The sequence below is a fragment of the Pempheris klunzingeri genome, chromosome 24 (assembly GCF_042242105.1).
Source record: "Pempheris klunzingeri isolate RE-2024b chromosome 24, fPemKlu1.hap1, whole genome shotgun sequence".
Taxonomy (NCBI): Eukaryota; Metazoa; Chordata; class Actinopteri; order Acropomatiformes; family Pempheridae; genus Pempheris; species Pempheris klunzingeri.
Genome location: NC_092035.1, coordinates 11,562,540 through 11,701,134, shown reverse-complemented (window position 1 = coordinate 11,701,134; position 138,595 = coordinate 11,562,540). Strand labels below are relative to the sequence as shown.

The 138,595-nt window shown below is 43.9% G+C and overlaps 8 protein-coding genes, 1 long non-coding RNA gene and 5 other non-coding genes across 19 annotated transcripts in view; 5 read left to right on the top strand and 9 right to left on the bottom strand.

The window, feature by feature from the left end:
- Nucleotides 1–18, bottom strand: part of trnag-gcc (transfer RNA glycine (anticodon GCC)) — a 71-nt gene extending 53 nt beyond the window's left edge. The window contains exon 1 of the tRNA in view: nt 1–18. This exon is cut by the window's left edge and continues 53 nt beyond it. This is a non-coding gene — a tRNA (tRNA-Gly).
- A 112-nt stretch (nt 19–130) lies between these two features.
- trnam-cau (transfer RNA methionine (anticodon CAU)) lies at nt 131–203 on the bottom strand. Its single transcript has one exon. It is a non-coding gene; the product is annotated as a tRNA-Met (tRNA).
- A 99-nt stretch (nt 204–302) lies between these two features.
- trnag-gcc (transfer RNA glycine (anticodon GCC)) lies at nt 303–373 on the bottom strand. The gene has a single exon. It is a non-coding gene; the product is annotated as a tRNA-Gly (tRNA).
- A 276-nt stretch (nt 374–649) lies between these two features.
- On the bottom strand, nt 650–720 carry trnag-gcc (transfer RNA glycine (anticodon GCC)). The gene has a single exon. It is a non-coding gene; the product is annotated as a tRNA-Gly (tRNA).
- A 3,828-nt stretch (nt 721–4,548) lies between these two features.
- Nucleotides 4,549–26,073, top strand: LOC139223564 (TSC22 domain family protein 1). 2 transcript variants are annotated; one of them, XM_070855505.1, is made up of 3 exons: nt 4,549–7,333; nt 23,016–23,067; nt 24,814–26,073. In XM_070855505.1, exons 1-3 carry the CDS (start codon nt 5,298–5,300, stop codon nt 25,060–25,062), a joined length of 2,337 nt encoding a protein of 778 aa, XP_070711606.1. In that variant the 5' UTR covers nt 4,549–5,297; the 3' UTR covers nt 25,063–26,073. The 2 variants fall into 2 exon arrangements, with proteins under 2 accessions (XP_070711606.1, XP_070711607.1); XM_070855506.1 differs by lacking the exon at nt 4,549–7,333 and adding an exon at nt 22,066–22,626.
- Nucleotides 26,074–44,063: 17,990 nt separating this feature from the next.
- LOC139223410 (coiled-coil domain-containing protein 122) lies at nt 44,064–46,293 on the bottom strand. The gene is made up of 6 exons (XM_070855325.1): nt 46,266–46,293; nt 45,768–45,883; nt 45,058–45,456; nt 44,858–44,974; nt 44,496–44,569; nt 44,064–44,130 (listed from the first exon to the last, which is right to left on the bottom strand). Exons 1-6 carry the CDS (start codon nt 46,291–46,293, stop codon nt 44,064–44,066), a joined length of 801 nt encoding a protein of 266 aa, XP_070711426.1.
- Nucleotides 46,294–46,526: 233 nt separating this feature from the next.
- On the top strand, nt 46,527–52,277 carry mtrf1 (mitochondrial translational release factor 1). The gene is made up of 9 exons (XM_070855614.1): nt 46,527–47,139; nt 47,302–47,399; nt 47,486–47,567; nt 47,677–47,784; nt 51,067–51,239; nt 51,351–51,468; nt 51,567–51,704; nt 51,789–51,886; nt 51,987–52,277. Exons 1-9 carry the CDS (start codon nt 46,740–46,742, stop codon nt 52,122–52,124), a joined length of 1,353 nt encoding a protein of 450 aa, XP_070711715.1. The 5' UTR covers nt 46,527–46,739; the 3' UTR covers nt 52,125–52,277.
- A 365-nt stretch (nt 52,278–52,642) lies between these two features.
- Nucleotides 52,643–56,014, bottom strand: wbp4 (WW domain binding protein 4). The gene is made up of 10 exons (XM_070855607.1): nt 55,940–56,014; nt 55,707–55,779; nt 55,548–55,610; nt 54,881–55,007; nt 54,596–54,787; nt 54,423–54,493; nt 54,232–54,307; nt 53,886–54,100; nt 53,539–53,792; nt 52,643–53,378 (listed from the first exon to the last, which is right to left on the bottom strand). Coding segments are annotated over exons 1-10 (1,275 nt in total). The 5' UTR covers nt 55,942–56,014; the 3' UTR covers nt 52,643–53,176.
- A 2,636-nt stretch (nt 56,015–58,650) lies between these two features.
- Nucleotides 58,651–58,722, top strand: trnae-uuc (transfer RNA glutamic acid (anticodon UUC)). Its single transcript has one exon. It is a non-coding gene; the product is annotated as a tRNA-Glu (tRNA).
- A 494-nt stretch (nt 58,723–59,216) lies between these two features.
- LOC139223731 (glycerol kinase) lies at nt 59,217–81,196 on the top strand. Of its 2 annotated transcripts, XM_070855716.1 has the most exons (21): nt 59,217–59,388; nt 69,358–69,431; nt 69,520–69,626; nt 69,745–69,822; nt 69,964–70,043; nt 70,342–70,479; nt 70,581–70,690; nt 70,929–70,995; nt 71,302–71,319; nt 72,798–72,833; nt 73,246–73,313; nt 73,413–73,455; nt 74,378–74,458; nt 74,591–74,669; nt 76,336–76,432; nt 76,528–76,612; nt 76,722–76,842; nt 79,096–79,239; nt 79,346–79,432; nt 79,622–79,708; nt 80,024–81,196. In XM_070855716.1, exons 1-21 carry the CDS (start codon nt 59,296–59,298, stop codon nt 80,032–80,034), a joined length of 1,704 nt encoding a protein of 567 aa, XP_070711817.1. In that variant the 5' UTR covers nt 59,217–59,295; the 3' UTR covers nt 80,035–81,196. The 2 variants fall into 2 exon arrangements, with proteins under 2 accessions (XP_070711817.1, XP_070711818.1); XM_070855717.1 differs by lacking the exon at nt 71,302–71,319 and having other exon boundaries at nt 80,024–81,195.
- A 1,719-nt stretch (nt 81,197–82,915) lies between these two features.
- On the top strand, nt 82,916–96,093 carry nfkbiz (nuclear factor of kappa light polypeptide gene enhancer in B-cells inhibitor, zeta). Of its 2 annotated transcripts, XM_070855782.1 has the most exons (10): nt 82,916–83,045; nt 84,139–84,230; nt 84,596–84,915; nt 85,074–85,179; nt 85,289–85,435; nt 94,691–94,748; nt 94,830–94,999; nt 95,090–95,200; nt 95,292–95,459; nt 95,545–96,093. In XM_070855782.1, exons 1-10 carry the CDS (start codon nt 82,973–82,975, stop codon nt 95,581–95,583), a joined length of 1,284 nt encoding a protein of 427 aa, XP_070711883.1. In that variant the 5' UTR covers nt 82,916–82,972; the 3' UTR covers nt 95,584–96,093. The 2 variants fall into 2 exon arrangements, with proteins under 2 accessions (XP_070711883.1, XP_070711882.1); XM_070855781.1 differs by having other exon boundaries at nt 95,090–95,459.
- LOC139223792 (uncharacterized) lies at nt 93,788–95,445 on the bottom strand. Its single transcript, XR_011586025.1, has 3 exons — nt 95,065–95,445; nt 94,098–94,164; nt 93,788–93,878 (listed from the first exon to the last, which is right to left on the bottom strand). It is a non-coding gene; the product is annotated as an uncharacterized lncRNA (long non-coding RNA).
- A 72-nt stretch (nt 96,094–96,165) lies between the features above and the next one.
- Nucleotides 96,166–101,992, bottom strand: LOC139223791 (protein jagunal homolog 1-B). Of its 3 annotated transcripts, none has more exons than XM_070855784.1 (4): nt 101,899–101,992; nt 97,167–97,264; nt 96,857–96,929; nt 96,166–96,773 (listed from the first exon to the last, which is right to left on the bottom strand). In XM_070855784.1, the coding sequence occupies exons 2-4, from the start codon at nt 97,253–97,255 to the stop codon at nt 96,384–96,386; spliced, it is 552 nt and encodes a 183-aa protein (XP_070711885.1). In that variant the 5' UTR covers nt 97,256–97,264; nt 101,899–101,992; the 3' UTR covers nt 96,166–96,383. The 3 variants fall into 3 exon arrangements, with proteins under 3 accessions (XP_070711885.1, XP_070711886.1, XP_070711884.1); XM_070855785.1 differs by lacking the exon at nt 101,899–101,992 and adding an exon at nt 101,452–101,505; XM_070855783.1 differs by lacking the exon at nt 101,899–101,992 and having other exon boundaries at nt 97,167–97,283.
- A 328-nt stretch (nt 101,993–102,320) lies between these two features.
- Nucleotides 102,321–108,398, bottom strand: LOC139223586 (collagen alpha-1(VIII) chain-like). The gene is made up of 3 exons (XM_070855552.1): nt 108,236–108,398; nt 105,740–106,028; nt 102,321–105,243 (listed from the first exon to the last, which is right to left on the bottom strand). The coding sequence occupies exons 2-3, from the start codon at nt 106,023–106,025 to the stop codon at nt 103,289–103,291; spliced, it is 2,241 nt and encodes a 746-aa protein (XP_070711653.1). The 5' UTR covers nt 106,026–106,028; nt 108,236–108,398; the 3' UTR covers nt 102,321–103,288.
- Nucleotides 108,399–138,595: the final 30,197 nt, after the last annotated feature.

Genomic DNA, 138,595 nt, shown 5'->3' with positions numbered 1-138,595 from the left:
CCACTGAACCACCAATGCTCACATGACTTTGGATTGTGACCTTATCGACCAATCGCTGCACCCATGACACGAACAAGCAAGAGACAAATTACCAATGTTACCAGGTGAACTTCCATAGTGACAAAACCTCTGCCCCGTGTGAGGCTCGAACTCACGACCTTCAGATTATGAGACTGACGCGCTGCCTACTGCGCCAACGAGGCCTGACAAGTGTGTAAAATAGGCCATTTTACGAACGCAAACAGAAGCATTCGAAAAATTACAGTATAAAACCTTGTCAGTACTACTCCAAAAGCAGAATTTGCATTGGCCGGGAATCGAACCCGGGCCTCCCGCGTGGCAGGCGAGAATTCTACCACTGAACCACCAATGCTCACATGACCTTGGTTTGTGACCTTATCGACCAATCGCTGCACCCATGACACGAACAAGCAAGAGACAAATTACCAATGTTACCAGGTGAACTTCCATAGTGACAAAACCTCTGCCCCGTGTGAGGCTCGAACTCACGAACTCACGACTGACGCGCTGCCTACTGCGCCAACGAGGCCTGAAAAGTGAGTAAAATCGACCATTTTACGAACGCAAACAGAAGCATTTGAAAAATTACAGTATAAAACCTTGACAGTACTACTCCAAAAGTAGAACTTGCATTGGCCGGGAATCGAACCCGGGCCTCCCGCGTGGCAGGCGAGAATTCTACCACTGAACCACCAATGCTCACATGACCTTGTCACATGACCTTGTCGGCCAGTGGCTGCACCCATGACATGCACAAACTTATGATAACAGAAGAGAAGAGATAAGTATATTACTACTATTGTCGCTCTGAAGCATTTCCTCGCCGAGAAGTGTTGTGTGGCTCAGAGCTGACAGCTGATCCCGACTGTAAACAATGGATCGGTGGTTGAATGTGTCTCTCCGGACTGTGAGAAAGCAGAAGCGGGGTAAGCGTGGAGGCATCAGGGCAAGGCTAGCAGCTAGCCTGCACAGACCTGCTATACCACCAGGAGGCCTCTCTCGCCTTGATGTTCCTGCGCTCCCTTCTCACCTGGTCACCTTTTAAGGAGAGGGGGATGGGGGGAGGAGTGGACTGGTGACAGTTCAGTGTGTAAGAGGAAGACGACAAGCTGGGGGGAAGGGTGGCTGGGCAGAATCGAACCTGTTGAAGGACAGGTTGGTTTGCCCAGTTTGCACAGAAGCTGTCCTTTCCCTACCTTATTTTTTTAACCAGGGGGGCTGTTGGGTAGATTCCGCTAAACCCAACTCAGACAACCAGACAGATGTATGGGACTACTCTGAAAGGCTCACAACCTTCAGATTATGAGACTGATGCGCTGCCTACTGCGCCAACGAGGCCTGAAACATGTCTAAAATAGGGAGTTCTTAACAGAAATATTTTTCAATAAAAATTATTTGAGTTGTCTTTCATTTGGAATATTTATGACCAATCAATTACATAATGTGGTAATACCATTAAGTTTGGATCATTTTCCTTGTTGACAGGAATCTGATGCTGAGGTTCATCCACTGCTGTGGTGTCTTAGACGCCCAGCAGAGGGCAGCAAGTGGCCTGCACAGGACTGTGCAGCACTGGCTGGATTTGTCCTGCTCCTCCTGAGTTGCTGCCACAGAAAGGTCAGAGTGAAACTGAGTCTCACTCCTGATGACGAAAGGGCTGTCACCACCATCCTGTGACGCAACACCCAGGACACACAGCTCAACCTCCAGGCGGGACTGTGTGGTGGAGAACTGCAGACTCCTTCAGATGGTCCTCCTCCAGCTGGTGTCCCTGGTTCCTGTGACAAGGGGGACACAGTGAGACAGGCAGAGTCCTTGTGTACAGACCTTGGTGGAAAGGTGACAGAGCTCAGACTGAAACAACCCAGTGTTGAAGTGTATGTGTCCGAAGAACCATCATTTGTAATTGTTATGGGCTTCGTTGGCACAGTTTCCTGCACGTCAGTCTCATAATCTGAGGGTTTTGAGTTTGTGCCTCACATGGGGCCACCATTATGGGTAGAGCCGGCTCTGGTGTCACCAAACCAGGTTTTCCTAAAGTCTACCCCTGTGGCCTGAAGACGTTGGGGGCTAGCAACACGGGAGGAGACACAATCGAAGCAAAGTTATGACTAAATCCTCCATAATAACCAGCTAACCAGCCAAGAAAGCGACGCAACTCCCATTTGGTGGTGGGAGCAGGGAACTCAGCAACAGCGGTTATTTTTGAATCTATTGGCCGCACTTGACCCTGACCAACCTTCTTGCTAGGTGATGGTGGCCATGGCAAACTTGCATTTGGCAAGATTTAAGGCGAGCGAAGCGTCTTGCAGGCACCGAAACACAGTGGTCAAGGTTTCCATATGCGAAGGCCAGTCAACAGAGTAGACAACCACATCATCGAGATATGCCTCAGTTTTCACACCAGACAACACCAGCAGCATAAGGCGTTGAATATTTTGAGTCTGCAAAGGTATGGCCTGTGTCCTGCCGGCAGACACCTTTACAGATTTAGTCAAATCTGAATCCTCAGTTTCACATGGAACAGTTTCACATGAGTGACAGGACACAGAAAGCTACAATGGACCAAAGAGGCTGTTTTTTTAAAATATCTGTTATCTTTTAGAATCTACAGAATATAGTTTTTGCATGTTTAACCTCTGAATCTGAATCAGGATTTGAAGAACATTTCCCTCCTTTGTTGCAAAATTGGTTATAAAAGTAAAGGTCACCACTGAGATCATAAAGAGCTCATTGTAGCTTGAGGTGTTCTTGTCTTCTTCTGTCGGCTCAGTGTCATATTCCTTTATGGACCTGCAGTGATTGCTGTCATTGTAAGGAGTTTTAAACAGTTAAAAGTGGTATTTTAGTTTGTGGACAAAATAACAGGAACACCTTGCCATATAATGTAATACAACCAACCCACTGACAACTTTCAACTCCTTTTTTCTTTATTCACATATAAAGAATCTTTAAAAATATACAATATATGATGTCTAAATGCATATGAAGGAGAATTGCCTAAAAACCCTCCCAAGGGCTTGAAAAGTGGCATTTACAGCAAAATAGAATATTCAATTTGAATGTATTTATAAGTGAATGTCGATGAAACACATAAAACATGGTACTTGCCAACAATGCACCATGCAATGCAACTTTGGCTTCACATATTATATTGAACTTGAACTGACACAAACTGGACAATTCTGCATAAAATCTACTTTAACAGATAGTTTGCTGCAGTAAATTGCACTATATTGTCAGGTGTTCTGGGTTTTTCCACTAGTTGTTTGTATGACATTTTCTCACAATAGACGCCTTTTGTCATTCGTGTAATATTTTTTCTGCATTGAGAATTAAATCACCATTAATCAAGAGCAAAATGCCCTGTGATTATGAGATTTTTATGTTTTTTTAATGTTATATGAAACTGAGGCTATCCAGGAACAGTCTTGATGCCCAGGTCTGTCGTTTACAGAAAGCATGGCTCACGTCTCTCTGTTTACTTTCTGCGGTTTCAACATTACGCAACCTTTGGATCAGACTTCAGAGTGGAACTTTCCCACAGCCCGCCCTCCCTTTCAGTTGCACGTGATGTGTTTATGAATAGCCGTGATGCTGACATGTTTGAAGTGCTCTGACAAACGTGTGCCAACTCTCTATACTCTGCTCGCACATCAGTCACACCCGCTGTTATATATTAATGTGAGAATCTGTCGGCAGAAGGCAGGCAGGCACAACACAAAGTCAGGTACATCCAAATGTGATTGATTGTGTAAGATCTTTGTATAGAGGCCCTAGTCTCTGGCTGAATTTTACCCAACAGTCAGAACAAGCTGGTCCTATATGAGGATATGGTTCAACTATATCTTTGTGTCATGACTTGTTTTGCATGAAACATTGTCACTAATGATACGCTAGTCATCCAGTCAGTCAAAAGGTTATTAGAGTACAGAAAAAAACTTTTCTAAAATGTAGTATACTGCACTGTGTAGTGTTTGGGGCAAACATTAATAATTGTACTTTAATTTTTATTTATTCTATTTGTAATAATCTCATTTGTTAAATATTAACTACATAATGGGCAAAAAGGAAAATACAAATGCTTTGAGCAGCTTCAAAGCCATTATTCATTGCTGTATCGTTCATTCAGCTTGCTTATAGTAGCACTTCCCTGACAGTGGGGTCCCAAGAAAATAAATAAACATAACCCATAGACCAATGCTGCCTTCACAGACTTACGAAATGTTGTAAATTGGACTTTAAGACCGTGGACCATGGGGTTAAAGTGTTTATAATAGTTAATAGTTTCTCAAATGTTAAATTTTCTCTCATTAGACTTGTCTAAATGTTTTGTTCAGCTGCGAAAACAATTAATGTCTGAATAAGTCGACCTTTAGAAGAAAAACCTCAAACTGATTAAGTTGAATATGTACATTCCGATTTTAGAGCTAAACCTGAACGTTACACCAGTGTGAAAAAAAAAAAAATCTAAAGAAATGCGCATGCGCAGTCGCAGTGTTTGCATTCCACCTACCTCGACTGAGACTGACAGCCCGTTAGCTGCTACTGCTGCTCACCGACAATGATACAGCAAACACGGACTCGGCTACTTACATCGAAATGGACTTAACGAACACTTTTAACACTACTAAGACGGATTTTATTTAGACACCGTTGTCTACAGACGGAGTTTATTCTTCGCCAGGCTCGTTTTCTGTTACAGGGAAGACGGAGAGTCGACGTCCGGGAGCGGAATGGATGCGACGACCGATTTCCTGCGACATACGCCGGCCAGCTAAGAGGCTTCCACACTTTGAAGAGCGCCTGAGTGCACTTTAACTATTCAGGACTAGACTTGCTTCTGCGTACTTAATTGTGACACTAATATCAGCAAAATAATCGTTATTAGTTGTGAAGATGTACAAGTTTTAAAAGCGTTGCTAATCGCTACTGGCGACCCAACACAGCTTTAAGCTAACGCACGGCTAACTGAATATTGCATTCTTTGTTTTTTGTATTTGCTAAATTGAATCAAGTGTTTTTATCCTTCTTGAGTTTGATTGATACTCGTATTAAGAAGAGGGACGCCGCTTGTAAGCCAGCGTTTCTGCCTCACTACAGCCTGGATCGTTGAACTTGGTTTTTAAAGGACATAAATCATCTGACTTCTCACTTATGGCTCGTTAGTATCGCGGTACTGCAGCTGACCCAGCTAGCTAGCATCTGTTAGCTAGTAGGTAGCGCAAACAGCCGTCAGCCACTTCTTGGCCTTTAGCAACTTCCTGACAGTAAAGATGCACCACCAGGACTTTTCTGGAGACCAGCCTGGGAGCGGGAGCAGGAAAACTGCTTACCACTACAGGAGGGGCAGCAGCGGTGCGTCCGCCTCCTCCGCAGCCGGTGGCGGTGGGGTCAACACGGCTGACGACAATCCAACCCAGGCTGGATCCTCCTCTCCCGGACTCCACCACCAGGCCCAGTCCCAAGCGGCTGGCGCTCAGGTGAAGAAGAAGAGTGGCTTCCAGATAACAAGTGTCACCTCAGCTCAGATCAATGTGAGCGGCAACAACAGTTTAGCAGATGACACAGAGAGCTATGATGATATGGATGAGTCACATACTGAAGATCTCTCCTCCTCTGAAATGCTGGATGTATCCGTATCAAGGGCCACGGATACAGGTGTGCCAGAGAGAAGCTCCTCTGATGAGACATTGAACAGTCTCCATGGAGTCGACACACCTGGACTTGTGTCACCCAATGAGCCTCTTCACCCTCATTCCATCCCTCAGGGGTCCCAGCAGCACACCTCTATGGTAAACGGGACCATCCATCATAATTATCCTCAGCAACACAGCCAACCCCACCATCATCACTCTGATAGCTTGGGAGGAGGTGAACCCTCATTGCCAGCTCTTCCCATTGCTCCCTTGGCTAGTTCCAGTCCAGCTATGAGTTCCAAAGGTGGGCCTAGCCAGTCTCAGAGGCCACCAGTGTTGGATAACACTAAACCTGCAGGTGGGACAACCCAACCATTAGCCCCTATTGTTGGTGGGACAGTCGCTGATCCTCATCTACAGGGCAGCGGAAACATTTCTAATGTTTCTGCTGCAGCTGTTCCTCCTTCTGGGCCTGCAGGATTTGACAACACTAGTGCAAGTGGACATGTAGCTTCTGTCGGAGGAGGACCAGGCCCATCTGCTGCTGCCCCCAACACTCAAACCCAGCACACCCAAACTGGCTCTCGTTTTAGGGTGGTCAAACTAGATACTAACTCTGAGCCATTCCGTAAAGGAAGATGGACGTGTACAGAGTATTATGAAAAGGAGATTCCTCAGCCAACTGCAGCTGAGGCACCAAAAGGTCCAGAGGTGGCCTCAGAGACTGAGGCAGGTAATGCTGGGATTAGTCAGGGCATGCCTGCTGTACAGCCACCTCACACGCTGCAGCCTTATCAGCAGCCGAGCCAGGACTTCACCAGTCCACAAGCCATGCAAAGCCCACCACAGGGACTGGCCCAAACCACTCCTCTGACCTATGTTTCACCCCAGGAGGTTGTTGGTGGGGTTCATATACAGAAACCCGTGGCTCCTCTCACTCTCCCCACAGTAACGCCACAGGCAGGTTTAAGTCAGCCTCCCCCTGTAATACCCCAGCAGTTACCCTATGCTGTGGATCCCCACCAGGCTCAGATCCAGGGAGGTTACGCGGCACCACAGCTCCAAGTAGGGGTCATGGCTCCGGGAGGTGTCCAGCAGCCAGACTTTATCCAGCCCACGGCTCCCTTCCAGACCCAGGTCCAGCCTCCGCTGCCGCATGTTACAACAGGAATCTCCTTAACACCAGGTCCAGGGGTCACGGCACAGCAGCAGGGCAGCATTACTCAGCCGCTGCCCCATCAAGGTCAGGTAGCTCCACCTGCCCAGGCAAATTTTGCAGGACAGACCCTCCTAGCTCAACCTCACATACAGCCACAAGGCCAGCCCCCCTCCACTGCCACAGTCCCAGAAGTGCACCATGGGACCCCCTACATGCCTCTGACTGCTGTTCTCCAGCCCCTCCTCACCCCGGGAGCGACCTTCGCCCCGGTCCTTGGAGGAGGGAGCTCCATAAAAGCCTCCCAGCTAGAGGACGCCCAGAAGCTTCTGCTCCAGCACCAAGGCCTGCTGGGTCTGCCCAGGCTTGGCATGGCAGCAGGTGGAGAGGGGGCTGCAGAGGTCGGCCGTGCTGCTGGAACACTGGCCCACATGGGGATGTCTGCTGAGGCCAGCGCCTTCATGGCTGCTGCTGCTGCAGGCCTCAGGACTCAGCATGCTGAGGGAGAGGAAGACAGGTGAGGATGGACTGCGTTGCTTGCTCTAATGTAAACTGTGTTTTGCAGATGATGTTTTTAAATAATCGAGAAGTGGAAGTTATCATTTTTGGTACATTGTAGTTCAGATTGCAGCACAGTTAATTTTTCTTTCTAACATTTCATCACTATAATACTTTCTTTTGCAATAATATTTCAACATGTTGACTCTAAAGTGAAAAAGTGCTGGGAAATATCTGTACCTCATCACATCGTTGAAACAGCCAGTCTAATTACGGTGTCTGGCTATAGATTTTTAAGTTTCACCACCACAACAGCATGCTGCAACTGGTTTCCTGTCTGGTTTTGCTGTAACTGCAGAGCAGAACTTTCATTCAGATCTAGACGCCCAGTGTCACATTTGCTCGATGCCCTGTTCCCTGAGGTCACTCAGCCAGCGTTCAGAAGGCAGTGGGTGAAAAACCACACACTGGACATTACTATTAAAGAAATATCAGTGGTTGGAATAGAGGCAGTGGAGCTGCTGAGTCACTGAGGGGGCTGATGACTCAGCAGACGCTCTGCCCTGGTCGACCCCCTACCATCACACATCTACTTCCATTAGCCCAGGACTCTATGTGTCAGTGAGGCTATGTTTTCACTCACACTGTCCTTCCTTTCACATTCAGTATTTGCGTCTCCCTACCCCCCATCTCCCCTGAGGTTTCGTCTCGTATTAGAGACTGGATCTGTTGATTTGTACCACCCCGGCTGAGCTGTGCTACGATTTATTTATGTGTTCTTACTCAATCCTATGCTTTTAGTTTTGCTGCTCAAATGTGGTCATTTCAGCTGCCGGTAGTTTTCTGGTCTAAATAGAGTAAATGCCCTGGAAAAAAACCACCCGTGCCCCATTTGAAGATGCAGTGTTAGTCTTTCAGAGTCTGTGCAGTAGAGTGCCTGATCTGGACTTGCGCTGCACAAATCTGATGAACTCTCGGTGCAGAGAAATGGAGCACTGTTGTGGCAGCAGTGTAGTGTTACCACTGTACTGTCCTGTTTCTGGTTTAGCAGGACATTCATGTTGTGAGTACAACAATAATGCCCGTGGGGCATGTAGGGACTTTGACGCAGCACTGCCAGCCTCACCCATGCACCCACAATTGAAATACAAAACTTCTTGAATATTGTGGTTTTTATTTGACTTCTGAGTAGTTCCTTGACTAAAATAGTCAGGTGAAGCAGCAAACATACTTCTAATTTAGGTATCAGCACTGAAACTGACCGTTAATGGATTTCAAACTGTTCAGATTGTGTCTCAAATGAAGGAAACAGAGCGATGGAGACCGCAATAACTGCTGGTTTACTGTTGATGTAGTCTTAGTCATATTCAGCTGTAAACAGAGCAGGACTGTTTACTATGTGGAGGCTTTTGTCAGCAATTTTTGGCATCCTGTCATAACAGTATGTGTGTGTGCACATGGTCTGCATGCTGTCTCTGTAAGCGTGTTTCCCTCTATCCGTCCATTTGTCAGCCCGTTTTCTCGTCATGAATCGGCCACTGTCCTGCAGAGAGTCTAAGTGTGCGTGCTTTGTTTATAGTCACGGTCATGTCATGCTGTGTCTATGTCCACTTTCTTGCTCTGTCTCCTTTCCTTTTGCAGTTCTCAGTGCATCGCGCCAGCTGTCCAAACTGTTCTCCTCTACCCTTCTCTTTTAGACACTAGGCTATTCTACATTTCCACTCTTAAAATATCCCTTTCACTGTGTACAAGCACTGTTTCCTCAAAGCTAAATGTACCCAGTCCTGTGCCAAGGTGAAGTCTACAGCTTTTTCCTCCAAACGTCAGACATTCGCACTCGTATTTACTACTGAGGGTGAGCAAGAGCAGAGTGAAATGAACACAGTGTGTTTTTAAAATGTGACCAGAGCCAGTACTCTTAGTTAAGATCTCCCATTGTCCAAGATCAACACCAATATTAGTGAACATGTAGATGTACTGACAGACTGAAGGAAAGTGCTTTGTTCACACTACTATGCTTTTGTTAGTGCTGCAACTAACAGTTCTTTCCATTATCAATTAATCTGACAAGTATTTATTTGATTAATCATTTTGCCTAAATAATGTGTGAGAGTGCATGTTTTGTTTATTTCAACAGTCCAAAACCCAAAGATATTTAGTTTACAATGATAAAAACAGAGAACAGCATAAAATTTGAGACACTAGAGAAACAGTGAAGAAGTTTAGTAATTGTTGCTTGAAGAATGACTTCATTGATGAGTTGATTATCAAAATAGCTGCTGATTCATTTTCTGGTCATCAATTAGTCAACTTATACTTGCAGCTCTAATTTAGGTGGACCTTAAACTCTGGTGGGAAAACGATGACTGGGCTCTAAATGTTGTGTCATATTGCTTTTTGTCCGTCCATAAGTTACCTTAAACAAAGGCAGCTAGCTGTCTGGAATGATCGTTGTACATGGAGCTTAGATCAGCTGTTTTCAGAGTCAAGTGTGGTTCTTTAAAAGCCGTAGCTGTCATTAGTGATCAAGCTCAGCGGTGTGAACGACTGCTGTCGTGTTGTTAAACAGGGATGTGAGAGGGTGTGTCTGTTTTGCAGGATTCTGCCTGTTTCTGTTCACCTGCTTGCTGTCTCTCTGTATATCTGTCAGTGAGCTGTATGTCAGGAAGAGCGCTGTTAAGACAGTGGTATTAATCAGGGCTTTCATCAGGACCTCGTGCCTCCTCGGGTGGAATTTCAGCTTGCGGGTCGGTGTTGGTATAATTTGACTGCTGGATAGCTGCCAGCACAAGGCAAACACACACACCTCCAGTATACTTTACACCTGTCAGCTGTGTCTTATCCACACACCTTTCTCTCTTTCCACCACCAATAACAACTTGCAGGGACATACGACTGATGCAGGTCACAGAGAATGAATACAGCATTACTTACCGCTAATAATATCACTGAACAACGTAGCTGAGACTGCACAGCCCAAGTGAGCACTGTCAGTGTCTCTTCTCCAGTGCAGCATGCTTTGGTAATGAGCCGAAACCAAAATTATACCTTATGAATACTTACTGTATGTGACATGATTTTGCAATAATTTGCCATGCCAAAACAATTGGCCCGTAGCTAAGTATCGACCCTCTTGGTTTGCACAGTCTGGTTAAAACAGAGCTAAAGTAAATGGTTAAAACAATATTCAGATAGAAAAGTAAGAAGTTGGACTTCACTTCAACGCCATTAAAATAATTGAAAACATTACACAACAATTTATTAAGGGACATTTTAATGGAATTTTAGCCCAAAAAGTGTCTCAGGAAACAGTAATGTAATGCTTCCTATGATTAACTTATGTGGAAAAGTGAAAAATATGACCCCAGAGGCCTTGTGTTGTGCTTAGTTACAGTTGCTAACTTAGGACACAGTGGCTGTTTTAGGGAGAGGCTGAGCGAAGGGTCAGTAATCTGTATATCAGTCAACACATTTTACCTCAAGAATCTAAATTATATGTCGTTTGGCCTGGTGTTGAGTGTGTAAATATGTGTGAGTCATGTGACCATACTGTAGAGTGTTACAATGCATTTCAGAGCCAACTAAATGTTGTGGGACCTTTAGAGCATTCTTACAGGGAAATGTATCTGTATGACCTCATCCTTTGGAGCCATAAAAGTTAGTGATGATTAACCCATAAAACTTGTACACGTCTTTTCTTCACAGTCTTGCAGTAGAAGCCGTCCTTTTACATTTCAAATCGGAGGGTTTTTTTCCGTGTTTTGCTGCCGTGTTAATGAAGTAAACGTGTGTGCAGCAGCAGTTGCTGTACAGTCGGTTCAAACATAACCACGCAGTCACGAGTTTATAGCTTGACAGCAAAGTGAAACAATGATCGCCAGTCAGACAAGATGGCGTCTGACAGTCAACAGGTTTGCGAAGGTAGATGTGAGAGTACAACATTGTTGTTCCTATGTTGATTTTACAAAAAAAGCTTTATTTGAATAGAGACTCACTCATTTTCTGATTGCAAGCTTGTCATGAATTTTAGCCATTACGTTTTTTTTGTTTTTATGAGGCATTTCAGTCCCTGTTGATCTTTTTATGTGTTTGAGGGATAATGTGCTGCCTGTCAAACACTGTAAATGTACTGGCTCGTGATTTATGTTTTGATAATATTGACACACCTGTTTTAAATTGGCAAGCCATCCAAAATGGAGCTTTTACCAGGCAGAGAGAGTCCTCGATGGCCAAATATGGACAAATGCTTTGAACTACTGTAAAAAAATAGTTTCTGTGCCAGAGCCTCAAAAAGGAGGAAGACGAGACACTATTCTGTTAATGGTTGAACTTTAAAAACAAAGTAGTGAGTAAATCCATTATAACTCCAACATATTAGTGAATCGCTGCATTGTGTAAATGTCCTTAAATGACTAAACATAACAAAGAAGAGAATAAACCACATTTGTAAGTTTATTTGAAGACCTTGTAATCAAGTTGTATAAAATGATTCATTTGGTGATATTTCCACAAGTTTCTTCTTCAGCAGCAGATTTGATGACCTACAAATCCAAAAGCCAACTTTAATGCCTTCTTCCATGCTGACTCTAATATACTCACCTGAATAAAACCCATATTTTCCCGAAAGGAAAATTCTTTCAGTAATCTTGACCTCTTAGTCTGTGTTGCACCCACCTTCTGCTTCAGTCTTTACTATATCAACTTTATGTTAAATTATATGGAAAAGTATACAAATTATATCTCCGGCTGCCTAAACCCATGTTCTTGAAATTAGTGTCCAATATTTTGTTGACGTTAAACTCTGATATCCCAGCCTCATCTGCTAATGTTTGTTTTTTTTGTTTTTTTTATCTAACAGCAGCATGATGGCCATCACTTTTGGTAGTTATCGTCGGCAAGAAATACATGTGCTTATGTGAACTCTAATGTGCTGTCTTTGAGTGCAGTCAGTGATAGTTTAGTTCCAAGGTTGTGTCATGTTGTTACTCCAGTTTGGTGGATCTTTAAATCATAGGTGGAGCGGCAGAGTTTGATGGTGCTTTCAGTTTCTTGGGCGCCATCTTCTGCATGTCAAGAATGATAAATCACACCTGAAGAATAACTCCAGTATTTACCTGGGGCCTACAGCCATTGTATCACGCTATACAAACCTGCCAAATTCCACTGACAAAAAAAGTGATTTTATCTCTCAACACGGCAGTGGCTAGTCTACTGCTGCCTTGATCGATTAGTTTGTTTGTGTAACTGTGTGCTAAGCAAATATTGTAGTGGATCTAACTACCAAAAAACAAAACTACCAAAATCTGCCAAAAGAATTGAGCCTAGGTTTAAAATACCTGAGTTATCCCTTAAGTCTGAATATGAGACATGATATAAAATCATGTGTGAGCAGAGAGATGAACACAGTCCTTCTCCTTTCTCACGTTGTTGTACCACTGTTACGTCACTAGGTGACAGTATTGCTTCACAAATCCTCACAGCCTCGCCAGCAGTTGTTTATATAACCTTACAGTGCTTTGAGAATCACTGACCTAAAATGTGCCTTGCAGCTTAGTGGAAATGTCCTTCCTGCACGCAATCTATGACTCACAAACAAATGAGCGATTTTTAGATCTCCTCTCTGTACGAACACTGACCCTCTGTTCTTACTCACAGAAGTGGGTGTGTAGCATCTAATGCTGGCTACAGAAGGTCCCAGCGGTACAGTTATTGATATAGTATATCCTTGTGCAGGGTTTTAATCACAAGTAGGTGTGCGTATTTTTAGGGATGGAATGACTCACTGGGTTAAGTTTATCATCCTGACTGACTGACTGACTGATAAATGAGTCAGACTATTAGGCAAAAGCTATTGTGGCGGCACTTTGTTTGTCCTTGTTTGTCTGTTTGTCCTGCAAAAGATTTTGTATGAGGTTGTTTCTAGGAAACTGTGACATTGCTTTATCAGACCATAGGGTGTTTTTAGTTTATTTATATTAGGGAGGTTAATGATTTCTTTGGATATACACAAAATGCCCAGCTCCTATGTGAATGCATTTGATGTTTGGCTTTCTAGTTCCCATTGAAGTTGAATGGTTTCATCACATCACACATATTCACATTTCTTTTTGTTTTCTTTTAGCAAAAATACCAGAAATTCCCTTGTTCCAGTTCCTCATTTGTGAGAATTTTCTGCTTTTCTTTATTACATGTGATAGTAAACTGAATATATTTGGTTTTGGACTCTTTAGACAAAAAAAAAAAAAGCTATTTGAAAATGTCATCTTGGACATCTTCATTCCCCATTTTTTTATTGTTTTGCTTTATGTAGAACAAATCTATTAACAGGAGAAAATGTTTAATGAATGGCAGCATGGAGGATTCTTATTATTATATCATTATATAATTATCTCATTATTTATATAAATGCATATTTTTGTTCAAACTCCATTGTGTTTGAGTTCTGGCAGAGATATCGCTAGAAGGGTTTTCAGGCTTTGCAGTGCATCGTAATGTGTGCGTGAAGATTTTGATGCAGCCAGATCACAACATCATCCGGCTTTGACAGATTCGGTTTGAGGCAGCAGGGGTGGGGGTTTGAGGGGCACAAAGCCGAGTACACAGGTGTCACGTTTGCTCGCCTTGTGCCTTCATGCGGGGCTGCACATTCTTGAAGAAAGTCACAGGCCAGAGAGGAGGTAATATGTGTCTATGCATGTTCCGTGCTCTTCTCAGCAACTGTTTATGAGCTCACCCGTCAGCATGATGATGTACATGTGTGTGAAATGGTAGGTGTTTACAGGAGAGATGTTTTATGGTGCAGAAGAAGCAGCTTTTTCCCCTTCAGGCTTTTACACTCGGGAAGAAATGTGCAAAGAGGAGGAGAGGCTACATTTCTGGTTTTAACTGGTTGTGCCACGATCACTCTTCTGACGCCTGTACTGTTATTTTCTTTCCCCCTGTCATTTCCCTCTCTATATAACTTTTCTCACAGAGGAAATGCCTCTACACCTAGCAGGAGACAAATGTGATATTTCAGATACTATAATTTCTAAAACACGTAAAAGTATCCAGCTGTGATCGCTGCAACAGGAGAAAGTACTCATGGAAGTGTAACCTGCCACTGAATACATTAAAGGAGACATATTCTGCTCTTTTTTAGGTTGCTGTTTTAGGTTGATGTTCAAAAACACATTATCTTTCCATTATCATACTGTGCAGACTGCAGAACTGCTCTTCTCAGCCTCTGAACACTCCGTTTGAGCTCCTGTCTTTTTAAGACCCCCTTCTGGAAAGACTAAGGCTTAAACAGAGCGTTTTTACACACATCTACTAAAAGGTGGTACAGGTGAAAAGAAGAGAGGATGGTCTTTTCTTATAGTTTGAGGGTCTCTAGACACACTGGGACACATTTTTATGTTGAAAAGACATTAAAAAGTGCATTTTGCATAATATGTCCCCTGAAAAGTTACGCTGACTGTAATTTCCAATGATTTAGTACAATGCTTGGCTAGAAAGCAGAAAGCTTATGTTTGCCAGTACATTTGTGCTTTAAATTGCAGAAATTGAAGTTTGTTGTTTTGATACTGAAATTTCTGCTTCTTTAATGTTTCTTATTAATGAAATGATTCAAGATCAGATGATTACACCTGCTGTCCAAAATATATATATCCATCCATCTCTATCCATCTATCTATCTATCTTAGTGTTTAGTCTTTTCCACTTCTTTTTCTCTGTTTTTGGATGACTTTTGAGGGAAACTTTGACACTCTTCCATAGTAACATGACCTCTCTACTACCCCTGGAAGTGACACTTCTCTGTAAAGAGAAATAATAATAATTCTGCGTAAAGCCAGTTGTGTTTGCTTTGTGTCAGAGCCCCGACCCTTCCTACTGTTAAAATACATTCACATCACCGCAGGAAGCGTGCTCGCTGCAGAGAACCTTGAGCAAAGATCCTCACTATTAAAGCACTGACGGGGAGCTTTCCTGCTCTGTTTACATCGACAGCGAGTCCTCGAACCCATCCATGTGACTCGGGGTCAGAAACACAACTTCCTGTGACGTTTGATATTTGTATATCACAGGTTGTGTAATATATGATTGTGTAATGTTTGTTTTAACACATGGATTACAGTTTGTGTAGGAGGCTAAGCCCAATTTTTGTGCGTGAAATTTGCCACACAGAGCCAGAAATAATTAAAACACGACATGTAGAGCCTTTTTGCCAGTTTGTGGGGTATCAAGACAGAAAATGAAACAGAAGGAGATGAGAGCTCTGTGTTGATTCTAGCCAGATTTTGTGTAATACTTTAATACTCTGGTATTTGTGCCAATTCAAAGCCCAAACAAACTTTGCTTCTCGATAACTTTTCTTTTTGGCCTCTGTTTTAATAACAGTCATTTTTCAAGTACATTCCCTAAATCAAGCAGCTAATTTCTAAGGATTTCCTGCTTTTCTTTGTTCTATGTGATAGTAAACAGTATATTTTTGGGTCTTGGACCGACAAAATGAGCAATTTGTTGGCTTCACCTTAGGCTGTAGGAAGTTGTCTATAGACCAAATAATAAATGATGAAACAATAATGAAGACCGTTACACATAGCAGCGTCTCCTCTTCACATCTTTTTTGACGCTTTTCTATTTCTTACATTCCTTGCTAAATGTAGACGGCAAGAGCTCCTTCTGTTATTTTTACTGCCGTTAAAAATGTGTCAAGCCGTCATAGTGGGCGAGGAATGTGTGGAGGTACTGAAAACCAATACCTCATCCATCAGAAGAACAAGGCACGTCAGCAGTGTCAGTACACTAGTAGAGCTGTGGGAGCTCAGCCTCCTTCCTTCCCTGTCTACTAACTTGTGTCACTTTGGTGGCCCATATGCCACAGTGGCTGGTTATGTAAGGCATTGCGTGCATTGCGGTGAACGATTCACTTGCGCTCCAAAGAGCCGCTGCCCTGAAGCTCTGTGACTCCCTGAGAGCTGAGTTTTGGGGCGTTCCTGCTGTTTTGTTTTGTCTGTGTTTGGGCAAAGATCAAGGGAGATCATGCCTTGTTTGCCAGCAAGTAGAAGGCTGTTTGATTGCTACCTTGGTACGCTTCGCTTACGCAGGAATTGGACCTTGAAAACATAAAACTAATTGCATGCTGCAGGTACAAATTTGATGTAATTTTTCCGTGTTTCTTTCCAAAATCCAAAATCTTGCTCATAAATTCTTTCCTTTCTCTTTCTAGTTTGATTTCTAAATTTGGATGATGAAAACACACTTCCTCTCTTTAGGTGAAGTGTGTTGTTTGTGCGTGAGCAGTGGGGTTGATCTTGCTGTCGGCCTTGGTTCTCCTCCGTGCAAATGCCAGCGTTCAGAAAGCCTCCGAAACCGGATTCCGCCAGTTTGCAAACATAGCCTCACACACACACACACACAAACCGGCTGATACAAGAACACACGCACACACGGGATGCATGGCCCTGCGCAGACACACGCAAGCGCATGTCTCCCAACTGCTTCAGGACAAGTGATGTGGAAGAAGGCGGGCGAATCACAGAGCAGCATATCGGATGAAAAAAGAGGGATGCAAGGAGAGAGATATAGAAAAAGGAAGAAGCAGGGAAACATAAGAGGAGGTGTATAAAAAGCGAACGCAACATTACAGTGTGTGACATTATCTGGTGTAGCTGATAGCTTCCAGCTGTGTTGTGGTTTTCGTGGAGGTTTTCTGTTGTGTTCCCAGTCACTTCCCCTAATTGCTTTGTGGCGTCCTCGGCTATCAAACCCAGTCATATTTTCATGTAACTTAACAGTTGTGGCAGAGCTGGACCCTTTTCAGGACCACACACTGCAGCCTGAGTGGTGGCCCCCACAATTGAGCCCAGCTCTGCTTTCACTCAGACCGCACAATAAAGTGAGGCGGAAGCGTTACTTACACTCAGCTGGGTGCTTTTGTGAGGGAGAACATGGATAAAAGGAGGGCCGTGGTAAAAGGGGAGATGCCTCTAGTGTATGTACAGCAAATACACAAGAAGGCGTTGGGCTTGCTGATGGCCCTACTGATTTTACACGTTTCTAGAACATCTCCCTAATGGTTGTTTGTTGAGTTAAAACGTTTCTATATCATGGAGCTATACTCTTACACACTTTCAAAATGATTGAATAGGGTTTTTTGCTTTAAGTCTTCTTAGTTTAGCTTCCCCAGTTTTGTTTTTATGGCTCCTATCTCAAACATTAAAAAATATTGGATGAGTTTTTGCTGTTTTTTTTTTCTGTAATATACAGAAATGTCCAAACAAGGCAGAATTGAGCATTTCTTTAACCCAGTTCTAAGAGACTAAAACATATCCAGATTTGAAGATAAGTGTCACTTTTCTCAAATATAATTTCTCTCCCTTGGTCTATATTTTTAACTATGTGGGCAATGCAAGCACCATCTGTTCTTTTTATTCCTCCATCATCTGCTGCCACTCAGTGGCTACACATCCGACCTTATGTAAGCTCCACAGGGTGTGGCGAAGATGTTCACCACCACCCTTTTTATTCTCCATTCAAATCTTGTAGCCACTCACCGTCTTTTAAAAAGATGGGAGGTGAAGTCATTGAAAGAGATAAACATGATATTGCTGTGGTTGTCGTGAGGAGAACACATGCTTTCTAGCATGTGGATCGGTGTTGTTGAGGCTTAAGAGAGAGTTCGAATGAGCTCTGCCTGTTAATTTTATCCAGAGTTTGGCATAGCCGAGGACTCATTACCTAACCGATAAAGTCTAATAGCTTGGTGGAACATCAACATGGCAGCCTGGCCAATAAGGACCTTTTTAATTTGGCATTAAAGTGACTCCAACTTTAGCTCTCTTGGAGTATTATTACATTATCGTACTTTTCAGTATGGCTCTTTCCCTATAGGATGAATGTACATTAAGCTTTAGCACAGTGGTTAGGTAATATATGGGTCAGCCCTTTCACATACACAAGCTTAGATGGTCGTACATAATGAATGAAAGCAGCCCATCTGTGATGTCATGACGTCAATGTCTCTCGCCATTGGCTGAGCTGGGTGTGTTGTGCCATCAGCAATTGGCTGAAAGTAAACTGTCTGCACATCAGTGAACGCTGCCCTCGGACGAGTTTCAAGTCTTTTGTTTCAGATGTGGGCATGCGCACACTGACCCCAGACCTGCAAGTACACAATGTACAGATACGTATTCAGTGAAGGGTTTTGTTTTCGAATGATGAATAAACTTTGGAAAAATAATAGTCGCTGAGTACCTCAAGTCACAAGTGGACAAAATAACATTTTCAGAGAGATTTTATTTGGTTTTCCATACTCGTATTTCTGGCCCTCCACTGTTTACCGGATTAGTGACACATACAGTAAAGGGAACAAAAGAAGACGTGACCTTCACCTAATGAGGTTAATAATTTCAGTCCGTGCACTGAGCTGAATCCCACCAGCAAACTCACTCTGAGCGACCCTCGCCGACATTTTGTGGTGCTCGCCATCCTTGACCAGGGTCGCCTCTTCCCTTTGTTCTCTACAGTTCTTCCACTTAACACTTGATGCTGTGTTGTTTTTTGTTCTTTGTCTTTTTTTACTGCTAAGCTATTGCGATGCTTTGAGCTTTCGGTGCTCTGCGTCAGCTCGATGCCCAATCGGCCATCCAGCTACAAGTCTTGTTTTGATCGTCTTTGTTCCAACTGTAATCTAAACTGTGTGCTCGTCTTCATGGATGTACACGTGAGCCGTGCTCCAGTGGAGACCCATACTGTGAGAGTGTGGGTGTCAAGTGTGCATCCACTGATCAGGAGTGACAAGTCGGCTAAAGGCAAGCCTGGTACAGCATACACATTTTCCTTGAGATACATGAAGGAGGGACACGGTGTTAGCAGTGTGAGGAAACGTGAGGAGATGTTTGTTATTATATCAAGGGAATTTAAGGGCAAATGCACACATTCTCCACTGGATACTGATGCGTGGAGGTTTAGAGTCGGGTACCGCTATTGTATCCATCACCAGCACAGAGAGGATGTAGCAGGAAACAAACAGGAAAGATGAGAGCGAGCGAGAGGTTGCAGACTGAAGGAGGGAGTGTGCTGACAGGGTGTGTGGTCAAAAGTAGCTCATCCTATTGGACGGATCTCCCTAATCTCTGCTGACAGTTTATATAACAACAGAAGGGGAGGTGACACGACTCCTTATGCAGTGACATCACAGCCCACCCTCCTATCTTCCCTCGGCGTGCACCCAATCGTCTGAGCGTCTATATGTGATTCAGGCTTAGCAAAGGGGCAATCAGGACTTAACACAGCAAGGCACGCTCCCGTTGTTCGCACACACACTCCCGCTACCATCCCCGTCCTGCACAGCTCCTGCCTGGTCTCTATTGTTGCTCAGGCTCCCCCATGTGAAGCTCCCACAGCTGAGGGGAGCTGGGGGTCGGGGGCCAAAGGGCTCAGGTCAGGAGGACGGAGGAGGTGCGGTGGTGGTGGTGGAGTTTGTTTTGGGGTGTTTTTGGTGGGGCGGATGTGGGGGGGGGGACTCTGCTCGGTCGGAGTGTGCGTTTTTAGCCCGGAAGCATCAATGAGAGAGAAGGGGCTGTCCGGGGCAGGAGGAGCACAGGGCAGGGACGGCATGGCTCTAAAGCTGCTCTTCTGGGAGCTGGAGAAGCATCTGAAGAGGTAACGATGGCTGTAGTGTTGTCACGTTGTCAGGGGGTCCGCAGCAGCAGCCCGGGGGTTAAACAAGGGCGTACGGCAGAGGGGCTTTGTGTTGATGTTTCTGTCTGACCATTGCTGTTGTGACGTCCAGTTGATTTAATGATGTGTGGAAAAATGAAAGCAGCGCCTGCAGTTATCCAAGCATTTCTCAAATCTAAACTTATCGTACATCACCTCGGCGCGTTCATACTCTCGCTCAGCCGCATTGAAGGACTGCTAATGTGTCCGAGGACACAGTGTTCTTGCTTCTGCACATGCATGCTGTTACGCCTGACTGTGTGTGAGTATGAACCCATGGTTGGTTGATGTTCAGTCACTGTAACGTGGTCCAGGACAGGAGTACTTGCATTAATCCTCGCCTGCTTCCAGTTGAATCTTTCCCTTCAGTCTAAACTGCCAAAGATAAGCATCATGTTCCAGTTCCTCAATTGATCCAGTTAGCCCATATTTGCTTCCCTTTGTTCAGTTATCAGGCCACGAATAGACTTCAGACTCCCAAACTCAATAAACCAATATGTACGCAGCCTGTCCAATGTGCAAAAACACATTTTTCCTCCAGTTAACCAACTATGCTTTTGTTTTACACCCAACATCCAACTTGTACCTCTTCTCCAGACTGTCTAATATTAGTAAAATGTTTTCCATGAGCATATACAGTATGAATAAGGTCTCTACAACATGACATGCATGTGAGGCTGCTCCTTTGGAAGAAACAAATAGAGAAGTCACTACAAGCGTTATTTTCCAGTTCTCTAAAATCACTCCGTCCCTTGACAGTACAGCCAAAGTCAGAGGAAGTAAAATACAGAGACACAAGCAGGTGGAGAGTTTTGTCTTCTGCTCAGAAAGCTTTCTGATCTCCAAACTCCCAGACCGACACACATGTTCCAGACAGAGACAGATCTGACAGCTAAGGTGCTTAAAGCAGCACAGGTGTCTGAAGGGAGCTTTGTTGTCTCTCAGTGACTATCTGGTCCAAGCAGCCGGCAGATTTTGATTTTATATATTATAATACTTCAGCCTTTAAACACTCTCAGGTTTCAGCCTCTCACCGTGAGCATCCACTGTTTTATATCATTATTAACTTGAAAATTATTGGGGTTTAGACTGTTGTTCTCATAAAGCAAACACTTATGATAAATACTTTTAATTACTGACATTTTATAGACTAAAACCTTAATTATAACAACAGCTTAATCATTAAGAAAAATAATGAAATAAATAGAATAGTTCCCTCCTCTCACATTTGTTGTTTTCCAACATGTATTTCATGTTTTATTACACTACAATGTAATGTACTTGCTCCGAGCAGAATCGGTTGCCACTTGTTTGACTTATTTAACTTCTTTTCATGATTGATTCATCTTAATGTTGTTTCTTGTGCATCTTTAAAGCTACAAACTGTCAGAAAATAGTGAAAAATGGCCTCAGGTGTCTTGTTTTGTCTGACCAAACACAGGCCACTCAGTTTACACTGATCCAAGGAGAGAAAAGCAGTGTATCCTCACATCAGAGTGGCTGCAACCTGCAAATGTTTGTTAAACGACTTGAACAAGGAATTGATAATCCACACTGAATCAGTGATGGAGCCCCGTCACTGATGAGGAGGGTGGTCCTGCCTCGCTGTACAGCACAGTGTGTTCCCTTTGCAGCCAGTCCGACCTAAAGAGGACAAAGGAGCTTAGGTGTTCCTGCCATCTGACCCTTTTCTTCTCCTCACACATGTAACCTTTCAGCCTTTTGCTTATTTACCTGAACAAGTGGCAGCCAGACAGTGCTGAGGCCAGCTTTTCATCGCAGGGTCGGCCTGTAGGCTATTTATTGTGTACTCAGACTTCATGAAGCCTGTATATGAGACTCGCCTTGGGGTGTGTGTGAGACCCTGTTTAATGTATTAGTTATAACCAATAGGTGGAGACATTGTTTTACAGAACAGCTCAAAGTTTTCCCATCACCTGCAGTCCACATTGGAGCATAAAATCCAACAAAACAACACATTCAATCGCATTTTGAGAGGAAAAAATCGGTAAAAAGTAAAGTATCCGCTGGTAAATCGCAGTCTTCCTGGTTTTAAAGTCCAGGCTCTCCGCTCTTTCGCTCCATGATGTGCAGTGTGTTTGCGGGCTTTTATAGAGGACGGTGGAGCAGGTACACAGATGTCTCATGAATTATTCCCATGAGCGGCCTCTCCTCCAATCCGGTACGCCGCAGCGCCGCTCCCTGCATGTATTATGCTAATGAGCTCAGCTCTGCGCCAATCACTTGGCCGCTGGCGCTGTTTTCCTGCATGCATAATGTAGAGAGGGAGCCGCGGTCTGCGGAGCTGCAGCCCGCCGCTTCAGTCTTTGTGTGCTCGATTCCGGCTGCGAGCGCTGCGGTCGCCCGGAGAGCAGACCCGCCGTCCTGCCCTCAATAATGCGCTATTTTTCTACTTTTTTACCGCTGGATTTCCAGTTTGTGCAGAAGAAGAATCGCCTTTGGAGGTTTTAATGGACGGGGTGGTATGAATTCCCAGTGTTACACAGTGGCGATGGATCTTGGCGTTTGTCAACTGAGGAATTTCTCGATATCGTTTCTGTCCTCTGTGCTGGGGAAGGAGAGCGCATCAGTCAGGGTTGACAATAGGTAATGTCAGCAGGCTTCCTGCGCACCATCACCCGCTGCTGCTTTGCGATGTGCGCCGGATTAAAACGAGGCAGCACTGCCCAAAATGTTGTCTCACTGATTCTCCGCCATCAAAGTCAAACCCTGTTATCTCGACCTCTATTTGATGCGATGCACACACTCTTTCTTGGTGGTTTCTAGCCTGTTATTTTGCTGCATGACAGATTCTTATTTTCATACCTAAGGTTTTCTTTATGTTTGGCTCCATAAAACCGCAAATGGCAGTCACGCAAAATACCCTCGATGCAGCCCCATTTTCCTCAAATACACCCTGCGGTATTCAGCTAATGTTGAAGCACCCAGGCTTTTATAATCAGCCTACAAATCCTGTTTTTCTGTCTGTCTTTCAGCTCCTCCGGTGCAAGTGTGGTGGCCATTGACAACAAGATTGAGCAAGCAATGGTAAGCGTCAGTTTTAATCACATTAAAGCGCTGTGTGTTTGTAAATAGGCCCGTCTCATGCTTCACATGTATGTGCAGCCTCCAGCGTTATGTAACCCACGCAGCGACGTGGACTCCTTTATCTTTACTGCCACCTCGGTGCTTTTATTTTGGCATGATTTAAAATTAGACGTGCGAGATAATGTTGTGTTTGTGTCGGGAGGGGGTCTCGGGTTAACGAGAGGAGGCACAAAGCTGCGATGGAGCAATGAATGAATGAATGAATGAAAAGCAGAATGGCGCTTTTCTGTCATCTGAAATGTTTTAGAAATGAAGCCGCATGTGCGTGGAAAACATAGTTTTCCGCATATTTTCACCTGCTGGTGTTTGAATTGGAGGCAACAGGAGTTTCCTGCTCTGTCACGATTTGGACAGATGACCTCCGGATTGTTGGCAACTTGATGTGGGCCAGGCTAAGGTTCACACGCTATCCCCCCTCCTCCCTCTCTCTCTCTCTCATGCATATACATAGTCCCTCACCCTCTCCCTCTCCCGTGTTGCTAGGCAAGCAGCAGCCTCCCTACAGCTCGGTATAAATAACTCGTCCGGTGATTGGCTCCTCCCACCCCGGTGCAGGAACATTTTGTTCCCTCTCTGCGTACAGGGGCAGGGAGGAGGAAGAGGAGGAGGAGGAGGAGGAAGAGGAGGAGGGATGGGTCCACAGAGGAGGGGATGCTCAGATTATTAAACTCAAATCCCCCTTCAGCAGGCTGGCACAGCACACTGCTCAGGCATCATCATGGGGATGCACTACAAAGCTGCTTCTCTTGATGATTTTTTTTTAATCCGCCCTTTTTCTGAGGAGTCCTGTTGTGTTTGCAGTGCTTGTTTCCATTTTTAAAACTGCCGTGTGCTGTGTAAGACTGTGAGGTCACTTATAATGCAAAATTAGCCTCCCCCCTCTGCTGTGTCACACGTTTCCCCGTGCTTTGTGTCGCTCACATGGGTCTGAGTCAAGTTTCTCCGGCAGTTAGGTCTATTTGAAGAGCAGTTTTTTAGCAGGAAGCCTCTATTTATAAAGAGAGTAAATAAAAACAGGCATGAACCAAAATACGTGTTATAAAAAGGGATCGTTTAGGAAGTCGTGGTAGTGTGAATTAAAAAGGATGTCGTGTTTTATTATGGAAATAGTGATTACTAATTGACGCTAATTTAGTCCCCAAAATGTCACACAAACAGTGAAAACTTTATTATTACAGTTCCTCAAAGACTAAAGGGACATTTTCAGAAGCACATTTGAGAAATTGGAATCACAAGTTTGGCTTTTCAGTTGCCATTAATTTTCTGTCGCTTGACATGTTGGTCGATTAAATGCAGCTCTTGATTAGTTGATAAGAATTAAATTAAAAATTGTCTTCAAAAGGTCAAGAAAACACCCATCAGTTACCTCAGAGCCAGAGGTGACAGCCTCGAATATCTTCTCTCATCTGACCCACAGTCCAAAAGCCAAAAATATTACATTTTCGAAGCAGATCAGATATCAAAACAGCTCACCTACTAATCACCTAATTAATGGCTGCATCAACTAATAGTTAACGTTCTGTTGTGATTCAACTGTAAAAGTATGAAGAAACGTGGAAGTAAAAGACGTCTTTGTATATTTTGTTGTGTAAGAAGGAGTTTGGTTCATGGTGTCGCAGTGGAAACATGGAGGAAGGAGTCTGAGGAGTGTACAGCTAACCATGTGTCTGTCTGCTCCGTCCTCAGGACCTGGTGAAGAGCCACCTGATGTACGCCGTGCGTGAGGAGGTGGAGGTGCTGAAGGAGCAGATCAAGGAGCTGATCGAGCGCAACACTCAGCTGGAGCAGGAGAACAACCTGCTGAAGAACCTGGCCAGCCCCGAACAGATGGCTCAGTTCCAGGCGCAGGTCCAGACCGGCGGCTCCCCGACCACGGACCCGGCCGGAACCACACAAGCCCTCCCCTCCACACAGAGCTCCGGCACGTCGGCGTAACGCAGAGGCGGCTCACTGGAGACCCCCCGAGGATGAGACATAGGGGGGATGGAAGGAAGAAGAAGAGGAGGAGGAGGAGGAGGAGGAAGGAGTCTTGCCATACTGTGAACTGACTCTAGCACCAAGACCGACTATGCCACCATCTGGAGGAGCGCACACGTCAACTCAACCGGAGACGAGAAACAACTTTCTTTTGTTGCACATTTTATTTAAGTGAAAGACTTTGGAGTCACACCAGTGTGTGTGTGTGTGAGTGTGTGTGTGTGTGTGTCCGCTTTGTCTCCAACCTTTATTACCTGCTTAAGACAATCGTCGTGGTGATGACGAGGGGAAGGTCTACCCTCTCATGGCCGCCGGCGCCGCCACCATTGTTCAGGGCCGCCAAGGAGGAGGTCCCGGCCAATCAGGGGCTGCACGCTCTTGTCAGCGCCGGCGAATCCTTCGCCGTGTGACCTGTGGAAAGTGTGCCATCGGCTCGCCCCGCCCCCACCTCAACCCAGCACTGTCCGTCTGCACACACTTTGCGTTTTTTACTCAGCATTGTTTCATGTTTAATTTCTTTTGGTGCTGCGGTCTGTGCACTTTTCTCCAGACGATTCTGACAATGGACGAACTCTAAAGATTTGTACGACCCATCTGGAATGGGAGGCAAACGGTCCAGCTCGCTTCTTTTTTCTTTTCTTTTTTTTCACTCTCTCTGTCCCCACAGCGTCTGAAGATGACGACAGTCTTCGCTTTCTGGGTTGAGAGGGGAGCGGGGGGGTTAGATTAAAAGAATTATGAAACGTATATTAGCTGCTCCTCATTGTTCACTTTGAGATTGAGATCCTTCTGAGGATCATGTCGCCGCCCCCCCACCCTGAACGCACTCTCCCCCTTCTTCGATGGAGCATTGAACATTTATGCAGGGATTTTTTTTCCTTAGGGAGGGCTGGGAAAGGTGTAGGATTTGTTTTTGTCTGTTGTTGATGTAAATTAATGTCCTAGTGATCTGTAAAATGATTAATGGAGAGGCAAATAAGTAGGACAAGACTGTTTCTAGGTAGTGAACTTTGTACAGATTAAAAGTTTCCAATTAAACTCTGCCAAGTGCCTGGTTTCTAACCATAGATACATATATACAAGCTTTTTTAGTTGTTTTATTCAGTATGTGTGTATACATATAGATACACACGTACACACATATATATATGATCTATGGTTTGCCAGGTTTTGAACTACCTGTGATGTCATTACTCAGGGTGGGAACAGAAGAGGATTATTTACCTCCACACTAAGATGCTGTCTCTCCTGCAGTGACACACGGCTTCGTACTGTACGTGAACTCTCCTCTGCCGTCGCTTAACTCACTCGCTCAAATGATCTGGACTGTTCTACCATGTGGGAACGTGTGTAGTCTTTTCTTTTCTTTTTTTTAATGAATGGCTGTCTTTTTTTTTCTTTTTCTTTTTCTCCTTTTGTCTTTACTTTGTTTTCTTGTCTTTTGTACAGCCAAGTGTTTGAGTTGCTCGTAGTGCAACTGGAGCGCCGAACACAATAAAAAGACACTTTGCGACTTTAAAAACGAAAAAAAGGAAAATGCCCAGCACAAGTATGTGGATGTTTTGTGCATGTTCCTCAGCCCATCACAAATGTGACGTTACAATTGCACTAGACAGTTGCACCTCAAATAAAAATGAAAACAAAAAAGCAAAAACTGGACTGCTCGGTTTTCTTTTTGACCATGTTTGATTAGATTTGAGTTATTTGATCCAGACGGGTTTCCAACAAGAGACAATGGGTGCAGTCTTAAGAATTAAGTTGGTAAAAATGAATTTTTAATCATAAACGTATACGTCTATCCCTCTAAAACTCTAGATTTAAGTCACCAATCATTGCTAAACCATAGCCTGACACCTTGGAAACCAACCAGCTCCACAATATAAACAGAAATACAGCTGCTTTTCTCACCACTTCACATTTTCTAGCTAATAAATAACCATCGCTGCCTCCCAGTTGACCCCCAGACGTCCCAGTCAAGGGATGCCTAACGAGCCCTCATTACGCATGCGCAGACGGGGCCCAGCATGGTAAACATCCACTCATATGTGGACGTCTCATTGGTTATATACGAGCGAGCCCCCCTTCCCCTTAAAGTCCACGTGACCGCCCACTCACGTGGCGCTGCACGCTGGCAGCGAGCATGCGCAGACGGGAGCGCGCAGAAATACGGAGTGACTGAAAAGATGCTGAAAACGAGCTGGACATGGAAATATGTGCATTAGTCTTTAAAACGCTTCAATTACGGCGTTTTTAATAGTAAATTAGCCTTTTACATCAGATGTAGGAGTCTGTCTCATTACAGTCATATAGTAGTAATAATAATAATAATAATAACATTTTAGATACAGGACTCACAACCATTATTTACAAAAGTGTTTTACGCGGATAAAATGCAGATGTAAATGAAGAAAATAACATTTTTTCTTTATAAACGCATGTTATTTATTATATTACATACACGTGTCTGCCTTTTAATCTTCTGTGGATTTCTGGTTCAGCTGTGATGTCTCGATCTGTATTAGAGTAAAATGTTTGATAAGATTACTGTAAATCGCTGCTATAATCTCCTCCCAACATGTGCGGATATATACTATGAATATTGTATGTTGTGTTCATGCAGAGCCGTAGATTTTTATTAATATGAGCGAAGCTAAAACGAGAGCTAAGTCTGACTGTGGAAACCACCTTTGGCTGCCTCACCATAATGTAATAATAATAATGTATAATAATATTATAGAAGATAATAACATAACATAGCCAGTTTAATCAGTAAATAAAACCAGTGTGTAATACAAAAGATATACAACTACATCAATGAGAGTAAACATAAGTCACCAATGAAATAAAAAAAGCAGGTTTTTATGACTGAGGTCTAAATAAGCATTTTATATACATTCAAAAAGATTAATTTTAACATGTGTATATTTCTAATCTGGAGTTTTAGTAATTTTCAAGTGTTTAAAGATAATCAACCAAACTGATTCAGTCAGCATTAATGAACCATGTGCAGTTTCACACCAACAAAGTGGTCCACTTTTATTTTCAAGGCCAAATTTTAACCTGGAGGTGCAGCAGCTCAGTGTGTCTGTAGGATATTTTTAGCATCTTTTTCTAGGCTGCAGAGCCGAGAGCTCAGTTTCCTCTTAGGCCAGGCAATCAGAACTAGGTCTTTTTAAAAGGTTCTCATCATTTAATCAGAATTTCATTTTTAAGCAAATGATCCTTCTCAAATTGATTCAACTTTATGTTTTTACACTCCTGCTATAATAAATATATACCTGAGAAGGATAAAGAGCTTCAGTTTAAGGCGTCCTGGGACAAAATCTAATTAATTGTTGTCTGTGATCTAATGTAGATCTATTTAGAGGTCCTGACCTGTCTTGGTCCGCCCCCCCCACCTCGCTCCTCAGGTCCAGTCTGATCCCAGATCCTGACCTTGCTGGATCAGACGGTGAGGAGACAGAGCTCCTGCTCCTCTGTCCAGATGGCACTTTCGCAAATCCCGTTCATTGACAAAAGGTGTTTTCTTCAAGCACGCCGCCGCGGGTACAGGATGTACTCTGAGGCTGAGGGATCACACGCGGATTAACCTTGTCTATTTGTGCCGCTGGTGATGTTTGGAAGCACAAATGTTGAGGGCAATTATTTACATTATGTGCTGCGATCCACGAGTAAACGTTAGTGCAACCAACAAATAGTAAAAACTTGAATTTGCTGTTTCTTTAGTTGAACATTTCTGGCCCACAAAACTGACCCCAAAAAAATCCTCTTTACACCCCCTGAACTGGACCTCCTGCTGTGCTGCTCCTTATTGCTGAGAAAGCAGGTGGCCTGCTGGTTTAACCCAGAGGGTCCAGACTGTCCTGTGCCAACCCCCACCCCCCCCACCCCCCTCCTGCGATGCAACATGAGGATTAGCCTTTCATGTGTCCAAGCATCAGAGATACACTTCATGTTTGTACACAGGAAGAAAACTCCAAATGCACCAAGGTGCAGAGGTGCAAAATCCAGCTTTGAAATGCGAACAGTCAGACACACACACTCAGAAATAAGCCAAGCTGCTTTAAGTTAGGCTTGCAGAGCCATGTCCTATTCTTCATGAATGTAGAGGGAGTATAACCTCATTCCTAATCCCAGAAAAATTGTTTAAAAAATGGGGGAAAATAGCAAAAATGCTTTTATTTTCTGTTTCAATTGTGTGAGACTCCAGTAAGAAGCGACAGCAGAGAGATTTCAGGATGATTCAGGGATTGTGGGATCAGATATGGAGACGGTGTTTTGTTTAAATTCTGCTCTGACATGTTAATCTGATGTTTTGTTGAAAGAACCCTGTGAGTCGGTTCAGCGGTCTGTGGTGCGTCCGAGTCTTCCACATAAATAGGTCGCCTGTGGAGTCTTATTTTCTGTCACATGTACGCAGTCACGTGCACTCAATCAGTGCCAACTTTCATCTCACGACATCTGAAATACAGACGAAGGGGGAGTCATTTAGTCAGCCATGTGATGCCAATAGGACGAGACCCTGGAAATGTGTGTGTGTGTGTGTGTGGACATTCCCACACACTCACCACTTCTGCTCTGCTGGCCTCAGTTAATTGAGCGAAGAGGGTGCACGTGGGTGATGTGTGAGCTCCCTCAGGTGCACACAGTTGTTCCTTTTCTCCTTTTCCTGCCACGACATCAAGACCACACATACTGGAATTTGTGCAACTTGCAAAAAACGCAACAATTCACAAAGATAAGAAATTCTACACAAAACTGGTGAAAAAAGAATTTTAACGTTGCTCTGTAAGTGTGCAGATGAGCTTTTAAAAACGGTCAGAGGAGAAGGCGAAGAGAAAAAGTGGAAATATGCACATCGGGCACATGATTTTTCAGTTAAAACAGCGGATGTAAAGCATTCTGGTCTATTGAGTCTGCCATTGCTGTATCTCCTCATCCTCCCTTTCTTCTGTCATCCTGTTATTGCAACAAATCGAGACCAGAAGGAGATTTTTACACAATTTTTTTCATTCACAAACCACAACATCTTTGCAATCAGTGACCCTGAAGCGTTAAAACACAGATTTGTTTCAGGTCAGACACATCAAATTATGATAAATTCAACGTAAACACACATTCAGCACTAAAAAACTCAGCTTCCATTCCATCCTCTGTGTCCATTTTTACTAAAATAAGGACATTGTGTTGATAATGTGGGGAAATATTTGGCTGACGTGAATTATTCATCTAATCAAAGGAGGAAAATGACCACAAAAGCTGATGTGTCACTGATGCAGCATGTAGTCTGTCAGTCCACTTTACCAAACACACACCGGGGGGCTTTTCATGGGGTTCAGTGTTTTGCTGGAAGCTTGGGGTCAGCGTGCGGCAGGCCTGTCCCCGTCCTCGTTTGTCCTCCGCGCAGAGTCACATTTCTCAGAGGCACGTGCCCCCCCCCGCCCGCCGAGCCAGAGCCCTTTGAAATTCCACAAGAAGCTCCAGAAGGAAGCAGCGAGAGAGAAGCACGTCGCTGGCGCCCCACCGGGGAGAGAAGGGGATTATGGGGGATTATTTGGGCCCTCTCTTATCCTCCACTTTTCCTCCCCTCAGCACCTTCTCTGGCTCCCTTTGACTTGTCAAAACAGGACAAGTTCTCATCCTCACACCTCTGTCTCCATCATGATGGTGCCATTTAACGACTTTGTTTCCTCTTTAAAAATGGGACTTTAGACACGTTACACATCATTTAACAGAAGCTTTTAGCTGAAGTCGACGCTCCTTAGGTAATGATTTTCGCTCAGCTGTCCGTCTGCAACGTTCTTTATCGTGAAAATCTGGTTTGACCGGTTTTATAAACGCCTGCAGTTGCATTCCCCATGTTTGGTATCTGCTTGGCTATTTGTAATGAGTACAAAACAATGAGCGCGCACAGGCAGATTATAACCTGTCAGAAGAGAGATGGAACGCTGAATTTACTACTCACTGCATCTTCTGGTTCGGGGGATCTGTATAAGCGTGGGAATGGTCCATTTTTAAGCAGTTTCACACAAGAAAAAGAAGAATATATCAAATGATTTACAGAATGATGAGGAGAAAGGCAAACTGGGCGGACAGCTGTGAAAGTGCAGTCACTATAAATGACTCTTGGGTTCTCCTAAAGAGCACTTCACTTTAATCCTTTGTTTGTTTTGGCTGACATACTGTGAATTTTTGTCTGTCTGTGTGTGTGTGTGTGTGTGTGTGTGCAGCCAGACAGTCATTACACCAGTGTTGAACTGCCGCAGCAGGAGAGACAACAACAGGCCCAACAAGAGCTTTCCTCTTAATCAGGTTGTTTATGGAGCAGACTGTTTCGCTTTATTCCACAGACGCTTCAAGGACTTTAAGTTTCTGAGCCGCACAGTGAAGAATTGTGAATAATGCGGTTATTTTGTCAAACTGAATCCACGGTTCAACAGGAGAGACAGAGATCTGATATCTACATTTAAAGTTAAAGTTAAAACAGGCTCCCGTAAAGACGGCCACAAAACCAAAGCCCTTGGTGCATCCATCATCCTCCATTTTTGGCACATTGATGGGGACATTTGATGACAGTTTCACTAATGCAGGTGTTCCCTTAACTGATCGTTTGGTTGATTCGTTGATGTCTTTATTCCCAACTGGTGAGGAAGCTTCAGCCTCAGTAGCAATCAAGTAGATATGAAACTGTTTTTACAAGATTCTCCTTTTAAAACATTCAGTGTTTTGAGTTAAACATCAGCGTATTTAGCTACAGCTGATAAAATCTGCTGCCACCAGCTAGAAACCAGAAGTCTGCTTTTGTCTACAACTGTCTGAAATCACTGACTAATTGTTTCATGGAGTTTTGATGGTAAATCTGCCCCCGTTATCATTTTAAACTGCATATGTGCTGAGCGGGAGCGTGAAGCTTTACAGCTGTGTGCACGGCTCAGCAAAGAGATAACCGCCTCACACTGTGGCATCAGTGGGAATTGATTTCCAGCCTTGTGCAGACCAACGCCGACTGTTTCATGAAGTAAAGTGGAGCCTGTTCTCTGCAGACAATGTGCTGATTGTCAAAAGGCCAGCGTGAGTGTCAAGTATGTCCTTCCTCGGCCTGCACACGGACACGTCCACTCAGCATTCAGAGCTCAGGCCGGAGGAAAGAGAAGTGCCGACCTTGCGGCGCAGTCCTGTGACCTAAAACCACAGCAACCTCCAAAATAGCCTGAGCGCTCAGCAGGCGGCTGCGATGCTTCTGGCGATCGATGCGAGCGTGACCTGATTGAGAAGGACCAATCCGGGCTTGTGTGTTTACAGTATTAATACTGCTTGAAATCCACAGTTTTTTTGGGGGCAGGTGTTCGCCAAATGGCCGACAAAAGCCTGAGGCCTCTCCACAAAGCGGCAGCACAGATCTGGTCAAATACACGCAAACCTGACCTGAGATCAGCCCAGATACTGGAAGCTTTGTGTAAATAAGCAGCCGAGGGCGTCATCTGGTTGACATCTGCCCGTCTGTACTGACACAACTGCAAGAACGTGCAAAGCCCCTCACAGAAACTCACAAATCCCACTTTTTGTTTGCAGGGATGAAAAGTGGGTGTGCTCCGTGTACACATAATTTGACACAGCAGAGTTAAACAAACCCGACTTTCCCCTCAAGCACATTTGCTCTGGGATCATCTTTCGTCCAGTTTCGCCAGTCTCTCAGACACAACAAAATTCCTTTGCTTGTTTTCTTGCAGCAAAACTACTTCGGGAGTCATTTTGCATTTTGCTCTCCTGCAGCTCAGCCATAAAAAGCAATTTAACAGAGACAGATGGAGCTGATCTGGGTCAGTCAGTCATGCAGGCACAGATATGTGAAGCTTGACACACACTCACTCTCTCTCTGATATAGTTTCGGTCATTTTCAGCACCTCTAAAAGTCTATTTAAGTGCATCCTGCATGTCCTCGAACCATAGTTCAGTCTGGTACATAGTGTTCAACCGCACACACACACACACACACGCTAACATAAACACACACAGTCTGAGGTCAGCTTCTATCTCTCCAGTGTTTCCTGTTTGCTTCCTATTTCGGAGACAGGAAGGGGAATCAGCTTCCCTTTCATCCTCGTGCCGTCCTTCACTTCTCACCTCACTCTCATTTCCACTTCCATTATCCTTTTTAAAAGGGCAGCGGGAACACATGCAGTTTCTTCTTTTTTGTGGGCAGTCAGCCCTCTCGTGCAGACAACAAAGTACTATCATAAAAGAAGTACGTCTGCCAACTGCCGTGACCCTGAGAATGACAACAACGTGGACATCAACATCACAGGATGAACCATTTGCTGCTGTACGCACAAGTCTGAGCTCTAACTTGACTGGTGAGATGAGGCGATCTTCATTTCATGTGCTCCTTTAAATGTTTCCCTCCTTGTGACTGTGGCTCTGCTGCACGTTTGCAGCCCGGCTCACAGCGACACGTGGAGCAACATCAGCAGGAACAAAATGCAGGCAGAGGCAAGAAAACCAGAGGAGCGCAAACACAGCGGAGCGAAGAGAGAAACACGGTGCCTGAGGAAGACTTTCAAAATGAATTATCGCTGTTGATACGCCGTGTCCACCTGCTGTGCCCATTCCACCGGGCTGGCATGTGACTTAGACACATTCATCATACATCAGTCCATAAAGAGACGTGGACAGCTGGATACAACCTCCACCAGATGATACTAACTTAGTGTCAGCAGCTGTGTGACACACAGAAATCAGAGTCATCAGACATTCTCAAGGTTTGCAGATTTACACACACTTTGTTTGTGAGCAAAGGGTGCTTCCTGTTCCGGCTGAATTGGTTTCCCCTTCGTCACTATGAGTTTGAGGAGATGCGAACACTGCAGTCGGCTCACAAATGAATTCTGGGGCGGTTTGTTTATGGTGGGAACATCATGCGACCTCGATCTGACCCAACTACAGAGCAAACTAAGCCAGCAAGGCCTTCTCTGCTGGCCTGAACTCAGAGTCACTGATTTACGTTTTAATATTTTCCCATTAATCTTTTTAGATTATTCCATCACAATGAAACTGTTGCTTTAACCAATCAGATTTCGAGTTGGTGACCTCAGGGCCTTCTAGCAGGCGTACGATGACGTTAGTATTTTCACGTCCTCTGATTGGCTGGTCAGAGAGCTTAGCCAAAGCTAGCGATTCTTACCTGTAGCGACCTGCACGAGCTAAAACTTTATCATAATCCTAAGTATTAATAGCAGTTTTTTTAACCCACAATGGCAAAATCCATTTTCAAGGCGGACTTTCCAAGAAAAGCTGGACATTTTGAGGAAATGCTGGCCCACCCCGAAGCTAGCGAGCCTGTCCCAGCCAGGAAAAGAGTTAGTCCGCCACTTTCAGGTCAGCAACTACGAGCGGTACCCTCGGCTTACAGGCTCAGAGGAGCAGAGTGTGTTGCTGAGAATGTCTGGTGTTGGCAACTGAACGACTCTGTGTTTGGAGCCGAGTCGGTGGTTAGAGTGTTTGGTGTCTATGGAGCAGGTGCAGCTGTGGCTGCAGTGAAAGGAGACTTGTTGAACTCTTTTAATTGGGTTTCTTGCTTTAGTGATGTCATTCATTCTCCAGCATGAGATACCTGTCTGCGATGCAGCGTCCTGTTATACTGCCTTTCTGTATAATGGTGATGGTTTCTATAGCCGTGACGTCATAATGATGGTATTAAGAGGTGGTTTGATTCAGGTAGGACGCCACTGAAGGCCCGGGTGTAAAATGAACGGCTTCTGTAACCAGGCGCTGGACTAAAGTCTGTGGTCCTTCATCAGGACCTCAGGGAGGAGGTCCTGATATAGTCCCTCATCTGGACCTCAGAGAGGAGGTCCTGATATAGTCCCCTGATATAGTCCTTCATCAGGACCTCAGAGAGAAGGTCCTGATATAGTCCCCTGATATAGTCCTTCATCTGGACCTCAGAGAGGAGGTCCTGATATAGTCCCCTGATATAGTCCTTCATCTGGACCTCAGAGAGGAGGTCCTGATATAGTCCCCTGATATAGTCCTTCATCAGGACCTCAGAGAGAAGGTCCTGATATAGTCCCCTGATATAGTCCTTCATCTGGACGTCAGAGAGGAGGTCCTGATATAGTCCTTCATCAGGACCTCCTCTCTGAGGTCCTGATATAGTCCTTCATCAGGACCTCCTCTCTGAGGTCCTGATATAGTCCTTCATCAGGACAGTCCTTCATCAGGACCTCAGGGAGGAGGTCCTGATATAGTCCTTCATCAGGACAGTCCTTCATCAGGACCTCCTCTCTGAGGACACATGCAGCCTGTGAGGTCATAGGTTAGAACACCACTTTAGCAGTCCTCTCTGCTGTGATAAAACGTCCACACCGTTCACCTTTCCTGCCCTGCTGGTATTACAGACATGTCTGAACTCGCCGTGGCCCCTCCACTCACTCACGGGCTTATGGGCTTATGGGAAATGGTGTTTGTTAAAAGCTGCTAAAAGCAGGAATATTGAGTAAACAAGACACGTGGAGTGGCAGCGTTGAGGTTATGTTTGTCTTTTTTTGAACAATTCTAAATGTCAGTGTGAGTTTTACTAGAATAAGACAGCCTGTACTTTAGATGGAATTATTTATTCATGGAGCCGCTGATGCTCTCCATCAAGAAAGAAGAAAACCAGGGCAAGACGAGTAAAATGGAGGGAGACATTGATCTGTTAAACAATCGCTCCTCCGAACAGAATGACAGCACATAGATACAAAGATCCAACAGATACAGACGTATGCTGAGATGATATTTAGGTCAAACCCCTCTGTGGGCAGCACAGTGTATTGCCCGCCCCCCTTTAGCTGAGGGGTTTTAGGCTTTGAGAAGTACAGTGTGTTCCAGCACAGTCTGTCCATACAGTTTTACAGCCGACTGACACGTACACACACATGCATGCATCAGAATGTGTCCGCCCAACACGAATGCACAGAGCGGGAGACATTCCCATTGTTTGCGTTGTTTTTAATATTTCCCTCAGGACGGTCCTCGCCAGTCCTCCTCTCACAGAACAGGTGCAGAGCTGCATTAAATATGAGCGCCAGGCGTGGGACACGTGAATAGTTATAGCAAGAATACAGTGTAATGTCTCTCACGTAGGAGAGTACAGAGGAATCTCTGATGTTCTCCAGGAGAACATTTCTGTCGCCTGTTTGGGACAATGTGATGTTTTGACCTGTGGGCGGACAGACGTCGTCCTTTTTTCAGCTTATGAGTGGTTTTCCTTTATTAAGCAGTGTTTAGATATTATAAGTGTTCAGATAAAGGGTGCAGTTATTGAAATTAAGTGTTAAATCACATAAAATTCCTTTTCTTCCTCGGCTATATGCGTAAAAAAGAAAGTGGTGATATTAGCTCCACTGTGTGCTCGATAAATGAGAATTCAGTTGCAATGATAGGAAACACTTTTGAGCTCCAGGGTTCAGTGTGAATATCACTTCATAATTAATAATAACAAAAGCTGTATGGTTTTATTTTACAAAAGCAAATAGAGCATTTAGATTTATCAGCAAATAATATCTGTCATCATCAACACGACTCTTTCACGCTGTCACCAGTGTACATTTGTCACCATTAATGCCCAAAAGAAAACACACTAGGAGCTTTAAAACACCCCGAGCTTCCAGACTAACTCATGTCTGATCTCGCCTCTTCAGAACTTTGTCCGACCAGATCTTATTTCTCTCCTTCATCCAGCACCGACACAAATGCTGTATTTGTAACTTAAGAAATGTGGGAATTGAGGCTTAGCACACCTCACACCGACTCAGACTGATAAATGTGCACAAAGAGACGCACGGCTCGAAGCTCTGAGAGACGGCAAACAAAAGCAGAGGAGGGGTCAGTGTTTGAGCTGCAGTCACGATACAGCCGAGCGTGGGCTCAGCGTGTGAAATACTGTCGGCCTCGAGTGCTTTTAACAAGAAAACCACGGCCTTTTCAGCGTTTACCTGCTCACTGTCAGGCTGCTTTGTAGCTGCATATCATTTATCATTTTTGCAATGCAAAGTGTTGAAGCTGACGTGACATTAGCTGCTGTCGCTGGTTACAAAGACGAGGAGACAGTGAGGCCTCTGCTGTGACGTGTTTTGAAGGATTATTTCCTGAGGGGGGTCTCTCTGTGGGCGCCAAGTGACTGACATGCTGATATGAAACACCTCAGCAATGTGAAATAATGACAAAACTGGGAGGCTGACGAAGCCAAAACGAGCTTTAATGTCTGCTGTAATGGATTTTCTATTATATATGTCGAGCTCCTTTCTGGGGCCTGCAGCCATTCACACCACTGATGCTCCCTTTGAAAAAACAACACCAGCAGGAAAAAGGCAAATATTGGTGTCTAAACACCCACACACACACGTGGTGAACAGCACTGAGTGGTAAACAAGCCTCCTCTCAACAAGCACGATGCATTGATCTCAGTCTGGAACCCTGTTTTAAAGAGTGTTGGCCATTATTTCCCTGGAGTTTGCTGTGAATGTCCCGTTTTTCCCATCCAGTGTTTCAGATGTTGCTTGCAGGTCACGTACAGATGATTTTAACATCTGAATACAGAAGGAGAACACGCAGGGCTCACGCAGCTTCGCTTCCTCTTTCGGCTGAGAAGTTAGAAAGCGTCTGCATGGAATGTGACACAAATGTATCAGCAGACAATATTCATCACATATAGTCAACGGCTTAGTCATGAAACTTTTTGGAAATCTCCCTTTTTGGCGCCTGAAAACCAAACATGGACTCCTCATGTCAACCTGAGTCAGTTAATCAGTGTAATTAAACTTAACTTAACCACAACCACCAGATGTAACCGTTCATTTAGGGCAGTTTTATAATGTCTGTCTGCATGTATGTGTGATGAACGAACGAACAATGAGGTCTAGAAGAAAAGACCGTTCCCCGTCGTTTTAGGAACAGAAGCGGGCCGGTAAAGGGGGAGGATGGAGTTCACGGTTTTCATTGGCGATGCTTAATGCCCTGTGAAAAAAGTCCCTGCAGAGTGCTAAAACTGCAGCTGTTGGTTGTGTGTGGCTGCATGCGGGGGAATAAACAGGGAACAGCATGTACAGGACGGTGCAGAGCTTCTCCATCTCTTCATGTGAGACAGACACAACTGGGGAGAGGAGATACTTCAGTTTGTCCTCCTTCCCACCACTGCTTCCCTCTCAGTTTCATTCATAATTTACCATTCTGTCTGCAATTAGGATACAGGGAGCAAACAAGCCGAGCAAGCCCCCCCCCTTCCTGCTAGCACGCACACTTGTTCTTATGATGTAATGGGTGACCCGGGACTCCCTGCTGCTCCCCCTAGCTGCCCTACTTTCTTGCTGCAGAAGCGCAAAATCAGCCTCTTCATCTCTTGTGCTGCGGTTGGGCATGTAAAGTATGGAGTGTCCTACATTGCACTGTTTATTTACCTCGCTGTTTGGAAGTAGTGTGCCAGAAGTGTGCTGCTTTGAAATGGGAAAGGTATGTGTGACTTTACAGCCGGGGATCAAAATACAGACACCGGGCTAATGCCAATTTGTGTTCCTAAATGTAGGACATGTGGGCTTTTTTAAAAAAAAAAAAAAAAAATCTGGATCAGATTACAAACAAGGAAGATTAGCAGCATAATGAAGCAGCTGTGCAGTATGTTGTTATATGAACAGTGTGAGTTTTGGCTTCACACTCATATCCAAACTTTAGCAGAGACTTTGCTGTTTGCTGTGTGTCGTACATATTTAATGCACACAGAGACTGTGACTTACACAGACATCACACCAAACGTGGTACAATGCTCACACTGCTGCAGTGTCCTGAACATGCACACGCCGACCAACAACCTCACCAGCAGAAATGATGCCAATCGTCTTCGTAATGTGTTCGTTAGCCCATCACACACACACACACACACATGCTGAATCACACAGTCTGGACCGAAGTGACGAGTGTCTCTGCATGATTTCAGGCTGATTCCTGTACTTCAGGGCAGCTCTGAGACACTTGTACTTTACTTGATTCATGCTAACTTTACTCTTCCTCCACTACATGCCAGGGAACTTTTACTACTGTAGTGCAGTATGAAGATAATGCTTCCATGTTTTTCTTAAGTCTTTTACTTGTAACAGAGAATTACTGCTTTTAGGGTGAGTAACACGTCTGAATACGTCTTCTATGATTCGTGTTGGAGGATTTAAGATGGCCAAATGCTGAGCAGCACTTACTAGATGACTCACTGCTGGGTGGGTGGGTGTCAGGCACTGACTCTGCACGCCTCCAGATGCACATTTGGCAGAGGGACCTGATCTATCCTATACAATAAACTGTATATCCATTGTTGTGTGTTGTTGCGTAAATCACTTTATGTCATAATTCCTGCCACTGCGTGGGGGCAAGTGGTCATGCCTCTATAAGCCAACAGCACATACATGCCGCCCACATGTATTATATGATGTATGCTGGGTTTAGAGTCACTGAATGAGTCTTAACACACATCATCTGCTATGGATATCAGGACATTGAAGTGTGTGTGTTTGTGTGTGTGTGTGTTTGCGTTGCCCAGGTGCATATCAGGGTGGGGCTCAGTTACGGGCATGTTTGCTGGTTAAAGGTTTCCTTTATTACATCTATTTGTGGCCGGGGCTATTTCCTGGAGTTAAGCGAGACTTTTCAGCCTCGTCATGTTCTCTCATCCCACATTCCTGAGGCAAAGTCACACTCAACCGTGGGCTGTTTCGTGCCTGTGCAAATCAAAACATTCCTCACACTAATGCCCAGCCACACCCCAAAATAGCACGAACACATTCACCTGGTTTCTGTCCACAGGCGATGCCAAGAGAAGGGCAAAGCTCTCAACCTGTGGAAACTAGCCTTCAGTGGTTACCCCGGTGACCCAGTGGGCTTGTTTTAAACGGAAGAAGGACTTAAGAGGATTTTAGTCATCAATGAATCACATGCCGACTTTTTTTATTGTGTATCTGAGCAGATTAAAGCAACATGAAAATAAAGGAGGATGTTTAAAGTTCGTTTCAAACTCAGCAGGATTTTCACGTGCTGTTTAGTCTAACAAGGACCGATGGGAGCAATTAGAGTCCAGCAGAGTCACAGTGGTTTCCCCTGTGTGTCCTCCCCTGCCTTCTGAGGGATGTCCTCCCCTCACCTCTCTTTAATTTGCTTACCCACACGAAAACAATGCTCTTATTTTCCCTGCTCAGACACAGACCAGACCAGGATCACTGCTTTGTGAGACTCTCTGAGTTGTCTGGAAAGCTTTACAGAGACAGTAATCAGTAGTACAAGCAAAGGGAGGTAAATTAACTCCCTTCCTTCTCACGAAGCTAAAGATAAAGCAAAACAATTACAGGTAGCAGTGAGATATACCGACACAGGATGTTTCTCTGGGCAACGACACTTTGTCAGATCAACAGCCAACAGAGAGGAAGGTCATGTAGGGCGTATTTGAAGTGTCTCTTGTTCTCTGAAAGCTCATCCCACCTTTTCTCAATCTGCTGACGTCACAGAGGAAAACTTTCCTCAGTGTGTTTACATACGCAAGGAGCTCAGCTGATTGTGTATACACACACACACACACACACACACACACACACACACACACACAATACCGGCTACGTCGAAGTGCCACCAACCACTCACCAGCTGCTGGGTGGGAGACGGTTGTTGATGATGGTAGGATCTCAGCAAGGGGCTGATAAGGACTGGAGGCAGAGCTGAAATGATTAGTCATTAAACAGAAAACAACTGTGTAATCATTTATGTTCACTTTCAAGCAAAATCATGTTGTGTGAAGATGTCTGGCTTTAGTTTGCTTTTTATAATAGCAAGCTGAAGGTGGAGCTGGGTCCAAACAATGAATCAGTTCTAAATAGGGTTTCATTTTCTGTCGACAGACTAATCAGCTAATTATTGGGATCGGCAGCTTAGAACAGGCGTCAAAAGGGCTGTAATGACTAAAAACTTGTTCTGCCACTGACAGGCTCAGACTGTTATTCTAAGTGTCTGGCAGCATTATGGAGAGGATCCCTGCAGCTTACTGAGTGAATGATTTCACTCAGTGAAACCTGGGAGCACCTCATATGTGAAACCTTGGCTCATGTAAAGGGACCTGTTTTTTCAGATCACTTAAATAACTTGCTTATTGGAAAAGTCCCCTGATGAACCGAATCTGACGCAGCCGCTCAGCTCCTCATTGGAAAGGTTAAATGACAGGCAGCGTAGCTGTAGTAGCAGGTGCACGTCTACAAAGAGCGTGACGGATACTTCAATGGATGTAATGTTAAGATAAGTGGAGGATTATCTTGTTTTCAAAATAGTTGTCACAGAAGTCGGAGATAGCTTCCCAGTATGCACCTGCACAAACACGCACATTAGGCAGGTGAGATAACATCCCAAAATTGGATTTCCCGATTGGAAATCGATGCCAATGCTAACAGATACAAGTGCATGCATGCATCATAGAGACCAAACAAGATTTCCGTGCAGTTTTGATGATTCACACACGCTCACAACCACAAAAATAAACACGGCCCCCCCGGTGCATCAGCAGAGTTGGCAGCTCTGCCAAACTCTGCAGTAAACACACCTCAGCCTACAGTAGTAAGTGTTCAGCAACTTATTACACACAACCCTCAACGCAACACCAAAGGCATGCACATAACGATTTCACATACAAGCCGGGTCAGCTGTCTCTGCCTCCTCGCAATATACATGGGCAGAGAGCCAGAGGAGGTGCAAACAGTCATAAAGGTGCCGCTCGGATACATTTAATCATGCACAACCTTAATGAGAGGCATGCAGAGCTGCGGATGTGTACACAAAAATGCAGCAGAGACTGGAAATTTTAAAGGTGAAGATTTCTAGCTCGACGTCGACAGTGCGTAGTTATTCTTCCCCCCACCTGCCACCATGTTCTCCGAAGAAGTTAATAAACAGGGCACTGCATCGACTCAAGATCATTCTGCAGAGAGCTCTGAGTCTATGTGGATCCTTGCCAGGCACGGCTTATTGGCTCATCAGAAGGCCGAGACAAAGTGAACACAAGGTGAAAGGGATGTTTCTCAGAGGGAGGAGAGCCAGTTTTAAATGAATAAACTACAATCCAGGGGACACACCAGAGTAATAGTAGTAGTTTATAGGAAAACACTCTCTAACTTGCCCTACAGTATGTTCATCAGTCTATTTTGTTTGTAAATCCCCTTCTTTGTTCTCTATTTCAGCAGCCAATTAGATTTCGAAGAGACTGTCGATGCCAAAGTGGAGTAGACAAATGTGTCGCAGCCAAATAAATAAAAACAGCATGTGGTAACGGGCTGGTGTTAAATTCATTCACTCATTAGCTCGGCTTAATTGGCACGGATTTATTTAGGAAGTTTCTTACAAAGGAAGTCACAGCGAGGAGGCACGGTAAATACACTATGCATGTGAACATGTTTGTATTTTTGTGTGACAAAAACGAACTGTGGAGGAGAAATGACCGCATCACGTGTATTTTAGAAGGTCACGCTGTCAGGAGTGGAACTGTGTGCACTCAACAACTCAACACTCTGCCAGTGACTTTACAGCACGTTTCTATATGTATATATATATATGTATATATATATATACTGAACTGTCCTTTCTAAGAGGACGTTTTAGGCAGCTCTCTTCACATTTACAGATGACTTCATGTCTGAAATTGTGTTTTGACACAGGAGGGGGCTGAGCAGCGTCCACAGGGCAGAGCAGAGGGCCGTTAGGCTGAGAACAACATGCTAATAAGGTCAGTCAGACAGAACAGTGCTGCAGTACAGCAGGCTGGACTGACTCCCCCAGTGCACCTTTAAGGAAATGGCCCACTAAACTACAATTTGTGGATGAGTGGGTAATGAAAACAGTCCCAGCTTTTGGGAAATTCATGACGTTGTCCTTTACTTTCCACACATTCAACCAGACTCCCTGACTGTTAAACTAAAGGCGTAGGCACTGAGGGTCACCACAGAGTTTATTACTTAGAACTTTTCCCACAAATGAACACAAATCTTTCAGCATGAGAGATAATCTGCACAAAAAGAGAAAAAAGTACCCACACATTGTTATCCTGTTCTTAAATTTACATTTCATTTTAACCACAAACACGTGCCGTGTGGTCTAAACATTTACAAGGTCATGTAGAATGACAGAAAGATTGTGAACAAGATACTAGTGTGAAAGAGACATACAGTCTAAACAGACACAATTCAGGTGTGAAGAAAATGTGGAAATTAGGGAAACACAGTTAATATCACAAGTTATAGTGTTTCTCAGCGGCTGGTGCAATACAAGACAATGTGGAGCAATTTTCTGACAAGGCGGTTTTATTGTTTAATTAGTTCTGAGCTGTGGCTGAAGTAGCACAGTTACGCCCTTGTTAGCCGGCAGTAGGACTGTCACCTCGAAGGCTGTCAAGCGACCCAGTGAAGCGGAAGCTGGAACAGCGTGTACCAAAACATCATCACATCGACAGTTAGAGCGGACACTTGGCTTTTGTCCTAGATGGGTCACTGCGGCGGACACTGACTGGACAAAGCGACCTAAAACCCCGTCACCCTGCTGATGCTGCCCCTGATTTAGTCTGAGAAGAGCCGCAGGAAAGCGAAACACTCCTGCATGCTGTCCTGTTAATAAACTAAATGGAATAATGCCAGAACAGATATATATTTTAATACTTTTACCGTTTCCTGTCTGACAAAACAATCAGCAGCACCATTATATTTCTACCTGCTGTAGAACAACTGAGTGAACATCTTGTGACAAAATGAAACTGATAGTCAGAAATGTGTTTGACACTGCTGCTCCCTGTTGGTCAATAATAGGAACAGCACCAATTCTTCCAGAAACAACCAGACCCACGCAGGTATCATAGACCATGTTTATCCACAGCCTGACACTAGAGTCTAATGCCCACTGACCGCTGAGTCCAGAGATCACTCCAGCTTCATCTTCAGCTCAGCCAGCTGTCTCTCCATTAGGTAGATATCTTTGGACATTTGCCTGAGAAAAGCAGACACAGTTAAGTCGTGCGTAGGATGTGGAACGTTATTGCACTGCAAGCAGTTTGCCTCCAAATAGCCTCCTGGGTGGTAAAGTAAATGATTATGTAGTCTCATAAATGACTATTCCCATTTTAAACGCATTAAAGCAGCAAAATTTGCTCCTCATTTTGTGGATTTTAGCAGGTTTTTGTCATGGAGAGCAACAGAAGTACAATTTGGCCAATTCTATTCTTTCCTTCTGGTTTTGTTTTCTATAAATTTAGAATGTAACAATTCCCATCTCTAAATAAGAGCACACAAGCACTTCCTTGTATAAATACAGACAGTTATGATCACTGCTGTTGCGTCTGCATTTCTTTCTACCTGTGGACAGCGTGAGTCCTGCTCAGCTGGCAGTGGAGGCGCTTGATGATGGCTTCATGTCGCCTGTTCTGGATCTGGAAACACACAAATAAAATAGAGTTTAGTGAGTTTTCATTAGGGATAAACAGAAACTCAAATTATGACCTTGGGTTTACATGTTTAATATCTTTATTCATGGTTTTATATTTCAAAATCAGATGTTTGTGTTCTATAAATAAGATACTTGTGGTGAGCCGTTTGTTCAGTTGTTTATTCTAGACAATACATGTGGTTGAGAAACTGAGGATAACAGTATGTAGATGAATCAATAGTTAGTTGCAGCTCTGGTATAAAAAGTTAAGTTCACAGTTTAATTTTAATACCTCTACGTCTTTCTTTAACTCTGTATGAGTCTCAAACTCTTTTTGCAGCTGCTCTCTCTTCGCAGCTGCAGTCTTCGTCATCACGGAGATCTCCCCCTTCAGAGCAGCAATCTCTCTCTGCAGAACATTCACCAAAAAACACACAGCATGATGTGTAAAGCTTAAAATTTCAATATGATCACCCAGTTTGTTTTCTCTACCTTTGCCATCTGCACTGCGTTTCCATTTGGATTCTCCAAATCTTCCTTCAGCTCCTCCTTCTTCAGTGTCAGCATCCTGACCAGCGTTCTCTTCTCCTCCACCTCTCTACGGGCCTCCGTCTGGCTCGCGGCATGCAAAGCAGCCGCTCTGTGACCTTCCATCTTTGTTCGGTAAGCGCTGAACCCTGCCAGTGCCACGCGAGCGTTCTCCTCCTCCTCACTTATACCAATCTGGAGTTCTGTGTTGTCCTTGCTGGTGGATGCACAGCGATCATGCAGGACTTTAATCTGCCACTCCAGGTGCTCCATCTCGCCCTCCAGCATTAGCAGTTCCCTGTCTTTAGATCTCAGCTCCTGCTGCGCTGCCTCACCCTTCCTCTCGACATCTGAGAGAGCTGCCTGGAAAAAGGCGACAACACAATCAAATCGATGTCTGCTCCCCCAAAAATACAAGTTCGATGTGTAAAGGCCTTTGATATAAGCAGGTAAATGGCACACTCCCACTGCTCTTTTAGAGAGCGGGACCTAATTTGTGTATTGGGTGGAAAAAACACTTCTATAACATGTTCCTATCAATTGTATTAACTTGCTTATCATGCATGCGTGATTCACACCCTAAAAATCACAAACTTTCTGTAACTACATTGCAAATATTAATGGCCACAGCTACCTATGTGTGCATGAGCTATGAGTTTGGGGTGAAGGTGAACCTGCAGGGAGCTGAGCGTCCTCTGTTTCTCCTTCAGGGCCTCAGCCTGGGCGAAGCCTTGTTCACTGACATCCTCCACTGCCTTGGTTAATGAAAAGCCAAGTTTATCCTGTGTGCCTGAGAGCCAGGCAATAAAAGTGCATTAAACTTTATGGTAAAACAGCTGACTGTCGATGTGGTTAGCTCAGTCATATTTCCATTTATGAAGCATAATTAGATGTATGACCCTGAAGATATGACAAGATGTTAAAGCTTTATAATCCTGTGTACCATATAGGTAATTGGGTTATATCTACTCATTAACTACCACAAAAAGATAATTGTGTGCCAGCTAAAGTTAAAGGCTTCAACAGATAATTGAGCTAAGATTAGCTAATAAAATGCTAATACATTTTTTTCAGTTATTGTTAAATCTCATTTCAAGGGGTCAGTAAACACTCAAACATAATTTCATTCATTTACATATATATTTAACTCGTTAATATCATCTTGACATTACCTTCTTCGTTGGCTCTTAAGTTTGACATTTTGTTAGCATCAGTTAGCTACGTTAGCTAACGTCAAACGTTGGTTAGCCTGATCTGTGGCCTACTGTTGCACATTTTAGGCAAACGTTTAATGCTAGCTAGCTAACATTGCTAACTGGTGTAAATGCCAGACCTTTATAGCCTATGAATATGATAAATGATATTAATAAGTTTAACATGCTTAGTGACAGAAAATAACACTAGTGTTTGACTGTTGACGCAACTGGGCCTGTGAGAGCAGATTTATTGAAACTAACTGCCGACACAATGAAACAACATTTCCCAGAGTTCACTTCTTCGGTCTCCTCGACCTCTCTCCTCAAACTACATCCGGGCTCCCTTGCTGCTCTCCACAGTAGCGCTGATCTTGAGCAGTTGTGGTGAACACTTGAACAACGTGTAGGAATATTAGTTTATTTTACTCATTGCTCTCTAAATGTAGTCAAATGCTCGTTACTCGTTCGGTTCGGCTGTGCTCTTTGTGTAGCCGTGTAGTTCACAGCAGCACAGGAAGAAGAAGAGGAGGGTGGAGGACGTTAACAGGACACAGCTGTCTGAAGCATGCTAACATCACAGAGGTGCAGCGCTGGGGCGCAGCAGCACCTAAACGCCTGTGTCACAGTGATTTGGGGGACTTGTACCAGAATGAATCGGTTAGGAGGTACCTTCAGGGGCTCGTGGAGGACTACAGAGACCTCAGTAAGAAGATGCAGCACGAACACCTCAGTGAGTCCGACAGAAAAGTGCTCCTAAAGAAACACTCACAGCTGCTGCCTGTGGCAAATGTGTTTGAGAGTGTTGAACAGGCCATGAAAGAGCTGGAGGAAGTCCTGTCATTTCTGCACAGTGAGTAATATTGTGGTCATCAAATAGGGTTATTTAACATGCATTTCCAGCTTTCAATTAGCTGATTTAGCTTTAATCTTGGTTTAACATCTCTTATGTTGCAGGCAGCATTGAAATATCTTAAAATGCAAATACCATATTGTGTCTCCCCCCTAAATTTAGGTTTAGTTGGTACCAAAGATGAAGATGAACAGCTGACCCAGCTTTTGAAAGAGGAGGAAGCACAAATCTCACACAGGATTTTGGCCTTAAGAAAAGATGTAAGAGCACAAATTCATTATTGGATGTGTGTATGAATATTTAATAGAAGATGCCACGTTAATGAGCGTATCTTCTTTCTCTCCAGTTGATCAGAGCTCTTGTGCCCGCTGACCCTCTTGAGTCCAGTAATGTTGTGCTGGAGGTCGTATCAGGACGAACGACCGGAGGTATGAAGTCTAAAAGTGGCTGCTGGTTATAATGATAACAATTCTTGGCACACGCCTGCGTCAACAACAACATGCAGGAAGTTATTGATATCTGTTTACGTGGTTTCAGGTGATATCTGTCAGCAGTTCACCAGAGAAATGTTTGACATGTACCAGGGTTTTGCCTCTTACAAGAACTGGGACTTTGAGGTTTTGAACTACACACCTGCTGAGTATGGTAAGTTATATTTTTGTGTTCTTTTCTGCATCATTCATTAGTTAATCAGAAACATCTTCCCAAAGTGGAAACTATTAGTGATGATAGATAGATAGATAGATAGATAGATAGATAGATAGATAGATAGATAGATAGATAGATAGAAATACTTTATTGATCCCTGAGGGGAAATTTTGGTGCTACAGCAGCAAAAGAGCAAAAGCGAGTAAAAGTGACCACCACCATCAATACAACAATAAATAAGCAGATAATAAATAAGCAGATAAATTGATAAAAAGATTAAAACCAAAGTGCGAGTTAAATAAAATAAAATAAAAACTATAGTGCACGTTAAAGAACAGAAATACATATTTGTTAAATAGCAGAGGGTGCTGAAAGCTCTCTGCCAGCCAGAGTTGACTTGTTAAAAAGTGGCAGAAAAGATTTTCTGTATCTGTCCTTGTGACAGCGGAGCTGAACCAGCCTGTTTGAGAAGCTGCTCTGCTGTCTGTCCACTAGTGGGTGAAGTGGGTGGTCAGGATTGTCCAGAATGGACAAAAGTTTGTTCATGGTCCTCCTTTCCACCACCACTTCAAAAGTGTCCGGTTTGCAGCCAATCACAGAGCCGGCCTTCTTAATCAGTTTGTTCAGTCTGTTGATGCTGCTCCCCCAACAGACCACTGCCCAGTACAGGGCGCTGGCTACAACAGACTGGTAGAATATCTCCAGCATCCTGCTGCACACGTTGAAGGATCTGAGCTTCCTCAGGAAGTAGAGGCGGCTCATCCCCTTCTTGTAAACGGCGTCAGTGTTGGACCTTCAGTTCAGTCCATTGTCAATGTGGACGCCCAGGTACTTGTACTCCTCCACCGTGGCAATGTCCTCTCCCAGGATATTCAGGGGCTGTGTAGCTGTCCTCTTCTTGCTGAAGTCAATCACCATCTCCCTGGTCTTGGCCACGTTGAGATGCAGGTGATTCCGACCAGACCACTCTACAAAATCACCCACCAGAGCCCTGTACTCCTCATCCCGTCCACCTCATCAGAAAATTTCTGTAAGTGACATCACTCGGAGTTGTATTTAAAATCTGAGGTGTACAAGGTGAACAGAACAGGAGACAGCACAGTTCCCCGTGGTCATCATGGGAAGTGAGGTTGAGGAGGAGGGGACAGCAGGAGACTGTGAACTAAACCTGTTGAAGTAACAGTTCAGCTCATTGGCTCTCTCCACGCTGCCAGCTGGTGATCTGTCCTTCACCTTGAAGCCGGTGATCTCCTTCATACCAGCCCACACCTCCTTGGAATTGTTCTGCCTCCAGCTTCCTCCTGTAGGAGTCCCTGCACTCCTTCAGCTTCACCTTCAGGTCACGCTGCACCCTCTTCAACTCGTCCCTGTCCCCAGCCCTAAAAGCCTTCTTCTCCTTGTTGAGAAGCTCCTTCAGATCGCTGGTGATCCAGGGCTTGTTGTTGGGGAAGCAACGTACAGTCCGGGCCGGTAGGGTGGTGTGTTCACAGAACTTGATGTAGTCTGTGATGCAGTCTGTCATGGTGTTGATGTCCTCCCCGTGCGGTTCGCAGAGCACGACCCAGTCCGTAGTCTCAAAGCAGTCCTGCAGCATGTCCTTCGCCTCCTGGGTCCACCTCCTCACAGTGAACACAGGCTGGTGTTGAACGAGGGGGACATACTTAGGTGACAACAACACCAGGTTGTGATCAGCTCTTCCAAGTTGGGAAGGGCAGTGATACTGTATGCATCCTTAGCATTTGCACACAGGAGGTCTAGTGTCTTATTGACTCTTGTGGGGCAGTCAACATACTGGTGAAAAGTTGGCAAAGTCTTCTCCAGTGTGACGTGATTAAAGTCCCCAGTTATGGTTGTAAGAACTCGCATTCTTTCATGGACAGCCCGAGATTATTCACATATCAGCCGGAGGGTTCAGTCGGGTCTCAGAAGGGCCTTTAATTCAGATTCACAGGTGGAATACAATGCAATCCAACGCTGGGGTTCAGGCAGTGCTGGGCTCATGACGGACCTTGGGGTGGGGTGCTTGTCAGAGGAGCCCTGAGCTGAGTTAGCCAACAGATTTTAAAGGGTCCTGAAAGAATATCACACGCAACCATGTTCGATTGGATGCTGAGGTCCGTGCGTCAGTCTCCATCAGCCGTCAGCGTTGTCTGTGTAGGCATGTATCTACATGTATCTAGTTTACAAAACAAGCACTTTTGGTTTCTCACAAGATATTACATCTTTATCTATCTGCTTCTCAATACAATAGAAGAGACACTAGTCTGTCAGGTCAGACTGACCTGTACATTTCCCATCTTCACCCTCACATAGCAGTTTCAATGTTTGAGAAACATATAAAACACTTCTAATTAACATGGAAAACATTTTGTTCTAATATTCAATTCTAATGTAACATGGTAATAAAGGCGTTTGGGTGCTGGTTCAGAAGTCTTGCCACAGTGGAGTGGATAGTGTCCATAGCAACCCCCGCGCCAGCTGACGGCGGAATGTACACAGCAACAATAATGGCGGAGGTGAACTCTCTAGGCAGGTAAAACGGGTGCATCCCCACAGGTAGCAGTTCAATGTCCGGATTACAGAGGCATTCCTTCACATGCACGTGCCCGGGATCGCACCACCTCTCATTCACCAATAGTGCAATCCCACCTCCCTTCTTCTTGCCGCTAATAGCAACGTCTCCGTCCGCCCAAACCGTCCTGAAGCCGGGTACGTTCACACTGTGGTCTGGGATGAGAGAGTGCAGCCATGTCTCCGTGAAACACATGACGCTGCACTTGCGGTATTCCCTCTGGGTCTTCACTAGCGTGCCGAGCTCGTCCATTTTATTCCCCAGAGACCTCACGTTCCCCATAAGCACCGCTGGCACAGAGGGCTTGTATTTCCCCTTCTTTGCCTTGAGCTTGGCTCCAGCCCTGCAGCCCTGGCATTTCCTTCGGAGCTCCTCGGGGACGTGCGGCCTCGCTCCAGTCAGCAGCATTGCTGGTTGCCATGACGCCAACAGCTGTTCACGAGTGTAAACAATGCAAAACTTGCAGAAAACTTCATGGTGTACATGGTGTATCCTGCTACAGTCATGGCTCTGTTGTTTTAAAGTTTGTCACAGAGTTCTGCTTTAATTAATCTCCATAGAGACACAGAGCTGTTGAGAACAAATGCTGGATCAACACATAACCTTTAGATAGAGCTTCATCATTTCACTTCATCCATCATTAATGTTATTAGTTCCACCTTCTTGCTGTGATAAGTGCAGCTACATTAACTGGCTCTGTCTCTCAGGTGGGTTGCACCATGCAGCAGTGAGAATAGATGGGGAGAATGTGTACAGACATCTGACGCATGAGGGAGGAACACACCGGGTGCAAAGGATCCCTGAGGTGGGCCTCTCCTCCAGGATGCAGCGTATCCACACAGGAACTATGACTGTCATCGTCCTGCCCCAGCCACTGGATGTACGCACCACTCGTCTCCTCTCTGCTCTCACCTTCTTTTTCATCTGTCGTGTGTGTTTATCAGCATGATTAAAACGTATCCCCATCTATTTTTGTGTTTCGTGTTCACAGTTCGACGTGCAGATTGATCCAAAGCATCTTCGCATCGACACATTCAGATCTGGCGGTGCTGGGGGCCAAAGTGTCAACACAACAGACAGCGCAGTGCGCATTGTTCACCTTCCCACCGGTAAAACATGCCAAAACAGTTCTCGAGCCATTCTTGACTAGAGACAGCTGTTTCCTTGAAATATATTCACCAGGGCTTGTCTCTTACCCTCCCAACAGGTTTAACAGCTGAGTGTCAGCAGACTCGTTCTCAGCTGAAAAACAGAGACACCGCCATGCGTGTGTTGAGGGCGCGACTCTACCAGAGCATGATGGGTAAAGAGACTGAGCAGAGGCATACATCACGGAAGCAGCAGGAAAGTGAAGGGAAAACGTAATGACACATTGTTTGCCAGGAAAGTGCATGTAATATTCACAGATCTTTGTCCCTTTTATGACAGGTGGGCACACGCTCTCAGTCAGAGAGGATTCGTACCTACAACTTCAGCCAAGATCGCGTCACAGACCACAGGACTGGATATGTTACCAGAGATATTAAGGTTAGATCAAAAGGGAGCGTCAGTGTCTCCAAATTCTGCAGAAATCATAAGAAGCTGTTAAACCTGTATGTTTAATGTTTATCTTTCTAATATTTTTCAGGAGTTCATGAGAGGAGGGGAGGCTCTCCATGATCTGATCTCATATCTACTTGTGCAAGCAGAAAGAAAGGCTGTTCTGGAGCTAGTGGAGAGCAGCAGCAGTCTGAAACGACCCTGGTGTGGACAATCTGCAGACTGACACCGACCACAGCTTAGTGAACTGAATGTACAGTATGTCATTTATTGGGTGCATATCCCCAACAGCTGAAATATAAATTATTTCATTAATAATATTGCAATTTATTTATTATTGGAAATCATGTAAGAGCAACTGCAGCTAATTCCAAATTAAGAGGTTTTTATTTTTGCAATAAAATATTAAATTGTTTTGTGTCATGGTAATTCCCTAAATGACTCTATAGCTTTTTATAAACTAGTTATATTTCCCTAAGTTATGATGAGTCAGTTCATTAGGATAAACTATGTGCATGTGCTTATCAGAGCTTTAACACTGAGCAATTACTAGCTATTAAGTACAGTGAATGTAAACACGTCCCCAGTGTTTATTGACGGTAGCTGTCCTTCATGGTCCTTTGCCAGTCGGGGTGTGGTGAAACCACCTATCAGCTTTATACACACACGCTCACCAACAGCACGTCACACCCTGTGTGTGTGTGTGTGCAAGCTGACCAACCTCCAGTATTTTTCTCCGTTGGGTCACATTTTCAAAAATATTTATTGATTTACAAATTTATTTGATGGGGACCACATTAAACATAAATCATTACTTGAAATCTGATGCATTTCACAGAGATGTAGCTACAAGACAATTTATATCCCCAGTCCCACTAACTTCACAGTTGTTTATGTACAGTTATGTTTTCAGTACCCAGACAGTCATAAAATAGACATATTTTCCCATTTTTAATCACTATTTGATTTATTAACTGACAAATATTGCAGTGTTTCCATAAGGATGCCTTACTGACAAGAGAAGACTATGAAAGTGTAGCACGCCTTTATTATAACAGATCTCAATACGAAGACAAGAGCATTGATTGTGTCCAGACGTAAACTACATTTTTTTAAAGAGATATTTCTTTGTTTTTTTACGAAACGGCATTAGTTTCTCTGGCCAATTTATGCAAAAAAAATGTTAATACCAAAAAAAAAACGCTTCACATATAAAAATGGTGCATCAAAATGGCAAAAGTTCCTAGAAAATGTTCTATGTGTAAAAAAAAGTCTGAATCAGTCGTCGTTGTCTCTCTGTCGGAGGCTCCTGGATTTGCCGTTCTGTGCCTTGTTTTTCCTGAATGACGCAGGCCCGCCTTCTTCTCCGAGGGAGGTTATGATGCGTTCCTTGAACTTCGGTTTTGGCTCCGGCGGAAGGTCGGCGGGAGCGCTGGCCGTGCTTCCCTCCACCTGGGGTAACTGCAAGTCCACGTTGGCACTGGAGTGGAAAGAACAGAAGGGGACATGATAAAAACAGTCTGAACCTTTTCTGTAGCTGCTCCTGACACACACGCAGTCTTATTAGAGTCAGTAGGCTGCATATTAATCAGTGGATCAGTCCTGGCAGTGTTCTAGTCAACCATTCAAACAGCACTTACTATGGATCCTCCTCTTGCTGGATCTGTTCCCACACTCCATATGGATTGGCAACTTTCTGCCTCTTGGCTTCCCTCTTCACTTGTGTCGGCGCTTCCTCTTTCTTCTCCTCAGGTTCAGCTGGAGTGCTTTGGACCTCTTCCTCTTTTTTAGTCTCTTCAGCATCCACTTTAGGAGAATCACCCTCTTTAGGAGCATCCTCACTTACTTGATCTTCTCCCTCCTTTTCTGAGGGCTCAGCTTCTGCTTTCCTTTTCTGAAAACACAAAAGGAAAACTGTGAGGTCTGGAAAAGTTTTTAAAGAATCTTGCAAGTTAAAATCACTCTTTTCTAACTCTAGTCTTCTCACCCTGAAGCTGATCTTTGGGACTTTGGACTGCTGGCTGTCCTGTTGAGGGACTTTGGCCTCCTGAGATGCCGGCGTCCCACTGGAGCTCTCCTCTCCTCCTGAGAGCGGCTCCACCTGAGGGGTTGAAGGCTCCTCCTGACTCCCTCCCTCTCGGTTGGACCCATATCCAGATGCCTCATTTGAAGGAAAGTCTGCTGGCTTCTCCCAACTGGACTCTGTGAGGTGTGGAAGAGAGAGCATGTGAGTATCAGACAGTATCTCCATAAAGACTAAAACATGGCGTCCAGGGAAAAACAAATTCACTGGTAATTAAAATGAATTTTTGACGCATAAACAGTTACACCACCTCCAGTCTCTGTGTTGTAGTAATATGTATAACCATCAGGACTAACAGCTTCCATCCAAGGACAGCCTGAAGAGCTCTAAAGAGAAACACAATATATAAACGCATGTTATCAGCAACCAACAGAGCATAAATCTAATTAAAAATTGATTTTAAACACTAAAAATACACAAAAACTAAAAAGAAATATTGACCTTAGTTTGTCCAGACTGTGCAGAGGCTGAACTTCCTCCCTGGAAACCTGGAGGTTTTTCCCATCGAGATTCTGTGGTTACAATACAAGACAGCTTAACACCACAACCACATTGGAGAATAAAAAACGACATATATTGTTGTGTCAGAGAGGATGTTTTCAGACTATCCGCACCTCCAGTTACTGTGTTGTAATAGTATGTGAGTCCATCGTCTGCTTGTCCTTCAACCCAAACCTGCGCTTCTGTTTGGTTTCTTGACTTCTTGCTTTTCTTCTCTTTCTTTTGCTGTTTTTTAGCCTGGGGTTTTGCTTGGGGTTTTGCCGGAGGTTGTGTCCATGTTGTTGCTTGGGGAGGTGAACTTGATCCTGACACAAAAACACATCATTTTAATGTTATAAAAGAGCAAAAGCTCCCCCTGAGTGGCCCAAATGTTACACATTATTTCAATAAAATCTTACCTGATGACTCCTTTTCCATCCGCTTCAGATCTTCCTGATAAGCCTTCAGTGCTGCCTCCTCCATTGCTGCAAACTCCTTGGACATACGCTCCTCCTGCTTCGCCTTGTCAATGCTCTTCTTTTTAATCTGCAGACAGAAAGATAGGATGAGATGAGTGGCAGCGGCTAGTAGCCAATAAGAAGAGAGCTTTAGAGTCAGGGTGTTGTGTGTGGACCTTATCTCTCCTGCCAGTCCTGAGAATGATGCCAAGACCAGCAAGTTTTTCTTGCCAGTTAGTGCTCACGCCTGTGTGTGTGTGTCTCACTGAGAGCCCTGTATAATCTGTATTTTGTAGCCAAGTAAGTCTATGTGCATCTGCAAATCGGCAGGTAGAGCGAGAATAACATTATCGTAGAGACAACTCACATGGCTGAATTTGACACAAATAGGGAATAAAATTTAACTTTAAATTAAATGTTAAGTTATTTTACAAGTACGGTTTGACAGGGGTAGAAGTGGAAAACTGTGGAGTGCAAATAATTGCCCCAGGATTACTAAAAATCCTGTTATACAACTAATCATTTCAATTTATGACTTTTTCTTTAGCCTCATTTATTTCTGTTAATTTTGTGGAGTTATAAGATCCTTACTTAAACACAAAGACAATAATATCTATATGTTTCATACCTCAGAGATTTTTGCAGCCACATTTTCCTTGTGGTTCTTCCCTCTTTCATGGAACTCAATGCTCTGCAGAGGAAAAACAGACATGTGGAGAAACATTAGCATGACATGTAATCAGATACTGTCTGCAGCAACATCAACAGTATCTTTTGACCTACTCACAGGCTTGTTGTCCGCAATCCAGCACTTGCAGTATTGGCAGAATTTCCTTGGCTGTGACTTCCAGTAGTCAGCCCTGAAAATGCACAAAACTATCATTAGCTAACAAAACATTAATGAATTAGCACGGACAGCTAACGCGGCTAACAGGCTGAATTCCTGCTCAGAGTTGATCATTTAACCTCAGATCGTTGCTTACACAACTGTCCGTGTGATGAGCGTATGTCATTACTTACATTTTTAGTCTTAAGTCGAAGAGTTTAAGACGAACAAAATGAAAAGATGACCTCTTTCCACATTTCACAGAGTGACAACACTGTCCATTGGAGATGACGTCATCGCTAGTTGCCGGGAGACGAGCCCCTAAACGGAAATTAGATGTAAAAAAAAAAGAAATAAACGTATAAAAATATATATATTATTATTAAAATGTTATACTCACCCTTCCTTCATCTGTCACAGTTGCGTTTTTGTGAATTTTTACAATTTGGTAAAAAAAATGTTTTAACAGTAATACGTTAGTAGAATGAGTATGAGGAACTTATATTGCATTTCGGACCCTTCTTAAGGGCCAGATTAATGAGCCCAGGTGCTAAATTGAGCTGTGGGACCCCGTTGATGCCCATGGTACCCCTACCCAGGATTAATATCCTGTCCTAGCTGTCATTTAGTGTGTTGTCATTTGACTTAACATAAATGTGCTCAGGGACATGCAACATATCAATCAATCAATCAATCAATCAATCTTTATTTATACAGCGCCAGTTCACAACAGCTCAAGACGCTTTACATAAAGAGCAGGTCTAGACCAAACTCTTTAATTAGAGAGAGACCCAACGATTCAGGAATTCAAAATTAAGGATTCAAGAATCCCCACATGAGCAGCATCAGATATTATATTGAGCAACAGTGGAGGAAGAACTCCCCTTTAACGGGAAGAAACCTCGAACAGACCCAGGCTCAATGTGGGCGGCTTCTGTAGGGGTCTGTATTGGGTGGAGGTTGGACAGAGAGGGAGAGAGAGAGAGAGAGAGAGAGAGAACGAGAGAGAGACAGAGAGGGAGAGAGAGACAACACAAACAGCAACCAACGTACTAACAGTGACTATAGCACTAACAATAGGAATGTGACTAAAAGATTAGCAGTATGATATTATTGAAAAACATGACGAGTGGCCGACGATCCGCAGCAGTGATTCATGAAGCAGAGAACCACATCAGCAGGACCAGGACCAGGATCCACTGGATCCACAGGAACCAGAGAGATGAGAAAGCACAGAAAGGCTCCGGGGAAGATAGCAAGTGAGTAGCAGACATTTGGCTGACATGAGACATAACGATGGAGAGGAAGAGGAGGATAGAGAATAGAGAGGAGCCCAGTGCATCATGGGAGTTCCCCGGCAGTCTAAGCCTATAGCAGCATAACTAGGGGCTGGTCTAAGGCCTGATCCAGCCCTAAACTATATGCCTTGTCAAAAAGGAAGGTTTTTAGTCTACTCTTAAATGTAGAGAGGGTGTCTGCCCCCCGAACCCAAACTGGAAGGAGGTTCCACAGGAGAGGAGTCTGATAGCTGAAGGCTCTGCCTCCTGAACTACTTTAGAGGACTTTAGGAACCACCAGTAGACCTGCAGTCTGGGAGCGCAGTGCTCCAGTGGGGTAGTACGGTACTATGAGCTCTTTAAGATATGATGGAGCCTGACCATTAAGAACCTTGTAGGTGAGGAGAAGGATTTTAAACTCTATTCTAGATTTTACTGGAAGCCAATGAAGAGAAGCCAGTACAGGAGAAATGTGGTCTCTTCTTTTAGTTCTCATCAGAACACGAGCAGCAGCGTTCTGGACCAGCTGGAGAATCTTTAACGACTTATTGGGGCAGCCTGATAATAATGAGTTACAATAGTCCAACCTAGAAGTGACAAATGCATGGACCAATTTTTCTGCACATATGGCCATAATAACAGCTGAAATCAGAATCAGAATCAGAATCAGAATCAGAATTCCTTTAATAATCCCCAGGGGGAAATTGCTTTTTGTTACACACAGCTCCAAAAAGAATAAGAAAACACTTCAATCTCAAAGTAAAAATATAAATATATAAAACACAGAGGTAAATTATTGCACCAGATGAGTCCAGAGTCTCATCATATATAAACAACATGTACACTCAGAGTGAGGAGTTGTATAGATTAATGGCCACATGCAGGAATGATTTTCTGTGGCGCTCTGTAGTGCATCGTGGTACAATCAGTCTGGTGCTGAAAGAACTCCTGTGTCTGACCAGCACTTCATGGAGTGGGTTGGACACATTGTCCAAGATGGCTCCCACTTTGTGAAGCATTCTCCTCTCTGACACCACCGTCAGAGGGTCCAGCTTCATTCCTACAACGTCAACGTCTGCGTATCAGTCTGTTCAGTCTGCTGACACCAGCACACCACAGCATAGAAGATAGCACTGGCTACCACAGACTCCTAGAACATCCTGAGCATAGTCCTGCAGATGTTGAAGGACCTCAACCGCCTCAGAAAATAGAGGCCACTCTTCCTGTAGAGGGCGTCAGTGTTCTTCGCCCAGTCCAGTTTCTTGTCAATGTGAACCTCCAAGTACTTATAATCCTCAACAATGTTAAATGTTACCAAATGTTAAAGGGATTCGGACTGAATTTTGACACAGGGATCCTCTACAAAAAAGGCAGTTAGACATGGAAAGTAGTGCTTAAGTGGTGTATATTCCCATAGTCATATTAATCAAATTATCACAAACAAAATGCCCAGTGAGCCTGAGGCCTCGGGGCATCCTCAGTGGAGGGGGGCCTCAGGGCAGCTGACAACCTAGATTAGCTGGTGTACTCCAGTTTTGCCTTTAAATGCCATTTAAATGATAATAAGGAAACAGACCATATGTACTTTTGTTATTAGATATTTTTAATTGAGTGAATGGCATGCATCTTCCCATATGGTCTAGCGGTTAGGATTCCTGGTTTTCACCCAGGCGGCCCGGGTTCGACTCCCGGTATGGGAACGAATTGTTTTTACCCCAAAAGCATGGGTGTGTTTTGAGTCTATGTTTTCATATTCTGTAATCATTCATTCATGATCGAGAGCCGTTCATCTTCCCCAAATTAAAAACGAGTCCCAATATCAAAGGCAACGTCCAGTTAAAAGCTCTTGTGTATTTGTGTGGGCATGTAAAATGTAAGTTAGGTTTGTATAAACTGACTATAATGTCAATTATGGCCCCAGACATTATTATTAATTTACAATACACACAATACGTTTATATTTCATCAAAACTCAAACACTGATCTAAATGTGAATTTGTGAGAAAATGATAATATAAAAATACCTCCTTGTTTGAATGTTGTTGTGTAGTATCTGATGGGTGCATCTAAGCAGTGTTATTTGTCACTGTGTCCATTTGGTGTTTGTGACCGTGCCTGTTGGTGTGTGGCGTCATCACTGCGGGTCAGGACGAACGTTACGTCTGAAAATGTGCGACTGACCCACCGCCCGTCTTTGGCTGAAGCTGAGCCGCTTTACAGCTGCTGGTAATCGGTTTCCTGTCCAGCCCGGTGCCAAAGCTCCGAGGCTGCCGATGAACGGCACCATGGCCGCGTCCTCACACCGGATAATGCTGGGGCCGCTGGTGGCTGCCATTGACCAGGGCACGAGCTCCACTCGGTTTTTGGTAAGACAAACCGGAGCGGTGTAAGCTAGCGTTAGCTGTGATAAAGTTAATGTCAGTCCCATAAATGTGTCACAACTGGCCGTGTCCTTGGCTGTATTCGCCGGCCTCTGTTCTTGTACTGCAGCGTGGCGTCTGACAACCACAGTGACAGTTTGTAACCAGCGTTTGGTGGCGTTTATTGTAATTTAATTAGCTGTGTTTTTGGTTAAAAGCCTGCTCATTGTGTTGCCCCTTAAGCGCTCACAAGAGGGGGGAAGGTGAGAGACTCCCCCTCTTGTTGTTGTAGCTTTCTGACTGAAGACACAACTAGTTAAATAGCCATTTAAAACTGCTGTAGAGTAATATTAAGGCATCAAAGGCGCTGTGATTTGTCTATACAGACCATCTCTATACAGGCGGCTGAAGGGATTTACTGTTAACTTCATGACAAACACAGCAATGTGCAAGAACATCATCTGTTTATCTTTTTGCTGCTAAATCATATAAAGGCACCTCATGTCTAGTCATATGTCCAGCAGCACCTGAACACAGGGGGACATGGTTTTTATTAAATGCTGCAGCTTGGTTGGAGAATTGGAGAGATGATGAAACAGTTATTTGATTTATAAAATACTGATTTTGATTTTGATAATTGAATAATGATTTCAAGGTCATTTATTTGTCATGTTGCAGCAGGGTTGCACAAAGAAATCAAAGCTGTAGTCCCTTCGTCCTACACACACAGAACATATGGACCGATAATTAAACTTAGAATAAATAAAATAAGATAAAATATACAATGAAACTATATATACAACATATTCAAGTCCTCTTGAAAATAAAAATGGAAAAGATTCAGTCGTATCTTAGTTGAAGCCTTAAAGAAAATGGAAGATAATGGATGGCACCATCATTTTGCTTTCACTCTCTGTCCTTTAGGTTTAAAGTTAAAATGGTTAGTCCAGGTTTTCATCCAATTTTTAAATTTCACTTCACGTAACAATTTTAGTAACATGCAGACGGCTCATTCAGTCTTCTTTTTTGTAACTCATGGAGGAGAGAGAGCAGATATTTTGATTTATATTCTTGGATCGGCCGATAGCTGAGAGCCAAGACTTTTATTAGCATGAGTCACCTCAAATTTTCAGAAGCCTTAAACAAGACACAGATGTCAGAAGGGAGTTTTTGCTTTATTGGCTTAAAACTTTAGCTGAAAATATGGGAGGAAACCTTATAGAAATGTAATGAATGAATTTTCTACTGCTAATGTTTTAGCACTGTGACTTCTCATTCAAGTTTGGTATATGCCATCTGACACGCACTGATGTATTTTTAGCTGTGATAATTGTACCATGAAAAGGTGATACAGTCTATGTGTGTGTAGTGTTACGTGCAGCAGTTTGCTGCTGGCTCTCTCTCGCTCTCTCTCCCTCCCTCTCTTTGTCAGCTCTGTCTCCCTCCTTCCTCTGCCTGCTGCGCACCTGAGGTAAATCATCACTCAGGTAGAGAGGAGGAGGGGATGAGAGGGAAGGAGAGGAGGAGGAGAGGGAGAATACATGGCACACGGCTGACGACACTTGGTGCAGGTAGAGAGGAGGGTTTTCCTTCCTCTGTTTTGTTTTTTTTCTTTCCCCCAAGCCCGTTCATTTCCATGCCCGTTTAGGGGCTGGGATTTTGTTATTTTAGTTTGTTTTGTTAGTTTGGGTTGGAGACCGCCGGTAGCTACGTTATCCGTCTTTTATTTATTCTAGTTTTTGTCTTTAATAGTTTAGGGGGAGACGTCAGGAGCGACGATCCGCTGTAGGGTTGCCCCGGCGTTTCCCTTCTTTTGTTTCTTTTGGCCGGGGTCTCCAGTCCCTTTTTGTTTCACTTTTGGTTTGTTTGGGATTTGTTCTAAAATAAAGCTTGTGGGTAAATAGACAACTACCTGTATTGGCGTCCTTTTTCTTATATGTTGCTGCCTCCTGCCCCTAGACAGCTTTGTTTGATTTGTTTGTGGGGAGGCCGTAACATATTTGGGGGCTCGTCCAATCGCGCTTCCTGCGCTGAATGTTTGTAGGTTTCCCTTAGGACCTTTTTGGATGCCAATTAAGTCGTGCGGCTGTCTGTGCCATTTTCTTTTGTGTGCTGTGCCAGATTGCGGGCAGTGATTTTGTGTCAGCCTGTCTTTTTTTTTCCCTTTAGACTCAGTGGTGGGTTTTTTTGTGATCGGTTTGTGCGTGCTGTGTTGGCTATGGAGTTTAATCTTGATGATTTTGTGGCAAATCCTAGCCTTGATAAGTTGCAGCCTTGCACTAAAGAGCAGTTAATTGTTATTGCAGATCATTTTGGTGTCACTGTGCCTAAACAGGCGAAAAAACAGGTGATTAAATCCGAGTTACTGACTGTTTTGTCTGACAAAGGGGTTTTGCCTTCCACCCCCAGTGTGTCGAAAATGAGCTCACCTGCCGGACAAGATCTGGGGGAGCAGCTCCGTCTTAAGGAGCTTGAGGTCCAAATGCGTCGTTTAGAGATAAAAGAATTGGAAATGTGTAGAATCGAGGTTGAAAGTCTACTTTGTTTAAAGGAGTTGGAGTTAAAGCATCCCTCCTTACCCAGTGTGTCTCAGTCTCAACCAGGTGACTTTGATATCAAGAAGTGCATTCGTTTGGTCCCTCCCTTTAGTGATAAGGATGTTGATAAGTTCTTTATTTTGTTTGAGCGTGTCGCAAACACTTTGAAGTGGCCTAAGAATATCTGGTCATTATTGTTGCAGTGTGTGTTTACTGGCAAGGCTCAAGAAGCTTATGCACCCTTGTCGCCTGATTTGAGTCTTGATTATGAGATGGTTAAAGCAGCTGTGCTGAGGGCGTACTAGTTAGTGCCCGAAGCATATCGCCAAAAGTTTCGACGGTTCAAAAAAACTGATAGTCAAACTTATGTAGAGTTTGGACGTGGGAAAGAAGCGCTGTTTGATCGTTGGTGTCAATCTAAAAATGTTGACAATGTGGCTGTGTGCAAAACTGCAGAGTGAAACCACTGCTGCACTGCAGGAGAAAATCCCACAGAGAATTCTCCAGTTGCATTTTTGTTAGTTTTCAGTGGTTATTTATCCCTTCAGTGCCTCTAGTTAGGGAAAGTGTGAAACAACAGATCAGGCAGCAGGTTTTCAACTTAAAAGATGCCAGTTTGGATCCTTTAACTTCTGGGAAAATGTTAATAACAAAGGGGAGTCAGAAACCCCCTTCAGCATTCCTGCAGATGTTGAAGGGCCTCAACCGCCTCAGAAAATAGAGGCAGCTCTGGCCCTTCCTGTAAAGAGCATCAGTGTTCTTCCCCCAATCCAGTTTGCTGTCAATGTGTACCCCCAAGTACTAATAATCCTCAACAACGTCCACCCTGACCCCCTGAATGAAAACAGGGATTACCGGCACCTTGGTCCTCCTCAGATCCACCACCAGTTCCTTTGTCTTTGTCACATTGAGCTGTAGATGGTTCTGCTCACACCATGTGACAAAGTTGTCCACAACAGCCCTGTACTCGACCTCATCACCCTTGCTGATACATCCAACCACTGCTGAGTCATCAGAAAACTTCTCTGTGCAGTAGTTGAAGTCCGTGGTGTAGAGGGAGAAGAGGAAAGGAGAGAGGACAGTCCCCTGCGGGACCCCAGTGTTGCTGACCACTCTGTCTGATACACAGCGTTTCAGGCGCACATACTGTGGTCTGCCAGTCTGATAGTCCACAACCCAGGACACAAGGGCGGGGTCCACCTGCATCGCTGTCATCTTCTCACCCAGTAGACCTGGGCTGATGGTGTTGAAAGCACTGGAGAAGTCAAAAAACATGACTCTCACAGTGACACGGTCAAGCAGGTAGATGATGGCATCCTCAACTCCAAGTTGGGGCTGGAAGATGAGAGGGGAGGATGAGGGGGAGCGAGTGGAGTAGGTGTTTTTGGGGGCAGAACAATCGAGGTGTTGATGGTGGTGTCTGTAGGGCAGTGGTCGGCAACTAGCGGCACGCGGATGTGTGCGTCTCAGGAGCGCCCCCCCGTCCGGCGCTCCTTAGGCGCACTTTATTAAATTACGTTGTTGTACAAGATAAAATAGTATAGATGAGAAAAAGAAGTTTTTTTAGTAGGAAAGTTGAACATGTCATTTTGGCCCGCCATTGCGTTGGTCAGAAAAAAATTGGCCCTAGGCCAAACTTAGTTGCCAACCCCTGCTGTAGGGGGTGCAGAGGCCTGGGTATCAAATCTATTAAAGAACAGATTGAGTTCGTTGGCCCATTCCACACTGCCTTCAACTCCACTGTTGCCAGCTGACTTAAAACCAGTGATTGTTCTCATCCCTCTCCAGATCTCTCTGTTGTTGTTTTGCTGGAGTTTCCGCTCCAGCTTCTTCCTGTATTCCTCCGTAGCTTCTCTGATCTCCTGCTTCAGGTGTCTCTGTGTGATTCTCATCTCTTCCTTGTTGCCAGCCCTGAAAGCCCTCTTCTTATCATTCAGGAGGGCCTTGATGTCCTTTGTTACCCACGGCTTGTTGTTTGGGTAGCAGTGAACAGTCTCTAATGGAACAATGGAGTCTACACAGAAGTTGATATAGTCCGCGATGCACTCTGTGAGTGCCTGCCAGTCTGTGACCTCAAAACATTCCTGCAGTTTCTCATACACCTCTTTCGACCATCTCCTCACTGTCCTTGTGGTCGCAGGCTGTCTCTATACCAGAGGCAAATAAGTGGGACTGAGGTGTATGAGATTGTGGTCAGACCTGCCCGGGGGGGGGGGGAGCTGTATGCATCCTTCACATTAGCATACATTAAGTCCAGGGTCCTCTCCTCTCTGGTGAAACAGTTCACGCACTGTGTGAAGTTGGGCAGTGCCTTTGCCATTGTGTCACCCGAGATAGCAATGAATGCACTCGGGTGTAGAGTCTGTAACCGGGCTATGGCAGAGTGGATGACGTCACACGCCGAAGTTGGGTTGGCAGAAGGAGGAATGTAAACAGTCACCATGACAACATGTGAAAACTCCCGTGGCAGATAACATGGACGAAGACCAACAGCAAACAGTTCAATGTCCGGGCTACAGATGCGCTCCTTGATAGTAATATGAGCAGGATTGCACCACCTGTTGTTCACTAGAACGGCAAGCCTTGTTGGGACATGGTGGCCATCCACCAGCCACCCAGAACTCCATCCATCTGGACCATCCAATGTAGCACGGCATTCATCAGTGAATAAAACTGTTTGAAAATTGGTCTTCATGTATTTCCGAGCCCATTGCAAACGTTTCTCCTCGTGAGCATTGGTTTGGGGTGGCCGAAATACAGCTTTATGCACAACTGCAAGCCTCTGAAGGATCCTGCATCGAGAGGTTCTTGGGACTCCAGAGGCACCAGCAGCTTCAAATACCTGTTTGCTGCTCAGCAGTGGCTTTTTAACAGCTGCTGTCTTAATACGATGTATTTGCTTGACAGAAATCTTCCTCAATGCACCTTTATCTGAACGAACCCGTCTGCGCTCTGAATCACGCACATATCTTCTCACAGTAAGTTTTTGTGAAAATTTCCAGTGTTGTCCTACCTTTTGCAAGGCATTGCAATATTTCACTCTTTTCATCTGCAGAAAGATCTTTCTTTCTCCCCATATTGCATGAAACCTGTGACTTGCGTAATAATGTGGAACAACCTCCTTAAGTAGTTTCCCTTTAATTAGCTCACCTGCCAAATAAATGATCAAACCTGTCTGAAATTGATGTCAGTGTTTTAGGAGAAACAACACAAGCAAAACGTTTCATTGAAAAACAATAAAACATAAGTTTATTTAACTGAAATCTTACTTGCATAATAATTTGTAACACAGTGTATTCCTAAGTGGGACGGACCGGTAAAATGATGGCATAATAACTTAAAAATAATGACAACTTCAGATTGTTTTCTTTGTTTTACTTTGGTAGTAGCGTACAAGCACATTCTGAAAATGTACACATCACAAATAAACCTCTTGACAAAACACTTCAAGTTAGTTGAAAATTCTGAGGAAAAAATTAGTGCAATTTCCAGAACAGAGACTTCAGTGTATCTACAAAGCCATTAAACTTTAAGTCACAGCCTATCTGGGATTGAAAATCCCAAATAAATAATAAATAAATAAAACAACTCTTCTAGGTATCAAATACCTCATTTGTCATTTCCACATATTAATCCTGTGCTAACTCAACAAAGCATACAAACTGAGGTAGAAACTATTCAAGAGGGTTGAGTTACTCCCTGCCTTGTAGGCTACACTATTGATAGAAAAATAAAAGCTGTGCAATGCATGAACCATTTCAACAAACCAAACTTATGAACTGAAGTGACTGACAGTATTACAGTAAATCACACACTGTTCACTTTCTTAAAATTTCCACAGAACTATATCAGGGTGCAGTGTCTCATGCAGCATTTTAAGTGGGGTTACCCATTGTTTATTTTACTCCTGAAACCTGGCATCTTTTAGCTTTCACAAGTGCATCAATATCAGGCGTCACATCCAGAGTGGCAGCCAATTTCAGGATGTTATTCAAGTGCTTGTGCGTTAGCCTGGAGCGCAGCTTTGTTTTATTGATGCTCATTACAGAGAAAACTTGCTCACAAAGATATGTGGTTCCAAACATGCACAACACTTTTGCAGGAAGGACTGTCAAGTTGGGGTAACCTGGCAAGAGATACTGATAAAATGTGTCCAAGCCAGCTGCGGCAAATTTGCCCTTCAAATCTGAGTCACACTGCAAGTCTATTATTTCAAGTTGGATGTTGACCGGCAGATCAGAGGCATTCACGGTGAATGGCGAGCAAAAAACATTGAAGTCTTTCTCCAGTTCACCAAAAATCTGAAAGCGTTGCTCAAACTCCCGCAATAGTCCCGTTATTTTTTCTTTGAACCGCTTCATGTCTGCGGCATGTTGAGGAAAGTGAGCTGCATCACCACCTGCGAGTTGCGCCTCCCAACCACTGCCCTACAGACACTACCATCAACACCTCGATTGTTCTGCCCCCAAAAACACCTACTCCACTTGCTCCCCCTCATCCTTGCAGCCTCTCATCTTCCAGGGAAGGCCATCCTTTGACCTCTACCCCCACACCCTCACCCCCTTCTTCCATGAACTGTTCAATTTCCTCTCGAAAATCAAAGAAACGCCTCAGCACAGCACCTCGGCTCAACCATCTTACCTCGGTGCGGTACGGCAGGCCATAGGTGTGATCTTTCTCTCTGAGAACGCTGTCAAACTGACGGCGATTCAGGCCTCTGGATCGGATGAAATTAACAGTTTGGACGACCACCTTCATGACGTTATCCATCTCTAATGACTTGCCTCCTGATGCAAAATACAGTGAAAAGTCCAAAAATCACGTCCTCCATTTGCAGTCTGCACTTTCTCTCTGAACTTTGTCACAACACCTGCTTTTTTCCCGATCATTGAGGGCGCACCATCTGTAGCCAGGCTGACAGCGTGGGACCAGTCCACTCCGACCCTGTCCAGCGCGCCGACAAGTGCGGAGAAAATATCAGCTGCTGTTGTGGTATCCATCATTGGTACCAACTCCACGAACTCCTCGGTGACGGTCAAAGTGTCATCAACTCCGCGGATGAATATGGCCAATTGCGCAACATCTGTAATGTTTGTGCTTTCATCAATTGCAACTGAAAACGCAATAAATGACGCTTCAGCTGGCTGTCCAAATCTGCCGAAAGATCATGTCAGGAAATTATTTCTATAAGACCAGAACTGTATTTTCGCTGTTAGTTCGTACCATTAATTTCCCAACACACAAGATAAACTCTCAGAGACAGAGATCTCAGTTCAAAGTTTTACTTGCAACAAGCAAGGAGTACAGGCAAAGATCTACATCTGCACTGAGCAGTCTCAGTGTCTTTCAAGCATATATAACATGTATAAGCAAAAGTTCCTCCTCTCAGCAGTCCTCCGCCGCACCCTGCTCCCTCTCCTCCTTGCAGGGGCGGTTGGTGGGAAACGCAGGTACGCTGACTTCTCTCCGTTCAAGGCCTTCTCGAACTCTTCTTTATCTCAAGAATGCAAGCACAGTCTGATACATCCTACGCCAACACACATCTCTTTGATCTGTGTAAAGGTCACAGCAACCATTACACAGTCCAGCATCAGGCTAAAACTTCATGATAATAAAGCATAAATGTACTAACATAAAAATGTATTAGCATAAGCGTGTCTGCACATTTTCTATTTCCTAACAGATCAGAAATCCTGTCTGCAACTGTGTTTCTTGTCAGGCTGATATTTGCAAAAGCCTGGCGCTTTTCAGGGCACACGATCTCCGCAGCCTTCAGCATGCACGTTTTCACAAATTCACCCTCACTAAATGGTTTTCAAGCCACTGCAATTTCATTAGCAATAAGGTAGCTAGCTTTCACTGCAGCGTCACTGATGTCTCGGCTATGAGTAAACACAGACTGCTATTTCTTCAGACCCGCCGACAATTCATTCACCTTCTCTGTTGTCCTTGAATGTTGTTGTATTTGTCGGCACGAAGAGTGTCATAGTGGCGACGAAGGTTATATTCTTTCAGCACTGAAACATGCTGTGAACACACCAAACACACAGCTTTCCCAGTCACTTCTGTGAATAAATAGGAGGATGACCATTTTTCTTGGAACACTGCACTCTGCGTCCACTTTTCTCTTTTTTGACAGAGACATTTTTGGGCAATGAGGGCTTATTGGGGCAGCCTGATAATATTTGCATAACAGTGTAAATTAATGGAGTGCTTCCTGATAATATTACCCAGAGGAAGCATATATATGATAAAAAAGAATCGGTCCAAGCACTGAACCCTGTGGAACTCCATGTCTAACCTTAGTGTGGACAGAAGACTCATTGTTAACATGGACTTAAACCAGCTTAATGCAGTTCCTTTTATGGCAATGAACTATTCCAGTCTCTGTAACAGGATGTAATGGTCAATGGTGTCAAACGCAGCACTCGGGTCTAACGACCAGTACAGAGAGAAGTCCTCTGTCTGATGCCACAAGGAGGTCGTTTGTAACCTTCACCAGTGCTGTCTCTGTGCTATGGTTCGCTCTAAAACCTGACTGAAAATCCTCAAATAGACGATTAGAATTTAGAAAATGACACAGCTGATTAGCTACAACTTTCTCCAGGATCTTGGAGAGAAAGGGAAGGTTGGATATAGGTCTATAGTTAGCTAACACACCTGAATCAAGAGTGGGCTTTTTCAGAAGAGGTTTAATTCCTGCTACTTTGAAGGACTGTGGTACGTAGCCTGTTAGTAAAGACTGATTTGTCATATCCAGTAAGGACGTGTCGATTAGGGGCAGGACCTCCTTAAGTAGTCCAGTAGGAACGGGGTCTAGGAGACATATTGACCGTCTGGATGAGGAGATTATTGAGACCAATTCAGAAAGATCAATTGGAGAAAAACAGTCCAAGTACACATCAGGTGTAACAACTGTTTCTATGGTTCCTAGGTTTGAAGTTGGATCAGACCCTGTTGAGGGCAGGAGGTGATGAATTTTGTCTCTAATAGTTAGAATTTTATCATTAAAGAAGCTCATGAAGTCGTTGCTGCTGAGCTCTAAGGGAACACAAGGATCAATAGAGTTCTGGCTCTTTGTCAGCCTAGCTATTGTGCTGAAAAGAAATCTAGGGTTGCTTTTATTTTCTTCTATTAATGAAGACTAGTAGGCGGCTCTGGCATTACAGTGGGCCTTTCTATAGGTTTTAAGACTATCTTGCCAGATTAAATGGGACTCCCCAATTTTGTTGCACGCCATATCCTTTCTAGTTTTTGTGAATGTTGCTTAAGCTCGTGTGTCTGGGAGTTATACCAGGGAGCTTATCTCTTCTTTAATTCTCTTCTTTGTTAGAGGGGCGATAGTGGCTCTTTCAGCTTTCTCTGGTTTCCCTGGATGACTTAAGAGTCAAGTGATGTGTAATCAGCTGTTCTCTTGTGCTATTTTCTCTCTTTTCAGGTGTTTAATTCAAAAACGGCCGAGCTCCTCAGCCATCATCAGGTGGAAATCAAGCAGAGCTTCCCCAAAGAAGGGTACGTGAAGCGATCCGATGCAACCCCTAAAGGATGCACACATGTTTTAGAAACGCAGAGACCTAATTTGTTGGGTCCTGATTTTCAGATGGGTGGAGGAGGACCCCAAAGAAATACTGCAGTCAGTGTACGAGTGCATGGAGCGGACGTGTGAAAAGCTCACCCAGCTCAACATCGACATCTCAAACATTAAAGGTATTCACACCTCAGGCTTGTGCTACCACCTGCTCCCTTGGAGCAGCGCTCAAACATAATTTGTGTTTATTTTCAAAGAGGCGTTTACGATCTAAAATGTTGTAAAATTATCGTCTAGCTATTGGAGTGACCAACCAGAGAGAGACCACGCTTGTTTGGGACAAAGAGACAGGCGAGCCCCTCTATAATGCCATCGGTAAAGTTTGGAATCTACAATGTTCCCTTCTTATTTCCATTTAACCTGGCACAGATCCGGCAGTAAAAAGTCACTCATTGACACAATCACACAGCAGACTGGGATGTTGGATTTAACAGATTGTTCATTTTTTTTGTTCAGTTTGGCTCGACCTGCGGACTCAGTCAACGGTTGAACGTTTGATTAACAAAACTCCAGGAAGGAATAAGAACCACTTGAAGGTGAGCTCCTGTCACTTCTCTAACTTTCCATCATCAGGCAGTGTCAGGTTTTTGTATGGTTTGACCTGCAAAAATGTTTTTTCTTCTTTCCGGTTGTGTTGTTAATGCTGTTATTGGCTGTTGAGGACCCATCATTTGCTGCGTTGCAGTTGCTTTTGTTATAAAATAAATGACTGTTCTCTAATCAGTGTTAATCTCAATATGGAACTTTTTATTCCTGCTCCCACCTTGCAATGTATAATCAAATGCAGACTTTTGATAACGAGTGGAGTTGTTTAACGCCACTGCCGTCCTGCAGCATAAAACGGGGCTCCCGATCAGCACCTACTTCAGCGCGGTGAAACTCCGCTGGCTGATGGACAACGTAGACGAGGTCCACGAAGCCGTCGTGTCTCACCGCGCCATGTTCGGCACCGTGGACTCGTGGCTCATCTGGGTAAGTAAAGCGCTTCCTGCCTTGACACTTTGCTGAAGTTTTCTTTGCAGCGTTGGTGAAAAACGGGCTGTTTGTGTGTCTTTCTGACGGCCATCCATCAGTGTTTGACAGGAGGCAAGTCAGGCGGAGTCCACTGCACAGACGTGACCAACGCCAGCAGGACCATGCTGTTTAACATTCACAATATGGACTGGGACCCAGAACTTTGCAAGTACGACAGCTGCCTTTAATGTTTAATTTCATCACGCTGCCTTTTATTTTGATGTAATTCACACACTCTAAGGTGGGAGAAAACAACACGATCCATCCATCGCTTTTAAATCACAACCATCCAAAACGGCTCTAAAATTGTGCTCTTTAGTTGAGTCTCAGAAAATCATTTTACTGACATTAATAATGTGGAGTTCAAAATAGGAAAGAAATCATACGGATCCTCTAATTCCCACCAGATATTTTGGTATTCCCATGGAGATCTTACCCAGAGTGAGGAGCTCCTCGGAGATATACGGCCTGATGGTAAGCGCACAGAAATCCATCAGTATCTTGTCCAGTCTAGCCTACTTTAAATTCGTCTGTCAGTGTGTAAATATAAACTTTTGATTTCCCTAATGATTTCATTGCTGTGTCTAGTCTGACTAGTGTTGTGTTCAAGGAGCGGAATGTGTCGTGCAAAACGCCACTAATAAGATAATAGAGGTTCGTTTTGTTTGTGTTTTTTCAGTTAGTGTGCTTTCAGACTGATCTATGTGCACGAAGGTTGACTGAGAAATTCTTTTAGGCATTTTCTTTTGTGTGCCATTGTCTCTCTTCTCTCACTGGTAGAAAATATGTTCTAGCCGGGTAAGTAATACTCGCCATCACTATTTTCCTCATCATGTAAAGTAACCTGTCCTGCTTCTCCGTGGCCCAAATGAATACATGCCATCAAAGTGCATTTCCAACATTCATACGATACATTTGTTATAGTATATGATTACCACTGACATAATAACAGCGGTTGGAAAGTTATTTGAGGTTTTCCTCTTTCTGCTTTCAGACAAATGCCAAACAAAAGAAAAAAATCAAATGAAAATGAAAAGTTTTGTCACAAATGACAAAGTGTCTAGAATTAGAGATGGTTAAACAATAGAATAATTATTACTTGGCAAGATAAATCTTTATTGAAAAATGTCACAGTCAATTATGCTAACTTTTTATTGTAGAATAAATACTGTGTATATATATATATCAAAGACCTTCAGAGTGGATCTTTCTGTTGTCTGTTATTGATTATTTCAGTTAACATCAGGCTATTTAAACCAGTTGCCGCTGGTACCAAAGAAACCCCAGTGAATTATCTGGACTCTATCGTTCCCCTCCACTCTCACCTCGGTCATAGCGTTGTCCCCAGATGCAGCAGGCAGGTATTTCAGGCAGCTCCAAAGACCAAATTTACACCAGCAGCTCAGTCCCAAACCAGCTGGTGAACATAGCGGAGCATTTAGCAGCTAAAGAGCCATATATCTCCCTCAGGATCTGTGGAGACCAAAAGTAATGTAATCTCTATTGGAAATGCACCGGATGGTCGGCGCCCCTCACTGCTTCTGTTGTGGCATGCTCCTCGGCCGGATGCCATTGACATCCACAGCTCTCCCGGCAGATCATCTTCCCGTCCCGCACCGTCCCATCTCGTCTCCTAAATCTCTTCACTCTTTGGCACAGTTTTATTTAACCTTCTTTGTCCTCTGTCTTTGAACAACTAACCAAAACGACAGCCTCGCACGTCGGAGTGAAGACATTTTGATTTGCACAGATTGACACCCGCCCTCGTTTCCCTCTCTGTTTCAGTAAATGCTTTATGTAAACATTTTGTGGTAGAATCAAATTCGGTATGTTATTTGGCTTCATGTAGTCAAATAATGAGTAATTCCCTTTTGTTTTCAGTGTCGTCGTCACGGAAACGTTGTCGCTCATAGTGACAATTTTTTTCCATTGATGACGGATTGTATTTACAATTTTAGATTTTGGCAACACATTTTTTCAAATATGTTTGTATGACGTCAGGTTTTACTCAGTCTTGAAAAACTTATTTCAGAAAAAGTTCAAAGACAATTTTATGCACGTTGTTTCTTCTGAACCGATAAATGGATCAGATATGTGAACAGTCCATCCTCTACAATGAATTTCCCTATTTGATATCCCATTGGTTTACTGGTGTCCAACACTGAGGTGTTTTAACAACCAAAATTACAACAAATTGCAAAAGAAACAAAAGACTCAAAACGGTCATTCAGATACAAAGTTTGCTTATTAAATAAAAAAATCTTTTCTTTTGGCAGAAATCTGGAGCCCTTTCAGGTATCCCCATTTCAGGGGTAAGTTTATCTTTATCTTACTTTTTACTCCATGTATTTGAAGGATAACTTTGCCACGGGCAGAGGCAATGTAGTAGACCAGTTCCAAAACGTTTTGTACTTACCAGTCTTTTCAAACCCTAAACATACAATTGCAAGAAAAAGTATGTGAACCCTTTGGGATGACTTGGATTTTTGCATAAATGGGTCATAAAATATGTTCTGATCTTCATCTAAGTCACATCACTAGACAAGCACAGTCTGCTTAAACATATTTTATGACCAATTTATGCAGAAATCCAAGTCATCCCAAAGGGTTCACATACTTTTTCTTGCAACTGTGTAGAAATAAGGCCCAGATTTATCCTACAATATTCTTTGTAGTTTTTTCAGTGACACCGTCTGATATATTTCTGGCGTTGTTTTAAAACAGTGTCTCGGGGATCAGTCAGCAGCACTTGTCGGGCAGATGTGTTTTCAGGACGGGCAAGCTAAGAACACGTAAGTGGCTTTGAGCGAACTGTAGCTTTTCTTAAGGACTTCTCTTTAAGTGTCTTTGCCAGAAACTCAAGTAAAAGTTTGATTTATTTTGTGCCTCAGGTACGGAACTGGCTGCTTTCTCTTGCGAAACACTGGAAATAAGGTACATTACTTCACATTGCAGTTTTAAACACGCATACAGTCGGGACAGTAAGTATTTGATACACTGCCGATCTTGCAAGTTTTCCCACTTACAAAGAATGGAGAGGTCTGTCATTTTTATCGTAGGTACGCTTCAACTGTGAGACACAGAATCTAAAAAAAAAAAATCCAGAAAAACACATTGTATGATTTTTAAATAATTAATTAGCATTTTATTGCATGAAATAAGTATTTGATACAATAGAAAAAGAGAACTTAATATTTGGTACAGAAACCTTTGTTTACAATTACAGAGGTCAGACGTTTCCTGTAGTTCTTGACCAGGTTTGCTCACACTGCAGCAGGGATTTTGGCCCACTCTTCCATACAGATCTTCTCCAGATCTTTCAGGTTTCGAGGCTGTCGCTGGGCAACACAGAGTTTCAGCTCCTGGAGACTGGCTAGGCCACTCCAGGACCTTGAAATGCTTCTTATGGAGCCACTCCTTTAGTTGCCCTGGCTGTGTGTTTTGGGTCATTGTCATGCTGGAAGACCCAGCCATGACCCATCTTCAATGCTCTTACTGAGGGAAGGAGGTTGTTGCCCAAAATCTAGCGATACGTGGCTCCATCCATCCTCCCCTCACAGGTCTGTGAGAGCCAGAATTCTTGCTGGTTGGTAGGTGATCAAATACTTATTTCATGCAATAAAATGCAAATTAATTATTTAAAAATCATACATATGCGTTTTTCTGGATTTTTTTTTTTTAGATTCTGTCTCTCACAGTTGAAGCGTACCCACGATAAAAATGACAGACCTCTCCATTCTTTGTAAGTGGGAAAACTTGCAAGATCGGCAGTGTATCAAATACTTATTTTCCCCACTGTATAAATGGCGACATCCCTGCACACACTGCATACACTCTCCTTGGGTCTGTTTTGCAGCCTGTAATGTCCGATCACGGTCTTCTGACCACTGTGGCGTACAAACTGGGACGGGACAAGCCTGCCTGTTACGCACTAGAGGTAAAATATTCTGGCATTTTGACACCAATATTGACTTTCTCCAAGCCACCCCACCTGTCCTCCTTTTCGTAACGTACTGCACAAGATGTTTCAGTTCACAGTCGATTCCTTTTTTTACGGTGCTTCTTTCAGGGCTCCGTGGCCATCGCGGGAGCTGTGGTTCGCTGGCTCCAGGACAATCTCGGCATCATCACGGCGTCAGAGGAGCTCGGTATGTGCCGCCGGTGTTAGAAGCCAAATAGAAAGTGATATTTGTCCTCGTCTACATTATCTGCAATGGGGTTTTTTTTTCTCATCAATCTACACACAATACCCCATAATGACAAAGTGAAAAAAGTTTTTTAGAAATTGTTGCAAATGTATTAAAAATAAAAAACTGAAATGCACATAAGTATTCACTCCCTTTGCTATGACACTCAAAACTGAGCTCAGGTGCATCCTGTTTCCACTGATGGTCCTTGAAATGTTTCTACAACTTGACTGGAGTCCACCTGTGGTAAATTCAATTGATTGGACTTGATTTGGAGAGGCACACACCTGTCCATATAAGGTCCCACAGCTGACAGTGCATGTCAGAGCAGAAACCAAGCCACGAAGTCAAAGGAACTGTCTGTAGACCTCCGAGACAGGAGTGTATCGAGGCACAGATCTGGGGAAGGGTACAGAAAAATTTCTGCAGCATTCATCATTTGTAAATGGAAGAAGTTCAGAACCACCAGGACTTTTCCTAGAGCTGGCCGCCCGTCCAAACTGAGCAATCGGGGGAGAAGGGCCTTGGTCAGGGAGGTGACCAAGAACCTGACGGTCACTCTGGCAGAGCTCCAGCGTTACTCTAAGGAAATGGGAGAACCTTCCAGAAGGACAACCATCTCTGCAGCACTCCACCAATCAGGCGTTTATGGTAGAGTGGCCAGACGGAAGCCTCTCCTCAGTAAAAGGCACATGACAGCCCGCTTGGAGTTTGCCAAAAGGCACCTAAACGACTCTCAGACCATGAGAAACAAGATTCTCTGGTCTGATGAAACCAAGATAGAACTATTTGGCCCGAATGTCAAGCGTCACATCTGGAGGAAACAAGGCACCGCTCATCACCTGGCAAATACCATCCCTACGGTGAAGCATGGTGGTGGCAGCATCATGCTGTGGGGATGTTTTTCAGCGGCAGGAACTGGGAGACTAGTCAGGATAGAGGGAAAGATGAATGCAGCAAAGTACAGAGACATCCTGGATGAAAACCTGTTCCAGAGCGCTCAGGATCTCAGACTGGGGCGACGGTTCACCTTCCAACAGGACAACGACCCGAAGCACACAGCCAAGATAACTAAGGAGTGGCTTTGGGACAAGTCTGTGAATGTCCTTGAGTGGCCCAGCCAGAGCCCAGACAACCCCATTGAACATCTCTGGAAAGACCTGAAAATAGCTGTGCAGCAACGCTCCCCATCTAACCTGACAGAGCTTGAGAGGATCTGCAGAGAAGAATGGAAAAAAAACCTCAAATGCAGGTGTGCCAAGCTTGTAGCATCATACCCAAGAAGACTTGAGGCTGTAATCGCTGCCAAAGGTGCCTCAACAAATTACTGAATAAAGGGTGTGAATACTTATGTACATGTGATATTTCAGTTATTTATTTTTAATACATTTGCAAAAATTTCTAAAAACCCTTTTTCACTTTATCATTATGGGGTATTGTGTGCAGATTGATGAGAAAAAAAATTCCATTTTGGAATAAAGCTGTAACATAACAAAATGTGGAAAAAGTGAAGGGATGTGAATACTTTCCTGATGCACTGCACATGAAGTGATTGATGTGATTATGATATGTGTAATGATTTGTAGTTTACTTACTTTGAACCTCTTCTCCTTCTCTCCCCGTGCAGAGAAGCTGGCCGCTTCAGTCGGCACATCCTACGGCTGCTATTTTGTTCCTGCATTTTCAGGTCTTTATGCGCCTTACTGGGAGCCCAGTGCAAGAGGGTGAGACCGAGAGCTGCTCTCTAGCGTAGGAAGCACATCTGAACTTATTCACGTAGTCTGCTGAAATAAGACGTCACTCTTTCTCTGCGTCACAGGATCATTTGTGGGTTAACTCAGTTTACGAATAAGAGGCACGTCGCATTTGCTGCACTGGAAGCCGTCTGCTTCCAGACACGAGAGGTAAGCGCTGCGTTTTTCTGATTGGCCATCACAGTGCAAATAAAACCCTGTTATTTCCTCTAATATTTGACGAGAAGAATTAGAATTTGAGTCATTTGTTCGGATGCAGATATTAGACGCCATGAATCGGGACAGCGGCATCCCGCTCACTCAGCTCCAGGTGGACGGAGGGATGACGTCCAACAGGTTGCTGATGCAGCTGCAGGCCGACATTCTGTGCATCCCCGTTGGTAAGATTTCTAGTACTGTTTTATATTTTTAGGTATTCAGTGATGTGTGACACTTGTGATGCTGCCCTGGAAGCAGTGCTGCACTCTGCTGGCAAAACACGTAAACAAGTTTCCTGAAACTGTAGTTCAGTTTGTCAGAAGTTTAAATACTAAGCTGTCACGACTTAACTACTTTGTCAAAACTCCGCAAATCTCCACTCACGGCTATCGTGAATATCTCTTACGGAGCATCAAGGCCACGGCAAAAGTATTTGCCCCCTTACAGATTTCTTCTGTGTTTGCTTTATTGTCACACTTACATGTTTCAGATCATCAAACCAATTTTAATATCAGACAAAGATAACCTGAGTAAACACAAAAAGCAGTTTTAAAATGATGATTTTATTTATTAAGGGACAAAAGCTATCCAAACCAACCTGGCCCTATGTGAAAAAGTCATTGCCCCCTAAACCTAATAAGTGGTTGTGCCACCCTTGGCGGCAACAACTGCAATCAAGCGTTTGCAATAACTGGCGGTGAGTCTTTCACATCACTGTGGGGGAATTTTGGTCCACTCTTCTTTGCAGAATTGTCTTAATTCAGCCACATTGGAGGGTTTTGGAGCATGAACGGCCTGTTTAAGGTCATCCCACAGCATCTCAATCGGATTTAAGTCTGGACTTTGACTAGGTCACTCCAAAACCTTCACTTTTCTTTATTTTGAGCTATTCCGAGGTGGACTTGCCGGTGTGCTTCGGATTGTTGTCCTGCTGCGTAACCCAAGTGCGCTTGAGCTTAAGGTCACGAACTGATGGCCGGACATTCTCCTTCAGGATTTTCTGTTAGAGAGCAGAATTCATGGTTCCATCAATTACGGCAAGTTGTCCACGTCCTGAAGCAGCAAAGCAGCCCCAGACCATCACACTACCACCATGTTTGACTGTCGGTATGATGTTCTTTCTCCCAAATGCTGTTAGTTTTACGCCAGATGTAACGGGACGCACACCTTCCAAAAAGTTCCACTTTTGTCTCGTCAGTCCACAGAATATTTTCCCCAAAGTGTGGGGGATCATCAAGATGTTTTTTGGCAAATGTGAGATGTGCCTTTGTGTTCTTTTTGGTCTTGGAACTCTCCCATGGAGGCCATTTTTGCCCAGTGTCTTTCTTATTGTTGAATCATGGACACTGACCTTAACTGAGGCAAGTGAGGCCTGCAGTGCTTTAGATGTTGTTCGGGGTTCTTTTGTGACCTCCTGGACGAGTCGTCGATGTGCTCTTGGAGTCATTTTGGTAGGCCGGTGGTCCTGGGAAGGTTCACCACTGCTCCATGTTTTCTCCATTCGGGGATAATGGCTCTCACTGTGGTTCACTGGAGTCCCGAAGCCTTAGAAATGGCTTTGTAACCCTTTCTAGACTGATAGATGTCTATGACTTTGTTTCTCGTCTGTTGTTGAATTGCTTTAGATCGGGGCATGATGTGTTGTGTTTTGAGATCTTTCAGCCTACTTCATGTTGTCTGTTTAATGATTTCTTGATCCTACAGCTCTGGCAGTAATCAGGCCTGGGTGTGGCTAGTGAAACTGAACTCAGTTTTCAAACATGTGGCTAATCACAGTTAATTCATGATTTAACAAGGGGGGGGGGCAATTACTTTTTCACATAGGGCCAGGTTGGTTTGGATAGCTTTTGCCCCTTCATAAATGAAATCATCATTTAAAAACTGCTTTTTGTATTTACTCAGGTTATCTTTGTCTGATATTAAAATTGGTTTGATCTGAAACATGTAAGTGTGACAATAAAGCAAACACAGAAGAAATCTGTAAGGGGGCAAATACTTTTTCACAGCACTGTAAATGCAAAACACCATCGCCAAATATGTTTCAGTTTTATGGTACCTACATATAAAGACTGTTGCAGTGCTGTGAATCTCTGATAATTACATTGACACAATCATTGTATCAGCAAAGGATACCATGCTCATCTGAGTATCCAATCAGGCTGATCTAACAGCCTCCCACTGTCAAACTCACAGAAAGGACAAGTAAAATGAGAAAGATTACAGTAAGAAAATGTTTAGACTGTCTGGAGAGGTAACGATGAAGTGGGATACAAAAGCGTAAGAAAGCAAATATTCATTTGCTCTAATAGCTGTAACACAGTAAAATGTTCAGCTGACTGAACTGACCTCCTCTACATCAGCTAGGATGTTCTCCATGCGGTGCCTCCCTTCACTGCTATTGTCGTAGTAAAGATGGTATTAATTGTCATCGTCAGTGAAGCCGTCCATGCCTGAGACCACAGCTCTGGGTGCGGCGATGGCGGCCGGAGCAGCAGAGGGGGTGAGCGTGTGGAGCCTGAGCCCAGAGGACCTCAGCGAAGTCACGTCTGAGAAGTTTGAGCCTCAGATCAACCCTGAAGGTACGGGGACACGATGAAAGGACGTCGTGGTGATGATGCTGATGATGTGTGTCGTCCGTACCTGCTGCTACAGAAGTAAAGAAGTTTGTGTGTACGTGTTTTGCAGAGAGTGAGTTTCGGTACGCTCGGTGGAAGAAGGCCGTGCAGAAATCCATGAACTGGGAGACAACGGAGCCCGTCGGTAACGGAAACGGTAGGCGTCTGATTTTACTGACACAAACACAACTCTCGTTCTGCCTCTCAAGAGAGAAGCATTAATGAAAAAGTTGGATGCTCACTGCTAATGTGAGTCAGAATATTAAAGGATAAGTTCACATATTTAGAAGCGTCGTCTGTCGAGGTTTAGTTCTGACTTGTGTCTTTTCTCTGTGTTGTCCAAAAGGTGAGCCCAGTATCTTCAGCAGTGCCCCTCTTGGGTTCTACATCATCGGTAGCATGCTGATGTTAATCGGTGCAAAATATCTCGCAGGTCAGTGTGTGTGTGTGTGTGTGTGCACTGAATGTCTGAAGTATAATATTAACACTGCTGCACTGGTTCTGTCTTTTGCGCACAAGGATTCAAGTATTTTCACTTTCAAGTGCGTGTGATTATTACGAATTCAGTGGGAAATAACAAAGTAATTACATTTAAGTAAAGTCTTATTAATTTGTGTGTTTTGTTTAGTTTCTATTTTATTTTATGGAAAAACTAAACAAACCCCCTTCATATAACTCAGCGAGTAGAACATAACGTCAGCCTTTCTCAATCCAAAGAAGTCTATCTTTATTTCTGTGTCCACACTAGGCCACCACTAGGCCGAGACTCCCGGAGGCATTAAAGCAAAGAGGAAAGTGGAAGTGAGCCCCCTCTGCGCTGGACCACCACCTGAACTCCCAGTTGCACTCTTTTCCAAAATGCATTCCAGGAGAAAGATGCTCCTGCTGAATGTGACTGGAAAACCAGGACAAGTGTGATGAAAGTTTTTCTTTATCATTTCCACGTTTTATTTTGTTTTAATTATTATTATTATTATATGATGTGAATGCAGTATTCTCTGCAGCAGACAAGAACACACTGGTACGTTAGACTTTTTATTTTAGCAGGAGTGCGCACTCAGTATTTGTTTTGTTACTGTATTGTTACGTTATGACCTTATTTATGTCCAAAGTCTGAGTCGCTGTAATCTTTCCACAGCTGTGACGTCGCGACGCCGCCTGAACTGCATTTCTTGTCGCTCTTGTCACCGTTACCCTTGAATTGTCGTCTAACAGCCACCTTGCGATGTGTAGTTGCTCCAGACCCTCTACTAAGACTCACAGAGGAACTTTTAGCGCACTTTATATTTTTGTTTTGTCCCGTGCAAGTCGTGTACTAACAGAGTCTAATATATATTTTTTCTAACAGTTGGGATTAAGACACTTGAAGCTCGAGTCAGTTTGTAGTGAAACGGAAGGAGGGATGGGGCTGGACGAACTGTCAAAGTCACGCTCTTATATAATTTATTTGTAAGCACTGAAAATATGTTTTGGGCAATGATGAACTGCCAGACAATTCTTTGATTTCTGTGATGACAGAGAATCTATGAAAACGTAGGAATAAACAGGAGCGTATATGTGTATATTTCTGTGAATGTGACTCAACATGAATCATTTTCCCAAAGCTGGAAACCAAGTAAAAAACATCATCAAGGGACAAAAAACCGAAGCAGCTGTTAATAAGTCATTTATTTTCTAGGCCAAAATGTTGGTCTAAGCTTGAACATGCATCAGCTTAAACATTCTTTGCCGTCTGATTTTAGGGGGTTTTGAAAACAACAGGGGAAACTTGACATTGCAACCTGCCAAGTTTCTCTCTTATCCACCTGAAATGCTTCAGAGACAAAAAGTAGAATTCACTTTAACAGCATGCAAAGCGTCTGTCAAATGATCCAAGTGCTCGTGCAGAATATTTAGAATGCATTTTGCATTTATAGTGCATCCATAAAGATATCGCACTAAAATGCCAGTGAGATGCTTTTTTTTTTCTGATGAAATTGTTTAAATTAAACTTGATTAAAAGGGAGCTTTTTTTCAAACCATAGAAAGAGGAGTTGTTAAACTAGTTCCCTTTGCTGTATGCAGGAGGTTTGAAGAGTTAACTTGAGGAAGTAGACACCTGTAAATGAAGTCAGTATTTATTATCTCGCCCAACATCATCGTTGTGTTCTGTGTAGAAACAGAAAGAAAGACACAAGGGTTTAGTGTTTGCTCTTTGTCCTCGGCCAGTCGTGTATTTACTGTGTTCAAAGGCCCAAAGTGCTCTTTTGGGATATAAACACTATTAACTGATGGGTATTTGTGAATGACCTGAATAGAAGGGAGAGGTCATTGCGAGTAGGGCGGCTTAAAGTGAAGCATTTCAACCTGAAACACGTCAAATCTAGAGAAACAGACTCAAGCATGAAAGCAAAATGCGTTATTGGTTCTCACGTAAGACCTCTAACTGTGAACTAGTTGATTTCATGTGAAACAATCTCTACTTTTTTCTACTCACTCTGCATGTTTTTCCCTTTGACCGATGGGAAGACTGAAGCACAGCAGGAACGGCTTCAGTTGGAAATCTAATGAATTTCAAATGAGTGCGCCCGTGCCATCGCCTCTCACCTATGGTGTTATGGGAGAACGAAAGCCATCCAAAATAAACTCATTTAGTGCTGAATGTTGTCGTGCTTTGGTTTCATTTGGTGCCTTTATCAGATCCTAATAAAGAGAGAAACATTTGCACCCATGTAATCACACAAGTGTGGCTGCTAGATGACTTATCACTTTAGCAAAGTCACCCTTTGAATCAACACTTCTGTTTTACAGTGTGAGGCCTCTAAAGTGACACGTTCAACCACAAAGTGTGTGACTTTTATTTTAAAAAGGGATTTGTTTCCTCCGGTATCAGATCCTGTCAAGCACACACTGTGTTTGGACCCAAGCCAACGACCTGTCCTCCTTCAGCGGGGAAATCCCAGCGTGCAGGATCTGTTAACCGAGGAGGAGTGTTTGCCAACAGCAAATACAAGTTATTCAAAACCTGCATGTCCATTTTAGTGTTTGCTGGGTCGTATCAAGTCTCTATGAAGTGTGTCAAAATGTAAAAATAGGAATTTTCACACCCTTCCAGTGCATCTTTGAACAGAATTTCACTCAGAAAAGTCCCAAAACCAACTGTTTTCCTTTGTATTTGCTACCAGAGAGTGTTGAATCCCATAAACCGTTGAGTATTCATATATCAAGTTTGCTCTTCAGTCGAGTTACTGATTCACTTACTGCAGAACACCTTTATTGTTCACTGGTTGTGCTGATTGAGCTGATTTGCATCAACTGACCCTCAGCAACTAGCTCTCTGTGGAAGGAGCGCACCGTTTCCCTGTAGAGAAGTCCTAGACCATTTATTATTCAGTCTTTAAATGAATTCAACTAAATTCAGATGAGTTCCCAGATTCACTTTCAGTTGCAAGAAAATCTGGAATGCCTTTATTCTGACGCAGCTGCAGCTCAGTAACCCGTCAACCAGGAAGTAGAGTCAGGGCTGGGACATTTTGTGTGGGCAGTTCCTCATTTCTGATCTTGCTGTGACAAGTAGAAAAAGGGGGCAGGTGAGCCAGTCGTGCACGTTTCATCACTCCACTTTATCACTCACGCTGTATTGACAGCAGCTTTGACATTCCAGGTGTGTTAGAGGAAGAAAAAGAAAACTTCACTTCAAGTGTCAGACTCCTGGAACATGTTGGATCCAAGGGGAGATGAAGCCAGAGGAGTCCAGTCACTGCAGACCGGCCGTAGCCAGAGTGAGAAAGGTCAGTTTTTGGAATGATATTGAGCTGTTTTGCACGTTTCAAAGTGTTAAACTAACCACACTCATATACTTTAATCTTCCTGAACGTTCCACTCCACTTGTATTATGTGAAGGAGCAGAGGAACGAGGAAATGTGCCTACTAACTTCCCTCTGTGCCTCTAAGTCCCACTATTGACAACACAGCTAAAGCATCCATGTGCTGTTTTAAAACCCAAGTCACCCCTCTCTTCTTCTTCTTCTTCTTCTTCTAAACATAATTAGACTCCATGTTATTAATCACATCTTTAACAGATGTTACTGTGAATTTACACCTGTTAATCCCCAAATGTCTTTGTCTTTGTGTGCAGACTTGTTCATTTATTTATTCTGGCTTGTATTTTCTTAATGAATGTGTGCTGCCGAGAGTCTCTTTCTTCTATGTATTGTCCTCTGTATGTGAGCATTACTGTGTGTTTAATGGTATGGTATGGACAAAGATGTTTTTGTAAGTGTAATTAGGGATTCTGTCTGTGGGATCATTGATCACACTGCAGCGATGCTTAAGTCCAGTTTTGATGTGCTGTGTTTCAGGGGAATATTGTGCCTGTTACTCCACTGCTTTTATCTGACAGGCGTAGTCACTGTTCTGATCAAGATTTTATATTCCAAACAACAACTATCCATAAATGATCCTATTTTTTGTTTACAAGAAAAATCAAGAGTGGAGGAAAGTGCAAACCAAAGAATGAAACAGGTCAGGCAGAATCCTGTTTTTTCTTCCTCTCCAAAAGCGATTTACACATTCATGTGTTTGTATCAACAATCTAATCGTGTCCATTGTGAATGAATTCACACTTTTAGATACTTGAAGTATATTTACCTGATAAAACGTCTCCACTTTTAAAGGAGTCTAGTTTTGACGTGCAGACGTTGACTTAAGAGGAGGGTCTGAGCACAGTTTGTTTGCCAAATACTTGACTAATTGACGTAGATGTTAACCAGACTGACGACAGCTTTCCCTCCTGCAGACTTTATGTCACGTCGCTTCCAGCTACGTGCTTTAAATGGGTCCAAAATGTATTTATGACTCTCTCTGCGCTTTTCTCTTTCCCAGGCTTTCTGATCAGTGATCCCAGGCCACCAGAATACACCCAAGCTGTGCACAAGAAGAACACGGTGAAAGAGCTGCTGCTGATGAAACGCCAGGTTAGTCGCACAGAGACCTCCGGAGGTATTTGTCCAAACACGCGAATGAGAAAAGGTTCTTATCTATCATTTATTGTAGGGTTTGGATTTCCAACTCCATTATGAGTGTTTTGTATGTTAAAAGATTAAAAAAGGATTAAAGCTCTACGTCTTCATACATTTGATCATCCATTTAGTTTTGTTTATGAGGGTGGACACACTTTGAGTTCTTTCACGATGAGGAAAAAGTTCAACCTCCGTCCACTGACAGCAAAGTAGAAGTTCTCAGTGTGCCAGTCATTAACAACATGAGTGTGCTTGTTCCAAATCCCCCAAGCTGTGCTCACATTAGTGAAAAAAATCACTGAATAACGACTCTCTTTTAGAAATGGGACTCCTCGCGGGACAACAACGACACGGCGCATCCATTTAAATTTGCAAAAATGTCTGCCAGTCATGCGAGTCCTTGTCTTCTGGCCCCTTTTGTGCCAGTCAACTCCAACACCGCAGATCTGCTCCCCCCCGCTTTTCCCGCTGATAGACCCATGACCACACAACACATGCAGCACCCAGCTCTGCGGGGTCAAGTGGCTCCGACCCCCGGGGTCAAAGTCACTCTGTTTCACTGGCAGATACAGCAAGAGGTGAAGAGACTCGGAGGAGTTTCCCCCGAGCTGCTGAGCGCGCAAGATGGAGACGGTGACACGTACGTATGAGTGAACAAAGTGGCCAATTTAAAGTAGTCATTCCAGGCAGCAAGCCAAGAGGGTGAAAACAGCTCAAAGTCATGGAGTCATGACTTCAGACTGTTTAAGTGTGCATGTGGATATCATGTGACTGTGTCATTTCTTTTCCAACTGCCAGATTTCTCCACATAGCCGTGGCTCAGGGCAGACGGGCTCTGGCCTATGTGCTTGCTGCAAAAATGGCCAGATGTGGCTCCCTGGACATCAAAGAGCACAACGGGCAGGTAGACACACTTGACATGATTGTTTTTATCCATCCCAAATGAACAGCGCTCACACACACACACACACACATCACCCAATGACTTGTGGCTTCTGCATTTGAACACCCAGACGGCTCTTCAGATCGCAGCTGCCACCAATCAGCACTTCATCGTCCACGACCTGCTGGCCCACGGAGCGCAAATCAACACTCGAGACCTGTGGGGCCGCTCTCCTTTGCAAGTGTGCGCCGAGAAAGGCCACTACCTCAGTCTGCAGGTGAGGGTCCACTGTGAGAGCTTCATCACAAGCCCAGAGGTAGTTTCAGCCCTAGAGGTTCGAGAAAAGGAGGGTCAGCGGTCACTCCCAGTGCTAGTTGCTCCTTACTTTCCCATCATAGACTTGGTCGATCCATAACAGTGAATGACAATAACCAATTTTAGTTATTATAATGTAAGAAAATGTAGTTTTTTCTTTAATAACAGCACCTGTGGCGAGCATAAATACAGACAGCACTGTGGCACAAGCAGCTCCGTTATACCTCATATAATAAATGTGTAGGTAATAAAATCCAGAGGGAAAAGTAAAGGTAGAATCTAAAGATCTAATAACTGAAAAGAAAAAACAGTGAAAAAGAGAAAATGAGCGGAGGAACAATGATAAATGTAACTGCTATTTGACAAATATGTATTTCAGTTGTTTAACGTGCACTATAGTTTGTATTCTATTTAATTTAATTTAACTGGCACTTTGGTTTTAATCTTTTTTTTATCAATTTATCTGCTTATATATCTTATCTGCGTGGTCACTTTTACTTGCTTTTGCGATTTAGCTGCTTTAGCACCAGAATTTCCCCTCTGGGATCAATAAAGTATTTCTATCTATCTATCTATCTATCTATCTATCTATCTATCTATCTATCTATCTATCTATCTATCTATCTATCTATCTAAATAGTTACTCCTACCGGACACAGGGGTGCGCTGTGCCCTCAAAAATGCCAAACATCTCAAGCCGAACTACTACCTGCACTGTGGAATGAACTCCCTGTAAATAATTGATTACATGTGTTTGTGAACGATGAACCCCCCCTAGTTACTAGATCAATAGAGTTATTGCTAAACTTTCCTGTGTGGTTGTGTCACTACGATGCGACGCGACGTTGCCCGGATCGAGGAAGTGACGTCAGGACACTTCCGCAGCAGCAGATTGCGTTTGAACTCGAGCCGATTGTTGGATCGTTTTTCTGCTTCTAAAAGTTGTTTGGAGGACCAGAGGAAAAGTGGAAAACGACCGGAGGAAAACACCACGAAGACGCGGAGTTGGCTTTGGTTCATGAGGTCAGTCTGAGGCCGAATGGCCACACAAACACCAACAAACAAATCCGTGGTCAGTAGCTAGCTAATTAGCTAACGCTAGCTAAGCATGCTAACGTGAACAGCTGATACATTGTAGCCTACTGGTTTTCCAGGCGGATAAAGAAATTAGCCAGCGGCCAAAATCACCAGAATGATGACTAAATGAAGTTTATTATGAGAAGCAACATGTTTTCTATTTCACACTGTTACTATGAGAGGAAATCAGCGCCAACTGTGGATTAGTTTCGCTCCAGTGACAAATAAACAAGACCAGGAAAGAAAAGGCCAGCAACAGACACGAAACACTGACGTCACTATTATTTAAAGTTTGTAACTCGGTGGAGGATGCTTCTAGAAATAACGAATCTGCTTCTAGTTAAATAGCAGCAGTGTTTGTAGTTTTGGTGCAGTGTTATTTACCCTCTTTGCGCATGTTGCATCTGTTTGTGTTGAATATCAATGTCCTGATTCACTATAGATAGATAGATAGATTCATTCCTTTATTGTCATTGTAAATAAATCCAACGAAATTTCAAGCACAAAAGTGAAACGGGACCCATGAATAAATGCTAAAGAATAAATGATATTCCATTCATACTCCACACCCACACTACATACACACACTACTCACCAAAGGTTAGGGATATTCGACTTTCAGGTGAAATCTATGGAAAATGTAAAAAGTGAATGCGACAGTGATATTATATCATGAAAGTAGGGTATTTAAGTATCAGCATGCAATGGTAGTTTCTTCATCTTAAACAATTTATTTGAAGAAAATCTACCAACAGTGGTAGGTATACCACAACAAAACATTTTCAGTGTCTCACTAAATTGGGACGTGGCCAAAGGACGTCCACTCCTCTCCTTTCTGTGACTCTTCCAGTCTCTGTATCACTGTTCCAACCTCCTGATGACACTCTGTGACCCTCTAAGCTCAGCGAACACCTCCGTCTGAGGACTTCCTGTTTGAAGCCTCCAGTGTCGAGGCGCTGCCGATCAACTGTTAGGTGTCGTCTCGGTCTCACGATGTCAGAATGCGAACAGCAGGATGAGGAGGACTGTTTAAATACCAATTGTAACTGAAGCAGGAAATGTATTGGTGGATTCATGGATCAAAGCTGTTGTGAATGTTGCTGTTAAGCTTCTTGTTAGAGAACAGCAAGTTGTGCAGAAAGTACTGAAACACTGAAGAGTTGGACATGTGCATTGAAAAGTTTAGAGAAGGTCCCATTAAGTTCACCTGGAAAGGTTAGAATGCATTTTAGGTTCATCCTGAAATTTCACCCGAAAGCCGAATCTCCCTAACTTTTTGTGAGTAGTGTACATACATACATACATACATGCAAACAAGTAGTGGCAGAAAATATGCAGTGATCCTAAAATAAGCCATTTGTACATCAAATAGTTCCAATTGATGGCACAGGCCTTGTGTTTTTAGAGCATTAGTTTGGTCATGGCTTGAGGATCAAAACTATGTAACAGTCTGGAGGTGCGTGTCCTAACTGTCTGGTAGCGTCTCCCTGAGGGGAGAAGGTCAAACAGGTGGCGAGCAGGGTGAGATGTGTCTTTCAGGATAGTGTCTGTTTTCTGGAGACAATGGGAGGTGAAAACGAATTCAAGGGTAGGTGGGTTTGCGTTAGTTATTTCTTCAGCAACTTTTATCACCCATTGTGTCTTTTTGTCTGCTCTCGAGCTGCTGCCATACCAAACCAGCATGTCGTAGGTCAGGACACTTGGGACAGAAGCTCGATAGGAGGACAGCAGCAGATGTTGTGACAGTCGCTGCTGTGCCTTCTTAACCAGGTAGTTTGTGTTTTTTCCCCAAGTCAGGTCCTCTGAAACGTGTGCGCCAAGAAACTTAAACGTCGGCACCTTCTCCACACTTTCCCCTCGGCGTCTCCCAGGTGGGACACGACTCTGCCGAGACCCCCGGCGTCGCCTTTCTCGTCTGTCGTCGAAGTAAAAAACACAGCCGCTTTGCACGGAACCTACGCCTATCAGTTTGTACCGGCTGTATCTGACGCTCATATAAGCATACGAGATCCACTCGATTGTTTGAATACTGTAACAGTTAATAACAGTTTGACTCCCGTTTGGTGTCAAAGCGATGTCACTATTTAGGCCATCTGCGTGTCTATTATACTACAGAGTTTATCCACATTCACTCCTCTCCAATAATCCCCTCTGCCACTCCTGGGACAACACGTTTAGTGACTGATTGATTGACTTATTCCCTCACTGTGTCAGGCAGCGTAGATGGAGAAATAGTTGTCTATTAGCGTTTATTCACGAGACATTTCACTGGCTACAGGTAGTGTCTGAGCGTCTCTTTCTGGAATTCTAGGTGGATTTGTGATGACGGTCACCTTTAGGAAGAGAAATAGATGATTCAATGTGTCCTTAAGCACACTTGCATTGAAATGTCAGTCATCACCATTAATGTCAAAATAGTGTCTTTGTTGTCCCAAATTGTGAGTGAAGTTTCCAAATGTATCTCAACAATGCGAAGGGAATGAAATGAGAGAAAAGTCATCAGTCCAAATCTCCACTTTTTTCTGTCCTACATGAAATGCGTCCAGCCTTGTTTAACACGAAGGTAATACAGCTTCAACTTGCGATCACTTGTCGATTGATTGTTGTTCCTTTCACGCTTCAGGGGGACCGGCGTTCACACGTATTCCGTCGCAGAGGAAGAGTCTTCAGGTGGGTCCAAATCCTCGTCACTTTTAATTCATCGGCATCCTGCAGTCGTCCACTTTCCAGCCTCGCCGCCGACTGTCAACCCAAGTTGTCTAAAATGTAAATGTCGTCTGATTTTCTCCCACGGGCAGATGCGGACAGAAGCGACGACGCGTTTGAAGAACGGGAGCGTTCTGCGGGCACCGAGGGAACACGCGCTCTGCGCTGAAGCTCTCAGGTAGATTTGTTGTCGGCGTCGGCAGCAGCTCTGTAAAATGCCGACGGGACATTGAAAACACGCAGGCTATTTTCAACGTCTAGATGTGTTGCTTAACCCTCACGCATTATTGTGGACATTTTTGTCCATTTGAGCAAATATTCCTTCTTTATAGGGCCATCATTTGGCTGCGTTTGTGCATATGGCTCAATTTTTTGCAAGAAAGTGTGTCTGTTGACCAAATTTGGAATTGAAATGTTAATTTTTCTAATAGGTGAATAGAACACTGAAAAAAATGTGCTACCCTCTTTAGTCATTCAGGACAAAAATGTCCACTTCCAAGAAATGGCTGTAAAAACTTTCCAGATGAATCTTTTTTCCGCATCCATCTCTTAACCCACTTCAGTCCTGCTCCAAACGAGCCAACATTGAATCATTGTCAGGATGTTCACCCTTTAAATGCCAGTTTGACGAATTCACGTTACTGTTGTTTTTCATGAAAAAAAAAGTTATTTTCCATATGATATATGTTTGGGAATGTGTTTTTTTCCAATCAGTCTGGGATATGTCAAAGAGGAGCTAAAATCGAGACTTTAATGCATTATTTGTTTTTGTCTAGCATCAGATGAAAAAATGACTGCCCTCTTAAATCATTGGAGGAGAAAAATGTCCCATTCAAACCACATTTGTTAAATGGCATAGAAATGACTAAATCTAATGACGCATTCTGTAATAGTAAGGTTTCATTTTTGAGAGTCAAATGTGTCCTTTTTGCTGTTCACCACTAAAATCAGCCATTTCCCCATTAGAGGCCTGTGCAGAAAATGCTTGTCATTTCAGTTGTTTGTGCGTTTGCGTTATTGAGCTTAGTACACTATTTTAAGAATGCGTGTGTGTGTTTGCGGTTTCATGTGTTTTTGAATTAGACAGGTTGACCTTATTGTTGAACTTGTACCGTCTGATAAAGTGACTGTCGTATACTGTCACGCGCAGCCATCTGTGCACTCTTTGAAGTCAATCAAAGCACGGGCCATTGTCTTAGTGCACTTGAATGAGGTCACTGTGGAGAAAGGGCCAAAAATGTAGTCATTTCTACTGGTCACCACTAAAATGAGCCATTTCCACACGACAGGCCTATGTCTACAATGCTTGTTGTTTCTTGGTGATAAAAGAGCTGTAAAATGAGTGCAGTAATCTTTTTTCAAATCAGCATCAGATGAACGAATACACATTCACGCTCGCACGTGCAGGTTCCACAGAGAAGCGCCTCTTCATCTGGCTCCTCGGTTGTCAATGAAATGACCAGACAGCCGAGCTGCAAACAGTTTGACTCTAACCAGGAGCACGAAGTCAGTCACTGTTGTTTTTGACCTCTTTGAAGTGCACTAAGACAAGGGCCCATGCTTTTATTGAGTTGAAAGAGCGCACATATGGCTGCGCGTGACAGTATATTACAGTCAGTTTATCAGACGGTCCAGGTTTGACAAAAAGGTCAACCTGTCGACTTGAAAGACACACGAAACAGCAAACATGCGTGTGCATTGTTGAAATAGCGTACTAAGCTCAATAACGCAAGCTGAAAAATGACAAGCATTTTCTGCACAGGCCTGTACCGGGGAAATGGCTGATTTTCGTCATGAATAGTAAAAAGGACACTGATTAGAAAAAAACCAAACTAAAAACCCAGCTCCCTAGCAATTAAAACAGTGGCATTTAAAGGGTTAAAATTGTGACAATAATTGAATGTTTGTTAGTTTTGAGCACAACTTAATGATTTAAGAGGGTTGTAAATTAAAGTCATGCCTGAGGGTTAACGGCTCAAATGCTCGTCTAGTTTATTTCCCCGAGTGTGGTAGAGATAGGTTCAGCGGCAGAGCTGTTACCGATGGTACGGTCGTTAAACGATCCTCTTTGGGTATCAGCCACACGAGCTGTTTATCTGGCTGGAGTTTGTAGTTGTTGTGAGAAAAAACGGTCAGGATTTAATGTCTTCAACTCAGACTTTTAGCCATCAGTCCATCTCTGTCCCAGCTTAGGTCCTTTACCGGCTTCTGTTCCGTCCTCTGGTTCTGTTACTTTTTAAAGATTGAAAAGCGGAGCTCTCGATCTGGTTGTGGGTTCAATATTTCACGTGTGGTGAATAGTTGAAAGCGGTCGCCTGTGGGATGGACGATCAGAGGCCCATTAGAACACGCACAGTCCAATACTTTGGTCTTTAACAATGCCTCTTATCATCCGCTACGAGAGAGAATCCATCCCACAAGCGCCAGCTTTCAACAATTCACCACAGATGAAATATTGAACCCACAACCAGATGAAGACCAGAGCAGGGGTCAAAAATGAAGCAGCCTTGTTAAAGCTGGGACAGAGATGTATTTGAGCGATAGGGAGTGATGGCTCAAAGTCTGAAGTGAAGAGATTCAATCTTGAAAGTGGTTTAAAAGAATGAAGAATAGCTCAGTGAGATCCAGTATGTGTTGAGAAAAGAAGCCCAATTGTGTGTGCCATATCTTGTGAATTATTTTTCGAACTAACTTGTGATTCCAACTGTATTTAAAACTGGCAATGGGTGCTGTTAAAGTGTATAGAGCTTGTGTGTTCTAATCTTGTTTCTCCCCAAATCAAGGCTGTTAAAGTGTGTGCAGGTTGTTTGGACTGTTAAAGTGTGTTCAGGTTGTGTGTTTGTTTTTTTTTCCTCTGTGTTTTTGTCCAAATGAAGATGTCAAACGCGCCCGGAGCTCTTCTCCAAGTGCGGAGGAGCTCGTGGCGGTTGGGGTTAAGTCGCAGCCATACAAGGCACCTGGAATCAGAGGTGCCAGGTTCGACTCCCGGTCGTGGCGGGTGGCCCGAGCATCGAAGAAGGCGGTCTGCGGGGGCAGGGTCGGGGGGGTTGTTGCCCCCGGCGTTTCGGGGAGGTGGAACTAAGGGGTTATACGACAAAGAGGGAAGAGCGCAAGGCGGTTTGCCAAAAAAAGACAAATATTTAGTCCACACTTATACTTTTTTTTATTTTCTTCTTTCTCTCACTACTCTAAATAACAATATACTATTTTAATCAACACACTTATTCTTACTTGGAGTAGTGAGAGAAAGGAGACAAGTGTAAGTGAACTCCACTCCACCGACATCCTTAATATAAATAACCTAAGTGTTGAACCTTAAAAAAACCCGCTTTCAGGCTCCCACCAGGAAAGAAGGTACTGTCAGAACCAAAGGACTTTGAAGTTTTTAAAAGTGAACATGTTGGGGAAACAAATCTTCTACACCAAGAGGATTCAGTTCAGGTTGTGTCAATGTTGTTTCCCAGTGTGAGTAATGTGCATGGGGAGAGCATATGTGATTGGGATGATACCCAATCAGGTGTACCACCTTGTGGGTGGGGTTGTCATAGCAATGTGTGGTGGTCAGGAATGATTTGCTGTGGCATTTTTATGTTGCTTGTAACTGTCTGAATAGGTCCAATAAAGTAGTGGAATCCTTTTGTGTGAGGGCACTGTACTTGAAGAGATGGGCCCACAACAAGGTGAGTGAATGATACTAAGTGTGGAACCTAAAAAGCCCACTTTCAGGCTCCAGCCGGGAAACAAGGCACACTCTGAAGTTATTTTCTTCTGGTCTTTAAAGTGAGCATGTCTTCTGTGCAAAGAGGTTGCAGTTTCCAACATGTCCACTTTAAAGACTAGAAGAAAATGACTTCAGAGTGTGCCTTGTTTCCCGGCTGGAACCTGAAAGCGGGCTTTTTAGGTTCCACACTTAGTATCATTCACTCACCTTGTTGTGGGCCCATCTCTTCAAGTACAGCGCCCTCACACAAAAGGATTCCACTACTTTATTGGACCTATTCAGACAGTTACAAGCAACATAAAAATGCCACAGCAAATCATTCCCGACCACCACACATTGCTATGACAAGGTGGTACACCTGATTGGGTATCATCCCAATCACATATGCTCTCCCATGCACATTACTCACACTGGGAAACAACATTGACACAAAACCTGAACTGAATCCTCTTGGCATAGAAGATTTGTTTTCCCAACATGTCCACTTTTAAAAACTTCAAAGTCCTTTGGTTCCGACAGTACCTTCTTTCCTAGTGGGAGCCTGAAAGCGGGCTTTTTAGGTTCCACACTTAGTATCGTTCACTCACCTTGTTGTGGGCCCATCTCTTCAAGTACAGCGCCCCCACACAAAAGGATTCCGCTACTTTGACCTATTCAGTTACAAGCAAATCATTCACAACTATCACAAGGTGGTACGCATTACTCCAATCCAGCCAGGTGGACACAATCATTGTCCCAATCACATATGCCACATGCACATGACTCACACTGGGAAACAACATTGACACAAAACCCATTTTTATTTCACACACTCACTTTACATCCTGAGCAGGAACATGGAGGCACAACTGCCACTACATGCTACTTCTCTCATGTCTCCTTCAGGTTCACCGGCTACATCCTGGGAAAACAAAGCACAAGGTTAAATACATCTTCATGATACGCTTTTCTTTAAATAAACTTAAACATGACAAAATCCTGTGTTCACGGTTACTCTTATTTTACAGTCTCACTTTACAAGCAACCATTTACAACTTTTAGCAGGGCATTTTCTACCTGGAAATCACCACATGACAAAAGTGGTTCTTCAGCCACCATTTTCAGTCATTTCAGTTCTCACTTCAAAGCTGCTGCTGCAAACAAACAAAGTCCCAACGTCATGCGTTCAAGGCACACGCACAGGCCACCTGCAAAGGGAGCACATTTTCACAAACAAATGGACACACCTGAGCTCCAGGGGAGCAAGATCGCTGCTGCCTGCTCTGGTCCTGAACAAGATCCCACTGATTAGCCACACAGTCACAGTCACACTACTGCTGCTGCTGCTGCTGCTGCAGACTGTCTGTGAAAAGGCTCACCTGTCCCATCCTCTTTCTCTTTTATCAGCGGCTCATTAACGGGAAACAGCTGTGAGGATCAATCACACCTGATGACAAACATCTGGAGCTTCTAGTGCAGAACCGTGCGGCCAATCACATGCGAGAACAGAGTAGGGAGGGCGGCAGAACGCTGTCAACACGCAAACCGTTCACAATGGCTCAATCAGACTAAAATTTATTGCATTTTTCAACTGAACTACTAGTATTATATTACATTATTATTATTATTATTATTAGAGAGGGAATCACAACCCACCCACAATGCTGTGTGTGTGATTTCACCTTCAAACGGTCACACTTTCTAAAGTGTTAATAGACCTCTTGTCCCCCGCAGAGCATCTGGAGAACTGCAACGGGACAACTGATTGATATTGAAATGTTCAACTATGACGGTGAGTTTGGATCGCTCCGCTGACGCGTCTCGCTACGTCTTACGGCCGGCTTACGTCAAACGCGCTGTTCTCTGTGTGCAGGCCTGACTGCGCTGCATGTTGCGGTGCTGTCTCACAACGCTGTGGTTAAAGAGCTGAGGACTCTGGAGAGTCCCTGTTCGTACGTGATGATGCAGCTGCTGCAGAGGAGACAATCCTACGTCGAGTGCATTCAAACCTTGCTGCTAATGGGGGCCTCCTGTGAGACAAAGGTAACAACACTCTGCTACATTTCCACTTCCTCCCACCTTAGGAAAAGGACCTTTGTTTCACACACCGTTTGTTTTCCCACATTTCCACAGGACCTAAAGAGTGGACGCACGTGCCTTCACGTGGCCTCTGAGGAGGCAAACGTGGAGCTGTTGAAGATCTTCCTCGATCAGCCGTCTTCGCTGTCGCTTGTCAATGCAAAGGCGAGTTCTTCACCTGGAATGACACTGGAGTTAACACGCAAACTGCACAACTCATTCCCTGTGTCTCTGTGTGTGTGTGTGTTGGTTTCAGACGTTCAGTGGAAACACGGCCCTGCACGTCGTCAGCTCTTTGCAAAACCTTCAAAGTCAAGTGGAGGCGGTGAAGCTGCTGATGAGAAAAGGAGCAGACCCCAGCGCCAGGAACTTTGAAAATGAACTTCCGTCCCAGCTGGTGCCCGAAAGACCCGCGAGTGAAATGGTAGGGCTTATCGCCTTCGTATCTGAAATAGACAACAAAGCAATCAAAGCGCAGTCGTGATCCCCCTTCCCTCTTCTTTTTACAGGTGTGGAAGATCCTGAAAGGGAAATGTTTTCATGCTTAAGTCAAGCTCAAAAACACTGTCAGTCAGACAGTCTATCGCAATAGATCATTTGCCCATACAGGCAAATGCTGGTGGTTTCAGTGAAACATGCCAATTGTTCATTACAACGTAATGCCCAAAATCATCTTTCTTTTACTCATTAACATGCTATTTTATGTTGGGGTTGGTTTCTTTACAGTGAGGGACGATTTCATCACAGTTCAGACTTTTTTCCATTCCGTTGAAAGTGAAAACATGACGCTGCGTATCATTGGATTTCTCATGATACAAAATGATGCATGCATGCACGCACCACTGATGTACATTTTATTGGGACTGTCACACATTTTCTTCTTCAAACCATTTTTACATTTTTGGAAATATCAATCTTGTTTGGTTCAAGGGAATGAAAATGTTATGAAACATGAAATACATACTGTGCTGATACTTTTAACGTCAACTCTACGTGGGGGGTGGGGGTGACAAAAAAAATTGAAACTAATCAAATAATAAAGTCTCTTTTCAGAGTCACCTTGGTGTTTGTCTTAACTGATCTCAATGTATAGCACGCTTATTTCCAAACAAATTAGGACTGACCAACAATCCTGTTCAATTGCAACATTTATTACACTTGTCTTTCAGACAAACACTTTACTCGTGAAAAATGTCACAATGAAACACCAGCAGGATTCAAGGACAGTGCGCCGGTCCAGCGGTCCGCACGCTGATGCTCTCGTGACCGTGGGGTAGAAATGTAGAAAAAACAAGGACGAGGTCCGAGCACGCGTCTCGTCTCTCGGTCACTATCCAAATGGAGAAACTCATTTCTTCTTCTTATCCTGCGTGCTGGTGAACCACTGGTCCAGCAGCTTCTTGCTGTAGTAGATCTGCCAGCCGTGCACCTGCACGGCGATGACGATCACCAGGTACATGACCGACACGGCGGAGAAGCCGAAGATGAAGCGGTAGGCTTTACCGTGCCGGTACAGCTGCTGCGCCACGGGGAACATCTCCATGCAGCCGTAGATCAGCGGGGCCACGCAGAAGAGCCCCGCGCTGATCATGGAAATCACCAGGTAGCTGATGTTGTTGCGGGGCAACGCCGACAAGCAGAAGACGGTGGGAATGACGCTCAGCAGGTACGGGTACTCCCACTGGTACGGGGAGGCGACTACCTTGTGAGACACCAGGCTCAGCTGGCTCGCTGTCACCTGAGAAAGGAGAGACATGGCAGCTACGTCAGCCGGTCCGACGCTTTTCTGCTCTCAACTGCTTTTGAAACGTCTGCCGTTACCTGCGCGGCCATCAGCACCCAGATCACAAGATGGACTATGTTGAGTTTACGGATTTCGGACTTTAAGGCGACGCTGTGCCAAATGAGACAGACGGGTACGGTCACAAAGGGCTGGTGATTACAAATTTACTCTTTTCAAACAATCAACTGTTCATATCAACTCAAAAACTCATTCTTCAAATCATGTCACATTTCTTTTTTGGCTGCACTGCACACTTTTTAGCATTTCCAGTGTCAGTACAACTGACTCTATAATCACCCACAGAATTAAAGCTGAGCTACAGACAAATATTTCACTTTTGTCACCTACCTCATCTGATAGTGGGAGGCTACCCGCTCTCTGTGCTCAAAGTCGCTGCCGTCTGTGCCCGCTGCTCTCGGACCTGCTCGAGAAGCCATAGCTGATCTCTGAAAGGGAGAAAACATGACAATTGGAACTGTTGAATTAGAATTTAATATGACCATAGAATGTTTCAGGCCTTCTCAAATAAAGTTACTCTCTCCTCATGAGAGTGAACAGAATATGTCAATCTGCCCTCCACAGACGTGGCTTCTTCTGTATCGTTTTGCTAAGAAGATAGACAGAATGGACCAGACGGACCTTGATTGTAATCATTTTGTTGTGCTAATCATACTCTAAAGTTATGATTAGAGATACACGCCTACGCAAACAACATCCACAAGTGTTTCAATATTATATGACCACACCAGGGATGCATCGTCTGTGACGCACACACCGAAATGGCCAGTTAGAGACAGTCACGTATAGTACTCGGTCCAGCCAACCCTTTAAAAAGCATATGCGTGAAAGAGTCGGGGCTCACTGCCAGAGGTCCGTGAGGCCTCTGTCACTCCGAGCCCAGCGCTGTATGTACTTTACCTGTGACTTCTGTGACTGGAATAAAACTGCTATTGGGAACTGCAGAACTCTCCGGCTGAAATCCTCGGACTGTCAATAAAAGAACCGGGAGAATCTAACAATTGGTGCCGTGACCCGGATTGGCAAACTCCGAGACGTGTCCCGTTGAGGAACCCCGGAGTGAGTGGAGGAACACTTTTTCAGACAACTCCAAGGCACGCCTGAGTAAGGGTAAGCAGAAAACCTTTTTGAGATAGAATTTCTGCACATTGGCCATACTCAAATCAAAGTTGTCTGAATAATGTTGTTCCTACATTCGCTAAAACGTAAACCAAAACTGAGTATAACTAAACCGCATTGAAATGTTGTAGTCACATGTAAAGTACAGAACCACATAGTCACAGTTGAGGGAAAAGAAAATAAGTGTCCAAGGACAGCTAATTTGGCCTGATAAGGGACAGAACTCACTGGGTAAATAACCACTGAGAGTTGTCTCCCAAATGTTAGGGCAGGACATTTTGCTTTCCTCCATACTGTACACTATTGTATATATTTTCCGGGTAGCTAACCGATGCCGCTAAGGAGCGATGCCACTGTTGAGAGTGATGCCACTGATGAGAGTGATGCCACTGTTGAGAGTGATGCCACTGATGAGAGTGATGCCACTGATGAGAGTGATGGTTTTTAAAAAAAAAAAAATAAAATTAAAAAAAAAAACAATAAATAAAAAATAAAAATAAACAAATAAGTAAATAAAATGAAAATAATAAACAAACAAGGACACAGGGACAAGTTTGTTATTTTCCATGACAATGTGGGCAGTTTCCTGCCTGGATGATATTGCAACTGAATAATGGGACACATAAACTAAGGTGTTTTGGAGTCACTGTGAATTAAAACGAGTGATAAGACTGGGAGAACCCCCAGCAAACAAGCGCACAGATTAATAGAATCTGTGTAGAAGCTTCTTGTTTGGGTCCTCACTCGGGCAATCGCAGACTCTGTCAAAGCACGTATACAACTTTTTCACCATGTCACACTAAGCTGTCAGATATGGCAGCGAGGACAACAGCAGGGTACAACCCCTACAAACAAATGATCCACATAACCCCTGCGGACAAACCACAGAGGGAATTGTGTGTGCAGAACATTAAAGAACTACAGAGTAACTCTCTTCTCTGTTGCTGTACTCCCTGCTTGGATGATGTTTTAACTGAATGAGGTGTTTGGCATTGATCAGTCACTACTGATTGGGGATCCCAACACCTGATCCAGGTCAACGAGCAGCTCTGTCGGGGCAACGGATTACTAAGGGGACGATTCGGCTTGGGCGTTTCAGAATCACTGTGAATTAAAACGAGTGGTGAGACTGGGGGAAACCCTACCGATCGAGCGCTAAGACTGATAAGAGTCTGTGTGGAAGCTTCTTCATTAGGTCCACACTTGGGCACGGGGCACTGTGCCATTCACTGATTCTGTACAGATACGCATACAATATTTCACTATGTTAAAACAAATGAATAAAGGAAAAAAACAAGTATGGAGAGATAAAGGACTGGACTACTAAACATGTTGTGCCAAGAAGCTCACAGTGGAGGCCGCTGTGCTAACTCTAAGGTTACAGCACTCATCTAAGGGCAGCATACCACCCAGCCTCACGAGGACTGGTTGAAGGAGCAAACAGAACTATCAAAAAGGACTAGCGGAAGTCTGTGCAGACACAAACTTCCACCGTGAATGTTAGTCCACATGAGATACTGACAGGAAGAAAAATGCCCTGTCCATTTACCACTGATATGCCACCATTACTCTTACAGTATGAAAGTACACGTGAATATGTCAAAGTTGAAAAACACTCTGATGAGTATTTCCCAACAGGTAACGGAAATACTCGCAAAGGTACAAAGCCACGACAACTCTCCTGTAGAAACGGGAGACTGGACCTTAAGAGAGGTCAACAAGCTCAATGGGTTCCCACCCCTTTGGAAGAGACCCCACGTGGTAGCAAAGGCTGCCTCACACTAAAGAGAGGACTGACAGACAAACTGAATGACTGGATCCATGAGACTCACTGTTCCCTGACACAAGGCCTAAAAAGACAGGACGTTGACTGAGGTTCACACTGACTTAAGAACCTCTACACCTGACCTAAGACTCTACTACTGACCCTTATTCTGGGTACGACTTCCCACCACCACTATCACACCCAGAGAAGTACATTTAACCTTTACTAGAACTCACACACCCACATAGATGCAATTGACATTCTCAGAGGTGTGCCTGATGAATATAAATTAGCCGACATGTTAGCCGCTGGTTTTGAATTTCTCTACTGATGGGTCGCTATAAGCAAAAAAATGTGGACATGATTAACTAAGTCCACTCTGATATACTACAAAAATGACCCTGGATTTTCTTTTAGCAGAAAGAGGTGGTGTTTGTACTTTATTTGATAAAACATTTGGCACATGAAAAACACTGATTAGCTCTATCTTTATCTAGTCTAGTCTGTGGTTGCAGTAACTCTCTCAGTAACTCTGTGGTTGTTGCTGTACTCCTTGCATCGGGCACCTCTAAAATGTATTACAGCTTCCATCAATGATAAATTTCCACCACCTCTTTATTAATTACTCCACTATTCTAATCAAGTTCTTCCACAGATTTCTCTCTCAGGATGAAGAGGATCCCGCCCTTGGCTGCACACACCATAAACTGCTAACGTTTAATACATACCCATATACAGCTATCCACACACTTAGAGGCGTGATACTTATAGATGTTACTGCTTATTGTGCTTTTAATCATATGGTTTAATCACTTTGTTTAGAAATTTCCACATGCATTGTGCAAGGAAGACTGCTTGCTGCTATTAACTGCAATTGAAGACCAGCTTACACATATTTGCCCACATATAGGTCACATTAATCTGCACTGCCTTTCCTACATATTGTATATTGATGTAGTAAAGGTATACCAAAAAGGGACGCCGACAAGTCTCCCATGTAATTGTGCTGCTTTCTGATGTGGTTGGTTGTTTGCAGATTGGGGCCCTGCTAGACGACTCGCTGCTGAAGAATACAGCACAATACACACAACATTCCTACTTCTTATTGGATTGACATGATAAAATCATGTCAAAAGGGGAATTGTTGAATTAGAATTTAATATGACCATAGAATGTTTCAGGCCTTCTCAAATAAAGTTACTCTCTCCTCATGAGAGTGAACAGAATATGTCAATCTGACCTCCACAGACGTGGCTTCTCCTGTATCATTTTGCTAAGAAGATAGACAGAATGGACCAGACGGACCTTGATTGTAATCATTTTGTTGTGCTAATCATACTCTAAAGTTATGATTAGAGATACACGCCTACGCAAACAACATCCACAAGTGTTTCAATATTATATGACCACACCAGGGATGCATCATCTGTGACGCACACACCGAAATGGCCAGTTAGAGACAGTCACGTATAGTACTCGGTCCAGCCAACCCTTTAAAAAGCATATGCACGAAAGAGTCGGGGCTCACTGCCAGAGGTCCATGAGGCCTCTGTCACTCCGAGCCCAGCGCTGTATGTACTTTACCTGTGACTTCTGTGACTGGAATAAAACTGCTATTGGGAACTGCAGAACTCTCCGGCTGAAATCCTCGGACTGTCAATAAAAGAACCGGGACAATCTAACAGAACACAAGAGGCAACTCAAACAGACGATTACCTCACAGGTACTCACCGTAGCCTCTGTTGGAAGGATAACTAACAGAGCCACACGAGGCACAAATACGTCAACGAACAGTCCGGGTACACATGGAACACTAACATGACAAGCTTCACCGCTGCAGCAGCCTGACTGTTACTGATATGCAGGGCATCCACCTCATTCACTGCTAGCGTTGCCAAGTTAGCGTGTTTAGCTGCTGTTTTGATAATACTTTCCAGGCTCACTCAATCATCGCAGCAGTACAAATGGATCTGCAAAAGCCTCATTTCACTTCACATGCTAGCGTTCGTGTCGGAAGGTTCACTTCCACTGTTGGAGCACGGTACACGACGACCGAGCTAACACGCTAACGCTAGCTAGCTAGTCCGAGTCGTACAGACTGCCAGGAGGAGCTTAAACTGGAAGCTACATACCACCACATGACTGACAACATATGATACAGTAGAGAAACACACTTACGTTTAATTGACGTTGCTCGTGAGAAGCATTCGACTAAAAATAACAGGAGAGGGACGAGAGAGGAACAGACAGGAAGTGGAACATCTCAAACTCGGTTAGGTCAAACTTCCACACGGGAAGTGTGACGTCGCTAACTCTGATTGGTCAGTCTCCCCGTCTCTCACATACACATACACATACACACGCGCTTCACATCCAGCTCAAGAACGTGGAAAATTGCACATGCAACTACCTTAGAAAAAGCTACATTATTCATTCACTTCAACCATTCTCTGCACACCTTTGACATCACGTACTTAGCGGAGACTAAATGTACAATCGTGCCATTTGGGTCACCTATTTGCTGCTAAACATCAAAACATAAATACAGCAGCACATAAATAGAGTTGAAATGGTGATGATGATGAAAATCAAGTCAAGACAAAGGTTTTCATTTCTTTATTAAACCGTCAATCGTGGCGATAAAGACAAACATTCGCATACTTTAGGCACAGCAGCTTCCCATTTTATGCTGTGCGCCGTGGTCGGACGTAAAGAAAAACAGGGAAGAGAAAACAATTGCACATCCACAAAGTACAACATACAAAAAGAAAGACGTGGTGGTGTGAACGGGCAGAAGCGTGAACATATCCGGGAATGTTTGGGTTCTTTTTTGCCACGTAAAGTGGATGTTGTGTTTGGCATTTTGGAATGAATTCCGTCATTTGGTGTCAACGCGCAGAAATAAACGCAATCCCAAGTAATCAGTAGTCAAACAAATAAATTACAGAGAATACTGACAAACTAACAAAAACCTTTCAAATCATTCATATTTAGTACAAACAAAACCAGACAAATCAATCTCTGTTCTTCGCTGAGATGTGGTATGAAATTGCATGGGTCTATTTTACTGTCAGATGAAGGTGTACTCATTTGTGTTAACATTTGGATTCAAAAGCTGCATTTTCAAAACAACGTCAAAAGACTAACAATAACTTAATGACTGTATGATGCGTATCCCGTTACGTACGGACAGCTAGAAGTAAATGCGTCGTACAGAGAAACCGATATGTGCCCCGTATATGGTATACGACTGTAAAGAACAAAAATGGAAACGTCGTTACAGTCGTGTCATAAACGCAGATATATTGCATGTTGATGGATATAAGAATAAATGCACAATGTAAACGTAAAACAATGATGACAACTGAGATATTTGGTCACATTATTTGACCTCTGCTCTCCACAAATCTCACAAGGCATCGCTGCCAGTGACCGCATCTATTCGTACAATGTTCGTACTTTCTGAGACCGCTCCGTTTGTGGATGTAAATACAGATGTGATGGATGCTACTCTATATAAAGATATTATTCTTCCACCGTTACTATCGCCTTTCCTCCGACGCCTTTCTTACATTGGGTACAATAAATATCCAGAAAATGTGGAGTGGACGTACGGACCGGCATAAAGTCCCGCGGCCTGGTCGGATGGCAGCTGCACATGCACCGAGTCTCCTTGTCGTAACGGGAGGACGGCGCTCCCGGACGCTTGATCCAGAGAGCCCTTTTTGTATTCGTCGTACGTGTACATGACCGGCTCGTTGTTCTTCATCAGGGCCACCCACACGTTGCCTCCTTTGCAGTGGACGTGGTAAGCGAAATAGTAGATCCCCGGTACGCTGCAAGTGAAAACGCCACTTTGCGGATTGTAGTCCTGGTTGCCGTTGTGCAGGAGTTTGTCAAAGATGACGGGAGAACCCACGGGAGGGAAGGGATTCGCCAGCTTGGCCGTGAACGCGGGCATCTCCGGGGCGTTTCCGCCGAGGTCGCCTCCGTTCTTTGACTTCTTGTGACCTTGTTTTTGCCCGCCGTACGGGCCCGTCACGGGGAGGATCTGTCCCAGTTCGGGAGATGCCGCGGGGAGTCCCGGAGGACCGGGGGGGCCGGGCGGCCCCGCTTGCCCCGGAAGTCCGGCGGGGCCGCTCGGCCCGGGGTTACCTTGAAGACCGACGTGACCGACGGGTCCCGGCTTGCCTTCTCCGGGATAGCCGGGTTTACCGGGCGGGCCGGTTTCACCTTTTTGACCCGGCGGGCCGGGAGGTCCGATCGGTCCCCCCGGTCCCGTGAGCCCCGGAATGCCCTGCGGTCCCTGGTGGCCTTTCTCGCCGTGCCGGCCCGACTCTCCTCTCGATCCGGGTACGCCTACGGGACCGGGGGCGCCGGGCGAAGCCCTCGTACCGGGTTCTCCTTTGGGGCCGGCGGGCCCTTGTAAACCTCTCGGTCCGGGTTGTCCGCCTTCTCCCGGCAAACCCGCTTGTCCGGGAAGACCCGGAGGCCCGAAGTCGCCTTTCGTTCCCGGATATCCTCTCGGTCCCCCGAGACCGTCTTCTCCTTTTTGTCCCGGGAAGCCCAGGCTACCGGGAGGCCCTATCGGACCCGGCGGGCCGGGCGCGCCGCTGGGACCGGTGGGCCCGACGACCCCCGGAGGACCTCCGTGACCTTTATCGCCTTTTAGGCCCGGAGGTCCCGAGAGACCGGCGTGTCCCTTGTGACCCTTAGGTCCCGGAAAACCGGGTTTACCGTAGCCCGGCAAGCCCGGACCCCCCGGTAAACCCGGAGGGCCCGGTTCCCCCTTCCCTCCGGAGAGTCCCGGTGGCCCTCTGAAACCGTCTTTTCCCGGCTTGCCGACTCCCGGCGAGCCGGGCGGTCCGGGTCGACCTCTTTCGCCGGGCGGCCCCGCCGGTCCGGGCTCTCCGGAAGGACCGGGTTTCCCCGGTATCCCCGGCTGTCCGGGGAGACCGTTCAGGCCGGGTTTACCCATCCCGGGGATGCCCGCTTGTCCGGGGGGACCCGGCGGTCCGCCGGGTCCTTTCGAACCCGGCAAACCGGGTAGTCCGAGTCCTTTGTCTCCCTTGGCTCCCGGAAGACCGGGAAGCCCGCGTAGACCTTTTTGGCCAGGCTCCCCTAGATGACCCGGTTGTCCGGGCAGCCCCTGACCTCCCGCTTTTGAAATTCCGGGGAGACCGGGGGGACCCGGGAGCCCCGGGGGTCCGGGAAGTCCGGTGGGCCCTTCGTTACCGCCGGGACCGAGGTCGCCCGTCGGCCCCGGTAATCCGGGTCCTCCGGGTTTGCCCGGCAAGCCCGGCATGCCGGGTTTTCCGATTCCCGGGTAACCTTGAGGGCCGGGAGGCCCCGGCTTTCCCGGCAACCCCGGCGAGCCTTGGCCCGGTAGCCCGGGGGGGCCTTGTGGTCCCGGTGGTCCCGTTGGTCCCGGGGGGCCCTGAATTCCTTGCGGTCCCTCTCGGAGACCCTCTGCGCCTGGACCGGGGGGAGGTGGGCCTTTAGCCCCTCTGGGGAAACTTTGTCCTGTTGACGAGAGGAAAGATGGGGTAGACGGCGGTGAATTTTCACTCGATCGAACGATGTCGATCGAGAAATACCTTTCACGCAAATGGTCTTAGTGTGATCTGATACCCGCTTTCTGTGATACAGTTCGAGCAAACGTGATTACGACCCCTACGGTCCATTTATGGTGGTCGTTTATATCGGCCCCTTCGTTTCGCTTGAAAAGAACGCTTTCGGGGAAGTTTCCCCTCGATGAAAAGTATTAAGTCAGTAAGTCAAAGATTGACACGTACATCTTAGCTGGTAAATTAGAGCGTGTTCTCACTCTCCTCTATTGTTAACTTCAGTGACAAAAAAACAACTGCTCGTGTGTGTCAAATCGGAATTTCAACCCTCGTTTATATAACGTGAAATGACTACAAGTCTAGCCCGTTTTTCTCTTAAAATGATTCATTACAATGAGGAACCTCATCGCTTCTTTGACATCCCAAATTAAGCAGACAGTATTTGACCTCACCTTTGCCTTCAGTCAGTGGTCTCTCTTTGCCCATCTGCAAAGGCAGCTGAGGAAGCTCTTTTCCGTACTGAGGCAGTAATGGTCCTTCTTTGCCGTACGGCAGGTGTGGCATCTCATTCCCCACGAACTGTTGCTGAGGATACCCGTCGTTGTACTGCGGCAAGGGCTGGTGCTGTTGAGGTGGCTGTTTATGGCCGTAATACGCCCCGCCGTGGACCGGGTGAAAGAAACGCAGCTGGAACGCTGCGATGAGTAGATAGAGAGAACGGAGGGGTACGGCCACCATTTTCTGCAGCGGACAAGAAAATGAGTAGAAATGTAACAAAATGTAGGCAAATCTCCGCCACTCGCATACTTACATTGCATTTGGTTGCATCTTCTAAGGGGATGCCTCGTGTCGGTTTAACTATTTTACTTGCAGAAATTAAACAAAGTTCAAGTTTTATGCTTTGAAAGACATTTCTTCAACAAAAACATTTTATTTGAATGCCAGCAATCAAATCTGTTATCGTCATAAGTTCGTTTTGTGGCTCTGGTAACTGACTAAAGATAATGCAACAAACCAAAAATTCGTGTGGGATGAGACAAGTTTCAACAGGTTTGTTTGTCTGCTCAAAATCGTGATCATGTTCTCCGTGATTGTCTATGTCCATGTTCATTTATTGCAAATTTAGACCCTTTCTATTATTTAAAAATATACATCGGCATTAATATTAGAGATAGATCGCAGTCATTATCCGCAACCTATCGGAAGAAATTCAGAGGATTGTTGGAGCTTTGCAGTCTCTTCCTAGCTGCTATTTCAACTCAATCCGTTCCCATTCAAGCGCTTGTAATTAATTGCGTTCCATTTTTCCAGCACTGACGGTCAATTGTACTCAATGTGCTGTTTGCAACGACACCGTATTCTATTTGGGAAAGACACGAACAGAGGTCTCCGGCATTTAGTTTGGGTCTCGCTCCTGAGCATAGCGCCGCCCTGCCTCCGGTGTTTAAAGGGATACTCCGGGATACTCGAGGGGGAGATGTTACAAAAATGAAAGTCCAAAATCAAAGCAGCGGCAGCATTCAAACTGAGCCCTTGTACGAGGCAAGTTCAAACCACCAGATCCCGCTCTTTTTTGGACTCTCGCTGTGCGGTGAAGGCCGCATCGTTCAAACTTCAATCTTTCTGGTAGAAATTTGCAATCTCCGAGCCAAAGTCAACATAACCCCGATGACGTTGTTTCTCTCACCTCTCAAATGCTGTTTGTACAGTAGACTGTACACACGCTGTACATTTATTCACCGCTCGTGTTAGTCCACGACCAGCAGGCGGTGCTCTTTCATCTCGCGGCTGAGTCGAGAAATGATTTCAAAAGCCAAAGCACCAAACGTGAAACAGGAACCCTCCCCTGACTTTGGCCAGTTCTCCCTCTCGTCCCTCCTTCCTCTTGTTTACACATCTTTTCAAACATACTGTGCGAAAGCCTCCGGTTCTCATAACCTTGAAGTGAATTACGCGGAGCGCATGCTGCTAAAACATATATCGTAATTAAGAGGCCCCAAAGGGAACGCGGTCGCTTTTGAACATAATCCCTAATCCTTTAAACATGTCTGCGCTAAAGAGATTGGCTAACTGCTGCCAAGAGCACGGTGTGAAAATAAACCCGTGGGTGAATGTATGTTTTCCTCCGCTGTGGTCCCGAAACAGTCCCAAAGAGATCAAAGCTTTCGGACCGCTGAAATAATGGAAATAAGACTTGCTTACATTTTTCTGGGCAATTATCTAAAAAAGCAAGATAAGTAGTGTCAGGCTGAATATGGACTGTAGAATATTTTTAGCACACACTCCCTGATTTGTGTAGTTTTTCGGCACAATCAGTATGATACACAAATGGGCATCAAAGTATGAAACAAAAAAGAAACGTCACACAAGGGAAGGTGAACATAGTCGTGGGATACAGTCGTATTTCTGGGATTATGTGGGTTTTAATCAAATGCTCATGACTTTATACTTGATTGGGATCTAGTTTGGGATTAAATATCTCAAAAAGTGCCTGCATAAATGCTTTAAATAACACTTAGATCATGTTATAGGGAGAAGCAATGAACAAAAACTCACCAAAAATGTACAGCGTTTGGTTTGTCAGGTTGGTTTTGTGGGTGGGACTCGTGACCTTAGAGGTCCGTAGTGTCTGTGCTTTTGGGATTGTGGCAAAGTTCCTAGTTTACCGTCATAGTCGAGCTGCCCGGATGAATAAATACATCTAAGCTCAAAAACAATAAATGCAGCTACAATATCCCAGGATGTCAGTACTGCGCGGTATATTATCAAATAAGCTTTTACATTCATTGAGATAATACATGTTTTTGGACTGAGTTTCTAATTAAATTCCAACCAAATTGGAGATATTAACAGAGCATAACGTGTCATTGTTCATTTGATCCGTATGGAGTCCAGGGTAATTTTATTGGTTCGTTTACAGCCACGGGATCCACGACGCATTCTCTTACTTTCAGATTTTTCTCTCAGACAGAAGGTCGTCGCTCCCTCTGGCCTGCGCCTCCTTCGTCTGGTTTCTCCTCTACTTGCCCCTCGCTTCAGGCTGCTTTTCTGGGTCTTTTCCAAGGCATGAGTGGGACGGTGGCCATACGCGGGATCCAGCCAGGTGTTAGCCGCAGTCCTAATGGGCCCTGTGAAAATAAGAACGTCAGGCTCGATGAATGTCAGGTGGTGACCTTTCGCGGAGGCTCGGGGTTTATAACGCTAGGCTGCGATCTCCACCTGGTACACATATTTTGGCCTTGATACAGTTATGCTGAGGCACACCTCTTTTCTTGAGGAATGTGGGGGCGGGGTATTAAAAATAAATGTAACAGAACTGTAGAATAATAAAACTGGATCTTTGCGGCCCGTCTAGGAACAAAGTACCAATGACAAACATCCTCTGCTGCTTTATATGTAGGATAAAGATATACACATTATAATAAGTATATAACACGTATACCTAAAAAGTGTGAATGTAAATATAGAAATAAACAAACTGAAAGATACATAGAATACAACAGAATATACAACATAGGACAACATTCAGTATCATATCATAGCAAGTGTCCTCTCAATTGTCAATTTTTAAAATGCCTTTTTGACCACATAGAAGGGGACTTGGAAGCAGATATTGATCTAAAAAGGCTAAACCTAATACAAATGCTTTCACACTCTTCTGTGTGTGTATTTTAAATCCACATTTTTTCGGTCATCGCACCCATCTGACTGTCAAAGTAACACACAAAAAACAATGTATAGGTCCAGCACCATGGACAGAGCCTGCACACCCTCTGCACCAAGCAACGTCTGCACACTCTGACACCCTGACCTCTGATCTGCTTCGCTGTTCAGCAATTGCATAACCACAGCAGCAGAGTAACAAGTTAGTTAACATTAAAGCACGGAGGGATAATTCTAATTCACAAAAACAACTTCCTTTTTTCAGAAGTTGGAGCATTTTAGCAACAGCATCCCATGTATGTAGTTTATATAATATAATATAATATAATATAATATAATACAGCAGTAGTCCTGTTGATTTTTTATTTGATTCTAATTATTTCATTATATATTTTTAGAAAATTGATCAAAAGGACAAAGACCTGATGGAGTTCTTTTTGCTTTTCTTTAAACCTATTTCTCTTTAAACCTTTATGTGGAAATAAACTAATGGTCTTGACAACTAAGTCGGCAGGAGGTCAGTCTACTAAATAAAACACAAAAACAGTGACGTGTAAAACAAAAGCAAAAATAAAGCTGTCGTGAACAGATTCACTCCCTGTCAAACCCAGTTCAGCCTGGAGGAGAAATGGGACGATGAAAAGTTACCGTTTCAAAGCTAAACTGAAAGCTCGGTCGTGTCAGCGTTGTGTAATACCACGTGCAGCAATTATCGCAGCATTCAATCATTTCTTTATGTGTCTCCAAAACCCCAGTGCTGGAGTAAATCACTTGTTAAACATCTTTTTTGGATATAAAACCAGCTCGGGATTGATTCTTAAGCATTGATGTCCTAAACCGAACATGATTTAACACATGGGGATGTTAAACTAGTCAAAACTCCTTGTACTCCCACAATGCAGCGTACTCTCTGCAGACAAAGAAGGAACACGACCCCCATAAAACAACAAGTCAGCAAAGCAAAGAGGACAGGCCGCTGCTTTGAAACACATGTTCCCTCCGAGGATACGTCAGCCTTCATGGCCCGCAGAGACAAAAACACATCCTATTTCATTTACTGTAAGAGCTGCACGAGTAACAGGGTTCATTTAGGAAGCAGAGCTTCATCTGTGGGGACCCACATATCTCAGAGACACATCAGTAAGAGTTAAAGACGTCATCCATCACTGGGTCTGCGCTTTGATTCCTTCTTCTTTTAGCTGTCTTGTGAGACACTCTTTCCCTTTTCTCCTAAGATGATCAAGACATGTTTGGCTGTGATCCGTCACACTGGATAAAAATAGTTCATGCGATTGCTTTGGGTGCATGTTACATGCACGAGGACAGAGTGCCGTGCATACTATTTCTGACCATTATCAAGCTGAAATGAATAAATTAATATGATGTATAATATATTATATATATACAATATTATATATATTAATGAATCGTCTAATATCGGCTAATATCTTACTGTATTGCTTTACCTTTTAACTTAAAATCCTTTTCAGTTCTTGGATAGATAGTCAATACTTTATGATACAAAATGTATGTCATTTTGGCCTCTTTTGAGGAATAACAATTAAATATGATTAGAACTGTGTGTCATTTGGGTCCTGTGCACACTTTTTTCTAAACTACCTTGAAATGTTTTTCTTGGGATTCACTGCAGAAAAAAGGCCTGAAAGTCAATATGTACCAGCTAGATTAACTTCTTATCAGTTCAAAACAAAGGCATCCAAAATAATAACAGAACCACAAGCTAAGATTCATCCTTTAAAAACATGTGTCCGGCTGCCAATGAGGAATCTCCACTTTGCTTTGGTGGAAAATACACAAAGATGGTGTTTAACAATTTAATGGTGTTTGTCCTTTAATATTTCCAGTGAAACATTACAAGTCCTTCTATTACGTGAAAAAAATATGTTATTTACTCGACTGTAGCTACCAATTAGTTTGAAGAGAGACTTGGATGGCGGGAGGTTCGTATCGTCAGTCGTCTTTTGGTTTCTGGACAGAATAATGGCAAAGAAATTGGAGAAACTGTGTCTGGACCGCAGAGTGAAATTGGGGAAAGTATTAAATTATAGGGACATTACTGTCTGTATGTTAAGCTCTCGCTACCCTGGACGGCAAATGCTTTGTGCTTGGGGTCAGGTGGTTAAATAACATGCCTGTTGTTGAGGAGATGGAGCAGGTACATTTGTTTCCAGCACAACCGTACGCTTCCAATTAGAACCCATGAATCAACGGTGTATTGAGCTATTTAAAATAAAAGCCCTGTGGAGCTGAAATTCCATGTCATTTCTGATCTTTCACAGTACAGCCAAGCTTTCAGACAGTTTAGTCTGGGATGTTATCAAGGGACTGAAGTTTATGCATCTACGCGGTGCTGGAGACTGAACAGAGGGAGAGAGAGAGAGAACTCCAAGTGCATCGGGATGACCTGAAATCTCAGATCTGTGGGATTCATCTGACAAAAGCTCAACATGAAAGGCAATTTCTCTCAGATTTCCCTCCTAGAAATGTCTCCCAAACAGATGTGAAACATCACAAGCCGTTCACTTTTCACGCTTTTCAACCTTCATATAAGCAAAGACGTCAGAACTGTGACCTTCGTCACCACCTTCCCTGTATTAAAAACAGGATGACCTCACCTCTCACCCTCCACAGTCACACCGCTAAAGCCTTCGGCCTACACACTAAATATATTATAAGGGGAGTACGTGCCCAAGACCTTCTTATCAGTGAGCCTAACGGGGCATAACGCACAAAACGTGCACTACAATGTACACGAGAACATAGAACTATATTCATCTTTCATGACTTGCAGTTACAATATCATCATTTTTAGCCCTGGCATTGAAAAACTTACTATTTAAAAGGGAGCAACGAATGATCCGAATCTTAATATTCAGACCTTAAAGTCATGATTATTAGTGTTCTTTTTTGCAAATGTGTGTTTATGTGGACAATCTGTCTGTGCAGTGCTGCGCTGTGCTCTATTGTTGCATATTTGCACTCTGTGTAGTCCTTTGTGCTGCGGTTTCTTTGCACCGTGTTACTGGAGGAACTAAATCTCACTGTGTGTGTGTATTTGGATCGCCGGTCAATAAATATCTACTCACTTGGCATCCTTAAATCCCACTGAGTGCTCTTCACGTCTCAACAACAAAGACCAAACAGGATTCATTTTTCAAACTGCTTTCTTTTTGCTTTTTTTTTTTTTTTTACACTCTTTCATCTTGTGCATGAACTCGGCTCTGATGACACCTCAGCATCATTCGCTCGATGACAATCCCGTGGAACAAAGACCGCCTGCCCCGGGATGGATGCTGGCTCCTCTCAACCTCTTTGCCAACACTTACAACCGCAGCCGGCCCCGCTTGGTGATGAGCCACAAGTCTTTTATCACCTCCAGCTTGGCTTTGAAAATAATCAAATTTCCATTTCTCCTCCGAGTTCCACTGCTGACTGATTCCAGATGGGGGACTCTACCGCCTGATAAACAAACAATGAGGAACGGAGGCATGTCATTGCTTACAGATACGGGTGCCAGTCTTAATTGCCTGTGGTCAGGCCTGGCTTTTGTGTTTTAAACAGATTGCAGAGGGTCTTTCTTTCTCGGTGGGAGCGGGCGGCTAACAGCGCTGCAGGACGGGGCTAAAAACAAACATCATCATACCTGAACGATTTAGGGCCTCATTCTCACAAGCCATATTCTGATTCTGATTCCAAATCAACACTAAGATGGAGAAGATTGTCCAAAATGATCACACAAGTCGGGTTTTTGCAATATTTTCATGAGAAATGTACGTCAGCGTTTTAGAATCCAGGTAATGTTCACTTTTACTGGCTGTGTATTATTAATATTTTCACTGTTGCACCAATCAAAGTAAGAAATGAAACACAAAAATCCATCAAATATGGATGGTGACTTTTTACTTACTTTACTTTCAAAATAATACTAAATGCACACAAGCTTTCTGTCACTGCAAACCTTTATACACACACACACACACACACACACACACACAGGAATGCACCGATCAGCTGACAGAGGGTAGCATTAAGGCCAAGACAACATCTGGCCAAAAGCACCTGTGTGTGAGTGTGTGTGACTATTTGCATACATGTGTGTGTGAGATGTTGCTGTTATTGCCAAACTGTGATGAGAAAAACACACCACCTCTAACGCTGACTCTCTTGGGCGACCATCTGGCCGCTGGAGATGATCAACAGGAAATCAATTAGCAATTTGATCATTTTTCTCTGGCAAAAATGCCAAAAATAACCTCTTCCATCTTTAAAAATGGGAATATTTGCTGCGTGTCTTTGAATTATTTGATTATGAATGACATTTATTTGGGGGTTGGACTGTTAGTCTGTCAAAACAAGCTTTTTTAGACATCGCTTTGGGCTGTGGGTAATGACAAAGGGCAATTTTCACTATTTTCTGGCATGGTCAGTTGCAGCCCTGCTTATGTCTAGAATGTGTACATTTTTCTGCAATAATCACTTTTATGAATGATAACATTTTGACAGCAAATTTCAGAGGAACAAACTGTTAATCACAGTGCAAACAAAGCCAGCAGTGAGGCTGATCTTTCAATAGAGGGCGCCAAAGTCATTTTTAAATTTGATTTTCAAGCCATCAATACTTGTATCGGTCTGTCTTGTTTACTGGTGTTTTCCACAGACTGGGTGGAGAACTAAAAGTGCTTCGAGTGGCAAGAAAAATTATCCTGACAGAGGCCGTGTTTGCTCGCTGATTTGCACGCTTTTGAACAATCAGATTTATTTGGTTTTTGGTCATTAACACTGGATGCTGGTTTTATTTTCCACATACAATCCGCAGAGCAACAACAGCCTCTCGCTGCATTATTCTCACAAACCACAAGTCATATTTTGAGCACATTCTGGACCTGAAGCTGTTTTTCTTTTCTGCATTCTCTGAGCAGGTGATTTATCACGGCTCAATCATCAGGGAACATTTGTCTTTTTTTTTCCCCCACGGCTCAGCTTATCTCGATGGGAAGGGAAAATGAAGCAAAAAGTGCACTTTTGCTCCACCGGCTCCACTTCCTCTGCAACCTCTTTTGCTCTTTTTCAGCATTCCTTCACACCTACTCGATCTCTTTGCGGGGCGAAGGCCAGAGTTGCCTCGGTGACAGCTGACCTTAAGGCGCATTGAAAAGCCTCATTTTAAGGCGGTAACACATTTCAAACTAATTTCCCAAATAACCACGGGGGGAAGTAGCATCCGGATGAGTTTCAAATTGGCAGCCGCACTGTTTGCTTACTGCTCCTCTAACCTTTGACATACACATACGTACATGCACATAATTGCACCTACAACTCCCTCCCACTCTCACACACACACACATACAGAGTCTGTGTGACCTCTTCACCCATCCCACTGACAGACTTTCCCTCTCCTACAGCTCTGGGAACCACAAGTCACCCGATGGCGGGCCGCAATTTTCATTTCAGGCAAAGATGGGAGCGGGAGGAGAATTATTTTCCTATTAAGCTTTGAGTTCTGTCAAAACAGAGTATCTGGTGTCGGCACACGGCATTAATGGCAAATCAGAATTAAGAAGCACTTCAGGTTTTTAGAGTTGATCATATGTTTAGAGAGGAAAAAAAAATCACTGGGAAGCAAGGATGGGAAGAATGCTGCTTTGACTCTGAGGATATTTACTCTGAAGAGAGCTTATTTTACATGACATGTTTCCACTATCTTGCACAGCAGGAAGGAAACACTTGTGAGGCTTTCAGACTTTTTCCAGCTTTATCCAAGTTTTTGCCCCCTAACTTCGTGAGGTTTTACCGCATATTTTTTCCCGCTCTCTCTCTCATATTTGCACTGGCTCTCGGAGGGACGCTCGGCTAAGCGAACGGTTATTTTTATAGGCAATAACAACGCTTGGCCAATAACCAGATCTGATCACTTATACTGCGCTTAAACCGCAGACTCCACTGGGGAATTCTGCAGTTTCCAGCTGCATAAATATGTTTTGTGTACCATGTAAATCAGAAAAGAGGAGCTCACACTGTGCAAGAGGCCACGTGTTCTCTTTCCTTTCCTAAGAGCTGTGGTGGAAAGTAACCAAGTACATTTACTCGAGCACTGTACATGAGTACAATTTTAAAGCACTTGTATCTTACTTTTTCCATTGTATGCTATTTTAAACTTCTACTTAGAACATATCAGTGGAAGCTTTCTAGACTTTACATTCAAGTATAAACCCACAGTGATATGAAGAACAATATAAAACATCATTAAACATTAAACCAGTGGCTCTGGTTTCTCTGGTTTTTCGCCAACAGGAAGTAAGCTGGGGACTCTCTCACGTGGTTTCATTTAAATATCAGTTTGAAAAAAGGCAAAGATCAAAGAAAAACATTAAATATTCAAGTACATATGTGTCGCATAACTTCCTCTTGCAGACCCCATTAATCATCTGACAAGCCCTCAGATTTATATTGGCCTGACCTTTAGGTTTCAAACCACTGGAGTAAAGTGGAGATCAAATAAACTGGCTCTCCCTCAATCAGCTAGGACAAAGAACTCAACAGTCTAATAATATCCTATAGAATAATGTTTCAGTCACAGTTACTGTTACTTATGAGGATTTTTAATGCACAACTTTTACTTGTGTTGGAATATTTCGAACGCTGTGTTGGTTGAATAAAGGATCTGAATACTTCCGTCACCGCTGCCAATGGATCTAACAAAGGGACAAAAATGCCAAAAAAGCTCTGTCGCAAATTAACCACAAATACCTCGGAAGGTTTCCAACATCCTAAGATGAATGCTTTTGCAGCATAAAAGTACAAGGCAAATGGGCAAATGAAACCTTCCAGAGGAGAAGTAATTGGTCACATTCGGAGGGTGAGAGCAGTCTAATATCAAAAACTGACTGGGTGGTGATTATATTTTGCTTTGAGAGGGGGTTTCTTGGGTTTTATTGGTGACAATTGCACTTTGATGATGGTTTCCCCAGAGCGGTTTCTAACCGTAAGTCTATGTAATATACTGACTTCTACGGTTTTTGGGCATCTGCATTCGCAAACTTTCTTCTTTCTTGCGCACGTATCAATTTATTGAGATCGTAAAACGGCCGGGGATTATTTAGGGCTCGCTGCAACATGCGAGGATCGTCTGCCGGTGACAGTAATGGGATATGACGACAGACCTGCAGAGCTTAATGTGTTATACAGTCGCACCGTAAAATATGCCACTCAGAGAAAAAATATGATCCTCCCTTTCCCTACTGTCCAGATGTTTTTGCAGTGGAGTATTTACGAGGGATAATAAGAACTACGACTCTGTCTACTTAGGAGTTTAGATAAGAGATACTTTGCAATAAATCTGCTAAATTTAACACTGTAATTCCAGAGAGGTGTTTTTAAACTAAGCTGCCACTTGCTGCGGATAAAGAAAGTAAAACTGATCGCAAAAGCAGCTAAGGTGCTTGATAAACAATGCAAAACTGGCAAAATTGCACTTGCGGTGATGATTTACACGGAATATTTTCAGACTTTAAGGCTGCGGCACTCTGCACGGTAGCAGGAGAGAATTTGGACTCGTGGCCTCAAAACACAGAGGCTGCAGCTGCGGGATCAAGAGACACATTCCCTGTGAGCTACATAAACACTTCCTGTTCAGTAGGTGAGAACTGTGAAGGAGTCTGAGTGCGAGGCCGAGAGAGAAAATACCGTCCAGAGACATTGGCGGTGTAACAGATATATAAAGTCACAGCCTGCTGACTGCAGCGTCTGATTCCCCGCAGCACAGACTTTCCCAAACAGCCTGGGGATTAAAATTTACGACTTCGACGCAGGTTTGCTTCTGCAATATCCATAGCAAGCTTTCTGTGCATCCTCTGTTACAGCGTCCAGCCGATGAAAGGAAGGCCTGCATGTGACGCAAAGGGATAAAACTGCAACCAGGTTACTGTACTAACTGTCCGATGGAGCACTTTGACATTTTGGCAAACGCTCTTATTGGATTTCTTGCTGAGTGTTAGATGACGGCGACGTCTCCAAGACCCTGGAGTGGTGAAGCCTGAGGCCAAAACTCAGAATTCACACGAGAAGATGAGCTAAAAAAAACAAGAAGAAGTCAGTATCCCTTTCCTAAAATGTATCCTGAATCACGACCTGAAGATCCAAGTGAGCTCAGACCCCTCCCTCTCTTTCTAACACAGAAAAAAGCAAAACAAAACAAACCCTCCAAAAATGCATGCACGCATCTTGGAAAGTCTGACACCACGACGGGTAAACTGCTGCATAATCTAAAAATCTTGAAGCTCCAGACTCTCCTGACTTGAACTGTCTTGACCTTCTCACATCTGCAGAGCGGTGTTGTGTGCGTTTCCACGGTGCCGCTGCTCAGCACTGAATTACAAAAATCCATTACAGCGTTTTGCTGATGGCAACAGTCCCTTCAGTGTACAGACCGTTTCACTAAGAGTGTTACGGTAATCAAAAACTATCAGCACGTTAATTGTGCGACTTGTTTAACCTCAACTATTAAAGTTTACCACATTTTCCCCTAATTAAGAGCTTTCTTTCTGAGGAAGGAAAAACGTGATCACTTTAAATGGCGAGGGGCTGAAAGTTAGAAACAGCTGCACAAAATTTTGCAGATTTGCTCATGGTTCCATAAAAAACTGACCTTTCTGGTATCTAAACTTAAGAAGCTTATCGCCTCAGCTCATCAGACAGGCCTGTGAAGCTCATTAGCGACAGGCACATTTCCACATTTCTGCTCGCATCGCAACACCTTTGTTCCTGCTCTTTGCAAGCTACTTTTGCATGCAAATGGTAGCAGCTGGAGCAGCAGACAACAGTGACAAAGATACAACGCTCAGACTGCACCGCCTTGGACGTGTTTACCATCGCGATAGATCCACGTCTGGTGTGGAGCACAGGCTCCCAGCTGCTCCCTGGCAGGTGCGCGTTCACATATTCTGTGATAAAGTTATGCTGAGATGACAGAGAGGAAAATGCTTTGCAGCTTCTGTCTGTTTGCACAGACAGAAGTTTGTCATTGTTAACTATTCCATTATCGCAGCCGTTTAAGATTGGTAATGTCTGCGAAGAAGGTTTTTTCAGTGGGGCGCAGAAATGGGAGCTAAGGCCTGACACGGGGTTGGAAACACCCACTCCTGCATGTTTTAGGTAAAAGATAGGTAGAAAACTGAAACCCAAACTTTCCATTTCTGACTCATTTGTCAGAACCAATGTGCTGCCAGAGCCCCTCTCTCTGAAAGTGACTTTAATCCTGTGTTCACTTATTCATGTGGGAGGGTTAAAACTGCAATAACCTCAACACTGAATCCTTTTCTTCCTCAAACTTTGGATGAAAAAGTGCCTGCATTTTTCTCCTCTGCTGAAAGACATGCAACTACAATTTCTAAAATGTCAAGACATTCCATTAACTGGTGCTAAATCCTGTCAAGATGCTGCACCGTGCATTTATTTTAACAAGCTTAAGCTGGAGTTATTCTTCCCAGGTGTCTCTTTTGGATTTTCTTTGCATTTGGAAAAACCGTCTGTCAGCGGAGGCTTCACACAAGCGAGGTCTGTGACGGAGGATGTCTTATGAAACATTTTGGAAGTTGAGAAAATGAATCTTTTGTTTTTCTCTCTATCTCCTCAAATCTTGTTTGGTGAATCACGTGCCTCCCCAAAAGTCACTCGTGTGTTGCTCCAAGAGTACAAAAAAGACATGATTAGTCAAACAGATAGGGGAAAATTATCTAGTGCAAAAAAACACTGATTAAAAATCATCACGCCTTTAGAGGTAATGACTGCTGTACCAAAATCCTGCTGTGCCACTGGTGACGCATCACTCACCTTTGTGTGTGTGTTGCTGCTGCTGCTGCTGCTGCTGCTGCTGCAGGGTGGAAGTATCACAAAGATTTGAGGAGTTTGGGGCAGACGCTGAACAGCAGCTCTGCTGAGGGTTTGGCTTTTATCTGCAGGTGGGTGGAGCTGCACGGCCGGGACAGAGGAGAAGCACTGGGTCTGTGAGTGTATGTTGGGAGAAGGAGGGAGGACAGGAGCAGAAAAGGACAGGACAGAAAAGCAGACAACGGGATCTGTGTGAGAGAGAAAGTGCGAGTGGAACTGCAGGTTTGCAGCGTTCAAAGTTATTACAGACAGTGAGGCTGAGGAGGGAGCCCAATGAGCTGGACAACCGTAGATCACAAGGAGGAAGATTCTCGTTTGACTTGGACGTCTCAGTGCATTCTTTGCATGCAGAAAGATTTAAGGGCAGGGTCTCGCTTTGGTTTTGGCTGAGGTCAACATCTAGCTGAGAGGAGAGTACACACACAGCACCGCAGTACACACACAGTAGTTGACAAAACAACCTCACCACAAGGGCCATTTAAAAGCTGTTTGGGAGCTTTTGACTGTATTACTCAATCTTCCTCAGGCGTATTTCCCAGCTGTCATGGATTTGTGGATTTTTAAATTTCCACTTTTAAGCCAGTATGTCCTAGAGAGTAGACCTTTTCCTCTCATGCTTCCTTCCTTTATCAGAGAATGAAAAAAAAAAAAAGCAGGAATGACACAAATCCTTGCCACAAATCAGCCATGCTAGCAGCTCTGTGGAGCTACTTGGAGCTAAATGCTAACAAAAGACAAGAGACAAGCTCCCTGGTATAACTCCCAGACACGTGAGCTTAAGCAACATTCACGAAAACTAGAAAGGACATGGCGTGCCACCAAATTGGAAGACTCCCGTTTAATCTGGCAAGATAGTCTTAAAACCTATAGAAAGGCCCTCTGTAATGCCAGAGCCGCCTACTAGTCCTCATTAATAGAAGAAAATAAAAGCAACCCTAGATTTCTTTTCAGCACAATAGCTAGGCTGACAAAGAGCCAGAACTCTATTGATCCTTGTGTTCCTTTAGAGCTCAGCAGCAACGACTTCATGAGCTTCCTTAATGATAAAATTCTAACTATTAGAGACAAAATTCTCCCTCTCCTGAAAAAGCCCACTCTTGATTCAGGTGTGTTAGCCAACTATAGACCTTTATCCAACCTTCCCTTTCTCTCCAAGATCCTGGAGAAAGTTGTAGCTTATCAGCTATGTAATTTTCTAAATTCTAATAGTCTATTTCAGGCTTTTCAGTCAGGTTTTAGAGCGAACCACAGCACAGAGACAGCACTGGTGAAGGTTACAAACTGGGTAATACTATCAGGAAGCACTCCATTAATTTCCACTGTTATGCAGATGATACACAATTATATTTATCAATAAAGCCAGATGAACCCAATCAGTTGGTTAAACTTCAAATCTGCCTTAAGGACGTAAAGTCCTGGATGAGCAGCAACTCTCTGCTGCTAAACTCAGATAAAACTGAAGTTATTCTGCTTGGCCCCAGACACCTCAGAGACACCTTTTCTACCAACATAACTGCTCTGGACGGCATTACTCTGGCCTCCAGCTCCACTGTGAGGAATCTGGGAGTCTTATTTGACCAAGATTTGTCCTTTAACTCCCACATTAAACAGATTTCTAGAACTGTCTTTTTCCATCTACATAATATTGCTAAAATCAGGCCCATCATATCCACTGATGATGCAGAAAAATTAGTTAGCATTTGTCACTTCTAGGTTGGACTATTGTAACTCCTTATTATCAGGCTGCCCCAATAAGTCGTTAAAGACTCTCCAGCTGGTCCAGAACGCTGCTGCTCCTGTTCTGATGAGAACTAAAAGAAGAGACCACATTTCTCCTGTACTGGCTTCTCTTCATTGGCTTCCAGTAAAATCTAGAATAGAGTTTCAAATCCTTCTCCTCACCTACAAGGCTCTTAAGGGTCAGGCCCCATCATATCTTAAAGAGCTCATAGTACTGTACTACCCCACTAGAGCACTGCGCTCCCAGACTGCAGGCCTAAAGTTCCTAAAGTCCTCTAAAGTAGTGCAGGAGGCAGAGCCTTCAGCTATCAGGCTCCTCTCCTGTGGAACCTCCTTCCAGTTTGGGTTCGGGGGGCAGACACCCTCTCTACATTTAAGAGTAGACTAAAAACCTTCCTTTTTGACAAAGCATATAGTTAAGGGCTGGATCAGGCCTTAGACCAGCCCCTAGTTATGCTGCTATAGGCTCAGACTGCCGGGGGACTCCCATGATGCACTGGGCTCCTCTCTATTCTCTCTCCTCCTCTTCCTCTCCATCATTATGTCTCATATCAGCCTAATGTCTGCCACTCACTTGCTATCTTCCCCGGAGCCTTTCTGTGCTTTCTCATCTCTCAGGTTCCTGTGGATCCAGTGGATCCTGGTCCTGCTGATGTGGTTCTCTGCTTCATGAATCACTGCTGCGGATCGTCGGCCACTGGTCATGTTTTTCAATAATATCATACTGCTAATCTTTTAGTCACACTCCTGTTGTTAGTGCTATAGTCACTGTTAGTACGTTGGTTGCTGTTTGTGTTGTCTCTCTCTCTCTCTCTCTCTCTCTCTCTCCACCCTCCACCCAACGTGGACCCCTACAGAAGCCGCCCACATTGAGCCTCGGTCTGTTCGAGGTTTCTTCCCGTTAAAGGGGAGTTCTTCCTGTCACTGTTGCTCAATATAATATCTGATGCTGCTCATGTGGGGATTCTTGAATCCTTAATGTTGAATTCCTGAATCGTTGGGTCTCTCTCTAATTAAAGAGTTTGGTCTAGACCTGCTCTTTATGGAAAGCGTCTTGAGATAACACTGTTGTGAATTGGCGCTGTATAAATAAAGATTGATTGAACATCAGCAGCACTGTCAGCACTGTTAGCATGCTAACACGTGCAAAGTCGCACAAAAGACAAGTACGGCTGAGACGGATGGAAATGTCATTCATTTTGCAGGTATTTGGTAAAAAGTGTGACCTGATAGCTGAAAATGTGACCAGCTGGTGACGACATTCAGAGGATCACCCAAAGTCAGTAGGATTCATCCTCTGGGGGCTGTGAATGTCGGCACCACATTTCTAAGCAATCGATCCGATGCTCGTGATACAGAGACCGTCTGCAGAGCCACGATTCAAGAAAACCTTTCCGTCTCAGTCTTTGGTTCTAGATGGTGAACAAATACATGAGATGGATGTTTGTTGCTTTCACTAAGCTCAGTGAAAGGCTGCTGCTCACTCTCCCACCCAGCTTTGGCTGTAAAATGCCAAAAATATTTAACTTGTCTAAAATCTTCACTGTGTGCAAGTAACAAGCAGAGGCAGAGGGCAGGACATTCACACTCTGAACAGCTGGTTCGCATTTGAGGAATTATTCTTCGTGTTTTTGTTTGCGTTGCTGTTTCAGTTCTTTAACATATTCTCCTCATGCAGGGATTGCTTAGAAAGAAAACATTTTGCCCCCCGATTTCACTGTCTGTTTCCTTGTGCTGAAATTCGCTGTGCTAATTTGTGCTTGTTAAAGTAATTTACAATGCAAATAGTCATGACTTCAGTCTCACGGACAGAAAAAAGGACCCATTTGTATTCCTCTTCAGTCACCTACAAAGCCTCTCCAATAAGATGAAACTATTTGGCATTTTTCATTGTCCATCTTGCAGTCATCACTTTCAATTTCATAAAGTCCAGAGCGGCGAGCTGTTTTCCCAAGACACACCAGAGCGAACAACAGTCAGCTGCGTGGAAATACTGACCTCATACCTGTCTGCGAGCAGACTTCCTGTTTGTGTTATTAACCTGCGACTTAGATCTCAAGGCCATGTTGCTGCGGCAACGCAAAAAGAATGACTCTTATTACTCCGTTTCCTGCTCCTCAATCAACTTTCTTTCATCTTCAGATTGGCAGCTTGTAGTCATGAGTAATACTAACAGGTGGATGCACTGTTACAATAGCACGAGTTGGGTTTGTGTTTGGTTTTAGTCCTGATTCCTCGTGACGTATCAGTCAGCAGTGGGATTTAAGACTTCTATAGGACGACTGGCACTATCCAAAGGCATCGCTCTCAAAGCCAAAACCTTTCACTTGTGTCAAAGAGTCCTAACTTTTTCCAAATGTTGCTATGAAATAGCTTCCATGTGATTGACTGAAATATGATTAATCCAGTCACTAGAAATATAATTTGTTGGTGGGCACGGACTTCATCGACCATTTGGAAAAAATTAGGAATATTTTGTGGTCCAAAACCAACAAAACACTGAAATTAAGTGAAGTGGACACTGGAAAAAAATAATCAACTCTTAGTGGGCCTTTCTTTTTATTTCTTTTCCTAGCACTTTTCTCTGACATGATCAGTCCAGGGAATAAAGTCAGATCATATACATTCTGTATTTTATCCTCAGTCACCTCATCAGAGGTCGTTTCTATTCGCGCTTTTTCCTATTTTTCCTATTACTTACTTTTATCAACTGAATGCTGGAATTTATAAGTACTTTCATTATAAAATGCAAGAAAGACTAACATAAAATCTGAGACTAGAAATCACACCCTCTTCTGATTTTAGCTGTTAATCCTCTGATTTTAATCCTCCTCTCTGATTTGAGGAGTGAGTTTGGATTTAAAGGCCTATTTCTTTTACATAGGTCCTTAATAAACTTATTTTAATGCAACATTTTTTGTTTGCTCAGTGTGCATTTCTGACCCAGATGCAGGAGGGGAGAAGAAAATTCGACAGTGTACTCTGGCTCCACTTCTGTCACCGCGGATTGGAGCACCAGTCTTAGCTTCTGTTCAGATCGCCTGACTTTTTTCCCATTTGAGGACCCACAGCTGTCGATGTGACCCGCCTGTGAGAACATCTCATTAAGTCGCCTAACGACTCAGAAAAAAGCAGACTCTCCCCTTCCTCCGGTGCCCCTCTTGGTTATTTGGTTGAGAGAGGACTCAGAGAAAAATGTTAAAGCTTAACAGTTCAAGATTTGTGTTGATAGTTTGTGGGTAAAATTTAGGTTTCATTATAGATAACTGGAAAAGCTCGAATCTCATTTTCATTCTTGCAAATAACGAAAATGTAGTCTCTCTTTTCATACTTTCATACTTTGATCATTACATTTTTACTTATAACACTTACACTGCAATACAAGAACAACGCTGTTCCTTTACTTAGCCAGGGGTTGGTGTTTTCTACCAATTCTTTGAGTAAATGTTAAATATGCTTTATAAGTTTAACAAATAGTCACCTCTGAAATCCTTGGACTCTACACGCTATAACTGTCAATTAAGACAATAAAAGTATATAATAGTCAGCACAGTTTAACATTATTCCAAACATTCTACACCTTTTACCTGCTCGCTAAAGTGCTAAAGGCAATAAATATCCTGAGAGAGATCTGAGGAAACACAACTATTGTGAACCTCTGAGTCCTCACCCGCTATTCAGGCCCTCGTCTATGATCAACCCAGAAGCCTTGGGGACAGATTGACTGTCACTGGATTTCCTACCTTGCCAGATTTTTCAAATGTCCGCACATTAAACTCATATATAGAGATTTCCTTAGGCCACCTCGTTTCGGCGGCCCTCAAAGGTAGAAATGTGACATCTTCCGTACAGCCCATGTTCTACTTAGATGGGTGTGCATTCATTTGTAAATGGCTAACAGAGCTCTGTCTTACATTCTGGATCTGTTTTTTGTCCTCAGCACAGTGAACTTCTTACATTTTGGCTCAGAATGACGTTACTCGTCAACAGATGCGGGTCCTGACTGCACTTACGTGATGTCATTACGTGAAACAATGCAAACTACATACCAGCTACAGCTGTGGGGCAAGAAGGCTAATGGTCCTAATGCGATGAGGCAGAACTGTGTATATGTTTCCAGTCACAACATACATATGGTGAACAAAGTAAAGTCACCGCTGTCTGCAGCACTTCCTCACAGTGAAACAAGCAAACCCACTGATTCCTGCTGGAACCAGTTACTAAATGCGGTGACGAACTGTTTGCTCTCTCATGACCACCTCTGAATTTTTCTGTCTGGCTGTTAATCCGGTCGTCTCAGAGCCCGCTTTGAGTCGAGGCTGCAACTCCAGTGTTCCTCTCCATCTTTGGTGGATAGCTTGAGAGTTTGGCAGCGGGACAGCGAGCGCAGAGCAACCGGATACAAGAGGTTGTGGAGACGACAGACCGTCTTCATCTCTTCATTAAAGCCAGCAGGATTTGTGAAAGGCACAAGGTCGGGCACGAGACTTTTTCAAAGACAATCATTTAGCCCCCTCACTTTTCATTTGTAAGTTAGTGACAGACAGACAGCAGCAGAGTGAAATTGTGAGGCAGTTTAAGTGGCTGAAAAACCTACAACCGTACCAGGCTGTGAGGCTTTGAGCTTAATGCAAATGTAAGTTTAGCATTTTAGCATGCCAACATTTGCAAATTAACAAGCACAGGTGAGGCTGATTGGAGTTGTGCAGGTATTTGGTCATGCACGAGTGTTGGACAAATTACCCAACAGTTTTTGAGACATTTCACTAAAAACTACTACTGAAACTATTAAACTACTAAAGTGTCCCTGCAGATTGAGACGGCATGCTCAACGCCACTATATAGTGAGTTCACCATTTTGTAGTGCACTATAGCCCATTATACCATACCATCATAATTAACAGCGCAGTGAGTTGTAGTAGAAATCAAAAAGTATTTACCTGTATTTATTTGGTGGATGAGCTCACTGTGTAGTCCTGATCTCCGTAGATGATGATTAGGGAGGAGTGAATACGTTTTGGACACAACTCAGGACCCTGAAACTGAAGCAACAAATTCACATTCAGCCATTGTTCATTTTATTATCTCCACCTGTGACATAATGTGGCGTATTGAGCAGGGGACACTCACTGGGACTTTTTAGGCTTTAAATGAGTCATTATCTTATATTATATTATATTATACAATATACATATTGATATGGAAAGTATAATTGCATCACCTTAGTATTTAGATCTGTAAAATGGTGCCACTGGAGTTTTGGTTTACAGTAGCGTGTGGTGAGCTCTTGGAGAAAATAAAGAACCCTCACAAACACCAAACCTGCACTTAAAAATGTGAAGTGCCCTGAAGGTCAAATATTATCATTAACATCTCACAGTGAGTAAGCCCTTCAGTGCAGCCTGCTGTGAGGGACGGCTTGCGAAAACATAATACACAAGCGTGGTCGTGCCGCTCGCTGTAGGGTTTAAAAGCAACAGAATGCAGTTTGTTCATGTTGTCAGCGTTGTGTTTTCCTTCGGTGAAGTCAGGCCAATTACAGAGCAGACCAAAGCACGCCAGGTCCACGTGATATCGCAGGAAAAGGATCATTAGCCGCTAACTGCCTTTACCAACATTTCCCCTGGTCATTAAGTGTGTAGTGAAGGCAGAAAAAGGAGGGCTGGACGGGGGCAAATCGCTGTGCTGTAAACCCCCTTTTCTTGCTTTGTCTGATGCTGACTCTGTGTGGCTGTTTTCCCAAGTATGATGCAATCGTCTAGGTTCAGCAGACCAAAGATGGATAAGCTTTTGTTTTGGAAGTTTTGACGTACCCTTTTAGATTCTGTTACACTCTCAGAAATGATCAGTTTGAAGATGTTACAAAAGTGTTTGTGCTTCTAACTTTTACTGGCAAACCATCCAACATGTCTGACAGTACCAACACTGATCTGAGCATCTTTGGGACTGTCCTAAAGATGCTCAGATCATTTATTTCTTTTAACTATATATCTCTAAAGTGTCTCTCTCTGGTGTCAGGTCGTTGATATTTGGCCAAATAAGAGTGCAAATAAAAATAGAAACACAATTTACAACAACCAAACAGATTCAGACCAGCAAAATGTATTTTTGTGAACGTTTTTGGATGTGCTTTAACGTCTTTAATTAAGTAACACACTTCCATAAAGTTTGGAGACATGCCAGAGACAGACTGGAAAAACAGAACAATCAAAGTTGAGGCTGCAGAGGCTCAAACAATTTCAGCATCCTACACTTCCCATAATGCATCTGTTGTATGCCACCCATAAAATAAATCAATTATGACTTATAGACAGGATTGACGTCAACAGTCGCTTTTTCAAGATGTTATTCAAAGTGCATTTTTTTCCCAACGCTTACAAAATCAACTGCAACCTTTAGTTCTCCATCGATTAAGTTCTCTTTTTATCGTGACTGTGTTTTGTCCACAAGGACTTCATGAACAGAAAGAAGGCATCTTAAAAAGTCTCCATCAATAGAGCTCTTGTGTTCAGTCTGTGTTTCTGGGCCGGAGTGTAACAGGTCACCTACGACAGGATCAGAGGAATTACATTATGAACACGTCGAATATGATCCATAAATGTTTACCTTTTATGCTTCTCTGCAGTCTGTCAGTCACCAATTCCTACACACTACCTGGCTGCTGTCTTACACACACACACACACACACACATCTAAACACACGGGTCTGCCAAAAACCCCTTTATGAATAAATTCAACTGGACTAGATGGTAATTACATTAAAAGTACCGGAAAATGTGTCACATTCAGTCTTACTCCTCAACATATTTAATGGAAGTTCTTAGACTTTAAGACTACATAGATTATTTTGGAATGATTTGAAATTACATAATTTCACCCATTTGTCAATAATGGATTTTTACTGGCGAGGAGGACATTACAGTGGCAGTATGATCCATATGAGTGCATATTAATTACTATAATCACAGGATAAGGACATTTAAGCATACACAGTTTTTTTCCCCAGAATATCAATCATTCATAACAGAATCAGGACTAAATATTTTTTCTTAAAAATCTATTGATTTCTTCTCCGTTTCCGAAAGAAATCGAGCCGTTCACGGCCTTTAATATATATTCCGAAGATAAAACTGTTTTCCACAGCACATGCAGCAAATTATAGTACTCTCCTCACTTTCATCCACATTATGTCAACTATGTTGCCATGCGAGTCTGAGCGCACTTCATCGGCCTTGGACGTGAAGATAATCTCTGTCCGTCAAGATTACTGCATGTGTAAGAGAGAACACCACAGCTTTGGGAGAGCCTCCCTCTCAAATGTTTTATTTATTTGGCTGTACGTTTGAGCCAAATGCTTCGGTTTGCATTTCATTCCTGCGCTGCCCTTGGAACGGGGGCCAGATATGTGTGGACTGGAAACCCCCGCTGTTTGATGGCGGGAAGTACATTAATCAATTGTAGGTGGATCAAAAAAAAGAGCTTGCTCACAGCTTGGAAATCTGCTGAGTCACTGTCTGTTCATCTGGTGTGCAGTCTGGCCAAAGTCAGGGATCGCTGGGTTTGGGGCACATGTTTGAGCTCAAAGTGAACCTTCTTTTTCTTTGTTTTTAAGTCATCTTTGCATGTGGCTTTTTAGGCAGAGATGCTGAGTTCCTCACGGGAACGCTGTTTGACCAACACCAGACAGGTGTTTCAATACACACCCGTGATTCCCCTACACCCACCCAGCAGCTCACACTGTAAATCAAACCCCGCGTCGCTCTGGAGGTCGAAACAATATTACTGTTAAAGCTAAATGACACATGGTGATGCCACAAATACCAAAATGTTATTTTTACGTCGGCTAAATTGAAATTTTCTTTACATTTACTTAAATTTAGTCCAAAAGTCCATAATCGTTACATATAAAACTCTGCAGGCTTGTTAACTGGCACAGTTATTGTATATAATAGCTTGGGTTAATATGCAAAGTACACTAATCTTAAACATTTTCCAGCAGGAGACCAGAAAGTATTCAGTATTAAAAGGTTTTTGCACAACACAAAGATCTGATTCTTTTACCCTCACACCAATATTTCTCCTGCAATGCAATTATAAAAGGATCCAGACGGCTTGAAACCGAACATAAACACAAGTTAAAAAGCAGTTCCTTTGGGAGCATTAGCAGAGCTGTACAGTGTGGACTCAGGAATTAGCCTGCAATAACAAGTCATGTCCAGGGGATTGAATAAATGTTTGCTTTGAACTCCATATAAATGTTAAACTCTGCATTCCCACGCTCAAATAAACTTAATATAGCTAAAAATAAGACAGATTAATAACATGTTACAAGCATATTTGTCTCATGGAGGTTTGGCCTCATTGAACATACACTGAGAGACGGTGTATGTTTCCAACATGAAATAGAAAAACTTCTGTGTCGACTTCGCTTGAGCAACAGATCAACAAGTTCTAGTTTGACTTGCGTGAACTCAGTCAAACCTGTTGTTTCCTATAACTAAAAGTGCATCGCTTCGTTTTATCATATCAGTCCTCTGGAGTCAGGAACGGCAGCTGTCTGACATTCATCCAGCCAAAATCTTGTCTCTTTTCCGTGAAACATGACTGTCAGAGCTGTCCGGCCTAATTTAGGGATAACTTTCACATAAATCTTTCTTCCACTTATTCTGCGGGTCAAGCTATCATGGGTGGGTGAGAATTTACAGTCACCTCCTCCATGAGTAATTTGCAGCACACATTATACGCTTTGAACTATGACGCACCAAACCACAGGTATTGCGGCCTCGTGTTGCGAAACAGTTGAGAAAAGTATCATTAGAGAGTCTTGTCTTGTTTTTTCAGGAACATTTGTCAAGTGCGAGAGCGTGATGTTGAACAGAAATGCTTTTTTGTGCATGTGACTGAGGCAAAAAAGCTAAATTCCTTCCTGCCTGTGTGTCGGATGAAGCCACAAAGCCCTGTTTTATTTCTGCACTTGGCAAAATATTTGCATTAATATCTTGAAAACAGGCTCACTTTTACGCTTCGCCAACCAGAGCAGGACGCAGCGATGCCAGATCCTGTCTGTTACGGGTTCAAAAGAACATATTCAGATGTGACACACACACACACACACACACACCAATTCTACTTCCATTCAAAGTTTCTCAGACATCATTAAGACCGTCAGCTGCAGCCACTGCTCTCTTTACAGCATGCAACATAAAACACAGATGCATGTGTTTCTCGACAGGCAAAAGAAAGCTGTTTATGCGTGTGTTTTTGTGAGCTTGTGGGTCTGCGTGCATCCAGAAACAACAAAACTGAGCTAGCCAGAAGCAGCAGAAGCTGAAGCGGACAGTGCAAACAATTCCCAGCATTCCTCTGGGGAGCAGAGTAAACTTCTTTTGCCACACAGGATGAGACACTGATGCCCGAGTGTGGATTACAGTTGTGATGGTGTCCAACAAAGAAGCCGATCAGAAACAAGCATGGAATTGTGTCTGAATGAGTTTAAGTCTGTTTTTTTTATTATTATAGCAACCGTGAAATCGCTTCAAGTTCTCCGGAAATTGGAGGAAATTGAGGGCTCATGACTACTTTGCATAAATATATATAAAGCTTGTATTTTCACTGACAACAGCTGATTGAGCTCTTTATCCCTTAACTATGAATAATTTAATCAATGCTGTAAGTGACTGTCCAGTGTTCACAAAGAAAATGTGACAGTTTGTCACTTAATGTCCCTCAAATACAAAGGAATATATTCCTAAAGGTTACACTGACATTTCACCGCTCTCTATGATCAAGTGAAATGACTTCCACAGATGGAAACAGCTGAGGTCAGCCATCTCTAGATCGTCTCCATCAGGTCTCATGGCTCGGCGCTACAGCGTTGATGGATTAATCTCAACCTGCCTCCCGTCATATTGATGTCGAGAGGATTCTGGCAGCGTCGTCTCAGTGTCATTTCAAAGAGCTGGAATGGAGATGAGACTGGAGAAAGTGTGAGAGAAAGATGGAGAGTCAAAACAGAGACAGAACGATAACAAGAGCGTAGCCAGACCAGAAAAGGAAAAGGCAGAAGACTACTGTTGGTCTACGCAGTGGGTCTGTGCCTCCTCAGTAGCTCAGGTCTGGACCCTGTTTGTCCAGCTTCAACGGACTGAGCGTGTTCTCTCTTCACTTGCCAGGAGAACACGTTTTTATTGGCTCGATCGCTCGTCACATGCTGAGACATTACACAAAGGCTGTGTTGACTGAGAGAGAACCCACTGAGGAGGTTTTATCGAGGTTTACGGACACTAAATCCAAAGAGTCACAGGTTTGTCTGCCTGTCTCAGCAGCGTGGACGCTGTGTGATTCCCATGCAGAGAATATGGAGTCCCTGTGCCATCATTGTGAAAAACATGTCTGACACTGGCTGCGCTGTACAGCAGCTTCAAGTAATCCTGCGTGCGAGAATTCATGCTCAGATAATTGAAGTGAACTTCTGTTACATGAGATTCAGCAGGCGGACTAAGTGACTACAGGTGTGTTTGGAGGAAGTTTGCCTCGTTTTTAGGACTAAGCTTCATAGTCCGAGCCACCTACGATGTGCTGCCCTCTCCCGCCAATCTGCAGCTATGGCTTGGAAGGGATCCATCTTGCCCCCTGTGTAGAGTCCCAGCAACAGTGAAGCGCATCCTAGTGGGCTGTGGGACTAGCCTCGCCCAAGGCAGATACACTTGGAGGCACAACCAGGTCCTCAGGTGCCTAGCTGAGAAACTCGAGCGCAGGAGGGTTGCTATCAACACCCAATCTGCCACCAACCAGAAGGGGAGCCGGAACCCTCCAGCCTTTGTCCGCGAGGGGGAGAAGAGCAGGTCTAGCTGTCCACGATCTGATCTGGGCCCATTGAATGCAGCCAGGGACTGGCAGATGAAAGTTGACTTGGACCGCAGGCTCATTTTCCCCCCAGAGATCTTAACAACCACCCTGCGACCAGACCTCGTCCTCTGGTCTAATTTCCAGCAAACCGCTTATATCATCGAGCTGACGGCTCCGTGGGAGGAAGCTCAGGAGCGTAAGAAGCTGCGGTATGTCAACTTAGCAGCCGAGGCAGAGGACAAAGGTTGGAAGATCAAGGTGCGCCCAGTGGAGGTGGGATGTAGGGGCTTCGTAGCCATGTCAACAACAAAGCTCTTGAGGGAAGTTGAAATCAGGGGACAGGACCATCGAGGAGCTATTAAAGAACTAGCCAATACTGCTGAGAGGACCAGCCACTGGCTGTGGCTGAAGAGGAGTGATGCCACCTGGGCAGCTAGGAGTAGCTAACCGCGAGACATACACCCAGGCTTGATCAACCTGTGGTGGGCCTGCCTCGGCTGAGGGCGTCTTGTGATAAATGGCCGAAACGTCCGGTGATGCTAAGGTACACAACAGATGATGTGTCTCGCTGGTGAAGCCTCTTAGCAACCCCCCCCATGATCCTCCCAGTGGAAGTGATGCAAACACCAGGGACTTCAACAGCTAGTCCTTTCATCAGACCTACTGGTATTTATAGGATTTTTCACGAGCCGTTCAGAAAACGCTGGTCTATTGTGGACACATTGAAGTCTGTCAGGATCGATTCTGAGCCTCATTCGGACCACCAAAGATGGCGGCATTTAAGTGCAGAACATTTTGACCAATAAAGCCGATTCACAGACACTGAGGGTCAGCTAAAGGTCTCCATCATCTACATCTCTCTTTCACAGGATACATTCAGTCTTAAATAAATAGCAATGACAATAGACAAAAGAAGATCAATACCGGCATCGCCGGCAAACAGCTGGTTAGCTTAGCTTAGCACAAAGACTGGAGACAGGATGAAACGGCTAGCCTGGAACATGCTAATTAGGCCTTGTTCCGGCCCAAATAAATACTTTTGGTATATCCAGATTGATTTTAGAAAGCAATAAAAGAAAAAGCCGCAAGGAGCTGGTTTGAAATTACAATCCAAAGTGGGGTTTTACAAATGCATCTCAGTCTAGACGCTCAAGCCTCCGTGTTGGAAAACTGCATCGCCAGCGTATGCCGTTACTCCCACGTGGTTACCGTGGCAAGCCATGCAGAAAGGTCGGTGAGATCTGGACACACAAATACGACTTGATCACTTGCAAATAACAGTGTGAGCGGTCCGTTTTAAACGCCTGATCTGAGAAACAAATCTGATTTGCCTGCAGTCTGAACAAAGCCTTAGTGAGTTTTAGGTTGATTGTATTACCTTGGAGCAGAGCCACGCTAGCTATTTCTATCTGTTTCCAGTCTTTATGCTAAGCTAAGCTAACAAGCTGTAGACTCATATTTACTGTACACACGAGTGGGATCAATTTTCTCATTTGAGACTCTTTGTCTCTTTCTCTATTGTGAGTAGACGCTTGTTTGACAAAAAGATTTGGGGACTTGAACAAATATGAAGAATGCTTCATTTTACACGTTCACTGTCCCCAAACGGCCTGTGCACATGTACACATTGTCCAACTGTTTAGTCTAATGCATTATATTTTTCATTTGGATTTCCAAACACCTACAAGACATCCTTCCTTCCTTCCTGTCCTCTCCTTTCCTGTAAGTTTCCACGCAGGGAAGCAAAACTTCAGTAAGGACTGCTTTCCTCTTTTGCTTTCACTGAAAAACATCCAGACCAGCTCACACAGATAGAGGGCTTCAGAGCATTCTCTCTAATGATTAAACCAAGGCTCTTTCGTGTCTGTGGTCATCTTTGGGGTTTCGAACCACATTAAAGAGCAGTTTCCTCTTGTGAAGTGCTCTCTCTCTCTCTCTCTCTCGGTTTAGGATTTTAGTGCAACTGGGCCAAGGACTGAGCAGCAGGACTCACACTTTGCCTCCACTCTGAGATTTGGATGCATTCAGAGAGCACAAACGTGTTCCTGCCATGCTAGACTTGGCACGCTGGCTCATACATGTGTCACAGGCCTCACCGTCGCTGCTCTCAGCCATCGCTCTCACTACTGTATTTTTACTGGGTTTTCCTTGGCAGGGGACGGGAACCGTCTTGCCGTGGTGTCCAAGCTAAACAGAGAAGCGTTACAGGGGAGGACAGATGGTTTCAGGACGGCACGCAAACAGTCTGAAACTAAATAACTTTGTCACACGAAAGACTTCTGCTGCTGGATGATATCTAACCTTGACACTAGTGTTTTACCAGATGTTAGCCCTCTAATGCCTGTATTCTTGGCCATATTGGGGTAACAATATGCAAAGAACCAAGAGAAAATTATTTCTGGAAAGTAAATATTAGGAGAAAACCAGCAACATGTGGATTTAAAAAGTTATCATACATAGTGTTATAGCAAAAACACTGACTATCAGTGAACACGGTATTGTCCTAACAAGTAGCCTAACTGCACAACCAATGGGAAGCCCCAGTTTAGGAATATATACACAAATAAAATCAGTGGTGGAGTAATCAAAGCTGTCAAATAATCACAGTGGAGTAAAAATTACAATATTCACCTGAAATTAGTGAAGTACAAGTGCATGACATTTCCTCTGAATAAAGTAGGTCTTCAAACTAACAATCATGCTTATTTAGAAAGTCATCAACTTGATTTAATCGTGTTAAAATGTCACATTTCTGTTAGCATCCACATGTGGCTGTGAAAGACACTTGGGACTCCAAAATGAAACATAAGTCATCAGATATGTGACAATTTAAATATTTACTTATGTAAGATGGGTTCAGAGGGTCACAAAGACCTTCTGTTGCTTCGGGGCAATGGTGGGCAGTAAAGGGTTAATGTCCGTAGCTCTGCACCCTCGTGGTGACTGCAGCTAAATACACCCATGCAAAAATGTATAACTGGTACAATTCACAATAACAGTACCATCAGTTCTAGTGTTTTTATAAATGATGGCACTGGAGTTTCACGACTATCATAAACGAGTGCCTTTAATGTACTAAACTACACAATGACGCTGCCGTTACAATAAAACTGTGTACGTCCACGTTGTAAATAGGAAAAATATCGAGAAGTAATTTCACAAGTGCCCAAACACAGAGGGAAGTTTATCCAGCCACAAGGCAAAAGACATGAGCAATTTGTATATAATCCATGACCCACAATTCCTTGGGCCAGGATCCCGGCAGTCTGCTTGGACTCCTTCCGTAAACAAGATCTGATTTCTGAAATTGACGTATTTTGAGGTAACGTTCCCATGACTTGACTCTGAAAAACAGCCCAGGGTTCCAGGTTTGGCAAACAAGAGCAGAGAAACTCAGAAGAACGCTGAGCCGCAGAGAAGAAAACAGAAATAATGCAGGAATAACAGGGGAAAAAAAGGTGATGACCTCTCTGCAGCCAAAACTAAACCCATTGTATAATAAACTCATTGCTCACGATAAGTTTTGGAGAGGTACGCGGACTTTATTGATATTAGACTATTAAACTTAATGGCAGGATATGGATCCTCCATTCCTGCCTCGTGCTTGTATTACTTTGGTCTTGGCCGGAGTGGTTGTGCTTGACCATCAGACAAATACCTCGCCAATTGGGGAGGGGGGTGTGTGAGTGGAAAAAGGGAAATCCCTCGTCAGGTTCTGAGGATTACAGTCGGACCCAAAATGACCCTCCCAGATTGCAGGAAAAGTCAAGGATCAAGACTGGAAGAATGGAACATCTGTGGAGGTGGAGGTTACTCTGGTTGTCAGGACTGAGGCCGTTTGTGAAGCAGATCTTGGCGAACGGCAGACGAACCTGATTGTCAGAAAAACTTTATTTGGAACTTGAGAAGGTGCTTTGAAACATTCCCACTGTCAGCACAATTTTTTCCCAACTCAAACCTCACGGACAGCGAGTGCCGGGTGTTTTTCCTCCTCATTTCTCTGACCGATTGATTGGGAGTTAATGTAAGATTAACAGCGTTACGCCCAAATTGCAGCGCGGCGGTCCAAGAATTACTGGAGGAAAACTGCAGTGATTCAGCGGCGCTCGTGACTCATTTCCCACTGCGATAGTGATGGAGAGAGATGAGGTGTGATAAAATGTCCGCCGGCTCCAGGGGATTGGGTTTAGCTTGGAAAACATTTCATGAGCTCCCAGAAACCAGAGTGTTAACAAGTACAAATCTATGATTGGACTCGTGCTACTGTGGTTCATTTGACAAGAATATTGTAAAGGAATTGAATTCCTTTTTTAACAACATGTCACTTTTAATTGAGGGTTTTGGTTCCTTGAGTAAAGTAAAGTATTAAACCTCAGACTACACTATAGAATAGTTCAGATCAATTATTTTGGGAAACACTCCATTATGGCAATAATTACATTTATATGATTTTAATTTTACTTTATCGTACGATAGCTTCTAAGCACCAATGCACCAATGGACACTCAGACATGAATCTAGACTCGTAGAAGTTCCATTTTTATTTCTATATCAAAAATAAAACAGCTAAAAGATATTCTTTATAATATATTAACAAGAAAATGTTAAAAAAAAAAAATCACATTTGAATTAATGAAGCAACATGACTGAGTACACAGTGGTGTTTTAAGCTACAGTAAATGCTAACACGAAGCTAAAAAGCTAATGTTCACCATTTAAATTACATACTAATTATTATACTAATTACATACATGCTTACATTTGTTATTTAGTCCTGAATGCAAAGTACAGCTGAGACAAATTAAAAACTGGACCTGATGATGACCCACCTTTACTGCCACCCCTAGAGACACTCAGTGTGATGTAATACGTTAAAAAACTGCACAAACTAGCTCTTAAGCAAACCCAGTCCAACACGTTCACCTCCTGCTGGCTATCCTCTTGGACCTCCTCGGACCGGCGCCTTGTGCCTCCTCTGCAGCATCACCTGCAGCTACAGCAGCTTTCTGTCTGCCGCATGGGGGAGCCGCCTGCTGCAGCTCAGCTTCCCCGGCTTTCATTTTACTTTGATTTTTCGGTTGCGAGGCAGCGGCCCGCGTGGCTCCAGGAGGCTTTCTTCGCCCTCTCGCAACTTGCTCAGACTCCTGTGGATTTGATTCTTCCTCCTCTGCTCTCTTCTGAGGCCTTCTGGCTCCGGCTCCAGACCTCTGTTTTGACTTCATGGATTCATTTGTGTTATTATTTGCTGGATCGTCTTTCACACTGGTCTGATTGTCTGTGTGTTTACTCTTTGTTGATTTGCTTTGGTTTGTTGTGTCTTGCAATTTTTCGGTAGATTTATCAGCCTTTTTTCTTTCCCTTCTTTTGTGTTTCACTTGGCTTTTAGCGGCTTGTGGTTCCTCTGAGGCATCTACTTTTGCTTCCACTGGTACTTCCTGGGTTTTTATCTGCATCTCAAGAGCTTTATATTCTTCCTGAAAAAATGTATGTGCTCTTTAGAGTACAGTAAATCCCCAAAAGACTTCAGCTAGAGGATGCAACATTTAGACCTAGAATTAAAGGGTATAACCTAAGACCAAGTCGGCTCCTCACCTCTTGTTGCGCAAGTTCAGATTTCAGGTCAGATAACTGGCTCATCATCCCTTGTATCCTCAGCTGAAAGCAGATACTAGTCAAAAGTCACATTGAAATAAAATGCTATAAAAGTTGGACATCTCTTACCTGTGCACCAGCAATCTGTTTTTGAAGCTGCCCTCTTTCTCTAGCCTCTTTCTTCCTCCTGTATTTTAGAGGAATCCATGTGTTAGGTAGTTGCCTTATGGATTAGAAACCAATTAAGAAAAAAAAAAAAAAAAATCTAAATCCAAAAAACTCCTGTAAAGACCCTCCTCTCTCTTTTTCTCCTGCTCCGTCTTTCACTGAATGAGTGTGAATCGCTCCGTTTAGATTTGGCTCTCTCTCTCTGAATCCACCTCCCTGCCCGACGTCGTTTTTTTCCCCCCCACCGACACCAGCTCCTTGTAACGCGAAGACGTCCGAGCCGAAGGCAAAGAAGGAGATTGCTCTGTTCTTTTAAAACAGAGTGTACGGACAGAGGCTAAAAACAGCTGCAGCCATGTCAACATGTTCTAATAGCACCTTCAGATACCAGTGTGAACTTAAAAATGAGAAGAAAATGGTTGGCAGTCATGCAAAACAAACAAAGTGAATAGACTAATACATTAGTAAACACTGGCATGATGAAATGCAACACCGGCCTCCTTGAGTGACTCAGGATGTGGGTGCACAGCTTACTTGTTTGCCACCGTCTTCTCCAGGCGAGTGAGCTCAGTCCTCTTCTCGTCCACAGCTCTCTGGACACTTTGCTTGGTCACCACAGCCAGGAGAGCCTTGGTGTCGAGGTCCGTTAAGTCCGTAGAAGGCGGTGTCATTGTGAGGACCGCCTTTACCCACTCGGTGAGCTCCTCACAGGATGGGAACTGATGGAAAAAAATAACCCAACTGACTCATTAAATCATTTTCACCTTCTGTCCACCTGAACCTGCACACTTTTCATACATTCTCTGGGCTCAGTTTGAAGCTGTGGATCCAATCCACAGCTCGGCACAGCAGACTTTCCACTGAGCGTTATCTAACAGACTGTAAATGCCAGAGGAATGATCTCAAAGGATTTATCATCTTCAACTTCAAATTTATGCCATCGTTGAACTTGTGTGGGGAAGACATTTTCTGGAAAATAATGCTATTTAAGGGGCAATATAAAATGGCTGTAAAAATGCCTGTACCAGACACAGGCTTGAACATTCAGAGAGAGTTATTATGATGGTGAAAAGGTTGGATGTGCCCTGGTATCCTCGACAGAACTTTGCTTGCACGCACAAGAGGAACAAGCATGTCTTGCATTAGGACAAAGAGACCCACCTTCTTTAGTTCAGCCTGTGCTTTTTCCCTGCTGGCACACGTCAGCTCAAAGGCCATCCTCTCCTTCCTCAACAACCTCTGCACCTCTTCCAGCTCTCCCTGAGGACAGTCAAAGCATCCCATCAGAAGATTGTCTCAGGAAAAATCCGGAGACAGCTAAAGAACACGACTGTAATCGGACAGTGAAAGCCAGAATCACCTGCAGTTTTTTAATCAGTTTCTCCGCTTTC

Excerpts from the sequence above, each read along its gene's own strand:
- LOC139223564 (XM_070855505.1), top strand. The coding sequence starts at position 5,298 with ATGCACCACCAGGACTTTTCTGGAGACCAGCCTGGGAGCGGGAGCAGG. Across the intron at positions 7,334-23,015 it reads GCTGAGGGAGAGGAAGACAG|CTCCTCCGGTGCAAGTGTGG; the intron begins GTGAGGATGGAC and ends TCTGTCTTTCAG. Across the intron at positions 23,068-24,813 it reads ACAAGATTGAGCAAGCAATG|GACCTGGTGAAGAGCCACCT; the intron begins GTAAGCGTCAGT and ends CTCCGTCCTCAG.
- LOC139223410 (XM_070855325.1), bottom strand. The coding sequence starts at position 46,293 with ATGTCAAACTTAAGAGCCAACGAAGAAG. Across the intron at positions 45,457-45,767 it reads GGACGCTCAGCTCCCTGCAG|GCAGCTCTCTCAGATGTCGA; the intron begins GTTCACCTTCAC and ends GCCTTTTTCCAG. Across the intron at positions 44,975-45,057 it reads ACGCAGTGCAGATGGCAAAG|AGAGAGATTGCTGCTCTGAA; the intron begins GTAGAGAAAACA and ends AATGTTCTGCAG.
- mtrf1 (XM_070855614.1), top strand. The coding sequence starts at position 46,740 with ATGCTCGTTACTCGTTCGGTTCGGCTGTGCTCTTTGTGTAGCCGTGTA. Across the intron at positions 47,400-47,485 it reads TTTTGGCCTTAAGAAAAGAT|TTGATCAGAGCTCTTGTGCC; the intron begins GTAAGAGCACAA and ends CTTTCTCTCCAG. Across the intron at positions 51,705-51,788 it reads TACATCACGGAAGCAGCAGG|TGGGCACACGCTCTCAGTCA; the intron begins AAAGTGAAGGGA and ends TTTTATGACAGG.
- wbp4 (XM_070855607.1), bottom strand. Across the intron at positions 54,494-54,595 it reads TTACAACACAGTAACTGGAG|AATCTCGATGGGAAAAACCT; the intron begins GTGCGGATAGTC and ends TTGTAACCACAG. Across the intron at positions 53,793-53,885 it reads TCCCAAAGATCAGCTTCAGG|AAAAGGAAAGCAGAAGCTGA; the intron begins GTGAGAAGACTA and ends TTGTGTTTTCAG.
- LOC139223731 (XM_070855716.1), top strand. The coding sequence starts at position 59,296 with ATGAACGGCACCATGGCCGCGTCCTCACACCGGATAATGCTGGGGCCG. Across the intron at positions 70,044-70,341 it reads GGAATAAGAACCACTTGAAG|CATAAAACGGGGCTCCCGAT; the intron begins GTGAGCTCCTGT and ends GCCGTCCTGCAG. Across the intron at positions 74,459-74,590 it reads CTGCCTGTTACGCACTAGAG|GGCTCCGTGGCCATCGCGGG; the intron begins GTAAAATATTCT and ends TGCTTCTTTCAG.
- nfkbiz (XM_070855781.1), top strand. The coding sequence starts at position 82,973 with ATGTTGGATCCAAGGGGAGATGAAGCCAGAGGAGTCCAGTCACTGCAG. Across the intron at positions 84,916-85,073 it reads CAAGATGGAGACGGTGACAC|ATTTCTCCACATAGCCGTGG; the intron begins GTACGTATGAGT and ends TCCAACTGCCAG. Across the intron at positions 94,749-94,829 it reads TGAAATGTTCAACTATGACG|GCCTGACTGCGCTGCATGTT; the intron begins GTGAGTTTGGAT and ends CTCTGTGTGCAG.
- LOC139223791 (XM_070855783.1), bottom strand. The coding sequence starts at position 97,282 with ATGTTTTCTCCCTTTCAGAGATCAGCTATGGCTTCTCGAGCAGGTCCG. Across the intron at positions 96,930-97,166 it reads GCCTCCCACTATCAGATGAG|CGTCGCCTTAAAGTCCGAAA; the intron begins GTAGGTGACAAA and ends CATTTGGCACAG. Across the intron at positions 96,774-96,856 it reads GGGTGCTGATGGCCGCGCAG|GTGACAGCGAGCCAGCTGAG; the intron begins GTAACGGCAGAC and ends CTCCTTTCTCAG.
- LOC139223586 (XM_070855552.1), bottom strand. The coding sequence starts at position 106,025 with ATGGTGGCCGTACCCCTCCGTTCTCTCTATCTACTCATCGCAGCGTTC. Across the intron at positions 105,244-105,739 it reads ACCACTGACTGAAGGCAAAG|GACAAAGTTTCCCCAGAGGG; the intron begins GTGAGGTCAAAT and ends TCTCGTCAACAG.